Source organism: Scyliorhinus canicula, chromosome 9 (genome assembly GCF_902713615.1).
Source record: "Scyliorhinus canicula chromosome 9, sScyCan1.1, whole genome shotgun sequence".
Classification (NCBI taxonomy): domain Eukaryota; kingdom Metazoa; phylum Chordata; class Chondrichthyes; order Carcharhiniformes; family Scyliorhinidae; genus Scyliorhinus; species Scyliorhinus canicula.
This window is the reverse complement of record NC_052154.1, coordinates 159,357,418-159,492,394: the sequence shown is the minus strand read 5'-3', so window position 1 is coordinate 159,492,394 and position 134,977 is coordinate 159,357,418. Positions and strand designations below refer to the sequence as shown.

At 46.8% G+C, this 134,977-nt stretch overlaps 1 protein-coding gene across 1 annotated transcript; it reads left to right on the top strand.

The window, feature by feature from the left end:
- The first annotated feature begins 49,061 nt into the window (after positions 1-49,061).
- On the top strand, positions 49,062-103,886 carry LOC119971843. Its single transcript, XM_038808052.1, has 12 exons — positions 49,062-49,621; positions 65,148-65,480; positions 67,815-68,147; positions 73,574-73,687; positions 76,957-77,382; positions 77,610-77,990; positions 78,216-78,527; positions 83,326-83,643; positions 86,512-86,823; positions 88,583-88,897; positions 93,191-93,238; positions 103,347-103,886. The coding sequence occupies exons 1-12, from the start codon at positions 49,531-49,533 to the stop codon at positions 103,643-103,645; spliced, it is 3,282 nt and encodes a 1,093-aa protein (XP_038663980.1). The 5' UTR covers positions 49,062-49,530; the 3' UTR covers positions 103,646-103,886.
- Positions 103,887-134,977: the final 31,091 nt, after the last annotated feature.

Sequence of the window (134,977 nt, the reverse complement as noted above, 5' to 3'; positions counted from 1 at the left end):
AGCAGCAGCAAAGACCAGTGGAGTTCCACATTTGATCATTGGTCTGTACTAAATTAGCCAATCTCGGCCATATTCCACCCCTAAAATAGAGACTGGAAAATTGGCAAGATGTGCTGCATCTGATCAATATGTAAGCATCCTGCTGGAAGTTGAAATGAGGACATCTGGGCTGGGATTCTCCCCTACATGACGGGGCGGGGGGTCCCGGCGGGATGGAGTGACGTGAACCACTCCGGCGCGGGCTGCCCCAAAAGGTACGGAATTGTCCGCACCTTTAGGGGCCAAGCCCTAACTTTGAGGGGCTAGGCCCGCGCCGGAGTGCTTGGCGCCCCGCCGGCCGGCAGGAAAGGCCTTTGGCGCCACGTCAGCCGGGGCCAAAGGGACTTCGTCGGCCGGCGGAAGTCCGCGCATGCGCCAGAGCGCCAGCGGCTGCTGACGTCATCCCCGCGCATGTGCAGGGGAGGGGGTCACTTCCGCGTCCACCATGGTGAAGACTGGCGAACGCAGAAGGGAAAGAGTGCCCCCACGGCACAGGCCCGCCCACCGATTGGTGGTCCCCGATCATGGGCCAGGCCACCGTGGGGCACCTCCCTGGGGCCCGATCGCCCCCCACCCACCCCAGGACCCCGGAGCCCGCCCTTGCCGCCTGGCCCCGCCGGTAAGGTAGGTGGTTTGATTCACGCCGGCGGGACCGGCATGACAGCAGCAGGACTTCAGCCCATCGTGGGCCGGAGAATCGCCGGGGGGGGGGGGGGGGGGGGGGGGCAGACCGGTGCGGCGCGATTCCTGCCCCCGCCAAATCTCTGGTGCCGGAGACTTTGGGAGACACCGGGGGCGGCATTCACTCCGGCCCCCGGCGATTCTTCGATCCGGCGGGGGGTGCCTGTGGAACACACTAGCTACAGATCTCCATTCTGAAAAACACCCTTCCACTGTACTCTCTGTCTTCTATAACCAAGCCAGTTCTATATCCATCTAGCCAGCCTACCCTGAATGCCATGTGATTTTAGTTTTTGTGCCAGTCTGCCATGTGGAACCTTGTCAAACGCCTTACTGAAGTCCATATCAACTACATCCACAGCCCTTCCCTCGTCAATTTTCTTTGTCACCTCTTCAAAAAACTCAATCAAGCTGGTGTGACATGACCTTCCTCGTACAAAACTATGCTGCCTGTCACTAACTAGTCCATTTTCCTCCAAATGTGCATATATCCTGTATCTTTTCCAAAAGCTTCCCCACCATTGATGTCAGGCTCACTGGCCTATGATTTGCTGGATTATCCCTGCTTCCTTTCTTAAACAAGGGAATAATATTGGCTATTCTCTTGTCCTCTGGAACCTCACTTGTGGTCAAAGAGGATGCAAATATATCTGTTAAGGCCCCAGCTAGTTCTCCCCTTGCCTTCTGAAGTAACCTGGGATAGATCCCAGCCGGCCCCGGGGACTTGTCTACCATAATGCAATTTAGGATGCTCAACACTTCCTCCTTTGATATACTGACATTCTCAAGAGTGTTCACCCACCTATCCCTGACCTCAACATCCGTCATGTCCTTCTCCCTGGTAAATACCAATGCAAAGTACTCATTAAGGATTTCACCCACTTCCTATGGTTCTGCGCATGACCACCCTCCATTGCCCTTGAGTGGGTCTACTCTTTCTCTTGCTACCCTCTAGCTCCTAATATATGCATAAACCGCCTTGGGATTCTCCTTGACCATGTTTGCTAAAGTCAATTCATGGCTCCTTTTAGCCCTGTCAATTCCATGTTTAAGTTCTTTCCTACATTCACTGTCCTCAAGGGCTTCATCAGGTTTTTGATTCCTAAACCTATCATATGCTTCCTCTTTCCTTTTGACTAAGTTTACAATTTCCCTTGTCATCCATGGTTCCCGAATCCTGCCATTTCTATCCTTCATTTTTGCATGGACATGCCTGTCCTGAACTTCAATCAACTGACCTTTAAAAGCCTCTCACATGTCAGAAGTGAATTTGCCCTCTAATAGCCGTTCCCAATCCACTTTTCCCAGTTCCTGTCTAATTTGAAAGTAATTGGCCCCCAGCCAATTAAGCACCCTCGCCCGTGAGCCATTCTTGTCCTTATCCATGACGATTCAATCTTATGGAATTATGGTCACTAAACCCTCACTGAAACATCAATCACTTGGCCTGGCTCATTCCCCAATAACAAGTCTAGTGTGGCACCCTCCCTAGTTGAATTGTCAACATACTATGTCAAAAAGCCCTTCTGGACATCTAACAAATTGCTCTCCATCCGAGCCCCTGGCTGTAAGGGATTCCCAGTCAATATGGGGAAGTTAAAATTGCCAATCACAACTACCCTGCTTTTTTCACACCTTTTCAGTATCTGACAACACAACTGCTCCTCTGCGTCCTGCGGACTGTTGCGAGGTCTATAGTACACTCCCAACATTGTGATTTCACCCTTCTTGTTCCCGAGCTTCACCCATAATGCCTCGCTACAAGATATCTCCAATGTGTCCTCCTCAACACAGCTCCCTAACCAGCAATGCAACTCCCCTCTTTTGTTTCCCCTTCTGTCCCATCTAAAATAACGATATCCCAGAATGTTAAGCTGCCAGTCCATTCCCTCCTTTAACCATGGCTCCGTAATTGCAATTACATCATAGTTCCATGCAGTTACCCAGGCTCTCTGTTCATCTGTCTTATCTGTTATACTTCTTGCATTGAAGCAAATGCTCTCCAGACTTACAGTCCCACTGAGCCCTTCAGCTTCCCTATGCTTGCTCTCACTCTGCGTTATGTTTGTCTCAGTCTCACTTTTTTCCCCAGCCTGCTGTTCCAGTTCCCACCCCCCTGCCACACTAGTTTAAATCCTCCCAAACACAACTAGCAAAGCTCCCTCCCAGGAAATTAGTGCCCCTCCAGTACAGGTGCAACCCGTCCTTCTTGTACAGGTCCCACCTTCCCCAGAAGACATTCCTGTGATCCAAATATCTAAAGCCCTCCCTCCTACACCAGCTCTTTTGCTACATGTTCAACGGTACTATCTCCCTGTTCCAAGTCTCACTAACACGTGGCACGTGGAGCGATCCTGAGATTACTACCTTAGAGGTCCTGCTTTTTAGCTCCCGAACTAACTCCCTGAATTGTCTTTGCGGGACCTCTTCCTATCTATGGCATTAGTACCACTGTAGACAATGACATCTGTCTGTTTACTCTCCTGTTTTAGAATGCCCTGCAGCCGTTCAGAGACATCCATGACCCTGGCACCAGGGAGGCAACACACCATCCTAGAGTCCCGTTGCGGCCACAGAAACACCTGTCTGTGCCCCGACTATCGAGTCTCCTACTACAATCACTCGCTTGGACTTAGCCCGACCCTGCTTTACAGCAGAACCAATTGTGCTGCCATAGGCCTGGCTGCTGTTGGTATCTTCCGCTGAGTATCCCTCCCCCAACAGTATCCAAGATGGGTGATCGAAGGTTGGCTGCTGCGTCAGTGGTGCTGCTTCCCACAGTGTTCAAGCACAGTGCTCATGCATCAAGATGTGATCGGGATACTAGGCAATGAGCCCCACATGCTACATGGCTCGCCACACTTGGGATGTGTGAAGTGCTCACTTAACCACAATTGACAATTCCCTATTAGCAATAGCCTTCAGTCGCAAGACTAGAGGCCTCCGTGGTCAGTGGGAGTTATGAATGGTTGGTGGGGCAGACAGGCAGCAGCTGGGGTTGTCCCCAGTACGGGAACACACAGTCCAGGAGTTGGCATGGTAGACCTGCGCACCTCTGCCCCTCCCCCACCCCCACCCCCCACCACCCCACAGGGCTCGCCCCAGCCTCACATGGCGGCCCATCCCCAACCAGGACTGCACTCCCCCCCCCCCTCCCCCACACCCCAGTTGAGAATAGGTAGGGAGGTGGCTTTGAGACCAGGAAGAGATCAGTCATGATCTGATTGAATGATGGAGCAGGCTCAAAGGACGGAATTGCTTACTTCTGCTCCTAATTCTTATCTTCCTATAGCCCCCCTCAGGCACTGACCCTTAGTATTGCTATCATGGGACCCAGGCACTGGCACCCTAGCAGTGCTCCTACTGATTTTGCAGTGTCATTTTGCCACCTTGGCAGTGCCAGCCTGGCAGTGCCAAGGTGCCCATGTTCCATTGTGCCACCCTGCCTTGTCCCTAACCACCCGGGGGCCTCCGATAGCTGAGGATTCCCTCAGGAGGCCGTTAGATGCCAGAAGGCCGGTAGATCCCGGGTGAGTATGCCTGAGTGGTTTAAAACCTACTTAGGTGCGCGTGGCTTGGTTACACCCATTGTGGGCGGCATCCTGGTCACACTGCCTCATGAAGTCCGGGTAGATCTCGTGAGGCATTCTAGCTGCTGAGTATACCAGGGGAGGCCTCTCCTGGCATCTACTGGCCGCATTGCGCTCCCATTCGGGCCCAACACGGTTGGTGGATCATGCCTGAAATGTCCAAATAATTTAAAGAACTTAGATAAACTAATTTAGTTCTGTGTTCGAGTTCATTGCTATTGTTATTTGCTAAACTGTGAAACGATATGACTCAGATTTACAACTTGAAAGGGGGCACCGATCTCTAAGTGAGCTTGTGGGTCCCCCATTCATGGGCAATGTCACCTCCCCACACTTATGGGCATAAATCACACCCACCCCAAGTAATGAAACTCCACAATGGGGTCGCTGAGGGCCTCACCTTTTTATGCCATCCCACGCCCCTTTCACACCCCTGACCCCCCCCCCCCCCCCCCCCCCCCCGCCCCTTCCATGCAAAATGTCACATAATGAAGGCATCATGACTGCTGTCAAGATATGGGCATTGACCTATATGGTTACACATGAATTGGACTTGGAGGGAGCCCAATTCCTTCCTTTTCAGTTCTAGAATATGGCTGAGTTTGCATATAGCACACTCAAAGCAATGAGTGTCATAATTATAACATAATTATAATTATGCGGTATTGGAAAAGCTACAATTCAAGTTTTTACTCTGCCTGCATCTCTCTGTTGCATGAGAATGAAATGTAACTCGCTCTCTGTGAATCAACACCCTCCCTTATGCAACAATGGAATGTGAACTGCAAGATATTACTAATTATTTCCAGCTCCATTGGAAGCGTGCCATATAAACATGCATATTCATGGTCAGTTTCACAGCCAATGGTAATGTGACCCACCCCCAGCTCTGAAGTTGCATTGCATCTGTTCTAAGCCACATTGTATAAATGGGGAATTCCAAGTCATCATCCATGTTGGGAGAAGCTGGTTTGTGCAGAAATATTGAAGTCAGCAAAAGTTCTTTCAGTACCGAACGCAACATTCCCCATACACCCTTTTGCAACTTCAAACAACAATGGAACGCACCAAACATCTGTAGAATTGTTGCAATTGCCAGATGAAAACAACCAGCTCCAGCAAGTAGTTAATAACTGTTTTGAATTGTGTTAGTAAGGGGCCCTGCTGCTGCTAAACATGTGTACAGTTGCGTGAGGAGATAAGAGAGGCTGTTGGCTGGGAGCGGAATGTGTCAAATTAATGTTATATGCTGACTGTTATTATGACCTTCCAGCTCTCCGTACTACTGATGGAAGGTCAATGTGCATACTAATAATTACACAAATCTGGTGTTCTACGCATTTTATTCCACAAGTAAACAACATGTTACAAAGTCCATTTTGAAGCTCTAAGAACGTTCATAGCACGCAACAAACAAATGGTGAAAAACTCAATTTCTCACATATAACACAAATTTTTAATAGATCTGCTCCATTAAATTATTAACCTGAGCAAATTTAGATCAATTTTCACTTTTCGCCAATTCCATAAATTTATTTATTGAAATGCTCTGAAAAAGACAGGTAAGATGAGCATTGAAGTGTTTGATTTTGGTTCATTGGGTTCAGAAAAACCGAGCCCTTGACTATTAAAATAGAATGAATAGGGCAGCACGGTGGCACAGTATTTCGCACCGCTGCTTCACGGCGCCGATGACCCAAGTTCGATCCCGGCCCAGGGCCACTGTCCGTGTAGAGGTTGCTTATTCTCCCCGGGTGAATTTTCCGTTGGCTGACGCAAAAATCGGGAAATGCAATTGGACAGAGAATAGATTCTGACCGCAAAATTGTGCAGGTGTCAATCTGACACAAAATCGCAATTCTCCCATCACCTCGACAGCGGTGTCAATGCAGTCCGGAACGCACGCACAGTAAACATCGTTTGCATATTAGTGGGCCTAGCCCGGTATTCTCCAGAGCCTCTACGATTCTCCGCGTTCGATAGGCCGAGTTCCCCACTTGTTCTTAGGAGGTAGGACACAGAGAGGTGTGACAGTGGGCTTCCGGACCCGACACTAGCCGGGTTGGCTGGGGTGGGGGGAAAGTGACAGGGAAAAGGGCCGAGCGGCCGGGGTGACCCCCCACAGGACTGGGGCGGTGTCCAGGCATGGACTGTGATTCTACAGCCTGCAAGGCAGCCACCTTACTGCGCACCCACTAATCACTTATCTTGGCCCCTGGTTCTGCAGAGTGACACTGGCCGTATAGACGCCCCCAGCCACCCACATCCGCACCCCATCCTGCGCCGTACCATCCCCCACCCAGCTGCCTCCCGCAGCGGGGTACCAAGCGGCCCACCATGGCAACGCACACTGTAGCCCCTACTGAGGTGCTGGACGGGGCTGCAGAGCATGCCACTGGCATGGGCAGTGCCAGTTGACAGTACCCCTGGCATCAGGGATGCGCACCAGGGCCAGAATCTCCACAGTGCCAGACGATGACAGGGCCAATGGGGCAGAGATGGGGGGGGGGGGGGGGGGGGGAGCGTGCAAGCGGACAAGCAGGGGCTGAGCCCAGCAATGCCAACCGGAGCCACCATATAGCCCGGTTGGACACGGGGGCATGAACCATGCTAACATATCGGCCTTTTTCCCCCTGAAGACAATGGATATTGGAACATAACCAGCGATGGTGGCCTTCCTGCTCATCACCACAGCCCTGGGGGACGCCCTATTGCTGTACGAGTGGGCGCTGCACAAGGAGGAGGAAGCTGCAGCAGCAGACCATGCATCAGCGGAGCATCTCCAAGAGGAACACGAGGAAGCTGTCCAGGATGGCGAGCCGGTCGAGGAGGAGTTGCCATGGAGGTGTGGCATGAGGCCTCCCGTGTACCAGCAGCACGTGTTATTCGAGGACCTGTCGGACCGGGCATGCCGTCAAAGTGTCTGGCTGAGCAGGGAGACAGTGCGATATCTACCATAGCACGCCTGGCACCGTGAGGATATGGGGAAAGACACCCGCTACCGGGGGCGGCTCAGTGGCATAGCGGTTAGCACATTCTCCCTGTGTTTGCGTGGGTTTCACCCCCACAACCCAAAGATGTGCAGGGTAGGTGGATTGGCCACACTAAATTTCCCCTTAATTGGAAAAAAATTATTCGGTACTCTAAATTTATTAAAAAGGTGTCGGTCACCCTGAACTTTTACGTGACGAGGAGACTTCCAGGCGCCAAGTGGGGACCTGTCCAGGATCTGACAGACCTCAGTGCACAGGTGCATCCTTGCCATCACGGAGGCCCTGTATGCCCAGCTAGCTCCAGTGGTTAGCACTGCTGCCTACCGGACTGAGGACTCGGTTTCAATCCAGGCCCCAGGTCACAGTCCATGTGGAGTTTGCACATTCTCCCCATGTCTGTGTGGGTTTCACCCCCACAACCCAAAGATGTGCAGGGCAGGTGGATTGGCCACACTAAGTTGCCCTTTAATTGGAAGAAAATAATTGGGTACTCTAAATTTATTTTTTTTAAATGCCCAATCGGCTCAAAAAATCAATTTCAATGTGGACCACCAGGCTGCCCGGGCAATGGGGTACGCCGCCATTAACGGGATGCCTCGGGTCCTGGGGGGTGATTGACAGGCTGTCAGGCTGCTCTACACCAACCAGAAGGGGTTCCACTTGATGTACGTAAAGGCAGTGGCGTAGGGGTATTGTTGCTGGTTTGAATCCCGTCATAGCAGATGATAAAATTTGAATTCAATAGAAATCTGGAATTAAAATGTGACCACTAAACCATTGTTAGTTTTTCCCAACATTTTCTGTTTTTAATTGCAGATTTCTAATAATAATCTTCATTAGTGTCACAAGTAGGCTTACATTAACACTGCAATGAAGTTACTGTGAAAATCCCCCAGTTGCCAAACCTGATACGGACCCTGGAAGTGTAGAATATTTTAGTTTAGGTCGGCGCAGGCTTGGGGGGCCGAAGGGCCTGTTATTGTGCTGTACTTTTCTTTGTTCTTTGTTCTGTTCGGGTACACAGATAGAATTCAGAAAATCCAATTCACCCAACAACACAACCTTTGGTACTTGTTGGAGGAAACCGGAGCGCCCGGAGGAAACCCACGAGACATGGGGCGAACAGGCAGACACCAGAGACAGCGACCCTAGCGGGAATCGAACTTGGGACCATGGTGCTGTGAAGCAACAGTGCTAATGACTGGGCTACCATGCCGCCTATTTCCAGCATCCGCAGGATTTTATACAGCTGTGAAACTACTGGATTACCATCAAAACCCCTCTGGCTTCCTTTAGGTAAGGCACTGTAGCACATTGGTTAGCACAGTTGCTTCACAGCTCCAGGGTCCCAGATTCAATTCCCGACTTGGGTCATTGTCTGTGCGGAGTCTGTGTGTTCTCCCCATGTCTGCTCCGGTTTCCTCTGTGTGCCCCGGTTTCCTCCCACAGTCCAAAGATATGCAGGTTAGGTGGTTTGACCGTGCTAAGTTGCCCCCGAGTGTCTAAAAGGTTAGGTGGGGCTATTGGGTTACAGGGATAGGGTGGCGGTGTGGGTTTAAGTGGGGTGCTCTTTCCAAGTAGCGGTACAGACATATGAAATCTGTCATAAATGATCCTAAATCCACAGCCATACTATTGATTCTTAACTGCAAGCTCCGGAAAGTCACTCAGTTGTATTCAAGGAGGTGGATAGTAACCACAACTGCACATTGTAGAATATAAAGACTTAACTTGTCTGAAAAAGGAGATATGTATCCTCTAATCTCTTTTCTTTGGTTAATTCATCTAAGTGCATGGGTCCTTTAAATCTCATTGCATGGTTATGCACGCAAGGTAACTTAAAGGAGGCTGACTTTTTCTTGGCATGTGTGGAGACTTTCAGATTCAGAAGCAGCGTGTCTTAATGACTATCGTCCAGTGGCTCTGACATCCATCAATATGAAGTGCGTTGAAAGGTTAATCATGGCACGAATCAACTCCAGCCTCCCGGATTGCCTTGATCCACTACGGTTCGCCTACCGCTGCGACAGGTCCACAGCAGATGCCAACTCCCTGGCCTGCACTCAACACTGGAACACGTAGATAACAAAGACACCTATGTCAGACTACAGCTCAGCCTTCAACAATGTTAATCCTACGAAACTCATCTCCAAACTCCGTGGCCTGGCCCTCAGCTCCTCCCGCTGCGACTGGATCCTGAACCTCCTAACTAACAGACCACAATCAGTAAGGATAGGCAACAACACCTCCTCCGGGATAAACCCCAACACCGGTGCCCCACAAGGCTATGTCCCCAGCCCCCTACTATACCCCTTATACATCTATGACTGTGTGGTTAAATTCCGCTCCAACTCGATTTTCAAATTTGCTGATGACACCATGGTAGTGGGTCGGATTTCAAACAATGACAAGACAGAGTATAGGGATGAGATAGAGAATCTGGTGAAATGGTGCGACGACAATAATCTCTCCCTCAATGTCAACAAAATGAAGGAGATGGTTTTATATTACCTTACGTAATATATATATTACTCTCTTGAACCAGCCGAGTTGTTGAAATGAGTAATAGTCTTCTTTTAAATTTAAACTAATTTATTGAGTAATATAAATAAATATTGTGAGTTCTTTTACTTAATACTCAAATAAAGAAACAATTGTAGAGATAACTAAATAAATTCTAGAATACAATCCTTTGATAACAAATAACTTCTCTCTCTAGTTTTACTATGTCTGTTCTCTCTGCACTCCTGATACACACTGCTATCAGAAAGAGCGGGAAAACCATCAATATAGGTTCTGATAGTGAGACACTTTGGGGTTCTCTAAACCCTGGCCCATAACAACGGGTAACTAAGAAATAGGAATACCAGCATTACATATATTGTCATATATATTGATATACAGAGATCGCTACAATTGTCATTGACTTCATAAAACATAGAGGAGAACATGCCCCTGTCTACACCAATGAGAACGAAGTAGAAAGGGTTGAGAGCTTCTAGTTTTTAGGTGTCCAGATTACCAACAACCTGTCCTGGTCTCCCCATGCCGACACTATAGTTAAGAAAGCCCACTAACGACTCTACTTTCTCAGAAGACTACGGAAATTTGGCATGTCAGCTACAACTCTCACCAGCATTTTTTGGGGGAAAATATTTTATTGAAGCATTTGTAATTTTCACAGTTTAAAACACTAACATTTCTTAACCAACCGCATGGGCCGGCACACGCAAAACACCGAAACAAACAAAAAACAGAAAACAACGTCCCCTAGTACCCCCACCCTATTCCTTAATTACCCGTTGTTATGGGTGATGGAACCATCAATTCACGAGACACGTGCTTTCAGATATGAACAGTGGTTTTAATCTACTTACTTCAGAGCCAGCCTGTTACCTGTTGAACTCTCGATGAACTCAGGCTGGCTCTGGACACGGTTATTTATACAGCAGTCTAGGGGAAGGAGTCGTGGGCGGAGCCAAGGGTGGAGCTCTGTACAAACTCCTGAGCATTCCCAGAGCTACTTCCCCTAGTGGTCGGATAACGCTACTGCGCTTACAATAGTACAATAGTAAATACAGTCAGAATTACTGAGTGACATTCACCACAATGGGCCAGGGTTTAGAGAACCCCAAAGTGTATCATGGAGTTCACCTGACCCACAACTTTTAATAGATTGTGGTATGGGGAGCACACGGCCCTCTCTGCAGTACAGCAGAAATGGAAAAGTATTTTTTAAAGCAAAACAATGTTTATTCTATGAACGCAAGTTAACCTTTTAAAAACATACAGTGAACATCTTAGCAGCCATTAATTCAAGTACAACCCCCAAAGAATACAACACTAAGTAATCCTTAATAAATTCCTAAACAACATTCAGAAGACAAAAGAAACACCCTTTAACAGAAGCACATCAGGTTTAAATTCACTATTGAGAAAATTTATAATTCTGAATTCACCAAATGATCAAGTGATAGTCTTTTCATGGCAGAGAGATCAAAAGTACACCTGCTTTGTCCAGCTTCAGCTCCAACACTGAAACGAAACCAAAAAAAAACCACAGACACACCTAAGCTTTCTCAAAATGAACCTAAAAAGCAGAGCCAGAGCTCAGCTCCACCCACACTCTGACATCACTGCAGTAACATGAGCAGCCAAACATTCCTTAAAGTGACATTCTCATTACACCGTGTACTAAGTTCCCTGCTACGTTGTCCTTATCTAACATTGCCAATGCTCCTGTTCCTCCCCCCCCCCCCCCCCCCCCCCCGCTTTTCTCTTGCCCACCCTCCCCTTACTGCTGACGTTCAATCTTCCTTGAAGAAATCAAACGGTTGCCATCTCCGGGCGAACTCCTAAATTGATCCTCTCAAGGCAAACTTGATTTTTTTCCAGACTGAGAATCCCTGCCAAATCGCTGACCCACACTCCTGCCTTCGGGAGCTCCGAGTCCCTCCATCCCAGCAAAACAAGTCTCCGGGCCACCAGGTTGGAGAAAGCCAGGATATCGGCCTCCTTCCCTCCCTTGGCCCCCAGATCTTCCAATACCCCAAATATTGCTACTTCTGGACTCGGAGTTACCCTCCTTTCCAGGACTTCTGACATAACATCCGTGAATCCCTGCCAGAATCCCCTCAATTTCGGACATGCCCAAAACATATGTACATAGTTTGCCGGGCAACCCCGATACCGCCCAGATCTGTCCTCCACCTCCTCGAAGAACCTGCTCATCCGGGCGGTCATCATGTGGGCACTGTGGACCACCTTGAACTGGATCAAGCTAAGTCTGGCACACACCAAGGATGAATTGACTCTCTTCAAAGCTTTTTCCCCACAGTTCAATTTCCAGTTCTCCTCCCAGCTCCTCTTCCCACTTCCTCTTCACCTCTCTGATAGGGGCCCCTTCCCACTCCATCAAGTCCTTCTATATCTCCAAAGCCCTCCCCTCTTCAACCCCTGTTTTTTACATCACCTTGTCCTGTAGTCCCCTCAGGGGGAGGTGAGGAAAGCCTGGAACCTGCCTCCTTACAAAGTCCCGCACCTGAAGGTACTGAAACCCGTTCCCACCGACAACTCAAACTCCTCCTCTCATGCCTCCAAGATCGGAAAGCCCTCCTGGATGAATAGGTCCCCAAATCTCTCAATCCCTGCCCGCTGCCATCTCTTAAAGCCCCATCCAGCATGCCGGGGGCAAACTGGTGGTTGTCACAAATCGATGACTACACTGACTCCAATCTCATGTTCTGCCACCACTGCCCCCACACCCGTAGGGCTGCCACCACCACAGGGCTTGTAGAGTACCGAGCTGGCGAGAACAGCAGAGGCGCCGTTAGTAAAGCCTCCAAACTCGTACCCTTGCAGGATGCCTCTTCCACTCGCTCCCAAACCGACTCCTTCCCCACTACCCACTTCCTGACCATCGATATGTTGGTTGCCCAGTAATAGTTAATAAGGCTCGGGAGGGCCAAACCCCCCTCTCCGCGACTCCATTCCAGGAGTGCCCTCTTTACTCTTGGGGCTTTACCCGCCCACAAAAAAACCAAGATCGTCACGTTTATGTTCCTGAAAAAAGCCTTTGGGACAAAAATTGGAAGATATTGAAAAAAGAGCAGTCTCGGGAGGACTGTCATCTTCACCGTCTGGATACTTCCCACTAGCGTCAGCGGGAGCATGTCCCATCTGCGGAAATCCCTTTTCATTTGATCAACTGTTTTGCCCAGATTTAACTTATGAAGCTGCCCCCAATCCTTAGCCACTTGAATCCCCAGATATCTAAAACTCCTCTCAACCACTCTGAACTGCAACTCCCTTAGTCTCCTTTCCTGCCCCCGTGCCTGGATCATGCATCTCGCTCTTTCACATATTTAACTTGCAGCTTGAAGATCGCCCAAATTCCCCTAGTATCTCCATGTTTTCGGCAATCTCTCCACCGGGCCTGTGACATAGAGCAGCAAGTCATCCGCATAGAGAGAAACCCTGTGCACCCCCCCCCCCCCCCCCCCTCCCGCCCTCCCTATCCCCCGCCAGGCATTGGCTGATCTAAGGGGCATTGCTAATGGGCAAACAGTAATGGGGAGAGCAGGCAACCCTGCCTTGTTCCCCTATAGAGATTGAAGTCTTCTGACCGGACTTACATTTGGCACCGGAGCCTGATATAGCAGCTGGACCCAACCACAAATCCCTGCCCAAACCCAAACCTGCCAAGAATATCCCATAGGTACTTCCACTCCACCCGGTCGAAAGCCTTCTCCGCGTCCATGGCTACTGCCACCTCAACATCACGCCCCTCCGCTGGCATCATTATAACATTAAGAAGCCGTCTAATATTGGACGTCAGGTGGCTGCCCTTCACAAATCCCGTCTGATCCTCCCCGATTACCTCCGGGACACAATCCTCTATTCAGGTGGCCAAGCTCTTTGCCAGCAATTTAGCATCCACATTCAAAAAGGAAATTGGCCTGTACGATCGACAGCTTTCCGGGTCCTTGTCTCGCTTCAGGATGAGAGAGATTGATGCCTGTGACAGCGTTGGGGGAAGCACTCCCAGCTCCTTGGACATGTTAAAAGCCTTGATCAGAAGCGGCCTCAGTAGCCCAGAAAACGCTTTATAAAATACCACCGGGTATCCATCAGATTCCGGGACCTTACCCGATAGCATCGCCCCCAATCCGTCTATCACCTCCCCGAGCCCAATTAGGCCCCCCAGGAACTTCCGCCAGCTCCTCATCTATCTTCGGGAACTCTAGCCTCTCCAGGAATTGATTCATACCCTCCTCCCCGACTGGGGGCTCCAACTCATATGGTCGACCATAGAATTCGCGGATGTTTGTTATTCTTATAAATGACCGGAAGGATGGGTGAGTAAATTTGCAGATGACACTTAAGTCGGTGGAGTTGTGGACAGTGCGGAAGGATGTTGCAGGTTACAGAGGGACATAGATAAGCTGCAGAGCTGGGCTGAGAAGTGGCAAATGGAGTTTAATGCAGCAAAGTGTGAGGTGATTCATTTTAGAAGGAGTAACAGGAATAGAGTACTGGGATAATGGTAAGATTCTTGGTAGTGTGGATGAGCAGAGAGATCTCGGTGTCCATGTACATAGATCTCTGAAAGTTGCCACCCAGGTTGATAGGATTGTTAAGAAGGCATACAGTGTGTTAGCTTTTATTGGTAGAGGGATTGAGTTTCGGAGCCATGAGGTCATGTTGCAGCTGTACAAAACTCTGGTTTTCTGCGGCCGCATTTGGAGTATTGCGTGCAGTTCTGGTCGCCGCATTAGAGGAAGGATGTGGAAGCATTGGAAAGGGTGCAGAGGAGATTTACCAGGATGTTGCCTGGTATGGAGGGAAGATCTTATGAGGAAAGGCTGAGGGACTTGAGGCTGTTTTCGTTAGAGAGAAGAAGGTTAAGAGGTGACTTAATAGAGGCATACAAGATGATCAGAGGATTAGGTAGGGTGGACAGTGAGAGCCTTTTTCCTCGCATGGTGATGGCTAGCACAAGGGGACATAGCTTTAAATCGAGGGGAGATAGATATAGGGCAGATGTCAGAGGTAGGTTCTTTACTCAGAGAGTAGGAGGTACGTGGAATGCCCTGTCTGCAACAGCCGTGGACTCGCCAACATTAAGGGCATTTAAATGGTCATTGGATAAACATATAGATGATAATGGAATAGTGCAGATGGGCTTTAGATTGGTTTCACAGGTCGGCGCAACATCGAGGGCCGAAGGGCCTGTACTGCGCTGTAATGTTCTAATTCTAAAAAATTTGTTAACCGCACCCGGATCCATCGTTACCTTCCTCCTCATATTCTTTTACTTTCCCTCTTTATCTCGCTGCCTCCTGCTGCCTCAGCTGATGCGCCAGCATCCTGCTGGCCTTCTCCCCATATTCATATTTTTCCCCTTTTACCCGCTGTTGGAACCAACAATTCTACGGACACGTGCTTGTAGGATTAGAATAGCGGTTTTAATATACTTATAACAGAGCCAGCCTGTTAGCCGTTGAACTTTCGGTGAACTGGCCGGCTGACCCTGTGGCACTGATCTTTATACAGCAGCTCCCAGGGGAGGAGTCCTGGGCGGAGCCAAAGGAGAAGCCCCGTACAACTCTCAAGCATTCCCAGAGCTACTCCCCCTGGAGGTCAGATAGTGCAACTGCACTTACAATATAGACACATGTATATACAGGTTATAATCCGGTGTAATCAGCTGTCCCTCCTCCTTACCTGTGGAAAGGAGGCCAAATTCCATTTGAAGTCTCTGACACTCCTTTAGGAGTTCCTCATTTGGAGACTCCGCATATCTGTCCACCTGTAAGATTTCTCCCACCAACCTGTCCAGCCCGTTCAGTCTTCTCCCTATGGGTCCGATTCGAAATACTTTCCCCTCTAATATCCGCCTTCAATGCCTCCCACCACCCAGCTGCGGTCTCTCCCGTGTCGGTGTTCTTTATATACCCCCAAAAGGCCTCCCTGACTCGCTCACAGATCTCATAGTCCGCTAACAGCCCTGCAGCTAATCTCCACTGCGGGCGCTGGGACTTTCCTGTGCTTACCCGCAGGTCTATCCAATGTGGCGCGTGGTCTGACACCACAATTGCTGAGTATGCCGTGTCCTCCACCGCGCCAACAGTGTTTTATCCAGTACAAAGAAATCTATCCTGGAGTATGCCTTGTGCACATAAGAGTAGGATGAATATTCCTTGCTCTGTTGCCTCTTGAATCTCCACGAATCAGCCCCTCCCATGGGCTCCATGAACCCCCGCAGTTCTTTCACTATTACTGATGCCTTCCCTGATCTAGAACTCGACCGATCCATTCTCGGATCTAGGACCGTGTTGAAGTCACCCCCACATAACCAACTGGTGGGAGTCAAGGTCCGGGATCTTTCCCAGAACCTTCCTAACAAACGCAATATCATCCCTGTTAGGGGCATATATATTTACCAACACCACTGCCATTCCCTCCAGTTTCCTGCTAACCATAATAAATCTGCCTCCGGTCTGCCTCGATCCTCCCTACCTCAAATGCCACCCTTTTGGTAATCAGGATGGCCGTCCCATCCCTTCTTCAGTCTAACTTGGTCTCCCAGCTTCAAGTGTGTCTCCTGTAGCATGGCCAGATTTGCTTTTAGCTGTCTCAAGTATGCGAATACACGGCCCTTTTCACTGGCCCTATCAGTTCACGAACATGCCACGTAACCAGTCTGGTTGGGGAGGCTCCTGCCCTCCTCCCCTGTCAATCAGCCATAACCTTTCCTAGGCCAGCCCTTAGCCCATTCCCGCACCTCCCCGACTACCGCCATCTGGTCTCCAACTCCAATCTCCTAAAAGTCCGCTAGTCGTCAGCCATCCGCTCCCCCCCTCCCCCCCTTTCCAATCTCTCCCTCCTACTCCGTCTCTCTCCAGCTCTCCCCCCACTTTGCTCCCGTGAACCAGCTCTTCAAGCTAGCCTAGCAGCTCCTGCCCCTGGCGCCTAGCATCCCACCACCTGCTGGATCCCCCCCCCCCCCCCTCCCCCTCGGTACATACAGCAATGAATCAAAATCAAACCAATCCGAGATATCCTTTGTTTCCCGATCCCCGTAACTTGAGTTGCAGTGAAAGGCTGAGATTTTTAAAATATTAAGCAACACAAAACGTTTCACTGAGCCCACTACCATCTAGATTTTAAAGTCATTATGCCTCTACCAGATTATTGTCCTTCATGAAAGCCGCCACTTCTTCCAGCAAGCCAAAATATAATTCCCAATTCTCATAGGTCACCCAAAGACGGGTGCCCTTGATCTTTTCATTGAGAACTGTCGACGGGACATTGGCCGTCTTAATTTTTCTGCCCCCCTCACCCATTCAAACCTCTCTCCTTCCGTACTTTCTGCTAACCCCGACTTTGTCATCAAACTGGTTTAGCTGGGCTGGTTTAGCTCACAAGGCTAAATCGCTGGCTTTTAAAGCAGACCAAGCAGGCCAGCAGCATGGTTCAATTCCCGTACCAGTCTCCCCGGACAGGCGCCGGAATGTGGCGACTAGGGGCTTTTCACAGTAACTTCATTGAAGCCTACTCGTGACAATAAGCAATAAGCAATTTTCATTTCAAACCTGCCAACAAAGGGGGTTCTGTTGTTGTCTGGCGCACTGACCTCTACCTCACAAAGGCTGAGCGCCAACTCTTACTTCCTCTTACTTCCCCCTGGACCATGACCAGACCACTGAACATCAAGCCATTATCTCTAACACCATTAGCGACCTTGTTTCCTCCGGATGCCTTCCTCCTGCGGCTTCCAACCTCATAGTCCCCCAACCCCGGACAGCCCGCTTTTACCTACTTCCCAAAATCCACAAAAAGGACTGCCCGGGAGGCCCATTGTGTCAGTATGCTCCTGTCCTACCAAACTTTTTTTCCTCTTATCTTGACTCCATCCTCACTCCTCTGGTCCATTCCCTCCCCACCTACATCCGGGATTCCTCTGATGCCCTGCGTCATATTGACAGCTTCCAGTTCGTGGGCCCTAACCGAATTCTATTCAACATGGATGTGCAATCTCTTTATACCTCCATCCTACACCAGGACGGCCTGAGGGCTCTTTGCTTCTTTCTCGAAAGGAGTCCCAGACAGTTCCCATCCACCAACACTCTCCTCCGCCTGGCTGAACTCGTTCGATCTCTCAACAACTTCTCCTTTAACTCATCCCATTTTCTCCAAATCAAAGGTGTAGCAATGGGTACCCGCATGGGTCCTAGCTACGCTTGCCTTTTTATGGGGTATGTGGAACAGTCCTTGTTCCAGACCTATCCGGGCCCCCTCCTACAACTCCTTTACCGATACATTGATGACTATTTTGGTGCCGCGTCATGCTCTCGCCCGGACCTGGAAAAATTCATCAATTTCGCTTCCAGTTTCCACCCCTCCATCAGTTTCACCTGGTCCATCTCAGGCATTTCCCTTCCCTTCCTTGATCTTTCTGTCTCCATTTTCGGCAATAGACTATCCACTAATATCCACTACAAGCCCACTGACTCCCACAGCTATCTGGACGACAGCTCTTCGCACCCTACACCCTGTAAGGACTTCATCCCTTTCTCTTAACTCCTTCGCCTCCGTTGCATTTGTTCCAATGATGCCACTTTCCAAAATGGTGCTTCGAAAATGTGTTCTTTCTTCCTCAACCGTGATTTCCCACCTACAGTTGTGGACAGGGTCCTCAACAGTGTGCGGTCCATCTCCCGTGCCACTACCCCCGCCCGCTCCACTCCCTCCCAGAACAAGGATAGAGTCCCCTCGTTCTCACGTTTCATCCCACCAGCCTCCGTATGCAAAGCATAATCCTCTGCCATTTTCGCCAACTCCAGCGTGATGCCACCACCAAACACATCTTCCCTTCACTCCCTCTGTCAGCATTCCGCAGAGACCATTCCCTCCGAGACAATCTAGTCCACTCCTCCACCATACCCAGTACCTCTCCCATCACCCATGGCAACTTCCCATGCAATCGCAGAAGGTGTAACACTTGCCCCTTTACCTCTTCCATGCTGAACATCCCAGGCCCAAAACACTCATTCCAGGTTAAGCAGCATTTCACTTGCATCTCTTCAAATTTGGTCTACTGCATTCACTGCTCCCAATGTGGTCTCCCCTATATCAGAGAGACTAAACGCAGACTGGGTGATCGCTTTGCTGAGCATGTTCGGTCTGTGCGCATTCAGGACCCTGACCTTCCTGTTGCTTGCCATATTAACAAAAGACCCTGCTCCCATGCCCACATGTCTGTTCTTGGCCTGCTGCAATGTTCCAGTGAAGCTCAACGTAAACTGGAGGAATAACATCTCATCCTCCGGTTAGGCACGCTACAGCCTTCTGGCCTGAACATCGAATTCAACAACTTCAGATGATCAGCTCTTCCCCACCTCGACCCATTTGTTTTCATCCCATTTCACTTTAACTGTCTTTTACCATTTCTTTCTTTCTTAATATATTTAATCCCCTCCCCTAATCTTATCCATCTTTCCTTCACCTTTCCCCTCTGTGCTTACCCCTTCCCCTCCCCCGACATCTACAGTTCATCCTCTGATGTTAGTTTCCCTGCTGTTTGACCTTTCACATCTTTTGTTCTCTCTGGGGACTGCCATTAGCACTCCTTCCCCTTGGTTTCTGTGGCCATTAGCACCCGCTTTCCCTGGGTTTCTGTAGTGTGACTCATCTTTCATTCTCACTCCACAGTATAAGTATTTCCCACTGTCTCTGTCTGCTAGCTTTGACAAAGAGTCATCTGGCTCGAAACATTAGCTCTTTTCTCTCCCTACAGATGCTGCCAGACCTGCTGAGATTTTCCAGCATTTTCTCTTTTGTTTCAGATTCCAGCATCCGCAGCAATTTGCTTTTATCCAAAGACCGTCCGGGTAGAGCAGTCCAAATATTATTCCTTTTGCATACAGGGTCGCGTTAACCTTATTAAAACTTGCCCTCCTCTTTGCGAGTTCTGCTCCCAAGTTTTGATACACCCGGGTCACAGAATCTTCCCACATGAACCGTTTTGTCTGTCTGCCCACCTCATAGGAACCGATGCAGCCTCACCACCATCGCCCTCAGGAACCCATGACCCTGGGGTTTATGCATGAGCACCCTGTGAGCCCGGTCCACCCCTAACAGCCTGCCCAAGCATCTTCTCCAGCATCTCCTCCACATTCGCACAGGTATCCGATCCCTCCTTTCCCTCTGGCAAACCAATCCGGATATTCTGCATTCGAGAACGATTCTCCAGGTCCTCCACCTTCTCCAACAGCCGTTTCTGCCGATCCTGTAGGATATTAATTTCCATTGCCATCGTAGTGGACTGCTCCTCTTGTTCCACCACAAGCTCCTGCAACTTTTGGATCGCCTGTCCCTGGTCGTCACTTTCTCCTCTCCTCTGACCACCTCCTTAATTGAGGCCACCGCCCGGGTCAGGTCCTCCGCATACTCCTTACGATGCCGGGTGAACTTCTCATCCAGGTATTTAACCCACTGATCCATCGTCCATTGAGCTGGTGTGGTCGAACTTTGCTTCTTTGTCATTGCATCCACCAAACTCTGGAACTTCACTCCAAACCAACTTTTGATTTCTTCTTTTACGATTCTGTTGAAAAATTCCCATGAAATACAGCTTAAAATCCGTTAAAAGGCCATTAAGAACAGCAGCTGCTAAATGTGCGGCCGTTCTTTCCATGGTCGCCACAGGAAGTCCTCTCACCAGCTTTTACAGATGCACCATTGAAAGTATTCTTTCTGGTTGTATCGCAGCTTGGTATGGTTCCTGCTCTGCCCAAGACTGCAGGAAACTACAAAAGGTTGTGAATGTAGCCCAGTCCATCTGGCAAACCAGCCTCCCATCCATTGACTCTATAATTCCCCCTGTCTCGGAAAGGCAGTCAGCATAATTAAGGACCCCATGTACCCCGGACATACTCTCTTCCACCAGAAAAAAGATACAAAAGTTTGAGGTCACGTACCAGCCAACTCAAGAACAGCTTCTTCCCTGCTGCCAACAGACTTTTGAATGGACCTACCTCGTATTAAGTAAATCTTTTCTCTACACTCTAGTTATGACTGTAACATTACTTTCTGTAGTCTCTCCTTCCTTCCCCATGTACGGCATGCGTTGTCCGCATAGCATGCAAGAAATAATACTTTTCACTATATACCAATACATGACAATAATAAATCAAATCAAAATTGCAGCACAGCTTAGAGGAACATTGAGGAATTACTATTCATTAGCCTCAGGAGGCAGCTGGTAGTTGAGCTGGTTGTATCCCTGGGCTGAATGATCATTCCTGTTCTGTGACATTGCATGATTTTATATTCACCACAACTCCCCTCACCTTGAGCAACAATCAAATGATATTGTACTTTCTATCTCATTGCCTTGACATTTTGCAACAACCTCACTGAGAAATCCCTTGACTGCCTTATCCCTCCCTAGCTCTCGAATTTCTTCTAGTTTACCAACACCCAAAGGATGTTCTTCCGTCTGGACACGTGAGCATTTCCAATTTGAATCACTCCACCAACGCTAACCATAACTTCTTCCCATTGACCCAGTAGGTCACTTCCTCCAAGCCCCTCCGCATCATAAGAACATAATAAGAACTAGGAGCTGGAGCAGGCCATATGGCCCCTCGAGCCTGCTCCGGCATTCAATGAGATCATGGCTGATCTTTTGTGGACTCAGCTCCACTTTCTGGCCTGAACACCATAACCCTTAATCCCTTTATTCTTCAAAAAAACATCTATCTTTATCTTAAAAACATTTAATGAAGGAGCCTCAACTGCTTCACTGGGCAAGGAATTCCATAGATTCACAACCCTTTGGGTGAAGAAGTTCCTCCTAAACTCAGTCCTAAAGCTATTTCCCCTTATTTTGAGGCTATGCCCCTTAGTTCTGCTTTCAGCCGCCAGTGGAAACAGCCTGCCCACTATCTATTCCCTTCATAATTTTATATGTTTCTATAAGATCCCCCCTCATCCTTCTAAATTCCAACGAGTACAATCCCAGTCTACTCAACCTCTCCTTGTAATCCAACCGCTTCAGCTCTGGGATTAACCTAGTGAATCTCCTCTGCACACCCTCCAGCACCAGTACATCCTTTCTCAGGTAAGGACACCAAAACTGAACACAATACTCCAGGTGTGGCCTCACTAACACCTTATACAATTGCAGCATAACCTCCCTAGTCTTAAACTCCATCCCTCTCGCAATGAAGGACAAAATTCCATTTGCTTTCTTAATCACCTGTTGCACCTGTAAACCAACTATTTGCACGAGCACACCCAGGTCTCTCTGCACAGCAGCACGTTTTAATATTTTATTATTTAAATAATAATCCCTTTTGCTGTTATTCCTATCAAAATGGATAACCTCACATTTGTCAATTTATATTCCATCTGCCAGACCCTAGCCCATTCACTTAACCTATCCAAATCCCTCTGCAAACTTGCGGTATCCTCTGCACTTTTTGCTTTACCACTCATCTTAGTGTCGTCTGCAAACTTGGACACATTGCCCTTGGTCCCCAACTCCAAATCATCTATGTAAATTGTGAACAATTGTGGGCCCAACACAGATTCCTGAGGGACACCACTAGCTACTGATTGCCAACCAGAGAAACACCCATTAATCCCCACTCTTTGCTTTCTATTAATTAACCAATCCTCTATCCATGCGACTACTTTACCCTTAATGCCATGCATTTTAATCTTTTTTTAAATAAATTTAGAGTACCCTATTATTTTTTCCAATTAAGGGGCAATTTAGCATGGCCAATCCTGCTATCTTTGGGTTGTGGGGTGAAACCCATGCAGAGACGGGGAGAATGTGCAAACTCCACACGGGCAGGGACCCAGGTCCTCAGCGCCATAAGCAACAATGCTAACCACTGTGCCACCGTGCTGCCCAATGCATCTTAATCTTATGCAGCAACCTTTTGTGTGGCACCTTGTCAAAGGCTTTCTGAAAATCCAGATATACCACTTCCATTGGCTCCCCGATATCTATCGCTCTGGTAATGTCCCCAAAAAAGTCCACTCAATTTGTTAGGCACGACCTGCCCTTTATGAACCCATGCTGCGTCTGCCCAATGGGACAATTTCCATCCAGATGCCTCGCTATTTCTTCTTTGATGAAAGATTCCAACATCTTCCCGACTACCGAAGTTATAACCTGGGACATTTAGTGCCACATTTACATCGAAGAATTTTCTATTTCACGCCATCAGTTCAGAAGGCAAACAGTGCCCTCTCCTGACCAAAGATAATGCTCAACTCGCAAGACTCTTGAGCCAGGAACGTTCTCAGGGTTGTTCCCTCTGAGCCACCATAGTTTCATCAGCAAAGTGTGCTTCGAATTTGGAGCTTACTTTCTTGCAGAGTAGATGAGGTGAAGGGGATAGCGGAATTTAAGGGGAAGCACAAGACAATTTGGGGATTTCCCTTTCGGTTGGCTGCCAGTCTTTTCTCATAATCACACTTTGTTTCTCGAAAATGCTTTTTCACCTCCCCTCTGAACCTCTGTATTCTTCTTGGTTCTCAATTGTATTTTATACCCGACATCTGTCAGAAGCACACTTTTTCTTCTTTACCTTAATATCTGCTTACTTTCTCATCCAGGGAGCTCCGGATTTTTTTGCCCTACTTTCCCTTTTGAGCAAATATACCTTGGCTGTGCCCACAGCATTTCTGTTTTGAAGGTAGTCCAATGTTTAGCTATAGTTTATCCTGCCAACCTTTGGTTCCAGTCTATCCAGCCCAGCTCCGTTCTTGCCCCACTGAAGTTGGTTCTCCTCCTGTTAATGATTCATACTCTGCATTGCACATTGTCTTTTTTTTTTACCATCAATCTAAACCAACCAATACATAGATACACAGAACATACAGTGCAGAAGGAAGCCATTCGACCCATTGAGTCTGCACCAACCCACTTAAGCCCTCATTTCCACCCTATCCGTGTAACCCAATAAACCCTCCTCACCTTTTTGGACACTAAGGGCAATTTAGCATGGCCAATCCACCTAACCTGCCGTCTTTGGAGCACCCAGAGAAAACCCACGCAGACACAGGGAGAACGTGCAGACTCCGCACAGACAGTGTCCCAGTGGGGAATCGAACCTGGGACCCTGGTGCTGTGAAGCCACAGTGCTAATCACTGCTAGCTTTGACAATATAATGATCAACGTTTCCTAAATATTTCTTTACTGACACTTGATATACTTGACCCACCTCAGTTCTTTGAACCGGGTCCAACTTTGCATACTTTTCTGTTGGACTGGCTACATACTGATGTGGACAACTTTCCTCAACACTATTGAGGGAAGTTTGCCTCTCTCCACCCTTTACACTGCCACTATCTCAGTCTATATTTAGGCAATTAAAGTCCCCCATTTTCACTACTCTCTGTAATTTCCCTACAGATTTGCCTCCACATCCTTCCCAACAGTTGGTGATCTGTAGACTATGCCGACCAATGGAATGCCACTCTTTTTGTTACTTAGCTTTAGCCAAATCGATTTGTCCTTAATAATGAGATACAATGGGTTCACGGCTGTAAGCAATCAAAAGCTCAGGCCAAGTGATCAAGCAGCAAAACGTCCACTTTGTTTACTCTTTCCCCAAGACTGACAGTAATATTCGTGCATCAACAAAGAGCAAAAGAAAAATGAAAACTGGGCTATATCTCTAATGCAATATATAGACAGACAGTAAATAGAATCACCATCTGCAGAGCTATCCTCCTACCATACAAACAGTGAAAGAGTGTTTACTCCTTCTCCCAAACCCCCAACAAATAACTGGGAAGCATATCAAAAGCTGTGGGCACGTCAAAAAATAGTTGGTGCAATTGACAGATCGTTTCCACTTGTGACACATGACTCCTCGCCTCCCAATTCTCGGCATTCACAAACTCCTTCTTTTCTGAAGCACATAGAAATTCATCAATGGATTTCAATCGATCCTTGTTGGGGCAGCAGGGTAGCATGGTGGTTAGCATAAATGCTTCACAGCTCCAGGGTCCCAGGTTCGATTCCCGGCTGGGTCACTGTCTGTGTGGAGTCTGCACGTCCTCCCCCTGTGTGCGTGGGTTTCCTCCGGGTGCTCCGGTTTCCTCCCACAGTCCAAAGATGTGCGGGTTAGGTGGATTGGCCATGCTAAATTGCCCGTAGTGTCCTAATAAATGTAAGGTTAGGGGGGGGGTTGTTGGGTTACGGGTATAGGGTGGATATGTGGGTTTGAGTAGGGTGATCATGGCTCGGCACAACATTGAGGGCCGAAGGGCCTGTGCTGTACTGTTCTATGTTCTCTGTTCTATTGTTACTATCAATCTGAAAAGAACATTAAATTACACTCGCTGCAATATCGATAATATAAACTATGTTGAATACAACTACAACTTACATTTATATAATACTTTGAACATAAAATACCCACCAGAGTTAACAGAGGAAGTTAAAATAAAAACAGGATCAGATACTGAACCATCCTGGGGGAGTTCACAGAAGTGAACAAAAGTTCATGGGTTTTGGGGAGTTTTTGAAGACCGGGTGTGAAATAACAACAGGAAGTTCCACAAAGTGAGGCCAACACAATTAAAAGCTCTGCCACAAATGATGGGAGGAGAGGCATATAAAGAAAGCAAGAGTAGCAAAGAAAATGGTGCAGGAGGAGACACAAGGTGTTGAAGATTGTCCATGTAGACTGAGGTAAGGCCAAGAAGTATTTAAAATGAGAGTTAGGCACTTAAAATCAGCACATTGGGGGAATAGTGAAGACCAGTGAATATTAGTTAATGATCAAGAACAAATTGGGGGAAAACAAAGTTATGTATAACTGATCGTTGAACAACTTGGAGTCTATGAGGTGGAGATCAACAAGAACACTGAAGAAATAAAGTCTAGAGTCCACAAAACATGAATATAGATGTCAGTGCCAGTGGGGGCGAGGTCAGGGTAGAGGTAGCTGAGATTCAAAAGGTAGAGGTAAGATTTTGGTGATGGACAAGACATCGGAGTTTCGTGCACAACCCTGGATAAAAATCAGTGACAAGGGACTAGATTCTACAAAAGAGGCTGAAAACAATGATTCTGTAGACCAGATGGTCCCGTGGTTGCTGGGAAGTCGGCAGACACACACACCCTGTGAGAGCTGTTCAGATTATTCAATAAACCTTTATTATTCTAAATACTTGGTCGGCAGTTAGTGCAATCCAACTTCTACATGGTGTCAGGAGTTGGCAGAATGGTACAGGGCCTTTGCAGCATCGACCCGCTCGTGTTCAACAAAAACATTGTGGACAATGACACAAAATTTGAGAAGAGTGGCATATCTACTGCGGTGTCAGTCTATTAGACAAATCAAAGACGGTACAGGTGTACACTTTATTAAACTTACCGGGCTGTCTGCTTTCTCAGCTGTGAGCCAACAGGCTGATGGCTCTGTCTCTGTGTTCGTAAAAGTTCCCTGAGTCTGGCAGACCTGGTGCACTGCTTTCCCAGTAGAGAGCAGGTCAAAGTCCATCTATAGCTTTTTCCTCTCTGCCAGTAGTTCCACAGTTGAGGTTGAGGAGTACCGCTGATCGACCTCCATATGGAGTTGACCAGCTGTTGCCTAGCCGCTCTCTCCTTCCTATCTTTATGCACCTTGCACTCAATAGTTTCCCCCTTTAATGCAGCCTTCAGTGGCTCCTAGAACATGGAGTATGATACCTCCCCATTTTGTTTGTCGGTAACCTACCCATCTATGGCCTGTGATAGCCCTTCGCAGAATGCCGTATCGGCAAGGAGGGCCATGTCCAGCCTCCATGGGGGCTTTGTGCCCAGCCTGTCTCCAACCTTACATCCATACAGTGTGGAGCATCATTGGAGATTACAATTGTGGAGTACTCCATTCCCAATATCCCTGGAAGCATCGCTTTCCCAACTATGAAGATGTCGATCCTGGTATATACCCTGTGCCTGGGGGAAGGAGAACTCCTCCCGTGGGTGGGTGAACCTCCCATGGGTCCACTGCCTCCATCTGTTCCATGAAGGCATTCAATTCCTTTGCCATGTTTGATATTTTCCCTGACTTGGAGTTGGATCTATCTGTCCATGGGTCCTGTACACAGTTAAAGTTCCTCCCCATGATGAGCTGGTGCGAGTCTATGTCGGCATTCTGTGCCTTGCTTTTCTTCAAGAGTTCTATGTCACCCAGTTGGGAAAGTATACATTGACAAGAACTACTGATGCCCCTTCCAGGACACTGCTAACCATCTGTCCCCCTTGGTCCGTAGCCATCTTCGACGCTACCTTCTTATTAAGCAGTATGGTCATCATCCCCCCCTCCCCCCCAAAATTCGTCTCGTAGCACAGTTGATAAGGCTGTCCCACCCAGCTCTTTCTTACCCATAGTCAGTCCTTCTCCCTCAGATGGGCCTCATGAAGGAAGACTATTTTGGCTCTCAGTCTTTTCAGATGGGCGATGACTCTGTATCTTTTCACCAGGCTGGTAAGTCCCCTGATTTCGCGATGACTATTATGATGGGGGTTTCTGTTCCCCCCACCCCCGTCATGCAGAGTCAACCATACTTACCTTCTGGATGCGCCCCTGCACTCCAGGGTTTCCCTATGTCTGGGGGCCATCCAATATGACCAGTGTCGCCATACCCAACATATAGCTGTGCTCTTGCACTCTGGGGTTTCCTTTCGTCCAGGGGCCAACCAAGATGGCCACCATCGCTGTGTACGCCATGTGTATCCGCCCCTTGATTCCAGGGTTTCCCTTTGTTTGAAGGCCACCAAGATGGCTATTTCCAGTGCCATTGTTTCTGTTATGGCCGTGTGAGACCTGTTGGAGCCAGTGTTCTATCCCCTCCCCCCATCCCTTGATTTCTCCCCTGGGCCTGTCCGCACACCTCCTTCCCCACTGCCCCCCCCCCCCCTGCACCCCTGCAGGCCTTCCTCCCCAGCCTCCCCCCCCCCCCCATGATTCCCTCCCCCCCACACTTTCCCCCATCTAGAGTTTTCTCCACCTTCTTTCAGGCACTCTTTCCCCATCAGTTGTACTGCGTCTGGCCCTCGCACATACCTTCCTCACGCTACTGTGGTGCCTCCCTCCTCCCAAGAGCGATCTTTACCTTCCCCTACCCATTGCATATCATCTCCGCCCCCCCCCCCCCGCCTTTCCCTCTCCTGACCCCTTTCTGTACCTTACGGCTGCCTTCACCCCCTCCTTCCTGAGACTCATAGTCAGAGTAAAGATGTGGCAGATGTATCCCGCGAATTAGTCTCTTCTTTTCAAACAAAGGAAACAAGAGTTTGAGTTTACTGCTGATGTTGTTACCTTCCCAGCCCAGCTTCTGCTGGTGCAGTGAACCAGAACTCCTTACCCTGGAAAGTCACCCAGGGTTTGGCAGGGTAGAGCATCCCAAACGCACCTGGCTTTTGTATAGGGCCACCTTGGCTGCGTTGAATTCAGCCCAGTGCTTGGCCAGATCTGCCGCAATGTCCTGGTACACACAGATCAAGTGTCCCTCCCACTTACAAGACAATGTGTGCCTCGCCCAATGCAGGATATTTTCCCGGTCTTGGTACCGGTGCAGTTTCGTGATGATGGTCTGTGGCTGCTCCCTGGCTTTAGGCTTTGGCCGGAGTGAACTATGACTCTGTCCACTTCTGAGGACTTGGGGAAGCTTTCCCCTCCAACCAGCTTGCCAGCATCTGGGCCACTTATTTTGTGGGGTTCCTACCATCGGTACCCTCCGGTAGGCCCACAATACGGAGGTTTGGAAGGTATGACTCGTTCTCCTGGTCCTTGACTTACCCCTTCAGCGTCCCTTGTGTCACCACCAACCTTCCCATCTCCATCTCCAGTGAGGCAATCCTGTCGCTCTGGTCAGTAATGACCTTCTCTAACTCCCTGATTCTCGCCTCTTTTGTCTCCAGTCACCGCAACATCTTTTCCAGTGCCTCCGCAACTGCCGCCTTCACCATTGTCTTCATTTCTAATTTGACGCCATCTCTGTGCAATTGAAACTCCTGTGTTAGGAAGTCCATCTATTTGTTTATCGCGGGGTAGCACGGCATAATCCCTGGCGACCCAGCCCTTTCGGGTGCGGCCGATTCCTTGTCGCGCAACGTGTTCTTTGTTGCCTCATTTTTCATCCCCAGACGTTTCAAACCATCCTTTCAAAGAGCAAAAGAACAAAGAAAAGTACAGCACAGGAACAGGCCCTTCGGCCCTCCAAGTCTGCGCCGACCATGCTGCCCGTCTAAACTAAAATCTTCAACACTTTCAGGGTCCGTATCCCTCTATTCCCATCCTATTCATGCATTTGTCAAGATGCCCCTTAAACGTCACTATCGTCCCTGCTCCCACCATCGCCTCTGGCAGCGAGTTCCAGGCACCTACTACCCTCTGTGTAAAAAACTTAAATTGTTTCCGTACTTGCCTCGTTCATTGTTATGATGTTGGTGAAGGGTGGGGTTGTTCCCCCGGGGATTCCTGGCCTATTGTTGGGCTAAAAGTGCCTTATTCTAAGTTTCCAGGAAGAGAGCCACCTTTCCTGCTTTCGCTCAGCACATCCTCGTCACCGGAAGTCTCGTTAATGGACTAATATAGCAATAATTCTTGAATGGACAACCTCAGCTGCAGCAACTGGTTTCTCATCACTGGTTTTCTGTCTGAAAATTTAGCAGCTGGCAGCTTGTGTGATTTTTAGCTTTTATAATTTTTAACCCTTGCAGGCCGCCGTTACATTTCAAAGATAGATGTGCCTTGCTTTCTGTCAGCTTCTGTGCAGCAGGTGCCGTGCTCAAACTACCGTCTGCTGTGGGCAAAACACGTTCTGTTCTGCACTCTGAGGTAGTCCACATGCTGGCACGTTAACAAACTGCTGCTGGAGGACGAGGCAGTTCCTGGGCTTGTTTTGTCGCTTCTGGACTGGCTGGAGAAAGAAGCTAGGAGACTTCTCCTCCTTGAAGCTCTGGGAGGGATGTGAGCAAGACTCCTATCTGTGTCTTCTGTTAGGAGTATGCGAGGGGATCGACAAAGAAATGGAAATCCAGGGTCGAGGAGTTGGAGAAGGAGGTGCTCGCCCTGGAGTCCCACCTCGGTCAGCCCGATCAGAATACAGCACTGCGGCTAGCCTATGAAGAGAAGAAGGGCATGCTAAGGGACCTGCAATTCATTGTCCCATGGCGCGTACGTGTGGTCACAGAACCGGTTCCGAAGTATCTGGACTGCAACTCCCCCTTCGACTTGCTGGAAAAAAGACATGGGGTCCGACAGCAGCTCCTTATGCTGCTGGACGTTGACAAATCCCTCATCTCGGATGCGGAGGACATCAGGGCCCATACCTGGAATTTCTACACTGCCCTTTTCTCTCCGGATCTTTGCACGTTTTGTGGGAGAACCTCCCTCAGGTTCACCCGGAAGGTGCCGGAAAGCTAGATGCCCCTATCCACCTGAGGAGGCTGACCGATGCCCTCAGCGGCCTCTCCAGGGGCAAGATCCCAGGGCTGGACATGTTGACTGTGAAGTTCTGGGATGTCCTGGGGAACAACTATGAGGGGGGGGGGGGGGGGTCCTGGGGGAAAGTATTGTGACTCGGGAGATGCCCCTTTTGTTGCGCAAGACCATTATTGTCCCTCTGCCCAAGAAGGGGGATTTCCCACTGCTTAAAAACTGGCATCCGGTTTTCCTCCTCAGCATGGACTACAAAACCATTGCCAGGGCAATGTCTTCCCGCCTCGACACTATGCTAGACCACATGATTGACTCTGACCAGTCCTACAAGGTCCCGAGCCGCACCATTTACCATAAAACCATCTGGTCTGGGACCTGATCCATCATCCCCAGAGGACTGGTCTGTCGAGCGCCTTCCTGTCTCTTGACCAGGAAAAGACATTCAACAGGGTGGACCATGAATACTTATTCCAAACTTTGTGGGCATTCGGGCTTCGGGTTCAGAACGCATTATGTTGCCCGGATTTGACTTTTGTATGCTGCCACAGTGTCTCAATAAGGTTAACATGTCCCTGACGGCAACCCTTCATTTTGGGAGGGGAGTGCATCAGGGCTGCCCCATGCCCAGCCAATTATATTCTATCTGCATGGAGGCTTTTCTGTGCATCTTGCGGAGGAGGTTGTTGGGTTTGGTTTGGCATGAGACAGACATTGGGATGGTCCTTTTGGCCTGCACTCACAATGTGTTCCTCATGTTCTTGAACCCTGCTGACCTGAGGCGGATATTCGAGTGCCAGGCTGTGCACTCTGCCACATCTTCTGCCAGGATCAACTGGGCCAAGTGTTCTGGACTCTGGGCAGATGGAGCTCAGGCCTTTCACCTGAAGCAGGACCAGTATCCTCTACTTGGGAGCCCATTTTTGCCCAGCTGAAGAATCCGAGTCAGCAAATTGCAGGAGCTGGAGGCCCAGTCATTCGAGCATGCCATGTTGCCATATGACAGTGGAGGTCCCTAGAATCATAGAATACCTACAGTGCAGAAGGAGGCTATTCGGCCCATCAAGTCTGCACCAACCCTGAAAACAGCATCCTGCCTAGGTTCTCTCAGCCACCCTATCCCTGTAATCCCATCTAACCTTTTGACACTTGAGGGAATTTAGCATGGCAAATCCACCTAAATGACACATCTTTGGACTTGTGGGAGAAAACTAGAGCACCCGCAGGTAAGTCACACAGACACAGGGAGAATGTGCAAACACCGCACAGACAGTCACCCGGGTTGGAATTGAACCCGGGTCGCTAGAGCTCTGAGGCAGCAATGCTAATTCCTGTGTCACCGTGTATATACATTGCTTTAGACTGCACACCCTTTTTAGTTATTTAGAAAACCTTATGTTACAATTTTGTTTACAGTTCAGCCCCCAAGCTCATGATATACATGCAATTGTGCAGAGAGGGGCAGGGATGGAGGAGGACCTCCTCGTGAACCTGCTCCTGGCCAAACTCGCCATCAATAGGACCAGGCAGTGGGAAACCGAGGGGGTGGTCCGACTCAATGTCCCTTTACCAGAGCTAAGGGACTGAACGGGGGTGGGGTGGGAAGAAAATAAATACAACAATAATTGTCATTGATCTGCCTGGAGACAGCAGTAGACAGTGTTCAAAGGGCCTCAGTTGGTATGCATTTCTCATGGTAACGAGTTTAGAGAGGCAGTTTAGATAATAATCATGATAATAATGAGCCATGGAGCTCATACCCTCAAACATGGAGCTCATGAGCTGAGCCATGGAGCAGACATCCCTCACCATGGAGTGCATGTCTTGCACCAAGGGCTGCACTGCAGACACCACCCTCACAGTGTTGGCCTCATTGAATTACATTGACAGGGCCATTTCAAGAACAAAGACAAATTATAGCACAGGAATTATAGCTGTATCCCTCAGCTCCCTGCCCATTCATGTATCTGTCTAGATACATCTTAAATGACACTATCGTGCCCGCCTCTACCACCTCCGCCAGCAATGCGTTCAATGCACCCACCACCCTCTGCGTAAAGAACTTTCCACGCATATCTCCCTTAAACTTTTCCCATCTCACTTTGAACTTGTGACCCCTAGTAATTGAGTCCCCCACTCTGGGAAATATCTTCTTGCTATCCATCCTGTCTATATGATTTTGTAGACCTCAATGAGGTCCCCCCTTAACCTCCGTCTTTCTAATGAAAATAATTCGAATCTACTCAACCTCTCTTCATAGCTAGTGCCCTCCATACCAAGCAGCATCCTGGTGAACCTCCTCTGGACCCTCTCTAAAGCATCCACATCCTTCTGGTAATGTGGCGACCAGAACTGCACACAGTGTTCCAAATGTGGCCGATCCAAAGTCTTGTACCAGTATAACATGACCTGACAACTCTTATACTCAATACCCCTTCCGATGAAGGAAAGCATGCCGTATGCCTTCTTGACCACTCTATCGACCTGCACAGCCACTTTCAGGGTACAATGGACCTGAACACCCAGATCCCTCTGTACAACAATTTTCCCCAGGGCTTTTTCATTCACCATATAGTTTGCTCTTGAATTGGATCTTCCAAAATGCATCACCTCGCATTTGCCCGGATTGAACTCCATCTGCCATTTCACCGCCCAACTCTCCAATCTATCTATATTCTGCTGTATTCTCCGACAGTCCCCTTCATTATCTGCTACTCCACCAATCTTAGTATCATCTGCAAACTTGCTAATCAGACCACCTATACCTTCCTCCAGATCATTTATGCATATCACCTGTCATTTCACCTGTCATCCATGGTTCCCTAATCTTGCCATTTCTATCCCTCATTTTCACAGGGACATGTATGTCCTGCACTCTAATCAACCTCTCTTTAAAAGCCTCCCACATATCAAATGTGGATTTACCTTCAAACAGCTGCTCCCAATCCACATTCCCCAGCTCCTGCCGAATTTTGGTATAGTTGGCCCCCCAATTTAGCACTCTTCCTTCAGGACCACTCTCGTCCTTGTCCATGAGTATTCTAAAACTTATGGTATGGTGATCACTATTCCCAAAGTAATCCCCGACTGAAACTTCAACCATCTGGCAGGACTCATTACCCAAAACCAGGCTCAGTATGGCCCCTTCCTGGGTTGGACTATTTGCATACTGCTCTAAAAAACTGTCCTGGATGCTCCTTAAAAATTCTGCTCCATCTACGCTTCCAACACTACATGAGTCCCATTCAATGTTGGGGAAGTTAAAATCTCCCATCACGACCACCCTATTGCTCCTACATTTTTTAATAATCTGTCTACATATTTGTACCTCTACTTCATGCTCGCTTTTGGGAGGCCTGTAGTAAAGTCCCAACAATGTTACTGCACCCTTCCTATTTCTCAGCTCTACACAAATTGCATCAGTGCTCAAATCCTCCATAGTGCCCTCCTTAATCACAGCTGTGATATCATCTCTGACCAGCAATGCAACTCCTCCACCCCTTTTACCTCCCTCTATATCCCTCCTGAAGCATCTATACCCTGGGACATTTAGTTGCCAATCTTGCCCTTCCCTCAACCAAGTCTGAGTAATACCAATAACATCATATTCCCAGGTACTAATCCAAGACCTAACTTCATCTGCCTTACCTGCTCAACTTCTCGCATTAAAACAAATGCACCTGTCCCTTTGCGTTCATTATCTCTTCCCTGTCTACTCTTCCCCTTAGTCACAGTGAGTTTATTATCTAGTACCTTACTGGCTTTAGTTGTTGCCTCTTTACTGACCTCTAACTTCCTAATCTGGTTCGCATCACCCTGCCACATTAGTTTAAAACCTCCCCAACAGAGTTAGCAAAAGCACCCCGAGGACATTGGTTCCAGTCCTGCCCAGGTGTAGACCATCCGATTTGTAATGGTCCCACCACCCCCAGAACCGGTTCCAATGTCCCAAAAATCTGAACCCCTCCCTCCTGCACCATCGCTCAAGCACGTATTCATTCTGACTATTCTTGAATTTCTACTCTGACTGTCTCATGGCACTGGTAGCAATCCTGAGATTACTACCTTTGAGGTCCTACTTTTTAAACTTATCTCCTAACTCCCTAAATTCTGATTGTAGGACTTCATCCCGTTTTTTTACTTATATCATTGGTGCCTATATGCACCACAACAACTGGCTGTTCACCCTACCCCTTCAGTATGTCTTGCAGCCAATCTGAGACATCCCTGACTCGTGCATCCAGGAGGCAACATACCATTCAGGAGTCTTGTTTTTGACCACAGAAATGCCTGTCTACTCCCCTTATGATTGAATCTTCTATGACTATAGCCCTGCCAGTCTTTTTCCCGTCCTTTTGTACAGCAGAGCCAGCCACGGTGCCATGAGCCTGGCTACTCCTGCCTTCCCCTGATGAGTCATCTCCCCCAACAGTATCCAAAACGGTATACCTGTTTTGGAGGGAGATGACCGCAGGGGACACCTGCACTGCCTTTCTGTTCTTTCTCTGCCTTTTGGTCACCCATTCCCTGTCTCCCTCGCCAATCCTAATCTGCGGTGTGACCAACTCACTGAATGTGCTAGCCACGACCTCCCCAGCATCGCGGATGCTCCAGAGTGAGTCCATCCGCAGCTCCAGAGCCGTCATGCGGTCTAACAAGAGCTGCAGCTGGACACACTTCCCGCATATGAAGGAGTCGGGGCATCGGACACATCCCTGAACTCCCACATTGAGCACGAGGAGCATAACACGGGTCTGGGATCTCCTGCCATTTTTACACTTTACCTTAACTGATTACAAATATAATATCAAATAATGAATAAGTGAAAGGAATAAAGATTTTCCGTACCAATCACAATACTTACCAACACACGAAGAGTTACATTTCTCCCAGCTACTGCTATCAGAGCACTTTCCTTACCAGCCAATCAGATCACTCCTTTGCTGTGATGTCACTCTTCAAACTTATCCCCAAAGACTCTGTGGCCGCTGTTTAAGCAGCTAGTTTAAATACTCACTGCTCGACTCTGTAGCTCCGCCCACTCCAACAGCTGAATTCCCACCGAAAAGCGGGAATTCATGATCTAGTTCCTTACAGGCTTTAGCTACTACCTCCTTACTGTCCACCAACCTCCTCATTTAGTTCCCATCCCCCTGCCACATTAGTTTAAACCCTCTCCAACAGCGTTAGCAAAAGCACCCCCAAGGACATTGGTTCCAGTCCGGCCCAGGTGTAGACCGTCCAATTTGTAGTAGTCCCACCTCCCCCAGAACCGGTCCCAATGTCCCAAAAATCTGAACCCCTCCCTCCTACACCATCTCTCAAGCCACGCATTCATCCTGCCTATTCTTTCATTTCTACTCTGACTACCACGTGGCACTGGTAGCAATCCTGAGATTACTACCTCTGAGGTCCGACTTTTTAATTGGCGCCTAACTCCCTAAATCTTGCTTGTAGGACCTCATCCTGATTGTTACCTATAGCATTGGTGCCTATAAGCACCACAACAACTGACTGTTCACCCTCCCCCTTCAGAATGTTCTGCAGCCGATCTAAGACATCCCTGATCCATGCACGTGGGAGGCAACATACTATTTGGGAGTTTCGTCCACAGAACCGCCTATCTACTCCCCTTACAATTGAATCCCCTATGACTATAGCCCTTCCATTCTTTTTCCCGCCCTTCTGTACAGCAGAGCCAGCCACGGTGCCATGAACCTGGCTACTGCTGCCTTCCCCTGGTGAGCCATCTCCCCCAACAGTATCCAAAAAGGTATACCTGTTTTGGAGGGAGATGACCGCAAGAGACACCTGCAGTGCCTTCCTGATTTTTTTATCTGCCTTTTGGTCACCCATTCCCTTTCGCCCTCAGCAATCCTAATCTGTGGTGTGACCAATTCGCTAAACGTGCTATCCACGACCTCCTCAGCATAGCGGATGCTCCAAAGTGAGTCCATCCGCAGCTCCAGAGCCGTCATGTGGTCTAACAAGAGCAGCAGCTGGACACACTTCCCTCATGTGATGGAGCCAGGGACATCAACCACGTCCCCGAGCTCCCACATTGAACAAGAGGAGCATAACACGGGTCTGAGATCCCCTGCCATTTTTAATCTTAAACATAACTTAGTCCAACTATAATATCAAATAATAGATAAATGAAAAAGGGAAAAAAAGAAAAATTGTTACCAATCACACAATAAAAAAAATATAGAAATAGAAAAAAACCTTACATTATCAACACACCTCAGGGAAAAGAAAAACTACTTACCAGTCACCAACCAATCACTTACCTGCTGGCTGTGACATCACGGTTCAACTTCTATCTACTTCTACCTGCTCTCAAGTCTCCCTCTTGATCTTTACTCAGCTGGGATGCTTACAGTGATTGTTTTTTTTTGGTTAGAGGAGGAGGTTTGGAGGGAAACACTGAAGTAGTATTTGGGGTTTAACTGCCACTCGACAACAGCTCCTCCACAAACAACCTTCTGGATACAGTGGCCGCAATACACTGATGCAAATTTGCCCCGCAACAGCCAATCAGCGGCTCTGCTCTGCTGCCCTCTGCTGGATGCTTACCTTCACTTGAACATAGAGGGTCGCTTGCTCAGGTACACCTTCTGGATAGAGTGACCGCAATGCACTGATGCAAATTTTCCCCCCAACAGCCAATCAGCGGCTCCGCTCTGCTGCCCTCTGCTGGATGATTTCCTCAGTCAAAAGGTGTTTCAACTCTTCCAATGGGCCTTGCAGCCCAAAATGGATGCTGTCATCCATTTCTGATGCTTGCGACTCTGCCCTTGCTATTCCATCAGCTCGTGGATGACCGGACCCAGCGACTTGTGTCATTGGCTAGGGGGTCATCGGTTTCCTGGGCTCCAGCATCCCTCCGAGTCCTGGATCCCTGCAAAATCCCTGCCTCCACCTGCTGCGGATCATCAGCTGTGAGGTTCTCACCAGCGAGTAACCCAGAAACCTGCTTACTAGTTAATCCCGCCGAGGTCTGAGTATCTGCTTTGATGCCTCTTCACTGATGTCTGAGAATTCGCCCTCTGAGCTCCCCAGGTGAGTGGTATCCAGGGGCTATGAAGATGGACCAGGCTGCTCTCCTGATTGCCCTGTAAAGGAAGGGAGATGACATTAGTACACACAGGGGATAACTGATGAGAGATGTTTACTCACGTGAGGTTTCACGAATGACTGCTGGTCCTTAGGGTTCTCCCTTTTGTTCAATGCGCCAGTTCAAGGGCTTTTTCCTCCTCGGGGCCAAGGGTGTGGACCTGCTGCAATGACTCCAGGTTGCTGTGCCCCCTCACGTTGATTTTATCCTATTGGAAAACACTCTCCTATTGGGAGAGTGTAAGTGGAAGTTCTGCCAATTCAAATGGTTGAGCAGTGGCTTGCAGGGGTCTGGAGTGGGAGCAGCGAGCAAATGAGCAGAGTTGAAACAAGGGGCACCTAAGGGATTGGCGGGGGTACGGTGGAAGGAAGAGGGTCTTGTTACAGTTGGGCAACCTGCGAGGTGATTGGTCAGAGATCACCTTGGAGGTACGAGGGGTGGGTAAGGGAGTGTATTGAGAGACTGCAGGTGGAAGACTTAGCCTGACTGCACAAAGAAGGTCATTCTTTTTTTTAAAGGCACTGCTGCCCGTCCTCTTCTGCCGGGAGCTGGCAATTACTAAGTCTGCAGTGTCCTCTCACGTGGAGGTGGTCACCTTGCTGGTAGGCTGTTTTCTGGAATGGGATTACAGGACGTCCCACGTCTATTTCACACCATCCACGAGTCTGATGAGGGTTCCCTCTGAGAAACATGGTGCTGGTTTCCTAGCAACCATCCTCTTGAATGGATCTGGAACAAGTGCTCAAGAGGCCTTTATATGGAGCTCCCCCGCTGATGAAACTTTCCCACGGGTGATTAAATCAACAGGAGGCTGCCAAGAGTGCGGTATTACTCATCTGGGGAAGAAACTTGATTTAAGAGGCTCAAAATTCCATGAGAAATCCCGCTGACGCCCGTACCATTTTTCTCAACAGAACTGACACTTGCCAATTTTTGGTAAGATACCACCTCAAATAAATTACATCTATTGGTTCCCCTTTATATTATCCTGCACGTTACCACCTCAAAGAATCCTAATGAATTTGTCAGGCATTATTCCCTCTTCATGAAGCCATGCTGTCTCTCCTTGATAATGCTATGTATTTCTAAATGCACTATTACATCCTTCGTAATGGGCTCTAACATTTTCCCAATGGTAGATGTTAAGTTAACTGGCCTCTCGTTAGTTGTTTTTTTGTCTCCCAACCCCTGTGTTAATGTTGGCAATTTTCCAATCCTCTGGGACTTTTCCAGAATTAAAGGACGTTTGGAAGATTATCACCAGTGCATCCACTATCTCTGTAGCTACTTCCTTTAATATCGTAGGATGCAATCCATCAGGTCCAGGGGAATCTATCAGCCTTTAGCCCATTAGTTTTTCTCTAGTGATAATTATTGCATTCATTTCCTCCCCCACTTTTGCCTCTTGATTATTTAGAATTTTTGGGTAGCTATTGTGTCTTCCATTCAGAAGACTGACGCAAAGTATTCATTTAACTCATCTACAATTTCCTGGTTTTCCCATTATTATTTCCCCCCATCTCGCTCTCTAAGGGGGCCTATGTTTACTTTGGCCTCTCTCTTCTTTTCATATATTTAAAGAAGCTCTTAGTGTCCATTTTTATATTAATTGTTAGTTTACCCTCATAGTTTATCTCCTCCCTCTTTTTTTCAGTCACCTTGTGTTGTTTTTTAAAAACTTTTCCAGTCTTCTGGCTCACCACTAATCTTCGCCAATTGCATGTTTTTTCTTTCTGTTTCATGCTGTCTTTAACTTCCATGGTTAACAATGGTTGATTTATCCCCTTTCTAGAATCCTTCTTCCTCACTGGGAAATATTTGTTGTGAGTCATGAACTATTTTCATAAATTTACCTCTTCTTTTGCCTTCAAGTTGTGTTTGTAAGTCCATTGGACACAAACAGCAAAGGGGGAGCAGTGACATATATTGCAGTATCATCTTTAATATATAATTTCTAGTCAAAACAAATTATTTTAATTCAGATTCATCAACACAACTCTAAACCATTTGGATCAGGAACAAAATTAATAATTATTTACTGCACCATTTCAAAATCTTGAAACATCTTGGGCTAAATTCTCATTTAAAAGTAACACGTTCCATAATTTGAAATTATTTGAAAAGAATAACAAACGGGAGCATGTGGCATTCTTTTCCGCTCATCATACAGTATAACACCTCCTTCATAACATGCTCTTTCATCCTCAATCGCTTTTCTGTCATCTCTACCATATCATCTTCTTCATTGTTAGGGTCATAAATGTTCTCCAGCTGCAGTGTTAATAAAAAGCAAAGCAACTTAAAATTAAATTTCTCAGTTTGCCACTCATCTAAGTGGACAACAGCAAAGATGACACCCAATAACTTTAGGGGAAGTTGATGGAAAGGGGAACATTTTTATAGCACAAAGCTTTGTGTTAATCATTCTGAAACTGAAAATCTTCCAAGTATTCTAAAACTCTTTACTTACTGAAATAATATTTGCTATCGGATAAAGAAGCAATGTTTTTTTAAATAAATTTAGAGTACCCAATTCATTTTTTCCAATTAAGTTGCAATTTAGCATGGCCAATCCACCTGCTCTGCACATCTATGGGTTGTGGGGGCTAAACCCATGCAAACACGGGAGAATGTGCAAATTCCACATGGACAGTGACCCAGAGCCGGGATCGAATTCTGAATTTCTCTTCTCTATACTCTTGCATTTGGTAAAATGCTAAAAGTGGAGGTAAAAGCAAACATGCAAAACATTAGCAGACAGAGTGGTGTGGCAAGTTAGGACATATACAATTGTTAATACACACAACTAAACCCCACTCTCGACTACTTTCATACAGTTGCTAGTTAGGTCAACAAATGCTTAGATTAGTGCAGGTAGATGTTTAACTTAAATATTAACACAACATCAAGAGGGGGAGAACAAAAACTCCAATTTTCAGCAATGAGAAAACGTTACACATTTTCAAAATATTAATTTTTAAAGTTTGTTTATATTTATCTTAGCTTCTTCCTAATTCAGACATAACCACTTATTTTGCTGCTTCAAAATGTAAATAAAAGTGAAGTGTTATTTTTAACTTCCTGATTATTGTTCATAAATACTTCAATATGATTTGCTGTTTACCTACTTGCTGACTCCACTATTGCTTCAGGCAAGAAATCCCCTTGGTACCAGATTCAAACTGCGTCAGGAAAGGGAAATTCCAAAGGGATTTCTTAGCAATAGAGATGCTGGAAACTCAAGGTCTGCAATGCATGTCATTGCTTCACTACTGACTGCAAAATCCAGCCCAATGTGTTTCACTGTGGGAGTGAGACAGCTTCAGTGCTGCTCTCTTGAACATTGTGCATCACCTCCTTGCAGCTGGGGTTCAGCAAAGTGATCTGGATGTCAAGGAATTGAATTAGCAAGTCTTTTTTAAAACTATGTATTGTAAAAAGTCATAAGATTGTATGAAAACTTTACTTACAAGTTACCTATATCAGTGATGTTTTAGTTAAATCAGGTGTATTTAATAATATTATCACAGTAGCAACCAGAATGGCTGATCAACAGTGAGGGGGGGGGGGGGGGGAAGAGGTCTTGGGATCAAAATCTTCAGGATCAAGGCCATCAGTTTTCTCCCAGACTTCTTTCAACTGATCTTTGCTTCCCTGAGAACAATAAGACACACAGCAGGTGAAACGTCTTTCATGCTAAACATACAGCACCCAGTGGAAGTATAGTTACAGCCATTGTTCCAAATGATCATGTTACAGAGAGGAGCGGAATTAATTTAAACAGCCCGGATTTCTCCAGTCAGTACCCATCTGTAAACAGAAAGATATTATTGGTTTCACCTTTAAAACTGGTGACGTATTATCATCACCCTTCTGTTTTGGAGTAATCCAATCCTCTATTGACAACACACACACACGCACACACACAAAGTGATTTTTCAATATTTGTTCCTTTTGCGTTCATACAAAGGATAAGGGAAAGAAGGGGGTTCAAAGCAACGATCACAATAAAATTAAGGATTATGGTTACACGATGCGACCATCAATTCACATGAGACGATTAGTAGAAGTGAACAGTGGTTTTAATACGCTAGATCTGTGCCTGCCTGCGACTGCTCTGTACTGAGTGCCGCCTACAGGCTTACAGGTTTATATACCACCCCCGAGGGGGCGGAGCCACAGGCAGAGCCCACAAGGGCATCAACATAATACAACACAGTACAGTGGTGAATTGTAATAGCGTACATTCAACACACAAGTCCCACATCCAGTAAGTCAATTTTGAAAGAACGTTACTTTGGGTGGTTTTGTCTGACAGAATTTCTGGTCTTGGTCCTAGCAACTCATCAAACTACTCTTGTATCCTGGAAATTAGGTCACTCTGTAGGCAAAATACAGAGTTCCTTGTGCAGATCATACTTTGAGAGAGATGGAGGCCAAAGGAGGACAACCAGCCTGGAACATGGTTCCTTTCAGAGTTTAAACTGTAACTGAAGATAAAATGCAAAAGCTGTATAATTAAAGGAAATCAAACAGCTCAGTCATGTGACAAGGTGATTTCAGATTGTGCTATTCACCTAATGAGGCCCCTTGGTTAAATCCCATTGTGTTTTGGAGAAGGTAACTATCAGACAATTAGTACATGGTTGGAGAAAGGGGCACGATTCAGTGGACTCACTTTAAAGTCTGCTGAACAGTGTGTTTAGTGGGTGTTTCTTAGCGGCTTTTGGCCCCGGGAAGTTTCTCCCTGTCGAGGCCACGCACAGGGATTTCCTGCTCTCGAAAGACTCCCCGCAGATCGAGGTGCCATTTTGTCTGGCAGCCCCGATCTCTCCTACCCCCTTCAGGCCTCCCTTGCTCTTTTGACCCCGCCTCACCTCCCCAACCTTGGGGAGGGCCCAAGGAACACCCCTTACTCCTCCTCTACTTGACAAGACCACCCCCCTGGCCCGACCTGGCAGTGTCAACCTGGCACTTGGGCAGCCTGGCAATGTCACCTAGGCACCATGGCAGTGGTGGCACTGCTGGCATGCAAGAGTGAGAATCAGGGTGGCACCCTGCCTTGTCCCTGCCCACCTTGGGTCTCCAAAGGCCTGGGAGATTCCCCCAGGTGCTGTCGTAACTGGTCCACGTTTGTATGGACCAGTACTAAGTGGTGTCCAGGCGAGATCTCCCAGCCGCTGAGTCAGGGCGTTGGGTGAATCCTGCATCCGGGTATTTAAATGAACCATTAGGCTTATATAAATATTTAGGTCAGGAACTCACTCAGTGAGAGGGTAAGATCCAGATCACACCGGGCGCAGCAAGTCGAGTGACTCGCACGAGGTTTCAGGCCCAGCTTGGAGCCCAAATTGGGGCTCGTGTGCAATTCACCTGTTGTGCCCGGATCGACTCTGGGTGCAACGGGGTCGCTGAATCGCACCCAAGGAGTCACTTTGCCTTTGTGCATAGCTGACTGGTGAAGACATCACAACTCCTAATCCATTGTGTTGGCTGGCTGTAATGTTTATACAATACAGGGAGTGTCACATTCAGGGGTTTGATGTGTTTCCCTGCTCTCATCCAGGGCTGCTTTATCTTTAAATTTGCTGTATGGATCTGGGAACTTCGTGCTCTCCTATTTATCTTCAGGGAGAAGGATTCTGCTAGCCTCTTTGGCAGCATCCTCTCGAACCTTTGCCACACCCACCCCAGGCTTTTTGCTTCCCCGTGGTTGCTCAGCTGAGTACTGCCCTCCCATTTTGGATGCCTGGGAGTTAACTGCAACACTTACCCTGCTTTTGGTCAGTGGTCACGGGATAATGCTTTCCCCAATTTAGTTACAGGAGAGATGGGCCAGTCCCTATTCAGTCCCATGTCCTCTGGGACATCCTGGCTCACATGGGGCTGGCTAGCTTTTACTGCTGTGCCATGCCGCTGTTCGACTGTGTGAGACAGCTTGCTCACTATCAGTTTTGCTGTCTGGGAATGGCACTGTTCCGTTTAATTTCGCAAAGGATTTGTTTGTCAATTTGGTCTCCAGCTCACTCCTTTGCTCCCTTTTGAAATCTACTTTCCCGGCCCCTTTTAATTTTACTGACGTAATGTCAGACCTTTCAAATCCAGGTAGTTCCACCTGATCCGTAATGGGTTCTTTCGCCTCCTGTAGTGTTCTTGAATATTTTTTGGTCTTCTGCCTCACCGTGGAGTTTTAGTGAAATTGTTTGGATTGTTCAAACAAAATAATGCCAGGAATATGACACAATTGGACATAAGGACACTGCTAGGAAGTGGAATATTTCCTAACTTGGCATCATGTCTTTGCTGTCAAAAGGCCACTTCAACTTCTTTTCCATAATTGGTAAAGTTTTACTGCAGGTATGAAGTGGCCTGATACATTGGAATGATGCATTCTTATGATTAGGGCAATCCATGGTGTGTTGAGTTGACTGACCTCACTACACTTCATTTTCTGTCCACCTGGTTTTAGGAAAGGGTTTGTGCGTGTCGTATACTGAGAAAAAACGTGACAAGATCAGATCCTTCGATTAACAGAAAAATTGGCAAACAGGCCAATGGTGATCAAATGGAGACAGTCATTACTGGTGTGACTGAAGCAAAGGAAAAGGGTCAGTCTTTGTTGTCCCAGGATGTCTACGTCAGACTCCTATTCATTGACTACAGCTCCGCCTTCAACACCATAATACTAGCCAAGCTCATAACAAAGCTCGAAACCTAGGACTTGGCTCCTCCCTCTGCAACTGGATCCTCGACTTCCTGACCCATAGACCACAATCAATGAGGATAAACAGCAACACTTCACTAGCACAGTGGTTAGCACTGTTGCTTCACAGCTCCAGGGTCCCAGGTTCAGTTCCCGCTTGGGTCACTACCTGTGCAGAGTCTGTACATTCTCCCCGTGTCTGCGTGGGTTTCCTCCGGGTGCTCCAGTTTCCTCCCACAATTCCTGAAAGACGTGCTGTTCGGTGAATTGGATATTCTGAAATCTCCCTGTGTGTGCCTGTATAGGCGCCAGAATGTGATGACCAGGGGCTTTTCACAGTAACTTCATTGCTGTGTTAATGTAAGACAACTTGTTACAATAAAGATTATTATTATTACTACAATAGTCCTCAATACCAGGGCCCCGTAACGCTGCGTACTTAGCCCCATACTATACACCTTATACACACACAAATGTGTGGCAACATTTGGCTCCAACTCCATCTACAAATGTACTGATGACATGACTGTAGTGGGTCGGATCATGAACAATGATAAGTCAAACTGTGTACAGGAGATAGAGAACCTAGTGGAGTGATGTAGCGACAATAATTTCTCCCTCAATGTCAGCAAAACTGAATAGCGGGTCATTAACTTCAGAAAGCAAAGTATCATACACACCCCTGTCTGCATCAATGGTGCCGAGGTGATGGCTGATAGCTTCAAATTCCTAGGTGTGCACATCACCAACAATCTGCCCTGGTCCACCCATGTCAACACTACGACCAAGAAAGTACAACAGCGCCTATACTTTCTCAGGAAATTAAGGAAATTGACTTTTACCAACGTTTACAGATGCACCATAGAAAGCATCCTATCTGTCTGCAATACAGCCTGGTATGGCAACTGCTTGACCCAAGACCGTAAGAAACTACAGAGTCGTGAACACAGCCCAGTCCATCACGTGAAACCACCTCCCATCCACTGACTCTGTCTACACCTCCCGCTGCCTTGGGAAATCAGGCAGCATAATCAAAGAATCCTCCCACTCAGGTTATTCACTCTTCCAACTTCTTCCATCGGGCAGGATATACAAAAGTCTGAGAACACGCACTAACAGATTAAAAAACAGCTTCTTCCCCATTGTTACCAGACTCCTGAATAACACTCATGGACTGATCTGATCTCTTTGCACATCTTCTCCACAGAGTGGTTAGCATTGTTGCTTCACAGTGCCAGGATCCCAGGTTCGATTCCAGACTTGGGTCACTGTGTGTGGGGTCTGCATGTTCTCTGTGTCTGTGTGGGTTTCCTCCAGGTGCTCCAGTTTCCTCCCACAAGTCAAGAAAGATGTTCTGATGTTGGACATTCTGAATTCTCCCTCTGTGTACCCGAACATGCTCTGGAAAGTGACGACTAGGGGCTTTTCATAGTAACTTCATTGCAGTGTTAATGCAAGCCTACTTATAACAATAAAGTTTATTATTATTATAGTACTGAACTCCTGTACACATCACCCGATGCCTTTGTCTATGTATTTACATTGTGTATTTATGTAGGCCCTGGTTTTTTTTCATTTATGGAATGATCAGTCTGGACTGTATGCAGAACAATACTTTTCACTGTACAAATCCAATCCAATGTCACCACAGTATCTCTACAGAACCATCTTCAGCAACTTCATCAATGAACTTGCTCCTCGCAGGAGGTTATGTGCTCTCAGGAAGTTATGTGTCAGCTATTCACTAAAAATTTATGAGTGCTCAGTTTGATTCACAGCTCCTCCAATAATTAAGGAATCAATGCCAACTTACATCTGGACTACATGCAGATTTGCACTGAGAACGCAGCAAATAATATTTGCTTACCAGCTGCAAAAGGAAAATGCACAACAATCTCTATATGGCCTTTAATAGTACCACCACAGCACAATGCCTTAGCTGAAGAACTCCTGTGTCTGAGCCAGAAGGTCTATGAGGATCCAAGTCTCATTCAAGGATTTGTTGGCTCGAAGCAAGTGTATAATCAGACTTAACATAATTTTTTCCAATGTTCCACATTATTTTCTCTTTTGGTGAATGGTATGCAGACATAGCAAGAAACTATAGTGAGTACACCAGGGAAATAGACAACAGGAAAAATTGGGGAGCGGTAGAAATAACAGGGAGTACTCCGAGAACGAAAAACTGAAAAAATGTGCGGTGCAGTTGAAAATGGCAGAATGGCCTGCTTCTGCTCCCATTTCTTATATCATCACCATCAACATAATGACTGGAAGTAAAATGTAAAATGACCTAGTCATATCAACAATGACTTCAAGAGCGTGGCGTTGAATATTCTACAATGATTGGCTTACCTAACCCTTCAAATCCTCTCCACTATCTACAAGCTCAGCAGGGGGAGGAATGATATGCTCATCACGTGCCTGCCTGGTTGCAGTGGTCACAATACTCAAGAAGGCCAGTGAGGTTTATTAGAATGAAAGTCAGAAGATCCACACAAAATATCAACATGGTTGGGGGATCTTATGGAATTTTAGAATTTAGAACAGTACAGCACAGAACAGGCCCTTCGGCCCTCGATGTTGTGCCGAGCAATGATCACCCTACTCAAACTCACATATCCACCCTATACCCGTAACCCAACAACTCCCCCTTAACCTTACTTTTTAGGACACTACGGGCAATTTAGCATGGCCAATCCACCTAACCCGCACATCTTTGGACTGTGGGAGGAAACCGGAGCACCCGGAGGAAACCCACGCACACACGGGGAGGACGTGCAGACTCCGCACAGACAGTGACCCAGCCGGGAACCGAACCTGGGTCCCTGGAGCTGTGAAGCATTGATGCTAACCACTATGCTACCGTGCTAATTCCTTAAACTTAAGAAAATTAAGTTTGTCCTTCATGGCTCTGCTGGGGGATTCTGGATGAGATGGAAGCTGTTCTTGTCTCTATTTACAGATCTAATGGCTGCCAGCGGATAAAGGGAGTGGGATAAGGGGAGATGGGATAAGGGGGAGGGAAACATGGAAAGGTTCAATGGAAATAAGAGGAAACAAATCTCAAATTAGGAGGATTGTATTTTGTTATTGATTGATTGTCTGCATGTTGTTATGTATATCCTTAATTGAATATTTTTTTTAAAAGGCCAGTGAAAGCAGTTTGCTTGAACAATGTCCCTCCCATTGAACTCAATATCCACCCTGGAGTCATAGAGTTTTACAGCACAAAAAGAGGCCTTTCAGTCCATCGTGTCTGCACTGGCCATCAAACACCAATCTATTCTAATCTCATCCGTCGCCTTGTATGCTCTGGCATTTCAAATGCTCAACTAAATGCTTCTTAAATGTTCTGAGGGTTCCCACCTCTTTCACCCTCTCAGGCTATGAGTTCCCGATTCCTACGACCCTCGGGTGAAAAGGATTTCCCTCAAATCCCATCTAAATCTCTTAAATCCCGTACCAGCCTCCCCGAACAGGCGCCGGTATGTGGCGACTAGGGGCTTTTCACAGTAACTTCATTTGAAGTCTACTTGTGACAATAAGCGATTTTCATTTCATTTCAAATCAGCGCCTCCCCTGGTTATTGATCCCTCTACGAAAGTGGAAAAGTTATTTCCTATCTACCCAATTGACATCCCTCATTATTCTATACACTTCAATCAGGTCCATCCCCCCCCCCCCCCCCCCCCCCCCCGGCCCGCCTTAGCCCTCTCTGCTCTGACGAAAACAACCTCAACACGGCCAACCTCTCTTCAAAGCTGAAACGCTCCAGCCAAGGAATATCCTGTTGAATCTATTCTGCATCCTCTCACTGCAGCACTGTATCTAAAAGATACATTAAGCAACAAACAGTTACTTGCATTGGAAAGCTTGGGAAAGTTTCTTTGGAATCGTATCTATGCTGATAGCACTCAGTAATTTGTTACACAAAATGTTTCGAGTGCATATGACTGAATATTTCAGATTTCAGCAGCTGCGGTAGATTGCTTTTACATTTTCCATCAGCCGGGCCAAACACCCTCAAGACATGCTGTGCCTCTTATCATCGTGCACCATTTAAACACTCCTTGAAGCCACCCCTTACAACCATTTGACCAAGCTTGTGATTATCTGACATAAGCTTTCTTTTGTGGCTCAGCCTCAGACTTTGTTTTCTAATACCCTTGTGAAGTGTTTTAGGACATTTTATTCAGCTGAAGGCGCTATATAAATACATTGTTGTTCTTGCTTAGAATCTCTGACATTGTCATTGTGAGAATAATGAACATGGCATCATATAACTTTAGCATAGAACATAGTGCAGAAGGAGGCCATTTGGCCCATCGAGCCTGCACTGACCCACTTAAGCCGTCACTTCCACCCTAGCCCCGTAACCCAATAACCCCTCCTAACCTTTTTGGTCATGAAGGGCAATTTAACATGGCCAATCCACCTAACCTGCACGTCTTTGGACTGTGGGAGGAAACCAGAACACCCGGAGGAAACCCACGCAGACACAGGGACAACATGCAAAATCCACACTGAGTGACCCAGCGGAGAATCGAACCTGGGACCTTGGCGCTGTGAAGCCACAGTGCTATCCACTTGTGCTACTGTGCTGCCCAAAGCCCACATACGTGCATGGCACGGGAGTAGTGGTTGGCACTGTTGCTTCACACCACCAGGAACCCAAGTTTGATTCTCGGCTTAGGTCACTGTCTGTACGGAGTCTGCACGTTCTTCCCGTGTCTGCGTGGATTTCCTCCCACAAGTCCCAAAAGATGTGCTCGCCAGGTGAATTGGACATTTTGAATTCCCCCAGTGTACCCAAATAGGCGCGGGAATGTGGCGACTGGGGGCTTTTCACAGTAACTTCATTGCAGTGTTAATGCAAGCCTACTTGTGATACTAACATAGATCATTTCTCCTAAATCTGTATTTGTTTTTTTTACAAGCAGTTGATGCATTATATTCCACTCCAGCTTGTTCTTGACGTGGTACCATTTCAGTGTCAACTCTGCTGCTAACTAAACGCTTATGTGGGTAAACTGACTACCCTCTGGTCGCTGCGTTCACTCGGGTCTCTTTTTTTTCTTTTTATCAGCTGCCCTTAAAAAAAAATCTGTGAGAAACATCTTTTTCACAGTCTGTCCCTCAGCCGCCTTCAACCACTGACCCTTATCAGGAGTTCAAGGATTTCGGGTTCTTGCGGCGGCGGCAGAGAAACATTTCCAAAGAAATGCAGCAACGACAAAAACAAAGAAAGTGGGGCCTGGTTATGAGCAGCGGGCTCAAGAAACACGATGGTTTTCAGGGCGGTGGATGGAATTCCAGTTCAAATCACGGGTGGCCTTGACCACCGTCTTGTGATGAGTGAAATAGTGAATGACGTGAACAGGAAGGTGCGAAATCGAAAGTAAAACGGCTGTTTTTTTTTTCTCCGCCTTATTTCACGAAATGGCTGCGGCGACTGGAGTGGCGATGAACCGTGGTGGGTGGACATTCCTGTGTGGGGCTCTGCTGGCAGTGTGGCTCGTCACTCCGACAGGTAAACGAACGTCCCGCGGTGCACGGGTCCTGCGCAATAAGTGTGGGGTGGGGTGGGGTGGGGGGGGGGGAGCTTTTAAAAAAAACATCGCGTGAAGAAACCCCTCCTGACAAAATGGCGCCCGGACAATAACAGAGAAATACTCCGGCGCTGGCTCTTTCACAACCGATTGACAACTCGGTGTTTGTTGCCTGGCCTGCCTGTTGCAGGGGGGGCCCCGGGCCGTGGACAGCACGTCTTGTTTGTGTCGAAAAACCTGAGGAAGGAGCAGTGCTCCGAAAGCTAGTGTTTGAAACAAACCTGTTGGACTTTAACCTGGTGTTGTAAGACTTCTTACTGTGCTCACCCCCAGTCCATGTGTCCAAAAAAAGTGAGGAAATTACATCTTGTCCGTGTGGTCCCCGCCCATGTGGCGGCTCCCTTTAGTTTTAAGGTTATTGTTTTTTTTTGTTTAAAATCGGCCGTGAACGTGGTAATGAGAAGACCCGTAAGTGCCAGATCGGAAATGTGGTCTTGGGCCCGTCACCTACATAATCAAGGCAGTTAGGGGTCGGTTATAAATGCTGATCTTGTTGGTGACGCCCATATATGTTCCTTGCAGAAGGAGCCATTTCCGTTCATCCAGCCTGAACCCGACTCAAAGGGTACCCGACCCAGGCCCACGCCCATCCCCCTAAACCCAGTTGCCCCATCTAACCTTTCGACGATTTAGCATGGACAATTCCCCTAACCGCAGCATCTTTGGACTGTGGAAGGAAACCCCAGCACTCGGAAGAAATAATAATCTTTATTATTATTGTCACAAGTAGGCTCACAGCAACGCTGCAATGAAGTTCCTGTAAAAAGCCCCTCGTTGCCAGAGTGCGCCGGTTCGGGTACACAGGGAGAATTCAGAATGTCCAATACACCAAGAAGCACTTTTTCCAGGACTTGTGGAAGGAAACTGGAGCACCCGGAGTTAATCCATGCAGACAGGGAGAACATTCAGACTTCACAAAATCACCCAAGGCTGCAATTGAACCTAGGTCTCTGGTGCTGAGGCAGCAGTGGCACCCACTGTGCCATCATGCTGCCCCACAGTCCGAATGAATACGAAAACAAACCTGAGACACCCACTCCTCACATTTAAATGGGTACTTGTGTGCTGTGGTTTCTAGAGCTACAAAATATACCCCACTTTAGACACAAATTCTGCATCATGTATAATTTCTCACATCACTTCCTGAGAGGCAGTGTATATATATTATATTCTCTACAAGGGAGTCCTCTTCAATATTTGGTTGCACTTCAGTCCCATGCTGCTGACCTTGGCCACCCAGTAGACAGGAAAGGTGGGGAGTTGACATCCAGATTAGAGGACCTCCCCATTGGTCTGCCCTTGAGACTGACCGTGGCAGCCATAAGCAGGTGTAGGTAGTTGAGAGCGTTGTTCACCCTGACTGATGTGCCTGGTTGGCAAGATGTAATGAATGGTGTGCCACAGGGATCAGTGCTGGGACCTCAACTATTTACAATTTATATAAATTACTTGGATGAAAGAATAGATGGTACGATTGTCAAATTTGCTGATGACACAAACATTGGTAAGAAAGTAAGTTGTGAAGAGGACATTAGGAGGCTACAAAAAGATACAGATAGGTTAAGTGAGTGCGCAAAGATCTGGCAAATGGAGTATAACATAGGAACACCTAAAATTGTCCATTTTGGCAGGGGAGTAAAAGAAAAACAGATTATCCAAATGGTGAAAAATTGCATGCTCTGAGATGCAGAAGGATCTGGGTGTCTCAAGTGCATGAATCACACAAGGTAGCAGGCAGGCACAGAAGTAATTAGGAAAGCTAATAGAATGTTATCATTTATTGCAAGGGGAATTGAATACAAAACTAGGGAGGCTATGTCTCAGTTATGCAGAGTACCAGAGAGACCACATGTGGTGAATGTAATATGATAATTCACACTATGTCTTTGTAAGCGCAGTAGCGTTATCCGACCACTAGGGGGAATAGCTCTGGGAATGCTCAGGAGCTTGTACAGGGCTCCACCCTTGGCTCCGCCCACTACTCCTCCCCCTAGTGCTGCTGTATAAGTATCCTTGTCCAGAGTCAGCCTGCAGTTCACTGAGAGTTCATCAACGGGTAACAGGCTGGCTCTGTAGTAAGTCGATTAAAGCCTAGATTCATATCGGAAACACGTGTCTGGTGAATTGATGGTTCCATCAATTTAATCGACTTAAGAACAGTCAAGATCGATTATGGAATCAGCCGTCAAGCCTGGACGCCTGGAACTCGACCCGCAGGATGCAGAGGCTAAAGAAATCTTCTCCCACTGGCTGCGGTGCTTCAAGGCCTACCTGGCAGAAGCGAGCACAGCCGAAACGACAGAGGAACAGAAGTTGAGTCTACTGCATGCGAGGGTGAGCCACAGAATCTCTCCACAACTAAACTTGGCCGGTTCATATACTGCAGCGCTAGCAGTACTCAATAAGATATATGTGAGGCCCATTAACGAAGTTTACGCACGCCATGTGTTCATGACTCGCCGCCAGCGGCCTACAGAATCACTCGCCGAATTTCTAAGGGAACTCAATCATTCGTCCAATGACTGTAATTATCAAGCGGTTACCGCGGCTGAACACAGAAAACTTGCTGTACGTGATGTTTTTGTAGTGGGCCTCAGGTCTAATTATGTGCGCCAACGATTGCTGGAAAAGGGGCCCCAAGACTTAGAAACGACTGTGGAAGCTGCTACCATGATGGAGGTCTCCTTCCGCAGCCTTAACTCGTTCCCTGCGGACCCCGCGACCCAATCATGGGCCCCCGACCAGCGACTCCCCCAGGCCTGTGCTACGTGGCCGCCCAGCCACCATGCTGCTCCAGCCAGCCACTATGCTGCTCCAGACTGCCATTTCTGCGGCCAGAACCAGCACCCGCGGCAGCACTGCCCGGCCCGCAACACGACCTGCAGCAGCTGCAGGCGGAAAGGCCATTACGCAAGAGTGTGCCTCGCTAAAAGGGCCCCTGCTTCCAGCTCCCCAGCGGCAAAAGTAATCGCTCGCCTCACCCGCAGGCCTGCGGGGCCCGAAGCGCTGCGGCCTATGCCCCGACTCCGTCCCCTCCAGCCACGTGCGATCCATGGGGGCCGCCATCTTGGCAAACCCCCACCACGCGGCCGGTCACGTGCGACTCATGGGGCCTGCCATCTTGGACGCCATCTTCCTCGCCGCCCGCCACGTGCAATCCACGGGCCCGACCTGCATCTCCGCGCTCGGACAACTCATCGGAAGAATACGACTATGAACTCAGAGGGCAGTCATCACGGGGCCACTCCAGCACAGCTGATCGAGCCGCCGACTACCCGCAACTCAGTGCAGTCACTCTGGACCAATCATGCCCGAAGCATCTGCGAAATGCGATGGCAGAGGTTCAAATCAACGGGTACAAAACGCCATGCCTCTTCGACTCCGGGAGCACTGAGAGCTTCAGACATCCAGACCTGGTAAGACGCTGTTCGCTCCCCGTTTTCCCCGTGCAGCAAACTATCTCGCTCGCTTCAGGCTCCCATTCGGTCCAGATCCAGGGGCGCACCGCTGCGACACTCACAATCCGAGGCGCCAGCTCCTCAAAATTCAAACTCTACATTTTGCCCGAACTCTGCGCGCCACTCTTATTAGGCCTAGACTTTCAATGTAACCTCAAGAGCCACACCCTCAGCTTCGGCGGGCCCCTGCCCCCAATCACTATCTGCAGCCTCGCTACGCTGCGAATCCCCCCCCCCCCTCTCTTCGCCAATCTCACAAAGGACTGTAAACCCGTAGCCACTCGTAGCAGACGGTATAGCCTGCAGGATAGGGTATTTATCAGAGCAGAGGTCCGAAGGCTTCTCAGTGAGGGGGTTATAGAGGCCAGCAATAGTCCCTGGAGAGCTCAGGTGGTGGTCGTTAAGACCGGGGAAAAATTCCGCATGGTTGTCGACTATAGTCAGACCTTAAATAGATTTACGCTCCTCGACGCGTATCCCCTCCCCAGGATTGCAGACATGGTAAACCAGATCGCCCAGTACTGGCTCTTTTCCACGGTGGATCTGAAGTCTGCATACCACCAGCTCCCAATCCGCCCGGAGGACCGTCCCTATACGGCATTCGAGGCCGATGGCTGCCTCTTCCATTTCCTCCGGGTCCCTTTCGGCGTCACTAAAGGGGTCTCGGTGTTCCAACGAGCAATGGACCGAATGGTGGACCAGTACGGGCTGCGGGCCACGTTTCCGTACTTGGACAATGTCACCATCTGCGGCTATGACCAGCAGGACCACGACGCCAACCTCCACCGTTTTCTCCAGACGGCACTGAAACTGAATCTCACGTATAACAAGGAGAAATGCATTTTCCGCACAACCAGACTGGCCATCCTCGGCTATGTCGTGGAAAACGGAGTCCTGGGCCCAGACCCAGACCGTATGCGCCCCCTCTTAGAACACCCCCTCCCCCAAAGCCCTCAAACGGTGCTTGGGTTTCTTTTCCTACTACGCCCAGTGGGTCCCTCAATATGCGGACAAAGCCCGCCCACTCTTTAGGGCCACACGATTTCCCCTGTCAGCCGAGGCACGCCAGGCCTTCGACGGCATCAAGGAGGACATCGCCAAAGCGGTCATGTGGGCGGTGGATGAATCCACTCCATTTCAGGTAGAGAACGACGCCTCAGAGGTAGCTCTTGCAGCCACTTTAAATCAGGCAGGGAGACCAGTCGCATTTTTCTCCTGTACCCTCTCCGCTTCAGAACTCCGACACTCCTCAGTCGAGAAAGAAGCACAAGCCATTGTGGAGGCAATCCATTACTGGAGGCACTATCTCGCAGGTAGGAGGCTCACCCTCATCACCGACCAAAGATCGGTTGCCTTCACATTCGACAACTCGCAAAGGGGCAAAATTAAAAACGACAAAATTCTGAGGTGGAGGATCGACTCTCCACCTACAATTACGACATGAAGTATCGACCCGGGAAGCTCAACGAGCCTCCGGATGCCCTATCCCGCGGGACATGTGCCAGCGCGCAGATTGACCGATTGAAAGTCATCCACAATGACCTCTGCCACCTGGGGGTCACCCGGCTCGCCCACTACATCAGGGCCCGAAACCTGCCTTTCTCCAACGAGGAGGTAAAAGCGGTCACCAGGGACTGCCCGATCTGTGCAGAGTGCAAACCGCACTTCTATAGACCAAACAGGGCCCACCTGGTCAAGGCTTCTAGGCCCTTTGAACGCCTCGCGATTGGTTTCAAAGGGCCACTCCCCTCAACTAACAAGAACGTTTACTTTTTAAACGTCGCAGACGAGTTCTCCCGTTTCCCATTCGCTATCTCGTGCCCCGACATGACCTCCCACACAGTCATTAGGGCCCTGCATAGCATCTTCACCCTGTTTGGTTTCCCCCAGCTACGTACACAGCGATCGGGGTTCGTCCTTCATGAGCGACGAGCTGCGTCAGTACCTGCTCGACAAGGGCATTGCCTTGAGCAGGACTACCAGCTACAACCCCAGGGGGAACGGGCAGGTGGAGAGGGAGATCGCGACGGTCTGGAAGACCGTCCTACTGACCCTCCGGTCTAGAAAGCTCCAAGTCTCCCAGTGTCAGGAAGTCCTCCCAGATGCGCTTAACGCTATTAGGTCCCTTTTGTGCACAGCGACCAATCAGAACCCTCACGAGAGGCTCTTCATTTTTTCCAGGGGCACTACCACGGGGGTCTCACTTCCGGCATGGCTGAGGACACCGGGCCCCGTACTTCTGAGGAAACACGTCAGGGCACACAAAACCGACCACCTTGTTGAAAAGGTGCGCCTGCTCCACTCCAACCCCCAGTACGCATTCGTTGAGTTCCCTGACAGCTGTCAGGACACGGTATCCCTCCGGGATCTGGCACCCGCCGGATCCAGCGCCCCCTCTACCCCCACAGAAGGACCTCTCACCCTACACCCTATGCTGCCGCCATCTCGTGCTCCCGAGCCCGCGAGCTCGCTCCACCAGTTCCGCGCACCCGCGCCGGCCAGCCCCCAGTGCCCCCGGTCGAGCCAGGAGAGTATGAAGCTCGGATACAACCCTCCCTGGAGTCCGCCATCGTACACCAGCACACAACACCCATCCAGCCACCGCAAGAGGCTGCAACCCCGGTGCTCCACAGATCACAACTGACAATTTGACCACCGGACAGACTGACGTTGTAGACCACCACCCCCGCCGGACTTAATTATTTTTGCAGGGGGTGAATGTGGTGAATGTAATATGATAATTCACACTATGTCTTTGTAAGCGCAGTAGCGTTATCCGACCACTAGGGAGAGTAGCTCTGAGAATGCTCAGGAGCTTGTACAGGGCTCCACCCTTGGCTCCGCCCACGACTCCTCCCCCTAGTGCTGCTGTATAAATACCCTTGTCCAGAGTCAGCCTGCAGTTCACTGAGAGTTAATCAACGGGTAACAGGCTGGCTCTGTAGTAAGTCAATTAAAGCCTAGATTCATATCGGAAACACGTGTCTGGTGAATTGATGGTTCCATCACCACATCTGGAATACTGTGTATTGGTCACCTTATTTAAGAAAGTATATTAAGGAAGCTGTTAAGAGAAGGTTTATATGGCTAATACCTGGAATGGGCAGGTTGTCTTATGAATGGGGACAGGTTAGGCTTTTTTTCACTGGCGTTCAGAAGGATAGGAGGTGATTTGATTGAAAGACAACATCCTGAGGGGCCTTGACAGGGCAAATGTGGAGAGGATGTTTCCTTTTGTGGGAGAATCTATAACCAGGGGGTCACTGTTTAAAAATAAGGGGTCACCCATTTAAAATGGAGATGAGATGAAGTTTCTTCTGAGGGTCGTGAGTCATTGTTATTATCTTCTTGAAAAAGTAGTGCAAGCAGAGTCTTTGAATATTTTTATGGCAGAGATAGATATATTCTTGGTAAACAAGGGAGTGGTAGTTTATCCGGATAGGTGGGATGCAGATTTGAGGTTACTATCCAATCTTCCATGATCTTTTTCAATGTCGGAGAAGGCTCATTGGTCAAATGACTTAGAGGGCATAGGTTTAAGGTGAGAGAAGATAGATACAAAAGAGACCAGAGGAGAAGTTTCTTCACACAGAGGGTGGTGAGCATCTGGAATGGCTTCTAGAGTTAGTGGTAGAGGCGGGTACAATTTTGTCCTTTAGAAAGCAGTTGGACAGTTACATGGGCAAGGTGGGTATAGAGGGATATGGGCCAAATTCTGGCAAGTGGGACTGGCTTAGTGATAGAAACTGGACAGCATGGACAAGCTGGGCCGAAGGGCTGGTTTCCATGCTGTAAACATCTATGACTCTATGACTATGACTTACTCTTCATTTGAATGTTCTCTCTTCCGTGGTTGCATGCCCAGTAGCCCTTGGAGATGGTGCACGTGATGTCCACCAGTAAGCCTTCTGCGACTGTTCGGTTCGGGGGTGTTGGAGAGCATCATCACTCTCAAAGTGCTATTTTAATTTGACAAGTCTCTGTTTTAAGTTTCATTGCTTGTGTTGAAATAATGAAGGTTATCCCTTAAGGAGTCGATCACAATTTTTTTTGTTTTATTCTGCAAGTTCGAGGTATTATTTGAACTTAAATTCTAATCGTGTTCATTTGACACTTTGAAAACCAATTAGGTAGCAGTTTAGTGAAGTTGTAAATGTGAAAAGTCGCGACAGCCCCCAGAAGATCATATGCTGCTTGTCCCCTTTGAGAGAGAGCGATTGGTGGTGATCAGGTGACAGATGTGGTTGAGAAGGCAGGGCCTTGATGAATAATCTCAGCTGGTACAGGAATTGAACCCACGCTGTTGGCGTCGCTTTGCATCACAAACCAACCGTACAACCAACTGAGCTAACCAGCCCCTTACCTACGAAAGACAGGGTGGGATTTGATGATGCACGACAGCTCTTGCTCTCTAGTTCAGCCCTGGGAGTTGATCTCTTTTCTCTCCACAACATCTGTTTCCTCTTGCTGCGCAACTTGCTCAGTAAAAGTTTCTACTTATTAACCCATTCCAAGCCACAACCCACTGTGTTATCAATGGTGTTATTGCATTCTAATAGCCTAAATGAGGCAAGTCTAATTCTTAATTGGTTTAGGGGACACAAGGTAAATCTGTGATTGGTCTAGGTGGGCATGATCAGTTTCTAATTGATTTCTCAAAGGTGATGTTCATCAATTGATATCATTTACCATTGTCTCATTAAGGTGTCACTACTTATGGGACAATCCCTCTAATTAAAGTTTGTTTCCGCTAATTCTTGCTAAGATAAAATAATATTTAGAATTCTTAGACCATAAGAATAGGAACAGAAGGAGGCCGTTCGGCCTCTCGAGCCTATTCCGCCATTCAATAGGATCATGGCTGATTCAACATTCCTCATGTCCACCTTCCTGCCCTTACCTAATAATCCTTGATTCCCTTCCTGATCAATCTATTTATCTCAGCCTTAAATATATACAAGGACTCTCCCCTCGCAGCTCTCTGACAACACGTTCCATAGACTCAAAATCCGCTGAGAGAAGATATTCCTCCTCATCTCAGTCTTAAATGGACACTGCTTTATTCTGACTATGCTCTCTGGTCCTAGATTCTCCCTTGAGGGGAAACATCCTCTCAGCCATTACCTTATCAAGCCCCTTGAGAATCCTATACATTTCAAAATTCCAATGAGTAGAGTCCCAACCTGTTTAACCTTTGCTTATCAGACAATCCCTCCATACCAGGGATCATCCTGGTGAACCTTGTTTGAACCATCTCCAATGAAATAATATCTTTCTGGGGACTAAAACTGCTTACACCACTCCAGATGTATACACTTGCAGCAAAACATCCCAATCCCCGTGAAATAAGGACCAACATTCTATTAACCTTCCTGATAACTTGCAGCACCTGAGTGCTAACTTTCTGTGTTTTGTGCACAAGTGCCCTCAAATCCGTTTGTGTTGCAGGTTTCTGCAGATTTTCTCCATTTAAATAATATTCTGCTCTTTTGTTCTATCTTCCAAAATGAACAACTTCACACTTTCCCATATTATACTGCATTTGCCAACTTTTTTCCCACTCACTGAACCTATCGATATCACTTTGCAAATTGTTTGTATCCCTCTCAACTTACCTTTCGACCTAAATTTTTTTCCGCAAATCTGGCGACAGTACGTTTGTGTCCTTTCTCCGAGTCATTAATATATATTGTAAACAGTTTACAATAATCTTTATTGTCACAAGTAGGCTTTCATTAACACTGCAATGAAGTTACTGTGAAAAACCCCTAGTCGCCACATTCCAGCACCTGTTCGGGTACACAGGGAGAATTCAGAATGTCCAAATTACCTAACAGCACGTCTTTCGGGACTTGTGGGAGGAAACCAGAGCACCCGGAGGAATCTCACGCAGACACAGGGAGAGTGTGCAGACTCCACACAGACAGTGACCCAATCCGAGAATTGAACTTGGGACCCTGGAGATGTGAAACAGCAGTGCTAACCATTGTGCGGTGTTGCGGTGCCAATACTGATCCGTGTTACAGTGAAAAAGAACCCCTTATCCCCACTCACAGTTTCCTGCCATTAGCCAATTCTCTATCCATGCCAATATACGACCACCAGCTACGCAGGGATCACTGCTCAGACCTTTGTTGTTCATTATATAAATGATTTGGGGGAAAGTGTAGCTGGTCCGATTAGTAAGTTCGTGGATGACACAAAAGTTGGTGGAGTTGCAGACAGTGATGAGTATTGACAGAGGATACAGCATAATATAGATTGGTTTGAGAGGGCACAGAAGAGGTTTACCAGGATGTTGCTGGCATAGACAGAATGGATAGCCAGACGCTTTTTCCAGGGTGGAAAAGTCAATCTAGTTGGGGACGTAGGTTTAAGGTGCGAGGGGTGGGGGGAAATTTAGAGGAGATGATGGAGACTAGATTTTTGCACAGAGGATGATGAATGCCTGGAATGCGCTGCTGGGGAGGTGGTGGAAGCAGATACAATAGCAACATTTAAGAGGCATCTTTACAAATACATGAATAGGATGGGAATAGAGGAATATGGACCCCGGAAGTGCAGAGGGTTTTGGTTTAGACAGGCATCATGATTGGCGCAGGCTTGGAGCGCCGACAGGCCTGTTCCTGCGCTGTACTGACCTTTGTTTCTTTGTTTCCATGGGCTCTTATCTTATGATGGGCTCTTAACCTTTTGGGAGACACCTTGTCAAATGCCTACTGGAAGTCCAAATATAACACATGTACGGTTCCCCTCTATCCACTCTGGTTGAGACTTCCTCGAAAAACTCTAATAAATTAGTCAACCATGATTTGCCTTTCATGAAGCCATGCTGACTGCTTAATTAGATATAATTTTCAAAATGTGCTACTATTACTATTAATAATTGATTCCAACATTTTTCCAGCAATAGATGTTAGGTTAATCAACCTTTAGTTACCCGCTTTTTGCCTCTATCTCTTTTTGAATAGGGATGTCACATTGACAGTTTTCCAATCCTCCGGTACTTCTCCAGAATCCAAGGATATTTGGAAAATAACAACCAATGCATCCACTACCTCTGCAGCTACCTCTTTTAGGACCCGAGGATGCAAGCTTTCAGGGCCAGGGGACTTAACTGTGTTTAGCCTCATTAATTTGTCTAATATTACTTCTCTAGTGATGATATTTAATTCCTCCCCCGCATTCATAAGAACTAGGAGCAGGAGTAGGCCATCTGGCCCCTCGAGCCTGCTCCGCCATTCAATTAGATCATGGCTGATCTTTTGTGGACTCAGCTCCACTTTCCGGCCCGAACACCATAACCCTTAATCCCTTTATTCTTCAAAAAACTATCTATCTTTACCTTAAAAACATGTAATGAAGGAGCCTCAACTGCTTCACTGGGCAAGGAATTCCATAGATTCACAACCCTTTGGGTGAAGAAGTTCCTCCTAAACTCAGTCCTAAATCTACTTCCCCTTATTTTGAGGCTATGTCCCCTAGTTCTGCTGTCACCCGCCAGTGGGAACAACCTGCCCGCATCTATCCTATCTATTCCCTTCATAATTTTAAATGTTTCTATAAGATCCCCCCTCATCCTTCTAAATTCCAACGAGTACAGTCCCAGTCTACTCAACCTCTCCTCATAATCCAACCCCTTCAGCTCTGGGATTAACCTAGTGAATCTCCTCTGCACACCCTCCAGCGCCAGTACGTCCTTTCTCAAGTAAGGAGACCAAAACTGAACACAATACTCCAGGTGTGGCCGCACTAACACCTTAGACAATTGCAACATAACCTCGCTAGTCTTAAACTCCATCCCTCTAGCAATGAAGGACAAAATTCCATTTGCCTTCTTAATCACCTGTTGCACTTGTAAACCAACCTTCTGTGACTCATGCACTAGCACACCCAAGTCTCTCTGAACAGCGGCATGCTTTAATATTTTATCGTTTAAATAATAATCCCGTTTGCTGTTATTCCTACCAAAATGGATAACCTCACATTTGTCAACATTGTATTCCATCTGCCAGACCCTAGCCCATTCACTTAACCTATCCAAATCCCTCTGCAAACTTGCGGTATCCTCTGCACTTTTTGCTTTACCACTCATCTTAGTGTCGTCTGCAAACTTGGACACATTGCCCTTGGTCCCCAACTCCAAATCATCTATGTAAATTGTGAACAATTGTGGGCCCAACACGGATCCCTGAGGGACACCACTAGCTACTGATTGCCAACCAGAGAAACACCCATTAATCCCAACTCTTTGCTTTCTATTAATTAACCAATCCTCTATCCATGCTACTACTTTACCCTTAATGCCATGCATCTTTATCTTATGCAGCAACCTTTTGTGTGGCACCTTGTCAAAGGCTTTCTGGAAATCCAGATATACCACATCCATCGGCTCCCCGTTATCTACTGCACTGGTAATGTCCTCAAAAAATTCCACTAAATTAGTTAGGCATGACCTGCCCTTTATGAACCCATGCTGCGTCTGCCCAATGGGACAATTTCTATCCAGATGCCTCGCAATTTCTTCCTTGATGATAGATTCCAGCATCTTCCTTACTACCGAAGTTAAGCTCACTGGCCTATAATTTCCTGCTTTCTGCCTACCTCCTTTTTTAAACAGTGGCGTCACGTTTACTAATTTCCAATCCACCGGGACCACCCCAGAGTCTAGTGAATTTCGGTAATTATCACTAGTGCATCTGCAATTTCCCATGCCATCTCTTTTGGCACTCTGGGATGCATTCCATCAGGGCCAGGAGACTTGTCTACCTTTAGCCCCATTAGCTTGCCCATCACTCCCCCCTTAGTGATAACAATCCTCTCAAGGTCCTCACCTGTCATAGCCTCATTTCTATCAGTCGCTGGCATGTTATTTGTGTCTTCCACTGTGAAGACCAACCCAAAAAACCTGTTCAGTTCCTCAGCCATTTCCTCATTTCCCATTATTAAAACTCCCTTCTCATCCTCTAAAGGACCAATATTTACCTTAGCAACTCTTTTTTGTCTTATATATTTGTAAAAACTTTTACTGTCTGTTTTTATATTCTGAGCAAGTTTACTCTCATACTCTATCTTACTCTTCTTTATAGTTTTTTTAGTAGCTTTCTGTTGCCCCCTAAAGATTTCCCAGTCCTCTAATCTCCCAGCAATCTTTGCCACTTTATATGCTTTTTCCTTCAATTTGATACTCTCCCTTATTTCCTTAGATATCCATGGTCGATTTTCCCTCTTTCTTCCGTCCTTCCTTTTTGTTGGTATAAACCTTTGCTGAGCACTGTAAAAAATCGCTTGGAAGGTTCTCCACTGTTCCTCAACTGTTCCACCATAAAGTCTTAGCTCCCAGTCTACCTTAGCTAGTTCTTCTCTCATCCCCTTGTAATCTCCTTTGTTTAAACACAAAACACTAGTATTTGATTTTACTTTCTCACCCTCCATCTGTATTTTAAATTCCACCATATTGTGATCGCTCCTTCCGAGAGGATCCCTAACTATGAGATCATGAATCAATCCTGTCTCATTACACAGGCCAAGATCTAGGACCGCTTGTTCCCTCGTAGGTTCCATTACATACTGTTCTAGGAAACTATCGCGGATACATTCTATAAACTCCTCCTCAAGGTTGCCTTGACCGACCTGGTTAAACCAATCGACATGTAGATTAAAATCCCCCATGATAACTGCTGTACCATTTCTACATGCATCAGTTATTTCTTTGTTTATTGCCTGCCCCACCATATCGTTACTAGTTGGTGGCCGATAGACTACTCCTATCAGTGACTTTTTCGCCTTACTGTTCCTGATTTCCACCCAAATGGATTCAACCTTATCCTCCATAGCACCGATGTCATCCCTTACTATTGCCCGGATGTCATCCTTAAATAACAGAGCAACATCACCTCCCTTACCATCCACTCGGTCCTTCCGAATGGTTTGATACCCTCGGATATTTAACTCCCAGTCGTGACCATCCTTTAACCATGTTTCAGTAATGGCCACTAAATCATAGTCATTTACGATGATTTGTGCCATCAACTCATTTACTTTATTCCGAATACTACGAGCATTCAGGTAAAGTACATTTATGTTGGTTTTTTTACCTCTGTTTTGAATCTTAACATCTCCAGTTTTATTCCTTTTGTTATTACTGGGCCTATTCACTGAGCTCCCCTCAGTCACGGTACCTTGTACTGTCGCCCTTTTAGATTTTTGACTATGTCTTCTCTGCCTTGCACTTTTCCCCTTACTTCCTTTTGCTTCTGTCCCTGTTTTACTACCTTCCAACTTCCTGCATCGGTTCCCATCCCCCTGCCACATTAGTTTAAACCCTCCCCAACAGCTCTAGAAAACACCCCCCTTAGGACATCGGTTCCAGTCCTGCAGAGGTGCAGACCGTCCAGTTTGTACTGGTCCCACCTCCCCCAGAACCGGTCCCAATGCCCCAGGAATTTGAATCCCTCCCTCTTGCACCATCTCTCGAGCCACGCATTCATCCTATCTATCCTGACATTCCTACTCTGACTAGCTCGTGGCACTGGTAGCAATCCTGAGATTACTACCTTTGAGGTCCTACTTTTTAGTTTAACTCCTAACTCCCTGAATTCCGCTTGTAGGACCTCATCCCGTTTTTTACCTATATCGTTGGTGCCTATGTGCAACAAGAAAAAGAGAGACTACTTACCAGTCACTTACCAGGGTTAAAAAGCACCTCCTCACACTCTGCACCGAATTACCTCACTGCACCAAATTACCAAGTTTCAATCCCCACTCTGGATGAGTCTCACTCCGGATGTATCTCCTGGAAAAGTGCTACCTTGATCTCATAGAATCCGATAAACTTCTATGAGGACTAGACAGGATAGATGCAAGTAGGATATGCTCAATGGTTGAGGAGTCCAGAATCAGGTCATAGTCTGAGGATGGGGGTAAATCATTTAGAACTCAGATGACGAGAAATTTCTTAACCCAGAGAGTGGTGAACCTGTGGAATCCTCTACCACAGAAAGGAGTTGAGGCTAAACATTGTGGATGCGATTCAGCCACCGTGTTGTGCCTGACGTAGAGCCTGACGAGCCTGGGAGAACCCCAAATTGGGCTTATTGTTGGGTGTCGGTCCAATTGCGAGTCAACGAACCCGCTATGCCCAGCACGATTTGGATCACACCCTCATTGGGGGCATGATCCAGATAATATTTAAATGATTCATTGGGCTCATTTAAATATCCTGATGCTGCATCCACCGGTGCCCAAGAGTCAACTGCCATACCTGCGAGACCTCAACCGGGTTCCAGTTAGCACTAGTTTCCACAAGCGTGGACGAGGCATGATGGAACCTCGGGGAGGGGGGTGGGGCGGCGGGCCAGAGGCCATTAGAGCCTGTGTATGGCAGGGTCGTATCCGGGCACCCTGGCAGTGGGGGTTCCTGAAAGTGGGAGGTGGGTGTAAAGACCAGGGCAATCTTTCAAAATGGTACCCGATCTATGAGGAGCCGGTCCTGCTGGTGAGCTGAGTGCCGTCTAAATTTCAAAATGTGTCCCCAATGGGAAGAAACTCCCCGAGGCCCGATAAAGTGCCTTTGATTAGCGGTCTCAATCTCGGCATTGTAGCCATCGCGAAACACCCTGCCAAAGGTGCCCAATACCAGACTTTGAAATTTTTCCTGTGAATGTGTGTGTTTTCAAGAGGAGTTAGATATAACTCTTGGGGCTAAAGGAATTGAAGGATATGGGGGGAAAGTGGGAACAGGTTACTGAGTTGGATGTTCAGTCATGATCATAATGAATGGTGGAGCAGGCCCACAGGGCAGAATGGCTGCCTCCTGCTCCTATTTTCTATGTTTCTATACAACTTGCAAGTAGTCGTTCCATGGCAGTGCTTTGGAGAGGAGTATCTGAAGTGCTACTGTGCCACTTTAAAGTGTATATTTTGAATTTCTTTTATTTCTAGTTTTGACAATTGAATAACTATAACGTTTAATGTTCTGTCTATTTAGAAACTTTGGACGTGACAATATTTGCAAGCCCAAAGAAAGTCTTGGTGGAGGATGATGTTTTCCTGGAATGTAAAATTACGGGCTCACAAACCCTCGACCTTTCAAACGTAGGTGTTCAGTGGACTGGGCCCCAAAATCAAGAGATCTTTATCTTTAATGGAGGAATATTTACTCCAAAAAGGCAAGGAGCAAAAATGTCTCAAAATAAATTACAGGAAGGAGATGCTTCACTTCACCTTACGAATATACAGTTGGACGAAGAAGGGAAATACACTTGTATTGTATTTGTCACACCTGAAAAGGTAGAAAAGAGTTCAATTTTGCAAGTGTCAGGTAAGACTCAGTAAAATGCTACCAGTTGTTGTGTTGGGGAAATGTTAAGCTAGAGCTGTAAAATAAGCAGATTTCAATTGGAATCAATGGGTCCTTGGGTTGTTACACAGCCTTTTCACCTTTGAGACCTGGATATTAATGCATCTTGTACTGTTAGAATCATTCTGCTCCTTATCCTAGGAGAGAGAGTGTGTGTGTGTATACATAATTTTTTTTTTAAACGTAGCACAAAGAATTGATATTAATATGGTAGATACACTGGTACAAATCTGAGGGCTTTCTTTGCCATCACTTACTCATTCTGTGTATTGTTTCCATAGCCCTGAAAAATCTGTGTCCATAGGCTGATTTCTGCAACAATGTTGTCTACTTCTGTTTGTCCAGAATGTAGAAAACTTCAACTTCGAAACAGCAAGGATCAGTGTTGGGGCCATAGCTATTTAAAATCTTAATGGCTTAGACAAAGAAGTTGTGACTAATGTTTGCTGGATTTTATAGAGCTAAGTTGGAATGCATGCTTTTTAGAAGGCATGAAACTTGTAAATGTTGATGTTCAGAGAGTGTACTTGTACAAGTAATACAAAACTGTAAACCATTAGGAAAGCAAATGGCACGTTGGCCTTTTATTGCATGGGGATTAAAGTAGAAGAGTTAAGAAGTCTTCTCAGAGTTGTACTGTGGAATACTGTGAACAGTTTTGGTCTCCGTACTTGAGGAAGGATATAATTGCGTTGGAGGTGGAAGAGCAGGGATTCACTAGATTGTTCCCTGTCATGAGAGGGTTGCCTATGATGAGATGCTGAAAAAAATTAGGTCTGTATCCTCTGGAAATACAAGAACTCAAAGAGGTGATCATATTGAAGCATTCAAGATTTCATGAAGGGGTTTGACAGGGTGTGAGGGGCATGTGGAATCTTGAGCATGGGGGGGGGAGACACAGTCTCAGGAAACTGGGGCAATCATTTAGGACTCAGATGAGGAGAGATTTCTTCATTAAAAAGATTGAGGATTTTTGGAACTTTCTACCCGAGAAGGATGTGATCCAGAATACACCATTCTTCTGACTGTGGCTTCCCTGTTTCACCATTCTTTCAGTAACCCAAGTCCTTTATTTTGGTGTTTTCATCCAAAGCAACTTCTTTGTTAGCTCTGACTTATTTGGTAGCACTTCTGTCTTTCTGTCAGAAGCTTGTGGTGTCAAGTCCTGCTCCAGAACTTGAATCAAACAATTAAAAGCTGATACTGTGCTGTGCATCACCAAGGAATTCTGCATGTTAGAGTGTGGTCCCTCAATGAGTCATTAAACAAAGGCCCTGTCTATCTGTCCAAGGCCCTGTCTATCTCTCGGGTGGATGTAAAAGACTGGATAGTAGATTAGGAAAGCTACTTTTGGTGTCCTGGCCAATATTTATACTTCAGTCAACATCACAAAAACAGATCTTCTGGTTATTATCACATTGTTTGTGGGAGTTTGCAGTGTGCAAATTGGCTGTCCTGTGATTCCTATCTTTACAACAGTTACACTTCAAACGTACTTCATTGGTTGTAAAAAGCTTTGGGGATGTGCTTTGGTTGTTAAAGATGATCTACAGATAAATGTGATGTACAGATAAATGTATGTTTCTTTTCCACTTCCTTTTCAGCCTTTGGGGGTTCGGTAAAGAGGTTGTCCTCCTCTCCCTCCTCTTCCTCCTTCCTCCTCTGCTTTATACGTATCTCTTCTTCCATTCCCCCTATCCTTGTTCTAGGAATCTGAATTGTTTCCGTCTGAATTTGAGGTATTACAGTAGTTTTCTTAATTTACTCTAGATATAATTCATAGAAGAACATAATAGAATCCTGATTGTGCAGAAGAAGGTCATTCGGCCCATCAAGCCTACACCAACCCTTTGAAAGAGCACTCTATCCAAGCCCACTCCCACCTATTCTCGTAACCCCATAACCTAACCTGCACTAAGGGGCAATTTAGCATGGCCAATCCACCTAACCCGCACATCTTTGGATTGTGGGAGGAAACCGGAGTATCCGGAGGAAACCCACGCAGACACTGGGAGAACGTGCAAACTCCAGACAGACAGTGACCCAAGGCCGGAATTGAACCCGGGTCCCATGGTGCTGTGATGCAGCAGTGCTAATTACTAAACCATTGTGCTGCCCCTATTGTGCACCATCTTATAAAATTAGTAAATGATTAAATGAATGAAATTGCTGAAGGAAGGAAAGTGTTGTTTTTGGTACATGTTTGTGTGGATTAATTTAGACCTGCCTTTTAGATCTTTATTTGGTAATGTCTTTTGCCTCTCTGACCTATTGTTACATTTATCTTTCTTGCAGCTCGACCAACGGTCCGTTTGTCCCCAAGTGAAATCGACATTTTGATTGGATCTGAGGGGTCTGTGAGTTGTAACGTTACAGAATTTTATCCTCAGGACCTTCAACTCAGCTGGCAAAAAATTCCAAACAAGGGACCTAAGGAACCTCAGGAATTAAAACATGATATCTGCACTGGTGCCTTCATTACCAATACAGATAGAACCTTTAGTATTTCCAGCAGAGTAACAATTAAACCAACATTGGATGATGATGGAGATGTGTACAGATGTGTTGTGACACATCGGTCAGTTCTTCCTGATGGCCTTTCTCAGGAAAGTAAACTCATAGTGACAGGCAAGTTCCCTTCTTTGAAAAATATTTTTCAGTGTTTTTGTTAAAGCTTACAAACATTTTTTACCATTGAGTTTCCAGTTTGATTTGCACCCGATTTAAATGAAGAATTGATCCTTTATTGTTCCACTATTAAATGACTATTGTATCCAATAATTTTTCAAATTAACTTAATTGACATAATGGGGGTGATTCTCTGGCCGCCATGTGTCAGTGCAAGTCCCACTATGTCAGGAAAATTCCGGGAGAGGCCTGAAACGGGATTCAAGCTGGCTGCCTATCAGTTCCCGATGCTCCCAGCCCAGAGTGGAACTTACTCCGGTGGGCTCTGAGGCCATTGTAGCTCCTGGGTGGTCGGGATGTGTTTGGGGTCCGCCCCCATCTCTGTGAAGCCAGGCTTGCCGGCTTGTTTTGGCCCTGTCCCTTTCAATGCCGGTGGAACCAACTCACCAGGTGGGAATCACACTGCATTTCCCGCTGGGGACCAACCACACTTACAACTTCTTTGGGAGAATTGCGTCCAACATTTAAAAATTTCAAAATGGGAGACAATGATAAATGTGTTTTAAAGCTGTTTAATAGTACCGCATGTTTGTGCTCTGCTTTTAGAGGTAGTTTTAAGATTTTTATTAAACTGCTGTCAACAGTATTTAAATTGGGTTATCTTAAAATAGTCTGCTTGTACCCAGGTATAGCGACTGAATCAATTTGAGAATACTGAAAATTAAGAGAACAATAAATGCACATTAAAACATTTCTTAAAGTTATGGTTGTATTCCTGAAAATTGTGGCTTTAAGTGAAACCACCTCGATTCATGATTCTTACGATGTCAAAGCTGGAGTTTGATTTTTCTGGGCAAGAAATGTTCGGAGGAAATATTGTAAAATCTGTACCACACGTGTGCAGCATTGTGCAATCCTAGCTGGAATAACTTCAAAAATAAAATAAAACAGCTGAGTATAAATTCAAATTAGATAACACTAGATCACCCAAATAAACCCTGAGCAACACCACTTTTGTGTCTCACCCACAGAAACTTAACTCAACTTCTTGCTTTCCTTTTGCACACTGTCTCTATCCCCCTCCTTTCCCATTCTGGTTTTCTCTCTCTCACTCTCTCCTTTCCCAGTCCCTGCCTCTATTCCCATTCTGTCTAATCTTCATCACATCCCCAATCCGGAGCAGTGTTCTGACTAACTGCAGTCCAAGGCTCTGAGTGGCGCACACTGTCTTGGCTGAGTCTCCATCACAGACTCCCTGACCTGTGTTCCCACTCCTGCATCTCTGGCCTCCCTGCAGCCTTGGCCTCTCACTTTTTGAGTGAGTAAAGAAGCAGTTTATTATATCAGATCTGGGAGAAAGATTTGGATGCTCTGCAACCTTGCAATACTCTTTCTCACTTGAGCTGAGGTTCGCATTGGGTTAATATACAGGTTCAAGGGGCGGAATTAGTTGTATTCTCATTTACATACAATCAATCAACTATATTCGCGTCACAATTCATTACATGCAGTCAATCAATTTTCTTAGCATCCCAGTTAAAAGCATATATGGTTAAAGTGAGTGTTGCCTCACCAGCTCCTAACCTCATGCAAAAGTCACTCAAGACTAACATAAGGATATGTCCTGTCTGCAGCTGGGGACCTTGAGCTATTAAGGATACATTGTGCTCCTTGTTCTGTGAAGCTATTATCAGTGGTTGTTGAAATACTCCCTACACATAACCATGCCTGATTCTCATGAGGTCGTTTACACAGTTTTTAACTTATTGTTCAGGAATCTGGCTAGTTCAGCCAATTTGTGTTTTTAGTATTGCTATCTTAGCTAACAACCATTTTGTGTCCTTTCTAATATTAACAAGCATTGGGCGCGATTCTCCGCTGCCCACGACGGGTCGGAGAATAGCGGGAGGGCGTCCCCGACATTTTTCACGCCCTCCCGCTATTCTCCCCCCCCCCCCCAACACGGCCGCCCCACGACACGAATCGCTGCTCGCGTTTTTTATGGCGAATAGCGATTCTCCCCAGGCCGATGGGCCGAGTTCCCAGGCCTTTACGGCCGCAAACACACCTGCTTGCTGCCGTCGTAAAAACGGCCGCAACATGCCCGTTCTGGGCATCCAGGGCCCCGATTGGCACGGCAGTACCACGGCCGTGCCAAGGGGGGCATGGGCCCGCGATCGGTGCCCACCGATCGCGGGCAGTGCGTCCGTAACGGACGCACTCTTTCTCCCTCCGCCGCCCCGCAGGATCAGTCCGCGGGGCGGCCGAGGGAGATGACGGCCCCGCGCATGCACGGGTTGGAGCCATCCAATCCGTGCATGCGCGGCTGACGTCATCGTACGCGTCAGCCGGCGTGACGCTTGGCGCGCGGACTTAGCGACGGTCGCTAAGCCCGCGATGCCGTGCTTCACGGGGCCCCGCTGCTAGCCCCGCCCGGGGGAGAGAATCGGGTCCCGGGAGGGGGCGCGGAGGCTGCCGTGAAACACGGCCAGTTTCACGGCAGTCTTTACGACTCACCGCATTTGCGGAGAATCGCGGCCATTGTGTCTACACTATCTATTCTTATAAATTGCCTCTTCTACACGCATCTAAGCCAATGAGTACCTTTTGTTTCAGCAGAACTATTCAAAAGTAATAATGGAGCAAAAATGTAGTACAGAGCCAACTAGAATTTATACCATTATCCAGTATCAGAAAATGTCCCCCAACAACTTAATGATGACAAAAACAACATTAAAAGTAAATGTTAGCTGGGTTGGCATTGTTGATTGTTGTAAAAACCCATCTGATTCAATAATTCCCCTCTTAGGGAAATGTTAGAGGAGTTTCACAGCTATTCAACTACAGTGTATTTCACTCCTCTGACTGACCAGACAATGCTGAGTTCTAGTTCAAGATCTATAGCAGCCTCCACACTTGCAAATAATTTGTATATAACAATAAAAAGTAAACATTTGTTCTAAGGTAATCAATATCCAATTACAGCTATAATTCTGATTACTTGATTAATATCACGTGAGTATTCTTAAACTAATTACAAACTCTCCATGTTTACGCGGTTATAATAGCCAATCACTATACAAAATTAGGTTATTCTAAGCTATCCAATCATTAAATAATACAGACACCCATCTGTGGGTCCTTGACTGTTATCAGTTGATTATGACAGTCTAGTTCATAGAATCATAGAATTTAAGTGCAGAAGGAGGCCATTCGGCCCATCGACTTTGCACCCACCCTTGGAAAGCGCACCCCACGCCTCCACCCTATCCCCGTAACCCCACCAAACGGTCTGTCAAAGTTGCTCTTTGACTATTGTTCCCTTATTTCTGCAATCCCAGAGGCTTAGTTGAGGCAGGCAGTTGCTTGACTAGTCTATGAGCTGGATTTCCTCCTTTTGGGACAAGCCCACAAATGTTAGTAAGAAGAATTTTTCAGGGTTGACAGGGCTGAGGATACTATTGTCGTTTCCAGTGCCTGGGTTGATGCTGTGTGGTCTGCTTTCTAAGATAGTTACATTCAATGAAGGTGTGAGCCATTGTTTTAGCTTAATACATGAATCCTGTGTGTTTGCTAAGCCTGCTTGAGAGAAAGAATCTGCATTTTATAATCCTGCCCTTTGCAGCTGCTATTAAACCTTCATGGGATTTTTCCCTGTATCCTCTCATGTTTCTCTCAGACCAGATATTGCCAGACGTCCATGTTTCAAATGACACATTTTTCTGTATTTTCAACAACAGTGAACAAAAGTGAACCAGTGGATGTTGTGTATCCGGACTTTTAAAAGGCTTTTGACAAGGTCCCACACAAGAGATTAGTGAGCAAAATTAAAGCTCATGGTAATGGGGAAAATGTATTGACTGGGATAGAGAACTGGTTAGCAGACAGGAAGCAGAGGGTGGGAATAAACAGGTCTTTTTCAGAATGGCAGGCAGTAACTAGTGGGGTCCTGCAGAGTAGTGGGACCCCAGCTGTTCACAATATACATCAATGAATCAGATGAAGGAATTGCATGCAATATTTCCAAATTTGCACAACACTAAACTGGGTGGCAGTGTGTGCTGTGAGGAGGATGCAAAATGGCTGCAGGGTGACTTGGACAGGCTGGCTGAGTGGGCAAATACTTGGCAAATGCAATATAATGTGGGTAAATGTGAGGTTATCCACTTTGGTGGCAAAAACAAGAATGGAGATTATTTCCTGAATGCTGGCAGTTTAGGAAATGAAATGAATGAAAATCGCTTATTGTCACAAGTAGGCTACAAATGAAGTTACTGTGAAAAGCCCCTAGCCGCCACATTCTGCCGCCTGTTCGGGGAGGCTGGTACGGGAATTGAACCGTGCTGCTGGCCTGCCTTAGTCTGCTTTAAAAGCCAGCGATTTAGCCCAGTTCTAAACCAGCCCCCTGGGGAAGTGCAGCAAGACCTGGGTGTCACGGTGGACCAGTCGCTGAAGGTTGGCATGCAGGTACAGCAGGCGGTGAGGAAAGCTAATGGCATGCTGGCCTTCAGAGCGAGAGGATTTGAGTTTAGGAGTAGGGATGACTTGCTACAGTTATACAGGGCATTGGTGAGGCCACATCTTCAGTATTGTGTGCAGTTTTGGTCTCCTAGTTTGAGGAAGTATATTCTTGCTATTGAAGGTGTCCAGCGAACGTTCACCAGAATAATTTGCGGGATGGCAGGACTGACAAATGAAGAAAGACTGGATCGACCTGGCTTGTACTCGCTGTGTTTGGAAGAATGAGAGGGGATCTTGTAGAAGCATGTAAAATCCTGATGGGACTGGACAGGCTAGATGTGAGAAGAATATTCCCGGTGTTGGGGACGTCCAGTACTACGAGTCACAGCCTAAGACGAGGAAGAACTTCTTTTCTCAGGAGAGTTGTGAACTTGTGGAATTCTGTACCACAGAAAGCTTTTGGGGCCAGTTTGTTGGATATATTCAAGAGGGAACTGGACGTAGCCCTTGCAGCTAAAGGGATCAAGGGGTATGGAGAGAAAGTGGGAGTAGGATATTGAATTTGCATGATTAGCCATGATCATATTGAATGGTGGTGCAGGCTCAAAAGGGCGAAAGGCCCACTCCTGCACCTATTTTCTATGATTCTGTTTCTAGAATCTGCTCACTGACACTCAACTTGGGTTCTACAGGGGCATTCAGCTCCTGCTTGCATTACAGCCTTTGCCCAAACATGAATAACAGAGCCGAAATTCATCACATCCAGTTTTTAAGCTATTGTTTAGAAAGATCATTAACTGCACAGGTTTGTAATTTCAAATTCCTTAAAGACTTACTTAAAGACTTAAGTAAATTATAATTTTAAAAAATATAACCGAGAAATCCCTGAACACATTTGGTGCAAGTCACTGTTTATTATTACAATTTTAGTCTAAATGCTTCTGTATTTATGTTTCAACTTTCAGAGCTTGAGAAACCCTCAACACATGGAGCAGTTGCTGCAAGCGTAATTGCTACATTGCTGGCATGTGTAATATTGTTTATTTTTGGACTATGCTATTGGTACAAAATTAAAGGAGGTAATGTATATACTGGTGAAATGTTTCAATTTTGCGGTGACTACGTGTATTTGTGCGGACCTTGTTTTATTTGGCTGCTTATTGCATGTTTTCCCCATAATAGTTCTCGTGTGTTTGTGCACCCACCAGGGAGTTAGAGAAAGGAACCTGGACTTTATATTCAGCTGCAATGGGAAATCTGACTGCAAATTGCACCGTGGTGTTGCTACTCAAACTAATTTGTAACGCTCCATGCAATTTTGCTTTAAGAAATATTTTTTCATATACTTCAGCATAGTAACTTAAAATCACCACTAACAGGATGCTGCTATCAAGTCAAATGCTTTAAGAAATATTTCTTCTTGTACCTCAGCATAGTAACTTAAATTACACCTAATAGGATGCTACCATCAAGTCAAAAACTTTGGGCAGCACAGTAGCATGGATGGTGGTAAGCACAATTGCTTCACAGCTCCAGGGTCCCAGGTTCGATTCCCGGCTTGGTTCACTCTCTGTGCGGTGTTTGCACATTCTCCCCGTGTGTGCGTGGGTTTCCTCCCACAGTTCAAAGATGTGCAGGTTAGGTGGATTGGTCATGTTATATTGCCCTTAGGTGACCAAAATTTGCCTTAGTGTTGGGTTGGGTTACTGGGTTGTGGGGATAGGGTGGAGGTGTGGGCTTGGGTAGGGTGCTCTTGCAAAGAGCCGGTGCAGACTCGATGGGCCGAATGGCCTCCTTCTGCACTGTAAAATCTGTGATCTTCTATGATCTATGAAAAAGACATTTTGCCCATCACATAAATTAATAATGTGGTGCATGAATTTCTGTGCCGGTGCAATGCTAGGACTGTAGGCCATACACACAGACTGGCGGATTTTATCAAGCAGCTGTTCTCTTCCACTGTTCACAACAGGCAAGGTGCAGACTTTATCGAACTGCCCTGTGCTTGCAAAATTCAAAACAGTGTCTAACATTAAATGTGATTCCACGATTGGACATTTGCTAAATAATCCTCAGTGTGTTAAGAATTATGCTGACAACCTATTTGAGATTGTCAGTCAGGCTCAGTGTCACGCATTTGCATGTACTGGAGGTGACATATTAATGCACAGGACCCTGTCCTTTGCAAGCAGATCAAACAGGTACACACATTGCATCTGTTTCAGCTAAACAAAATATTTGACAACCATTAACCTGTCATCCCTCCAGGTAATTTCTTGACCAATCAGAGTCATGTTGCCTAATTTAAATTTCAAGCAGTGCTTGTCAGTCACGCTGGTGCATTCTCCCTGGTAATGCCTCCATCACTCAGAAATTACTTGCAAACAAATCAGCACCCTCATAGAGTTATCCTGATGAATAATCCTGATGAATACAAGATCAAAAACTTTGACAAGACTATCTCTACCAAATGAGTAACTTAGAATCATGAAATGGTTACAATATAGAAGTCCATTTGGCTCATTAAGTCCATTCTGGCACTCTTCAGAGAAATCTAGTTAGTTCCACTTCCTGCTTTTTCCCCTCAAACCCAGTTTAGAAAGATCATATCTGGCCTGATTGTGGCTTTAACTCTATTTTCATAGATCATAGAATTTACAGTGCAGAAGGAGGCCATTCGGCCCATCGAGTCTGCACCGGCTCCTGTAAAGAGCACCCTACCCAAGGTTAACACCTCCACCCTATCCCCATAACCCAGTAACCCCACCCAACACTAAGGGCAATTTTGGACACTAAGGGCAATTTATCATCTCCAATCCACCTAACTTGCACATCTTTTGACTGTGGGAGGAAACCGGAGCACCCGGAGGAAACCCACGCACACACGGGGAGGATGTGCAGACTCCGCACAGACAGTGACCCAAGCCGGAATCGAACCTGGGACCCTGGAGCTGTGAAGCGATTGTGCTATCCACAATGCTACCGTGCTGCCATTTTCCTGCCTGATCCCTGGGGAGTTTCCTCTAGTCCAAGAAATGCCCGTTTACCACAAATCTCTGATCCCTATCCCTTAGCCACTTTTATATCCATACTCCCACTGTCCCATTTATTCCATAGGTTTCAAGGCCACTCATAAGTTGATTATTATAATAATCTTTATTGTAACAAGTAGGCTTACTTTAACACTGTAATGAAGTTACTGTGAAAAGCACCTCGTCGCCACTTTCCAGCGCCTATTCGGGTACACAGAGGGAGAATTCAGAATGTCCAAATCACCTAATAGTACGTCTTTTGGGACTTGTGGGAGGAAACCGGAGCACCCGGAGGAAACCCACGCAGACACACGGAGAACGCGCAGGCTCCGCAGACAGTGACCCAAGCCGGGAATTGAACCTGGGACCAGGCATTGTGCTAGTGATTTAGAAACATCTTCAGGAAGTTTATATACCCTGCAACAGCCCCATTACCTTTATCAACCCTCTCAGTTACCTTCTCAAAAAAAGTTAAACATAATTTGCCTTTAACAATTCCATGCCTACACTTGTCCATGCCTACATTAATCTACATTTGTCCAGTCCGATTTTGATTTGGAACATTATATCTAAAAGCTTCCCCATCACTGGAGTTAAACATATTAGCCTGCAATTGTTGGATTCATCCTTCCACCTTTTATTGAACAAGAACATAGCATTTGAAATTCTCCAGTTCTCGAGCAGCACTCTCGTATTTCAGGACAGAACTACGAAATTCGGTGCAGTTTGCGTAATATAGCTGTCTGCTGTGCATTTCAAAAATATGCATTTTTTATTACGTCCTATAAGTGACACAATTTTAAATAATTGAAAGTTACTTTTAAAATATACAGAATTGTTTGCTAGTTTTATTGGTGTACGGTAATCAGTTTCTTCTAAATTAAAAGAAAAATAGTATTTAAAACTTTTAATAAGTGACTATTTGTGTGCTTGTGCCAAAAAAGACTGGAGATGAGAAACATATCAGCATATCAGCCATGATTGAATGACGGAACAGACACGATGGGCCAAATGGCCTAATTCTGTTCCTATATGCTATGGTTATGGACCATGGCTAGTTGTGTGGGTGGGTCGCTTCCAGCACAATTTCTAAACCAGCAGAAAAGGTCACAGAAATTCAGCTTCCACGGATTGCAATTATCACTGCTTTGGCTGATTTGGGGGGGGGGGGGGGGGGTAATAAAATCTGCACAACCTTACTGAAACCCCTGTCCAGTGTAGATACAAAGTATCATGTGAGCCTGTAGCTCAGCAAGATAATAAAAAGAGTAAGCAAATGAGTGTTTAAATTGACATGTGTTATTTTGTTTTATTAGTTGCTCCGGAAATTATCGAATGCAACATGCCTAACATCTTTCGCCATTTAGAAGAAACCACCATCAGTTACAAAGTTAATAGATTTAGACCGTGGGAAATTAAAATTGATCTAATCTTGAAGAGGAGAGATCAAATCGAAAGAACAATTTTTGAATGGTGTAGCCCGGAGAACAAAACACGTTTGGTGTCCAAATCAAACACACATGAAGTATGCCTTCTTGTAAATGGCTGTCAAGAAGACCCATCCTTTCGGCCTTTGATACCAGAAATTTGTACTAACAAAGATGGAACTTTCAGAGTACGGTGTGATGTCAAAATATATCCTGATTTATTCAGAGATAATGAGGCTGAATTAACTTTTCATGTTCACCATAAAGCTATTGCACAGCCTGCTCTGAAAGTTGTAAAACTGGATGTTAAAGGAGGTAAATTATTATTTATGCTCTTTGAATCAATTCTGGATTTAGTTTGTTAACTTGCATATTTATATGAAGTGACATGTGGTTAATAATAGTAAGGTAGTTCTGCCATCTGTAGTCTCTAAATTATGGAGAATTCGGCCTGCAAAATAATATTTTCTCGCTCTTATTAATGCTGAAAATTGTTTTGGTTTAAATAGATGATATCTTGGTTTTATTTCTTGTTCCCAAAGTCCCACCAAAAGTTTCAAACATTGTGGTGCCGTTTCTCATTCTGCATAATGAACTTGTGGCCTTGACTTGTTCGATCAATGGATTTAAACCAAGACCATTAAAGATCAGATGGCAGCAAAAGGGGAAGAATGATGAGTTGAAAGAAATCGTTGGTTTTGATCAGAACAACAGAACAGTTGTTCCTACTGACAATGGGACGAAGCGGAAGTGTAACCATCACATAAGTGAAGCTGAGTATGAAGATAAATCATGTGGCATCACCAGCGTACTAGTTATTATGCCAGATATACTGCAAGATCAGGGCACAGAGTATATCTGTGAGGTACAGCATGAATGCACTGGAAGTGTGGCGAGGAAATCAATAACTCTGATCATTACAGGTATGTAATATTTTCAATGAGTGAAATGTCCCGAGCATGTTTCTCTAATTGCGGTAATTGTGTAACTTTTTATCTTGTACTTTTCCCCATTCTGAATTTTCAAAACATAATGGATTAAATGTTCTGGCCATTTGCCGCACATAGAATAGAATCTAGGCTCCAATATTTCTAACCCTCCTCTGTTAAAAATCTATAGTAAGTTTGTTTTTCCTGTTTCTTATTCAGCCACTCCAAAACTGGACAAGATAACATATGGTGCAGAAAAACCGGTTGCGGGAGAGCCCATGACTTTATACTGTCGAATACATTCTTTTTACCCCAATAACATCAGAGTTACATGGCTTAAAAATAATGAAGAAATGATAGAAGAATCTGAAGAAAGCGAGTCAACTCTGGGAAATGATGGACTGTATTATTTGACAAGTAGTGTTAAGTGTATACCTACCAGAGCCGATGTTGGGAAGAAATTTAGATGCCAAGTTGAACACGAAACCCTATTACAGACATTGGAAGTTGACTGGGAGCTCGATCAACTGGGTAAGCAACCATTCTTACAACCCCCATGGGGAAACCACAAACTAAAATAACCAAGTTCACTGAATGAAAACCAAATGGGAAAATTACCAAGACTATACTTTTTGTAGCTTTTTCTCCAACATGAATCAGAGTCAACACAAGTTACACATTAATGAACAGGTAAATGATGTATCAAATAAAGAGGTAAATTTCACTTTAGATCTTACACAATCATAAGCATCCATTTTATTCCCTGCACACAAGTGGCACTGCATAGCTACGCGATTCCACGACATGTTCTTTATTCACGTGGGATAGGTCCGGAGTCCTATCTGACAACAGTCTTTACCTTCATGTTTCCATGGGTATGATTATCATCACCAGAACATATTTCTATGGACGCTCTGCCCCTCGGATCATGACAGACCTGATGGTGTAGCGTTCCAGAGTTCCCTTTCAACTGACCAAATGATAACACTTCACAGTTTGACCACTTCTGGGAAAATACCCAGTCCTTAAGCATCTCCAAGCTATTCACACAGCTCTCCAGGTTTTAGACTTTTTTTTTAGCCAGTTTGAACAGTACCTCAGAATAGCTCCTGACTTCTTTTCTGCCAAACAGGAAAAAACAGTTCTTTTCCTGAGAGTGATTTTCTTCTTCACTGCACGAGAAATCACTGTGTTTCTCTTCCTGTACAGGTCTTCTTTCTCATTATGTCTGCACCCATGTGCCAATCGCTTTCACCCGCCAACTTGTCTGCTTGCAGCTCTCTTATATACCCAACTGCCAGTCACACAACTTCTTGCTTAACTTCCTCCTTATTTATACTGCACCCAGGTCACTTGGAGCTGTATTTATTATTATCCAAAGAAATTACAGTGAATCCTTTTACAATTGTTACAGACTCTTCACGCTCTTGAAAACAATTTTGGGCAGCACAGTAGCATTGTGGATAGCACAATCGCTTCACAGCTCCAGGGTCCCAGGTTCGATTCTGGCTTGGGTCACTGTCTGTGCGGAGTCTGCACATCCTCCCCGTGTGTGCGTGGGTTTCCTCCGGGTGCTCCGGTTTCCTCCCACAGTCCAAAGATGTGCAGGTTAGGTGGATGAGCCGTGATAAATTGCCCTTAGTGTCCAAAATTGCCCTTAGTGTTGGGTGGGGTTACTGGGTTATGGGGAAAGGGTGGAGGTGTTAACCTTGGGTAGGGTGCTCTTTCCAGGAGCCGGTGCACTCGATGGGCCGAATGGCCTCCTTCTGCACTGTAAATTCTATGTAATTCTATGTAATTACAGATTCCACAGATCTTTCAAGAAATTACAAATTTTCCTTGCGTTCTGCTTCTGGAACAAAGGTCCGTTTGAAAAATAGCAGAACATCTGACAGCCATATGTTGGAATTCAGAGATCATAGAATGTACAGTGCAGATGGAGACCATTTGGCCCATCGAGTCTGCACCAGGTCATGGAAAGAGCACCCCACTCAAGCCCACACCTCCACCCTATCCCCGTAAACCAGTAGCTCACCGAACCTAAGGGCAATTTAGCATGGCCAATCCACCTAACCTGCTCATCTTTGGACTGTGGGAGGAAACCGGAGTATCCGGAGAAAACCCACGCAGACACGAGTAGAGCGTGCAGACTCCGCACAGACAGTGACCCAAGAAAGGAATCGAACATGGGATCCTGGAGCTGTAAAGCAACTGAGCTACCGTACTGCCCACTCTTGCACATTCAGGGTTTTACATTATTTGCATTGCAGGTTACTGCAAGCTGATAAGGTAGTGAGAGGAAAAAGGTATCTTGTGCCTGAATGTGCAGAGATTGCAGATATGTATCTCTTTGGCCACAATTTAGCAGCAGCGCTAGCCACAGGCGCAAATCCTGTAATGGCTACTAAATCTCATAAGTGGCCAAAAACGGGATTTGCACTAGCAACAATCCCAAGCGTGATTTTTTTTTAAATTTAGGAGTACACAATTCATTTTTTCCAATTAAGGGACAATTTAGGGTGGCCAATCCACCTACCCTGCACATCTTTTTGGGTTGTGGGGCAAAACCCCCCAAAACACGGGGAGAATGTGCAAACTCCACAGGGCAGTGACCCAAAGCTGGATCGAACCGGGGATCTCAGCACCCCCGATCTGACCACTGCACCACAGTGCTGCTCTCGAGTGTGATCTTCCCTACCCCTCAATGATGATGCGTTGGGGTTCACATAGATGAAAGGTGTGAATCTGATTCACATATTTTATAATACATTTAAATCTGATTTGCGGCCTAATGCCGCCAATTCCATCCACACCGTATGTTCCCATCCACCCAGCATGACGGCACGCTCAAAAGTGAAAACCAGATAGCCCCCGGGTGGTGTGGGTCATGGCAAGGGGTGCCCTGGCACTGTGGGTGTCAGTGCCAGGGTGGCAGTGCCAGGTTGGGGCCCTCTGGGGGAGCTCCATGGGGGTGGAGGGGGTTCCCTTATGTAGAGTGGAAAGAGGTTAATGCGTGGGAGTCGGGGGATGGGGATGGTGCCTGCATTGAATAGGGCTCAGGGCTGTGAAATGGGGCAGTGCCCCGATCCTTTTGGTGGGGTGAGGGCTCAGCCCGATGATTGTTTGGGGGGAGGGGGAGGAGTTGGATTGAAGCCTGTGAAGGGGTTGAAGCAGTGCTAATGATTGGGAAAAGGGTTGTGACCGGGAGAGGGGGAGGTGGCAACAGTGACCAAGATGGAGGGGCTGTGGCTGTGGAGGAAAGGGGGGGCGGCGAGGTGGACACTAATACTTGCATGATGGGGGTGCCAAATCTCCCTTGGGGAGAGGGGGAAGCACCTTAAATTTCACTTTGAGCTCTGGGCGCCCTTTAAAACGGTGCCCTATGTGTGTTCACCCTGCCCCTCCATTTAGGCCCTGCCCCTCCAGCTGGCTGTGTGAACCTCACAGCACTTTAAAAGTTACATCAGGCAAGAAAAGGCGTCTGTGAAACCAGCGAGTTTCACACAGCTTTTCTTACTTCATCCACACTCTGCAAATTTGGGAAAATTGCACCCCTTAGTTTTTAAGATTGAAGATTTTTGACTTGTTCGCAAGACGTGGGTGTCGATGAGCAAGTTCAACAAAGTCCCATCCCCAATTACTCTGCAGAAGGTGGCGAGTCACTTTTTAAAAACTGCTACAGTTGTCCTTTGTAGGTATTCCCACAGTGCCGTTGGGCAGGGAATTTCTGATTTTTAACTCCAATTATGAATGGATTGACGAGATATTTGCACTAACACTATTGCTTCACAGCTCCAGGGTCTGAGGTTCGATTCCCGGCATGGGTCACTGTGTGGAACTGCACCTTCTCCCCGTGTCTGCGTGGGTTTCCACCAGCTGCTTTGATTTCCTCCCACAGTCCAAAGATATGCAAGTTAGGTGGATTGGGCATGCTAAATTGCTCTTCGAGTCCAAAAAGGTTAGGTGGGGTTACGGGGATAGGATGAAGGTGTGGGCTTAAATGGGGTGCTCTTTCCAAGTGCCGGTGCAGACTTGAGAGGCCCAATTGCTTCCTTCTGTACTGTAAATTCTATGATTCTATGACATTTCTAAGTCAGGATGGAGTGTAATTTGCAGGGGGATTATGGGTGGTGTATTCCCATGCACCTGCTACCCTTCTTCTCTTTAGGTTTAGAAGCTGTTATTAAATTAACCTTGGTGAGTTGCTGTAGTGCATAATGCAGAAAGTGCACAGTGCTTCATTATGCTGGTGGAGAGAATGAATATTTAAGGTGATAGGTAGGGTATCAAACAAGTGGACAGTTTTGCTTTGGATGCCGTTGAACTCATTGAGCTTTGTTAGAGCTGCCCTTATCCACGCAAGTGGAGATTATTCCATCATTCGTGTGTCTTGTAGATGGTGGAAAGACTTTGGGGAGATAGAGTACTGAACTTCTAACCTGTTATTGTAACCACAGTATTTCTGTGGCTAGCCCAGTTATATTTATGGTCAGTGGTTGAGTTCTGAATGTAACTTGCTATTTATCAACCCATGAAACCATGTCTGAATACTATTCATGCCTTGCTGCATGTGAGCATAGAATGGGGTCTGGAGTCAAACTAGTAGTCTCTGAGGGTCAATCCGTGTCACCTCTGATGTTTCTATCTTCCTGGTGCTGGTTCACGACACATCCAGGAATAGCGATAGAAGAGTATAGAACATTCCCTGACAGCTATAATTTGGAGTATGACTCGCCAGCCTGTTGCTTGGCAAGCCTGTGGAAAAGCTTGTTCAATTTGGCACCAGTTCCCATATGTTAGTCAGGAGGGCTTTGCAGCGTTGACTGGGATGGGTGTACCAGATGGTGAAATTAACTGTGCCATGAATGAGATGGAAATATAAATTTAATGTCACAGAGGAAGAACACAAAAAGAGACAAAATAATTGTTCTGTTAATGTGTGTTGGAAGTATAAATTGGCAGTAATCAATACATTATTGAGCTTTTGACTCATCCACGTTAAACTAAAGATAGCTCCATTACAGGTGTCATGTCTTAATTCAGATATACCCTAATATTTGTGGCGGGTTCAGAGCAACCCAACTTTCTATTGTATGTTTAATTCATTGAGCTGGATTCTTTGGCCATGCCCGCCGCAAGATTGCCGCGGGCAGGACATGGACCATGTAAAGGTCCATTAATCTTGGACGAGAATTTCCAGAGCTACAGGAAAATAATATTTGATCATAAAATCAATGTTTGACAATTTATCAAGGTGCTTTTAAAAAAAATTGCGGCATTCATTCAGTTATGCAATCCCATTAACGCTGATAATTTTGTATCCATGCAGTGTCAGCACCAAAGGTAACAGAAGTTATAGCAGATCCAGCTCACCCGGAAGTGGGAAAACCTGTAACACTTTCCTGCAAAGCATTCGACTTCTTTCCAAAAGACAGTCAAATATTCTGGTTCAAAGGGTTTGAGAAAACTAATGATGGAGTTGAAACTGATGATATTCAGTTGAATAGTGCTGGTTTGTACTCTCGATGGTCGAAAAGGACGTTCATTCCAACTTATTTGGACCATGGAAAAGAGTTCAAAATGCAAATCCTTCACTCTGAAACTTCAAACAAACCTGTCTCGTCCAGTCATTTTCTGAAAATAATGGGTAAGTCAAATTCTAATAAGAACTTCATAGTACCTCTTCAAGAATGTTGAATAGATTATTTGGAAATGGACAGATATATTTTAAATTGACATGTTTTAATAGAGGTTGTTAGTCAGGCAGGTTAATATAACAGGCGTTACAATCACATTGGGGACATTGATAGAGAAATCTGAGCACATTTTAACCAATAGAACTCCATCACAAAATTTCACTTTAAGTTTTTTTTATTGAGGGGGGCACAATGTGCAGTGGTTAGCACTGCTGCCTCACGTGCCGACGACCGGCTTCGATCCGGGCCCCGGGACACTGTCCGTGTGGAGTTTGCACATTCTCCCCGTGTCTGCGTGGGTCTCGCACACTCAACCCAAAGATGTGTAAGGTAGGTGGATTAGCCAGACTAAATTGCCCCTTAATTAGAAACAAATAATTGGGTTCTCTAAATCTATTTTAAAAAACAAATTTTTTATTGTACCTAGAACAAATTAAACAAAGAACATGTAATTATCAACACATTCTATGCACTGTGGTTTACTACTTATTTCCCCCAAGAATTCTACTGTAAGACACAATAATCTTAATAGTTATTTGCTTCTGTCGGGACACCCATTAGTGTGCCACAGTCCGCTGGAGAATTCCCCTCAGCTCCAACAATTCTCAGAGAGAAACTTTTTATTTTATCTCTGGACTGTGGATGGTCCAGTCTGTACTTCGAAGCTAATCTGCTTGAATGCTTTATTTGCTGAAAGACTATAGAGACCACTGTAGATTCTCCCACTAGTTTCAAAATCAACAATCTTCCAGTTTCTGTCCCTCTCAAAATTCAAACTGAGATTTATCCGCATCTGCCTTTCACATGATGAATTATGAAAATTTTCTTTTTATGCTGCTTACAGCGCAGGACTATTTTACTGTCTTCATTTTGGCTATTTCCTCTCGGTGAGCTCCAAACCTCCGCTAACTCGCGGAAAACAGCCAGGTAAATCAGAGAACCTTCTAAGTTCCACCCATCTCGATAACAATGTAGCATGCTCTGGGTTTTCCCAAACCAATCTTTAGTTGACTATCTCTTATTTACAGTTTATTCTTTGATCTGATTAAGTAAATGGGTTATACAGCTTAATAAAAGCAAATTACTGCGGATGCTGGAATCTGAAACCAAAGAGGAAATGCTGGAAAATCTCAGAAGGTCTGGCAACATCTGCAGGGAGATAAAAGAACTAACGTTTCGAGTACAGATAACCCTTTGTCAAAGCGGGTTATACAGCCTTTCGGGGTTCACGCAATGCTTTAAAACTAATTCAGCTTGAATTCCCAAAACAAAAACATTTCTTGCAACTACTCCTAACTGCAAGGATTGCAGACATCAGGGGCTGGATTCTCCGTTCCCCGATGCCGAACTTGTGTTCGGCGACGGGGCGGAGAATCCCCGATGACGCCAAAATCGGAGGCGGTGCCACTTTCGTGATGCTCCGTCCCCTGAAAAGTATGGCGCACACTGTATCCATGACCTCTAGACCCTTTTTTCCAGTTCTTTAACTAAGTAAGCGCACCTCCTGTTTTATGATCTTACCTTTCAAGCTATTAACCTCAAATCTTTAGTATAATAAACTCCCAAGCATGCTTTAGGTGGATTTATACCATTTTCTACAGTTCAGACTTTCATTCCAAAAATCAAAAAGTCATATATTTGCAACACTGGACTAAACCGATGGCATAGCAATAATTGTTGATGATCAAACTTGGTTTGATAAATGTTACACTAATATAACTACATTCCTTCACAATCAGTTTTGCAGTGCAAAACACTTGCAATAAATAAAGCTGAGCTATACATGAGCTGTAAGACCGTCAAATCTACAGGCCAGAATTTACCCCCCCCCCCCGCAGATTCTGAGGAATGAGGGGGAGCATAAACTAGCATGCAATTTTACTGTAGGCAGACGGAAGCCAGCACCTGTCCCTATTAAGGTCCTGAAGTGGTCTCTTAATAGCCCTTTCCCCCCCAGCCTCACAGACTTCAGACTGGGTGCATCCCCTGGGATGTGTTAGACATAGAACATAGAACAGTACAGCACAGAACAGGCCCTTCGGCCCTCGATGTTGTGCCGAGCAATGATCACCCTACTCAAACCCACGTATCCACCCTATACCCGTAACCCAACAAACCCCCCCCCCCCCCCCCCCCCCCCCCCCCCACCTTAACCTTACTTTTAACCTTACTTGTTCTCCCCTGATTCTCAGGATGACCGGTGCTGAGTACAGCTGCCTCCAACACAATGCTGGCATTAGGGGCTGGTTTAGCACACTGGGCTAAATCGCTGGCTTTTAAAGCAGACCAAGGCAGGCCAGGAGCTCGGTTCAATTCCCGTACCAGCCTCCCTGAACAGGTGCCGGAATGTGGCGACCAGGGGCTTTTCACAGTAACTTCATTTGAAGCCTACTTGTGACAATAAGCGCTTTTCATTTCATTGCTTTTTTGGTTATGACAACATTTGGAGTGCCCTGAGAAATAGTGCTATATTGCTTACATTCCTTCTGTGCATATGACCTCCTTTTGTTGGCAGCATTGGCCCTAAATTGCGCTATTCCAACATAGCTGTGATTATCAAATCAGCAGCAGAAATCTTCTGTGAAGTAAGAAGGTTTTCTTGATGTTGTCATAATCTTTGAAAAAGGCCTAAGTTGCAGAATGGTAAATTTGGTGACTGTCCTTGTATAAACATCCACATTTGGGGGAAAAATGGTGACTGTCCTTGTATAAACATCAACATTTGGGGGGAAAAGACATGTTTTGAATTTCCTTTTGATACTCCAACATAATGGCTATTTTATACAGTAATCAACTCTGGTTTTGTGCAATCTTTACAGGAATTCCATCTGTTGAAGATATCAAATTTGACCCACCAGACTCAATGTATGGTACAGATCTTACTTTGATCTGCAACGTCTCTAACTTTTACCCACAAGCTATTGAAACATTTTGGCGAAAGAATGGAAAGCAGGTAGTCAGTGGCATGACAGTTAAAGGACCCGTGAGGGAGGAAAATGGATGTTTTCGGTTGACTTCCCATTTGCAAATAAAAACAACTGCAGAAAATTTTGATGAAGAATTTTCCTTCCACGTGAATCACATTCAATTAAAAGTGCCAATTACAAAAACTACATTTTTAACATGTCCAGGTAGGTTTTATCCTGATCCTTTTCTCCTCCAATTTGAAAAGTTCCTCTTCACACTTAAATGTTTATGATCAAGTGAATGCATTTACGAAGTCGCACACAAATAATCTAACAGAATCCAACTAGATACTAGAGATTGTGTGGGTGTGTGGTGGTGGGGGGGGGGGGGGGGGGGGGGGGGGGGGGGGCTAAGAATTTGATAAGTCGGAGAAGGAAATCTTCAATTGAAGCTACTTAAAGGAAGGATATTTGAATTAAGGTAGTTATATTCACTCTATAAAATTATAAAAGTAATTCCGTTTATAGAAGCTAAATCTCAGAAACGTCCGGAACCTTTTCTTACCTGAAGTCATCAGTTCTTCAGGTTTTTAAAAATACTAAACTTTTAGTACGGATATTTCAAGTAGGAGTTGGATAGATTTTTTTTTCTTTTGTGCAGTACTACTTCCTGCCTGAGGAGCGTTAATTCAGTGACCTTTGTTGTTTGGGACACCGGTGGATGTCTATTATGACATGCTGCTGTAAAGTGGTACACCAAAACCCCACCACCATCTTCACAAGATTAATGCTGTTTTCAGAATATTTTATATAACTATGTAAGCTGTGCATCTGCAGAAAGTATTAGAATAATTCTGATGGTAACCTTTCAGAAAGTTCATGAGATCTTAACTTCCATAAATTGAGATATTAACTTGGATGAATTTGTGTATATTGTGTACGGCGTCATGGTAGCACAATGGTTTGCACTGTGGCTTCACAGCATCAGGGTCCCAGGTTCGATTCCCGGCTTGGGTCACTGTCTGTGCGGAGTTTGCATGTTCTCCCCGTGTGTGCGTGGGTTTCGTCCGGATGCTCCGGTTTCATCCCACAAGTCCCAAAAGACGTGCTTGTTAGGGGAATTGGAAATTCTGAATTCTCCTTCAGTGGACCGGAACAAGCGCCAGAGTATTGGGGATTTTCACAGTAACTTCATTGTAGTGTAACATAAGCCTACTTGTGGTATTATTATTATTTTTTAATTAAAAATAATTATAAATTGGGACAGCACGGTGGCACTGCTGCCTCACGGCGCTGAGGACCTGGGTTCGACCCTGGCCCCGGGTCACTGCCCATGTGGAGTTTGTACATTCTCCCCGTGTCTCTGTGGGTCTCACCCCCACAACCCAAAAAGATGTGCAGGGTTGGTGAATTGGCCATATCTTTTTATTAAAACAATAAAAAATGTATACAGGGCCAAAAGGTACAAACACTAATTTTGTGTTGGAGAAACAGGGTACCCCTCCCCTCAGTACCAATGTACAGGGAACAGTTCAAAACACATTTCTACAAAATAAACAAATGGTACAAACACTAAACTTTGTGCTGGAAAGATCAGATACCCTCACCTCTGTACCTACAGAAGGGAAAGGAAAGGGGGTGGTGGGGAGAGAGGCGAAAGGCGGGTGGTGGGGAGGCAGAGAGTAGGTGGAGGGGGGGCCCAATAGGACACTGCCTGAACTATCTACGGAGGCAGAAAAACAAAAGAAACTTCAATTATGATGTGCCAGATTCTGGGAATGCCATGCTAAATTGCCCCTTAATTAGAAAAAAAAAGAATTGGTACTCTAAAATTTAAAAAAATAGTAATCCAAATTGGAAAAACACTTGTTCTTTTTGAAATGAAAATTGCTTATTGTCACAAGTAGGCTTCAATGAAGTTACTTTGAAAAGCCCCTTATTTGTAAGTTAAAGATTAATCATAAACCTTTTATTTGTTTTTCAGCTCTTTCTCCTACCTTGTCTGCTATTAAAGTTGGTCCAGCGTTCCCTGATGTTTCCCAGCCTATAATATTGAGTGTCTCATTGACAAGCTATGCTCCTGCTCCCGTCCAAGTAAAGTGGTTTAAAAATGAGAAACCTTTTCTAGGGGTAATTAACCGTCCTTCACCTGTGATTGCTGATGATAGTCTCTTTTCATCAATTGCGAGCATAGAATTTATTGCAGCTGAGGATGATCATGGGAGTTTATTCAGATGCGAGGTGCTTCATGCAGCAACCAAGAAAATTCAAGAGAAAAATCTCAAATTGCTCCTTCAAGGTGTGTTGTTTTATTGGAGTCAGATTCAGAATAAAGCATTTCATTTCATTTGTTATAGTTGTAATATTGATGGTTTTGTTGAACTCTAAGCATTTTCATTTGATTATTTGATACTGAAAATATTTTTATTGGATTTTTCACAAATATCACCATTGATTAGAAAGAAAGTAATTAACAATGCAAAACAGGTACAGTACAGAACTAAAATTATTGCAAATATAGAAACAAACAAGATAGGCTAAATTTAAAACAGCATACTTAAGGAACTAGTGCCTCCAGTTTTGATACCGGATCAATCCAATAGCAGGTTAATAACAGATTAAGGGGGGAAGAAGTATTAGGGCCATAAAAGTACAAAGAATAACAACCATTCAAACTGCACATCTTCATGTATTGCGAGATCAAGACTTACAATATGGCTCATGGAAAGTCCAACAGGAGCAAGTCGGACAGGGTGGAGTCTATGGGGTCCCTGTGTGGACGACTGCGTGCCAAAGAAAGCAGTACGTACATTCCCCAACCGGAAACCATGGCTCAATTGCGAGATTGACTCCCTACTGAAGGACAGGTCTGAGGCGTTCGAGGCAGACGACCCTGACCTAGACAAGAAATCCAGGTACGACCTCCGCAAATCCATCCGAGATGCCAAGAGAGAATATCAAACCAAGCTAGAGTCACAGACAGACTCGCGGCAGTTGTGGCAAGGACTAAACAGCATAACGGGCTACAAAGCAAAGCCCGAGCGGTATCTCTGGCAGCAGCGCACCCCTCCCCGATGAACTCAATGCATTCTATACTTGGTTCGAGAAGGTAACCAACAATCTGCTGTCGAGTGCCCCAGCAGCTCATAATTCATCCATACCCACCATCACCGCTTCCAGTCAGATCGGCCTTCCTGAAAGTGAACCCTCAGAAGGCGACGGAACCGGACGGGACCCCTGGTCGTGCACTCAGAGCCTGCGCGGACCAGCTGCCAGAGGTGTTCACGGACATCTTTAACCTGTCCCTACTCCACTCTGAGGTCCCCACCTGTTTCAAGAAGACCACCATCATACCGGTGCCAAAGAAGAACCAGGCAATGTGCCTCAATGACTACCGTACGGTGGCCCTGACTTCAATCGTAATGAAGTGCTTTGAGAGATTGATCATGAAGCGCATCACCTCCATACTCCCAGAACGCCTTGATCCACTGCAATTCGCATACCGTTGCAACCGGTCCACATCAGACGCCATTTCCCTGGCCCTACACTCATCCCTGGAGCATCTCGAAAACAAGGACTCCTACATCCGACTCCTATTTATTGACTACAGCTCCGCCTTCAACACCATAATCCCAGCCAAGCTCATATCAAAGCTCCAAAAACCTGGGACTTGGCTCCCCACTCTGCAACTGGATCCTCGATTTTCTGACCAACAGGCCACAATCAGTAAGAATGAACAACAACACCTCCTCCACAATAGTCCTCAATACCGGGGCCCCGCAAGGCTGCGTACTTAGCCCCCTACTCTACTCCCTGTAAACACACGACTGCATGGCAAAATTTGGTTCCAACTCCATCTACACGTTTGCTGATGATACAACCATAATGGGCCGGATCTCGAATAACGACGAGTCAGAATACAGGAAGGAGATAGAGAACCTAGTGGAGTGGTGTAATGACAACAATCTCTCCCACAATGCCAGCAAAACTAAAGCGCTGGTCATTGACTTCAAGAAGCAAAGTACTGTACACACACCTGTCAGCATCAACGGGGCCAAGGTGGAGATGGTTAGCAGTTTCAAATTCTTAGGGATGCACATCTCCAAAAATCTGTCCTGGTCCACCCACGTCGACGTTACCACCAAGAAAGCACAAAAGCACCTATATTTCCTCAGGAAACTAAGGAATTTCAGCATGTCCATATTAACCCTTACCAACTTTTACAGATGCACCATAGAAAGCATCCTATCGGGCTGCATCACAGCCTGGTATGGCAACTGCTCGACCCAGGACCGCAAGAAACTTCAGAGAGTCGTGAACACTGCCCAGTCCATCACATGAACCTGCCTCCCATCCATTGACTCCTCTACACCTCCCGCTGCCTGGGGAAAGTGGGCAGCATAATCAAAGATCTCTCCCACCCGACTTACTCACTCTTTCAACTTCTTCCATCGGGCAGGAGATACAGAAGTCTGAGAACACGCACGAACAGACTCAAAAACAGCTTCTTCCCCAGTGTCACCAGACTCCTAAATGACCCTCTTATGGACTGACCTTATTAACACTGCACCCTGTATGCTTCATCCGATGCCGGTGCTTATGTAGTTACATTGTATACCTTGTGTTGCTCTATTATGTATTTTCTTTTATTCCCTTTTCTTCCCATGTACTTAATGATCTGTTGAGTTGCTCGCAGAAAAATACTTTTCACTGTACCTCGGTACATGTGACAAAAAACAAATCCCCCAATACTCTATGGAATGCATGAGATATTGAACAGATCACAGATGTCAGAGGTTCCATAGAAATACAATCCATAACTAATTTATCCCCATTTTCAATTGAACGATATTTGTCACTACTCCAGGAGCATCGGATAATCTTACAAGCTGCAAAAGTCACGATATATTGTACAGCCTTTATTCAGTCACGTCAGTAGTTAACATCAGTAATTCTCCCATCTGAAAGACCCAAAACTAGGAACAAAAGGTTAAACTCCAAGGTTTTGTCAAAGATTTTCTTCAACTCTCTGACTACACCAGATCAATAGGATTGAATCTTAACATAGGCCCATACGCATTGTATGTAATTACTCAACCCGATTAAAGACTTTCTTCCCATCCAAGGAGATCACCAGTGCATCCAGAGCCCACTTCTGGAAAGCCTGAATCATGTCCGGCAATCTCATTACATGGTTACTGGAGAACCTGCCCTTAATAAACCCACTCTGGTCCTCCTGAATAATTGTCGGACGGATACTCTCCAACTTTCTCACCAGTGCATTAGATAACAATTTCAAATCAACATTCAACAGAGAGATTGGCCTGTAAGAGGCACATTCCTCCGGGTCTTTACCTATCTTCAAAATTACAGAGACAATACAGACAATTACAGAGCCACCAATGGTTTCATCAAAAGATCCTTAAACTCCCTGTAAACTCACACCCAAAACCATCTGGCCCCGGGGCTTTGCCTGGTTAAAGTTCCTTAATAGCTGCAGCCATCTCGTCTTTAAAAATGAGAGCATTAAGGGCCAAGCGCTGATCCTCCGAAGCCGCAAGGAGAGCAAGGGAAGAGACAAAACATACCATATCTGCCATCACATCACCAGACTGATCAGATTTATATAATTCAGCATTGAAATCCCCCAAAATCGCTTTGATCACCTTCATTTTCATTAACTTCACCCCCTCCCCCCCCCCCCCCAACAACATACAGAGAGGATAGCCCTGGAGTCTGCCTACTTCTTAGTCAAGTAGGCCAAGTATTTTCTCGGTTTATTCCCAGACTCTTACAGTTTCTGAGTTGCAAATGTTAAGCTTCTCTCAGCCTGATGTGTCATTAAGGAGACAGCCAACCGTGCTGCGTTAACTTCCTTCACAAATTGCTTGTTTGTGGCCCTTTTCCCCCGTGAAACAGATCTCCAATCGCAAAATTCCAGGAAAATGGGAGCATGGTTGGTGATGACAATACTGCCTATAGAACAAGAGACCGAATATAGGATCGCCCAAGGCACTAAAAGATGGTCAACTCTAGTGTGAAACTAATGAGCTGAGTAAAAGGAAAATCACTATCCCATGGATGTCCTCCACACATCCAAAGCTAGTGCTCGGGTAGAGGGTGGAATGGGAGGTGACAGGGAGATTTTTATCATGCGTTAAGATGACACTTGAAGTCACTGGCCACAAATGAATTAGCCGAGGCCAGTTCTGCAAAGTCCCGTTAAATCTGAATGCTCTCTTTTACTGCCGGATTTTGTCATGTTTGTCGGCATATTCTCACCAATACTAATCCAGAGGTCTATGAGGGTCATAACATCAACTATTAATTCACAGATTAGGCAAATTTGTGCCGGGCAATCAAGATAAATGACATTATAAAGCGAGTGGCACTAGAGCCCGCGGAAAAGCTGCTATTCCCTCACCCGCATCACATGATCCGGCATTGGAACTTTATTTTACTGCTAGAAATAGTTTATTTTTGGTGACTTCAGTTTGTTTCAATACAATTGGCTGAGTTACTTAATACACTAACTTTGGTCAAATTAAATAAACGCTTCCAATGTATTTAATTAAGTTGTTTCTCTGTTCAGATGGTAACGATAAAGATGGAACTAATGAAAACAAAGCACCTGATGAAGGTAAAGTGCTCATTTTGAGAAGTTCTTGTTTTGTGCATGTTGTAATCCATAGTGGCATCAGTATGACATTTCAGGTTATTATACAGAATGTCCTGGACATTTTTTTTAGGTCTGCTTTCATGTTTGGTAGAGATACCACTCTGATCCTCCTAAAATAAAGAAGGAATGAAGTGATCACAGCAGCATCCCATTTTCCGACATTACCGCCTTATTGACACGGAGTTTAAAGATGTTTAGTTTGACAGATAGGCAGCACCTGGTGTTTCCCCTGTTATGGGTCTTCACAATATTTAAAGGCCTAACAGATGAAAAGCCCCCCCCCTCCCCCCCACTGGCACAGGTACAGCTCCAGGGTCTTTAGATGCATGCCGGAAAATAGAAATGGCTACTCACCTCCTTCATTACCCTCAGCAGCCCATGCAGCAGCTTCAGGATGGTCTACATCTGAACCTGAGGGGCACCAATATCCTGGGGGGGGGAGATTTGTTAGTGCTCTTTGGGGGGGTTTAAACTAATTCAGCAGGGGCATGGGAACCTGGATTGTAGTTTTGGGGTACGGGAGATTGAGAGTATAGAGGTCAGGAGCACAGATTTGACTTCGCAGGAGGGTGCCAGTGTTCAGGTAGGTGGTTTGAAGTGTGTCTACTTCAATGCCAGGAGTATACGAAATAAGGTAGGGGAACTGGCAGCATGGGTTGGTACCTGGGACTTCGACGTTGTGGCCATTTCAGAGACATGGATAGAGCAGGGACAGGAATGGTTGTTGCAGGTTCCGGGGTTTAGGTGTTTTAGTAAGCTCAGAGAAGGGGGCAAAAGAGGGGGAGGTGTGGCGCTGCTAGTCAAGGACAGTATTATGGTGGCGGAAAGGATGCTAGATGGGGACTCTTCTTCTGAGGTAGTATGGGCTGAGGTTAGAAACAGGAAAGGAGAGGTCACCCTGTTGGGAGTTTTCTATAGGCCACCTAATAGTTCTAGGGATGTAGAGGAAAGGATGGCGAAGATGATTCTGGAAAAGAGCGAAAGTAACAGGGTAGTTGTTATGGGAGACTTTAACTTTCCAAATATTGACTGGAAAATATATAGTTTGAGTACATTAGATGGGTCGTTCTTTGTACAATGTGTGCAGGAGGGTTTTCTGACACAATATGTTGACAGGCCAACAAGAGGCGAGGCCACATTGGATTTGGTTTTGGGTAATGAACCAGGCCAGGTGTTAGATCTGGAGGTAGGTGAGCACTTTGGAAACAGTGACCACAATTCGGTGACCTTTACGTTAGTGATGGAAAGGGATAAGTATACCCCGCAGGGCAAGAGTTATAGCTGTGGGAAGGGCAATTATGATGCCATTAGACATGACTTAGGATGTGTTGGTTGGAGAAGTAGGCTGCAAGGGTTGGGCACACTGGATATGTGGAGCTTGTTCAAGGAACAGCTATTGCATGTTCTTGATAAGTACGTACCAGTCAGGCAGGGAGGAAGGGGTTGAGCGAGGGAACCGTGGTTTACCAAAGAAGTGGAATCTCTTGTTAAGAGGAAGAAGGAGGCCTATGTGAAGATGAGGCATGAAGTTTCAGTTGGGGCGCTTAATAGTTACAAGGAAGCGAGGAAGGATCTAAAGAGAGAGCTGAGACGAGTAAGGAGGGGACATGAGAAGTCTTTGGCAGGTAGGATCAAGGAAAACCCAAAAGCTTTCTATAGGTGTGTCAGGAATAAAAGAATGACTAGGGTAAGAGTAGGGCCAGTCAAGGACAGTGGTGGGAAGTTGTGTGTGGAGGCTGAGGAGATAAGCGAGATACTAAATGAATACTTTTCGTCAGTATTCACTCAAGAAAAAGATAATATTGTGGAGGAGAATGCTGAGACACAGGCTATTAGAATAGATGGCATTGAAGTGCGTAGGGAAGAAGTGTTGGCAATTCTGGACAAGGTGAAAATAGATAAGTCCCCGGGGCCGGATGGGATTTATCCTAGGATTCTCTGGGAAGCCAGGGAAGAGATTGCTGAGCCTTTGGCTTTGATTTTTAGGTCATCATTGGCTACAGGAATAGTGCCAGAGGACTGGAGGATAGCAAATGTGGTCCCTTTGTTCAAGAAGGGGAGTAGAGATAACCCCGGTAACTATAGGCCGGTGAGCCTAACGTCTGTGGTGGGTAAGGTCTTGGAGAGGATTATAAAAGATACGATTTATAATCATCTAGATAGGAATAATATGATTAGGGATAGTCAGCATGGTTTTGTGAAGGGTAGGTCATGCCTCACAAACCTTATCGAGTTCTTTGAGAAGGTGACTGAACAGGTAGACGAGGGTAGAGCAGTTGATGTGGTGTATATGGATTTCAGTAAAGCGTTTGATAAGGTTCCCCACGGTCGGCTATTGCAGAAAATACGGAGGCTGGGGATTGAGGGTGATTTAGAGATGTGGATCAGAAATTGGCTAGTTGAAAGAAGACAGAGAGTGGTAGTTGATGGGAAATGTTCAGAATGGAGTTCAATTACGAGTGGCGTACCACAAGGATCTGTTCTGGGGCCGTTGCTGTTTGTCATTTTTATAAATGACCTAGAGGAGGGCGCAGAAGGATGGGTGAGTAAATTTGCAGACGACACTAAAGTCGGTGGAGTTGTAGACAGTGCGGAAGGATGTTGCAGGTTACAGAGGGACATAGATAAGCTGCAGAGCTGGGCTGAGAGGTGGCAAATGGAGTTTAATGTGGAGAAGTGTGAGGTGATTCACTTTGGAAAGAATAACAGGAATGCGGAATATTTGGCTAATGGTAAAATTCTTGGTAGTGTGGATGAGCAGAGGGATCTCGGTGTCCATGTACATAGATCCCTGAAAGTTGCCACCCAGGTTGATAGGGTTGTGAAGAAGGCCTATGGTGTGTTGGCCTTTATTGGTAGAGGGATTGAGTTCCGGAGCCATGAGGTCATGTTCAAGTTGTACAAAACTCTAGTACGGCTGCATTTGGAGTATTGCGTACAGTTCTGGTCGCCTCATTATAGGAAGGACGTGGAAGCTTTGGAACGGGTGCAGAGGAGATTTACCAGGATGTTGCCTGGTATGGAGGGAAAATCTTATGAGGAAAGGCTGATGGACTTGAGGTTGTTTTCGTTAGAGAGAGGAAGGTTAAGAGGTGACTTAATAGAGGCATACAAAATGATCAGAGGGTTAGATAGGGTGGACAGCGAGAGCCTTCTCCCGCGGATGGAGGTGGCTAGCACGAGGGGACATAGCCTTAAATTGAGGGGTAATAGATATAGGACAGAGGTCAGAGGTGGGTTTTTTACGCAAAGAGTGGTGAGGCCGTGGAATGCCCTACCTGCAACAGTAGTGAACTCGCCAACATTGAGGGCATTTAAAAATTTATTGGATAAGCATATGGATGATAAGGGCATAGTGTAGGTTAGATGGCCTTTAGTTTTTTTCCATGTCGGTGCAACATCGAGGGCCGAAGGGCCTGTACTGCGCTGTATCGTTCTATGTTCTATGTTTTTAAAAAGGAGTACTGAACAATGCCCACATGATTTCTTGCTGAGGAGCCAGCTAATTCCCAGGAGGCCGTTGCATTCAACTGTAGTCTCGCGAATGAGATGGAAATGAATGCAAATTATGGTTAATGATATGCTCACCATATTTTGATGTGATCCGGAATTTGCCATCGGGAGCGGGCTGATTAGATAGCACGCAAATCTCGATTTTGGCCTTTCCCGCTTTTTAATCGGGGCGCCCAGATCCACAGCAGGCACAATGCAGTGGTTAAATCGTGCCCAATGTTTCAGTTGAAGTCTAACCCGTGTCCTGTATACATTGATCATAGCCTCCTTGCTCTGGTACTCTATGCCCCTATTAATAAAGCCCACTATTATATGCGTTTTAACTTCTCTATTCACCCGTACTGCCAACTTCAATGATCTATGTACACGTACACCCAGGTCCATCTACTCCTGCACTTTTAGTTTCCCTGTGCCTGGCAGTCCTCCGCATACTCGCCACTGCTGGTGTTTGTTGCTCCCCCACTATTGCTCTTCCTCATTTGCTGCTGATAGGTTCATTTATCAGCAGCAAACACAGGAATGGGACATGATTGGAGGAGTCACCCCTTGCATAATCATGAATTTCACTTATAAGCATTGGATCGTAGCGGCCTGGCCTAGCGGTTTTTGGCTAGCAGTTTTTGAACAGTGGCTTTCGGGTCCGCAAAAAAGGGCCTGCAGCTCGCGGCCTTCATTTGATCAAGCCTGGTAGTAGACAGTGCATTACTGACTGGCTTCTTGTATCTTACCTGACCTGCTGAAATTTTTAAGTGTTTAGTAGCCTGGGGTAACTGCTTAACAGTTGGTTTTATGCTAATTGCCCCACCTATCTCCTGTGGCTTTCCCTTTGTTGGTTCCCAGAATATGCAATACCCACAATTGTTTCAAATTTAGTCAATATCTCTGATTTGGAAGCATGCCCATTTTAATGTAGCCCATAATTTTTGCCCAGAAATTAATAAATTGTAAGTTTGGCTTTTCTATGTATCCAGTATTTGGGTATAGCACTTCAATCTCGTAATCAATGTTCCCAGTTTGAAGAACAGAACTCCTTCTTGTACCTCACTCTTGAATATTCTTCTTTCTACTTATCTTCTCTGACCATCTCCATTGATCTGTCAACTTCATATTCAGTGATGATAGTTCTGCCTTCAACACCATAATGCCAGCCAACGTCTTAACAAAACTCCAAAACCTTGGACTTTGCTCCTCCCTCTGCAACTGAATCCTCGACTTCCTGATCCATAGACCACAATCTGTAAGGATAAGCAACAACAATAGTAATAGGAGATTCAATGGTTAGGGGAATAGATAGGAGATTCTGTGGTCGCGAGCGAGACTCCCGAAAGGTATGTTGCCTCCCGGGTGCCAGGGCCAGGGATGTCTTGGATCGTGTCTTCAGTTTCCTGAAGGGGGAGGTTGAGCAGCCAGAAGTCGTGGTGCACATTGGTACCAACGACATAGGTAGGAAAAGGGGTGTGGAGGTAATAAACAAGTTTAAGGAGGTAGGCTGGAAGTTAAAGGCCAGGACAGACAGAGTTGTCATCTCTGGTTTGTTGCCGGTGCCACGTGATAGCGAGGCTAGGAATAGGGAGAGAGTGCAGTTGAACACGTGGCTGCAGGAATGGTGTAGGAGGGAGGGCTTCAGGTATTTGGATAATTGGAGCGCATTCTGGGGAAGGTGGGACCTGTACAAGCAGGACGGGTTGCATCTGAACCAGAGGGGCACCAATATCCTGGGAGGGAGGTTTTCGAGTACTCTTCGGGAGGGTTTAAACTAATTTGGCAGGGGAATGGGAACTGGATCTGTAGTCCGGCAACTAAGGAAGCCGATATTCAGGACGCCAAAGCACGTAGTGATGCAGTGGGGAAGTAACACTGACAAAGGAGAGTACTTGTAGGCAAGGAGATGGGTTGAAGTGTGTATACTTTAATGCAAGAAGCATCAGGAATAAGGTGGGTGAACTTAAGGCATGGATCGGTACTTGGGACTACGATGTGGTGGCCATCACGGAAACTTGGATAGAAGAGGGGCAGAAATGGTTGTTGGAGGTCCCTGGTTATAGATGTTTCAACAAGATTAGGGATGATGGTAAAAGAGGTGGGGGGTGGGGGGGAGGGGTGGCATTGTTAATTAGAGATAGTATAACAGCTGCAGAAAGGCAGTTCGAGGAGGACCTGCCTACTGAGGTAATATGGGTTGAAGTCAGAAATAGGAAAGGAGCAGTCACATTGCTGGGAGTTTTCTATAGGTCCCCCAATAGCAGCAGAGATGTGGAGGAACAGATTGGGAAACAGATTTTGGAAAGGTGCAGAAGTCACAGGGTAGTAGTCATGGGTGACTTCAACTTCCCAAACATTGAGTGGAAACTCTTTAGATCAAATAGTTTGGATGGGGTAGTGTTTGTGCAGTGTGTCCAGGAAGCTTTTCTAACACAGTATGTCCGACCAGAGGGGAGGCCATATTGGATTTAGTACTTGGTAATGAACCAGGGCAGGTGATAGATTTGTTAGTGGGGGAGCATTTTGGAGGTAGTGACCACAATTCTGTGACTTTCACTTTAGTTATGGAGAGGGATAGGTGCGTGCAACAGGGCAAGGTTTATAATTGGGGGAAGGGTAAATACAATGCTGTCAGACAAGAATTGAAGTGCAGAAGTTGGGAACATAGGCTGTCAGGGAAGGACACAAGTGAAATGTGGAACTTGTTCAAGGAACAGGTACTGCGTGTCTTTGATATGTATGTCCCTGTCAGGCAGGGAAGAGATGGTCGAGTGAGGGAACCATGGTTGACAAGAGAGGTTGAATGTCTTGTTAAGAGGAAGAAGGAGACTTATATAAGGCTGAAGAAACAAGGTTCAGACAAGGCGCTGGAGGGATACAAGATAGCCAGGAGGGAACTGAAGAAAGGGATTAGGAGAGCTAAGAGAGGGCATGAAAAATCTTTGGCAGGTAGGATCAAGGAAAACCCCAAGGCCTTTTACACATATGTGAGAAATATGAGAATGACTAGAGCGAGGGTAGGTCTGATCAAGGACAGTAGCGGGACATTGTGTATTGTGTCTGAAGAGATAGGAGAAGTCTTGAACAAGTATTTTTCTTCAGTATTTACAAGCGAGAGGGGCCATATTGATGGAGAGGACAGTGTGAAACAGACTGATAAGCTGGAGGAGATACTTGTCAGGAAGGAAGATGTGTTGCGCGTTTTGAAAAACTTGAGGATAGACAAGTCCCCCGGGCCTGACGGGATAAATCCAAGGATTCTATGGGAAGCAAGAAATGAAATTGCAGAGCCGTTGGCAATGATCTTTTCGTCCTCGCTGTCAACAGGGGTGGTACCAGAGGGTTGGAGAGTGGCGAATGTCGTGCCCCTGTTCAAAAAAGGGAATAGGGATAACCCTGGGAATTACAGGCCAGTTAGTCTTACTTCGGTGGTAGGCAAAGTAATGGAAAGGGTACTGAGGGATAGGATTTCTGAGCATCTGGAAAGGTACTGCTTGATTAGGGATAGTCAGCAAGGATTTGTGAGGGGTAGGTCTTGCCTTACAAGTCTTATTGACTTCTTTGAGGAGGTGACCAAGCATGTGGATGAAGGTAAAGCAGTGGATGTAGTGTACATGAATTTTAGTAAGGCATTTGATAAGGTTCCCCATTGTAGGCTTGTGCAGAAAGTAAGGAGCCATGAGATAGTCGGAAATTTGGCCAGTTGGATAACAAACTGGCTAACCGATAGAAGACAGAGAGTGGTGGTGGATGGCAAATATTCAGCCTGGAGCCCAGTTATCAGTGGCGTACCGCAGGGATCAGTTCTGGGTCCTCTGCTGTTTGTGATTTTCATTAACGACTTGGATGAGGGAGTTGAAGGGTGGGTCAGTAAATTTGCAGATGATACGAAGATTGGTGGAGTAGTGGATAGTGAGGAGGGCTGTTGTCGGCTTCAAAGAGACATAGATAGAATGCAGAGCTGGGCTGAGAAGTGGCAGATGGAGTTTAACCCTGACAAGTGTGAGGTTGTCCATTTTGGAAGGACAAATAGGAATGCAGAATACAGGGTTAACGGTAGGGTTCTTGACAATGTGGAGGAGCAGAGAGATCTTGGGGTCTATGTTCATAGATCTTTGAAAGTTGCCACTCAAGTGGATAGAGCTGTGAAGAAGGCCTATGGTGTGCTAGCGTTCATTAGCAGAGGGATTGAATTTAAGAGCCGTGAGGTGATGATGCAGCTGTACAAAACCTTGGTCAGGCCACATTTGGAGTACTGTGTGCAGTTCTGGTCGCCTCATTTTAGGAAGGATGTGGAAGCTTTGGAAAAGGTGCAAAGGAGATTTACCAGGATGTTGCCTGGAATGGAGAGTAGGTCATACGAGGAAAGGTTGAGGGTGCTAGGCCTTTTCTCATTAGAACGGAGAAGGATGAGGGGCGACTTGATAGAGGTTTATAAGATGATATGGGGAACAGATAGAATAGACAGTCAGAGACTTTTTCCCCGGGTGGAACACACCATTACAAGGGGACATAAATTTAAGATAAATGGTGGAAGATATAGAGGGGATGTCAAAGGTGGGTTCTTTACCCAGAGAGTAGTGGGGGCATGGAATGCACTGCCTGTGGAAGTAGTTGAGTCGGAAACGTTAGGCACCTTGAAGCGGCTATTGGATAGGTACATGGATTAGGGTAGAATAACGGAGTGTCGGTTAACTTCTTAAGGGCAGCACGGTAGCATTGTGGATAGCACAATTGCTTCACAGCTCCAGGGTCCCAAGTTCGATTTCGACTTGGGTCACTGTCTGTGTGGAGTCTGCACATCCTCCCCGTGACTGCGTGGGTTTCCTCCGGGTACTCCGGTTTCCTCCCACAGTCCAAAGATGTGCAGGTTGGGTGGATTGGCCATGAAAAATTGTCCAAAATTCTATGATTAACCTCGGACAAAAGTTTGGCACAACATCGTGGGCCGAAGGGCCTGTTCTGTGCTGTATTTTTCTCTATCTAACACCTCCTCCACGATAGTCTTTAATACCAATGATCCGCAAAGCTGCGTTCTTAGCCCCTATACTTATACACACACGACTGTGTGGCAAAATGTGGATCCAACTCCATCTACACGTTTGCTAATGACATGACTGTAGTGGGTTGGATCTCGAACAACGATAAGTCAGAGTACGAGAGGGAGATAAAGAGCCTAGTGGCGTGGTGTAACAACAACAATCTCTCCCTCAATGTCAGCATAACTAAGGAGCTGGTCATTGACTTCAGGAAGCGAAGTATCATACTTCGCTGTCTGCATCAATGGTGCGAAGGTGGAGAAGGTTGACAGCTTCAAATTCCTGGGTATAATTATCACCAACAATCTATCCTGGTTGACCCACGCCATCGCTACGACCAAGAAAGTACAACAGTGCCTATACTTTCTCAGAAAACTAAGGAATTTCAGCATGTCCACATTGACTCTTACAAATGCACCATAGAAAGCATCACAGCCTGGTAAGGCAACTGCTCGGTCCAAGGCCGTAGGAAACTACAGAGTCATGAACATAGCCCAGTCCATCACGCAGAACTACCTCCCATTCATTGACTCTGTCTACACCTCCTGCTGCTTTGGGGAAGCGGGCAGCACAATCAAAGACCCCTCCCAACCGGGTTATTCACTCTTCCAACTTCTTCCATCGGCCAGGAGATATAAAAGTCTGAGAACACGCACTAACAGATTCAAAAGCAGCTTCTTCCCCGCTTTTACCAGACGCCTGAATGACCCTCTTCTGAACTGAACTGATCTCTTCACACATCTTCTCTACGGAGTAGTACTACACTCCGTCTGCTTCACCTGCTGCCTGTGTCTACGTATTTATCTATGTCCTATGTTTTTTTCATGAATGGAATGATCTGTATGAACTGTACGTAGAACAATACTTTTCACTGTACCTCAGCACGGTAGCATTGTGGATAGCATAATCGCTTCACAGCTCCAGGGTCCCAGGTTCGATTCCGGCTTGGGTCACTGTCTGTGCGGAGTCTGCACATCCTCCCCGTGTGTGCGTGGGTTTCCTCCGGGTGCTCCGGTTTCCTCCCACAGTCACAAAGATGTGCAGGTTAGGTGGATTGGCCATGATAAATTGCCCTTAGTGTCCAAAATTACCCTTAGTGTTGGGTGGGGTGACTGGGTTATGGGGATAGGGTGGAGGTGTGAACCTTGGGTAGGGTGCTCTTTCCAAGAGCCGGTGCAGACTCGATGGGCCGAATGGCCTCCTTCTGCACTGTAAATTCTATCATTCTAATTCTGCACGTGACTAAATCAAAAAATGTCTCTTAATGAGACAGAAGGATGTTCTCCGCCTGTTGTTTTGCTTTTATTCCCGGACATCAAGGCTTGAAATTTATGCAGGACCTATGGTGACTCTTGGTAAAATGGCTCATTTCTTTTCGGAAGTCAGAAGCAGTTGAGATTAAAATGAAAAGGCCCCTAGTGTAGGAGTTCTACTGCTAGAAGAATCCAACTTTCCTTGTGTTTTTTCTTCGTACAATTAAATCTATATTTCTGTCATGTTTTTTAAGAGTTTTATTCTAAATTTTATTCCAACAGATGAAGAGGTGTCACAGATAACTTGCCAAACAAAATGTCCTCGAGCCGGGCAGCCCGTGACAATTTCCTGCACTGTTAAAGGAACCACCGTGGATGATGCCCACATCACTTGGTACAGAGACGTTTACCCTTTTGAAGATATGAGCTGCATTGCAAACACACCGTTTAAAACTGGTGTGGGTTTCACCACAGCATTAACTTATACACCAAAGCAAGAAGATCACAATTGTCAGTTCCAAGTTGATGTTATCACTGAGATGGATCCAATTTGCAGATACTTCAGACTGAAATTAAGTTGAGTTGATGTGGCAATTTTCTGGATCAGGAAGCAGTGCGCTGTGATTTTGATTTTAGAGATGGAAACAACCACCTTGTTTTGACCTTGCATCATGTATACGACAATCGCTATGTTTTCCATTGGTGAATGAAATGTCATAATTTTTGGTCTTGGTTTTCCGAACCACTCGTACATTTATCCTGAGCTTTTGTAAGATATCTGTGCCTAAGCTATATTAACAATACAGGTATTTATACATCTGTCAGCCGAATATAGATAGAATAGAACAGTACAGCACAGAACAGGCCCTTCGGCCCTCGATGTTGTGCCGAGCAATGATCACCCTACTTAAACCCACGTAACCCGTATCCCAACAATCCCCCCATTAACCTTACACTACGGGCAATTTAGAATGGCCAATCCACCTAACCCGCACATCTTTGGACTGTGGGAGGAAACCGGAGCACCCGGAGGAAACCCACACACACACAGGGAGGACGTGCAGACTCCACACAGACAGTGACCCAGCCGGGAATCGAACCTGGGACCCTGGAGCTGTGAAGCATTGATGCTAACCACCATGCTACCGTGAGGCCCCAATAATTAATGGCTTTTCCCCGTGTTTCTAATTAACTATTTACATAGAAACTGAAAGAATGAGCATTGAGGACTGCCTACAAAACCAGTGTTTGTGAAAACGGAATAAGTGAGGGACAAGGTTTATATTATACTGTGAAGGAAAAGAAGAGGGGCATTGGTTGCCATAATTATCCCTGTTTTAGTACAGTGTGTTGGGCAAGAAAGCAAGCTTAAGGTGTTTGTTGTCACTCTTCATGGTCTTAACTGGCCTGTAATGTTCCAAATGTTCGCTTTGCATGGGGAAAAGGTATGCACGTGGTATTTGGTGTCTATAGTCACCATCTTCTTTATGAAGTAGAAGATTATTAATGTTGGTTTCTCTGTTGGTAAGTATCTTTGCCAACTTTTGTAATTTGTCAAAATATTCTGTTCACTACAAGATTTTTTTTTTAATTGAGTGCAGAGATAGGTATTTCTACTCTCTCTCTGCAGCAGTACACTATTGGTTGGGAAGATATTTCAGAAACCCTTTTCTGCATTGGTCCAGTATTGGCCCTCACTCTCCTTACGCAGATGGAGACAGGTCAGCACAATGCCAGGGGAGGTCCTGCAATGCCCAAGCTGCCTTCATATCTTTGACATCTTAAACCTGCTCTCTTGGTTGGACATAAAAGATTTCATGACTCTGTTCAAAGAAGAGCAGGGAAGTACCACTAGCCCATATTTTTCCCTTCAACTAAAATCACTGAAACATTCCTTCCTTTTTGTTTTCCTTCCTTTTTCCCCCCCTCCTTCCCCCAAGTCTTTATCTAGCGTTAACAGAATGGTTCCTGAAATGAAAGGAGGGTCCAATGAGGGGAGGTTGAGTAAATTGGGCTTCTATTCTCTGGAGTTTAGAAGAATGCGAAGTGGCCTCATTGAAACAGACATGATTCTGAAGGGAATTTGGTAAAATAAACACCAAGAGGTTGTTTCCCTTGGGTGCGGAATCTAGAATATGGGGACTCAGTCTTATGATAATGAGAGCAATCATTTTGGACTGGAAAGAGAGGGAATGTCTTCACTTGTTGTGCACCTTTGAAATTCTCTACCTCAAATGGTTGTGGATGTTACATCATTGAGTCTATTCAAGACCAGGCTAGATAAATATAGATAGTTATTTTGTCCCTCGGGGAGTATGAGGATATAGGGAGCTTGCAGAAAGTGGAGTTGAGGCAGAAGATAGGCCTCAATCATGTTGAATGGCAGAGCAGCCTTGAGGAGCCATATGGTATGCTCATGGACATATTTCTTACCGCAGGCTCTTTCATAGATATTTCATAGAATTTACAGTGCAGAAGGAGGCCATTCGGCCCATCGAGTTTGCACCGGCTCTTGGAAAGAGCACCTTACCCAAGGTCAACACCTCCACCCTATCCCCATAACCCAGTAACCCCACCCAACACTAAGGGTAATTTTGGACACTATGGGAAATTTATCATGGCCAATCCACCTACCCTGCACATCTTTGGACTGTGGGAAGAAACCGGAGCACCCGGAGGAAACCCACGCACACACGGGGAGGATGTGCAGACTCTGCACAGACAGTGACCCAAGCTGGAATCGAACCTGGGACCCTGGAGCTGTGAAGCATTTGTGCTATCCACAATGCTACCGTGCTGCCCAATGAGAATTTGGAAGTAGCGTTATGCACTTTGAGCAGTGATGAATGGAGGATTTTAGAAATAGTGGCTTCTAAATATTGGGACAATTTGAGGGTTCAAAGCCTGGGGTTATAGTGTTTGCAGTGGTCATGAATTTAAAAAAGGATTTTGTTTTGTAAAGGCCTGTGAGTCTCTAGGAGCCAGAAATTGACCAAAGGAATGTGGTTTTCAGTCTGGGATAATGCACTGTGGTTTGACTGGGGAACGCCCCTGGGGAGTTGAGGTACTTACAGTCTGTAGAGTTAATTCATTTTTCAGTTTGGGAGAGATGATGTCATTGCTGGGTGGAGCCATGGAATGCAGAGAGTCAATTTTGGAGAAGGCTTTGGCGAGAGAAGGGGTGAAGTATGATCTGTCCAACACTGAGTCCACAATTCTCACAGTAGGATAGTTATAAAAGAATAATATTTAAAGGAGGACAGTCTTGTATGGGGACAAGGAAGAAGCTGAAACATGCCAGATGAACCAGCTTTTTGAAAATATTCAGCCAGAGTCTGAAGGGGTTCTATCACGAACCAAATCTGTTTCATAACGCAAGTATTACTTTATGCCATGCTAATTTTAAGTTACATGAGAGCTGTATGTTTCTTGTTGTTTAATGGAAAATTGAGTAGCATTGTAAGCTGTTCTTTTCGGTTTCGAAGGTAAAGACTTTAAGATTGTATTCATAACAACATAGCAAATCCCTATTTCTTAACTCAATCACTCCTGGAGCGAATCATTCCTTCCGCGCAGTCTTACAAATAAATTAAAATATTTAGTTTTGGTCCAGTATCCTAGCCACTTTTGGGGTCTGATCTGGGATCATAATACTATGCTGTATATACTATGTAAATCCATGTTTCAGAATGCTTCTTGATGCTTCCTTCATTTTTAAATCTGTGGCAGCATTTCTTAGTTTCTGTTTGCAAACTCCAAAATTGCACTTGTAAAGCTGATAATAAATTGATAAACAGACCTTCAAACAATGTTTAATTGAGATTATCTTATTGTAATAGATTTTAAACAATATAATTTGAATTTTTAATAAATACAATTGAGAGATTTAACTGCCTAGAATGTACGTCGTGTTTCACTTCAATGTCACATTTTTATAAATTTGTATATCACTTTTAGTATCTACATTTGACCAGCAAATGGAGTTATACTGTTGTAGCAATTGACTACATGTGTTTTTTCAAATGTTTTGATATTCTTCAAAATGGGCTTTACCTGGTGGAAAAGTACAATCGGAAAAATAGAAATGCAACTTTAACAGGTTTATTTTTAGCAGCAAGTTGATATTTAATTAGACAGAAGTGCACTGTGTACTGTTTTGGTCTCCTTACTTGAGAAAGGATGTACTGGCACTGGAGAGGATACAAAGGAGATTCACTAGGTTGATTCCGGAGTTGAGAGAATTGACTTATGAGGAGAGACTGAGTATACTGGAACTATACTCTTTGGAAATTATAAGAATGAGGGGGATCTTATAGAAACATACAAAATTATGAAGGGAGGGCAGCACGGTGGCGCAGTGGTTAGCACTGCTGCTTCACGGCGCTGAGGTCCCACGTTCGATCCCGGCTCTGGGTCACTGTCCATGGGGAGTTTGCACATTCTCCCCGTTTTTGCGTGGGTTTCACCTCCACAACCCAAAGATGTGCAGGATAGGTAGATTGGCCACTCTGAATTGCCCGTTAAAAAAAAATTATGAAGTGAATAGATAAGATAGAAGCAGGGAGTTTGTTTCCACTGGCAAGTGAAACTGGAACTAGGGGGCATAGCCTCAAAATAAGAGAGACAAGATTTAGGACTGAGTTGAGGAGGACCTTCTTCACCTAAAGGGTTGTGAATCTGTGGAACTCCCTGTCCAGTGAAACAGTTGAGGCAACCTCATTGAATGTTTTTAAGGCAATGCTAGATAGATTTTTGAACAGTAAAGGAATTCTGGGTTGAGGTGAGCGGGCGGGTTGGTGGAGCTGAGTCCACAAAAAGATCAGCCATGATCTTATTGAATGGCAGAGCATGCTTGAGGGGCCAGGTGGCCTACTCCTGTTCCTAGTTCTTATATTCTTATTATGCGACATTTGCAGTACAAATTTGTCAAATCACGAAGTTGTATAATTTGGCCGGCATGGGTACAATCCATCAAATAGCTTCCTACTGTGCTGCAAATCTTTGTTTATTTCTACATCCTTAAAGGGACATCTATTTTGTATTTGCTTAAAAATGTATAAATTGCTCCTAATACTTCAAACTACCAGATGATCTTGTGTTATTGCTTTAGGTGAGGTTGGAAGACATTGAGCTAGAAGCTGGATGAGCTGGGTTTTGGGCATGGGTGACGCTGAGTCATGACCTGTCTGTACCCATTCTGATGGAGGTGGGCATCATAAAAAAATCCCGACTCACAGCACGAGCTGGAGCACCTTCAACTCTGCTCTCTGCTCTTGAGCACTGCTGGCCAGCTCTGTGCGCAGCAGCAGGCCCTAGCAGCATTGAGCACAACATGACACAGCTAGCTTGCTCTTAAAGAGAAACTACCTTGAAGAGAATCGGCATGAAAGGACTGCTGCAAAATACATTGTTGCTAAGTACATGCCAAGAGTTCATAGTGATGGATGTGGTGCTGGAGGCAAGAGTGGAATTTGTACCCATGGACCTGGTAGCAGCACTATAAGGCTCAATGACCTCACAACACAGACAATCAACATCAGTGAATGCATTTTCACATGACATCCACTGGCCGCATCACCAACGTCTTGTGCCAAGCAATGCACCATCCCTCACTTAGCAGCAACTCCTGTAACTTAAACTCACACCAAATATCCAGTTAGATAATCCACTCCCCCCACCACCCCCCCCCCCCCCCAACACACCTACCAATGTTGCCAGCCTCATACTTGCGTAAATCAGTATACCTGACTAAATAACGCAACTAGTAGCTTAATGCTTCCTTTGTCATAACTAAACAATGCAGGCGCTGCCTGTCTACTCTTTGCCAAAATTTGGGATCCTAGTGTTCCATTAGCCAGTTGAGCTGCACAACATAAGAATAGCTTTAAATTGATGTCTTCTGCATTCCAGTTCCAGCGGCAGAGGGGAGCGGTCGCGCGTAGAGGAGCTCCGGAGGAGGGGAACATAGTCCCGTTCCCCCACAAAGAATGTGCGCCCGGGTGCGCGAGCTTGACCGATCGGGAATGAAGCGAAGGGCAGGAAAAGCATGAGGGGAGAGTCCCCCCCCCCCCCCTCCCCGGGGAGAAGGAGAGGAGGCCGCAAGGGACTGGAGCGGTAAGCTGCGGCCCGGGGGTAGGAAGGGTATGCGGGAGGAGCCGGGGGCCGGAGACCAGGAAGCGACTGGAGAGAGTTGCACCCCCCCCCCCCCCCCCCTCGCTGAATGGAGACAGCACAGCCAACCAACCAAGCCACCCCCACCCCTCGCACAGCAGAACGCAGAGGCGGCAGCGGGGCACGGGACAACAAGGCGGGGCAGCGAAAAGCGTGGCAGGAGGAGGGGCAGCGTGAGCCAAAACGAGGTCCGAGCCAGCAACGAGGCCCTCTTCCCCCCCCCCGCCCCCGGCAGCAACCACCACGAGGCTGGCAGCGGCGGAACAAAGGGGGACTCCCCTCTCTCTGGTTCAAGGGTGAGTGAGGAGGAGAAAACAGAAAGCGAGAACTCCCTCCTTGTGGGGGGGGGGGGGGGGGGGGTGGGGGGGGGGGGGGGGCAAAAAAAAACAAAAGAAAAGAAAGACTTAGAAAAATAAAACTGTTGAAGGGACAGAACACTCCCTCTCCCCTTCCACACTTCTCAAAAAAGAAAACCAAACTTACCTGAAAAGAGTCTTCAGAAGGGAGGGAGGAGAGAAAAAGAGGGGAAAGGGGGTGGGGGTGGAAGAGGGAAAAAAAGGAGGGGGAAAAGGGGAAAAAAAAGGGGGGTGGGAAATGCCAGAAGGGAGCCAAAGCAGAGGGAGAAAGGGTACCAAGAGCAAACGGAGCAATACACAAGCCCACTCAGACGAGCTAATTGGCACACAAAGCGGCGGAATGGAAGCTTCACCGCAACTAAAAGAACTGGGCAGACAGGAGCTTCTACCCCTTAGGCCAGAGGGGTACTAGAAGGCAGCCTTTGCCGAGGCACTGAGGGAATACCAGCAGGAAAGCAAGGCAGGGGCCAAAGCAGACATAGAGGCCGCAGTGCCTGTAGCAATGGCCAAGGCACTGGCGGAGGTGCAGCTTGCCCTGGGCAGAGCAGAGTAGAAACTGGAAGCCCATGAGGAGAAACTGGAAACCCAAAAGGTGACCATTAAGGAGCTGGAGAGGGCTGCGACTGACATGAGCAACCGGAGATGCTGGGCAACTTACTGGGGAGGGAAATTTTCCCCAACCCACCAGAAATGGACAGAGCACACCGGTCGCTGCGCCCGAAACCCAGGGCAGGGGAACACTCGAGAGCAGTTATAGCCAAACTGCACCGGTACAAAGACAGGGAAACAATCCTGCGCTGGGCCAGGCAAAGCAGAACCTGCAGATGGAAGGACACCTCATTAGAGTGTACAAAGACATTGGGGCAGACCTCGCCAGGAGACGGGCCGAATTCAATAGAGCAAAAGCAGCCCTTCACAGGAACAATGTGCGAATTGGTATGCTGTACCCAATGAAACTCTGGGTCACATACCAAGAAAGAGAGTATTTCTTCACAGCCGCCGGCGGCGCAAACAAATTTATCGAAGAACATGGGCTGGTGAACAGCGAGGGTAGAAACACGGGGCCCCAGGTAACGCAGCCCCCCCCCCCCCCCCCCCGCCCCCAACGCCATCCCCAACATGGAAAGCGCACCCTGAACAAAAAGCAAACCGCTACCCAACGAACCGACATAGGTGGGAAATCAGGCTCCAGCAGAAGGGTATGAGAGTAGCGGAAAAGGGTGAGCAAACAGGGTAGGGCAGGGGAAGAGTGGGCGAAAAAACACAGAGGCTGGGCAGGGGAGAAGCGAGACAGTAACTCCCCAGAGGGGGGTCGCCGCACTAGCAAGAAAGCTAGCACCGGGGACATGCAAAAAAGCAGGGCCGCAGCGTGCCCCCAACAGAGGAGACGGCACCAGGCAGAGGAGGGAGGAACCACTCAACAGAGGTGGGAGGGCAAACGGGGACAGGAGCAGGGGAAAGAGGGACAAAGGAGGGATATACGGGAGAGGGGGAGAAAGGGGAGGAAAGGGAGGGATTGGGGGGGGTGGCGGAACACAGGGACGGAGGGACAAAAAAGGCTAGAAAAGGAACAGCAATAGGGCTACAGAGTGCTGCAACCAAGGGCTCGGAACAAGGAATCGCTGCCAGCATCCACCCAGTACAGCCTCTGGGCAAAGGGAAACCCCAAAGTGAAGGGGGCTACCCGCGTGGCGGCTGCACAGCGGGCGACCATGTTGGGGGCCTCCTGGACGGAGGGAAGCTCCGGAGCGCAGGGGCCCAACCGCATGGACAGAGCAGTGACAGCGACCATCCTGGACAGCCCCCGAACAAGGGGGAACCCCGGAGGGCAGGGGCGCGTCCACCAGGTGAATATAGTTAATCCCACAGGAGCGAGGAGACAGAAGCCCCCCACCAGGATAATCACCTGGAATGTAAGGGGACTCAACGACCCAGTGACCTCAACCACCTAAGAAACATGAAGGCAGACATAATCTTCCTTCAAGAGACGCACCTGAGAGAGCAGGACCGACTGCGGGTAAGAAAGGGCTGGGTGGGACAGACCTACCATTCCTGCTACGGGCCGAGGGCCAGGGGGGTGGCAACTGACCAGCAAATGGACGATGTTTAGGGTGACAAAGATGGTTACGGACCCAGGGGGATGGTACTTCATGGTAAGCGGGATCCTGGATGGAGCACCGGTAAGAACTAGTTAACTTGTACGCGCCCAACTGGGACGACCCGACCTTCATCAAGAAGACCATGGCAGAAATCCCAGACATAGCGACGCACCGGCTAATCATGGCCGGGGAGGGGGGGGGGGGGGCGGGGGACTTCAACTGTGCACAGGACCCAATGACTAACAGATCGAACCCTAAGACGGGGAAAATCGCAAAAATGGCAGGGGAACTCGGTCACTTTATGGAACAGATGGGAGCGGTGGACCCCTGGAGGTTCACCCACCCAGGTGAGAAGGAGTTCTCCTTCTCCCCAGTACACAACGTACACACCAGAATTGACTTCTTTGTGGTGGGGAAGACGGTGCTTCCGGGGATGGACAAAGTGGAATACTCCGCAATTGTGATATCAGACCACGCTCCACACTACATGGACATGAGGCTGGAAACGGGCAGGGGCCAACGCCCCACATGGAGGTTGGACATTGCCCTACTAGCTGACAAGGCCTTCAACGAAAAGATATCGTGGGCCGTAGCAGAATACAGGGAGAACAATCAGAACGGGGAGGTCTCACCCTCCACATTCTGGAAGTGTTAAAGACCATACTAAGAAGGGAAATCATCGCTTTCAAAGCGCGAAGAGATAGGGAGGGAAGGGTGGCTAGGCAGCAGTTGGTCGACTTCAGACTGGAGGTAGACCGTAAATACTCCGAGGCCCCGACCGTAGAGCTCCTGGCGGAGAGGAAAGAATTACAAAGGAACTTTGACCTGCTCTCCACCAGGAAAGCAGTGCACCAACTCCGCCAGGCACTTGGGACCCTATACAAACACGGAGACAAAGCCAGCTGCCTGCTGGCACACCAACAGGCAGGCAAGCAGGCAGCCACCAGAGAAATTGCACAAGTCAGGGATACTAGAGGGGCATTACAAACAGAGCCAGAAAAGATCAACAAGGCATTCAGGACCGTTTATCAAGGGCTGTACACCTCGGAGCCCCCAAAGGGGGAGGCTGGAATGAAATGGTTCCTTGATGGACTGGACATACCAGTCGTGGGGGAGGGCAGAAAACGGGGTCAGGAAGCACCACTAGCAGTGGGGGAGATCATGGACAGCATTAGCTCCGTGCGGGCGGCGAAGGCACCGGGACCAGACGGATTCCCAGCGCTTCTACAAACAATTTGCGACAGCGCTGGCCCCCACCTGCGGGAGATGTTCACAGACTCACTGGCCAACGGCACACTGCCACCCACGCTAGCACAGGCCTCAATCTCGCTGATACCTGAGAAAGATAAAGACCCAACGGAATGTGGGTCATACAGACCCATCTCACTGCTGAACGCAGATGCCAAAATACTGGCCAAGATTTTAACCGAAAGGCAAGAAGACTGCGTGCCAGAGGTGATCGCAGAAGACCAGATGGGCTTTGTCAAAGGTAGACAGCTTACCTCCAACATCAGGTGCCTGCAGAACGTGATAATGACCCCCTCCGGTGAGAGAACACCAGAGGTGATCGTCTCCGAGACGCAGAAAAGGACGCAGACAGAGTCGAATGGAAATACCTCATAGAGGTACTGGAGCGGTTCGGGCTGGGAACAGGGTTCACCTCCTGAGTAAAACTCGTATACAACGCTCCCATGACGAGCGTGTGGACCAACAACACCAACTCCCGATACTTCCAGCTGCACAATGGAACCAGACAAGGATGCCCACTGTCCCCGCTGCTGTTCGCCCTAGCGATCGAGCCACTAGCAATTGCGCTCAGAGCTGCAAAAAGCTGGAGGGGGATCCGAAGGGGCGGCAGAGAGCACAGAGTCTCACTCTATGCAGATGACCTGCTCCTCTACATCTCTGACCCACAGAGCAGCATGGACGGAATCATCGCGCTCCTGAAAGAGTTTGGCGCCTTCTCGGGCTACAAACTCAATATGAGCAAAAACGAGATCTTTCCGGTACACCCACAAGTAGATGGAGCAGCACTAACGGGACTGCCGTTTAAACAAGCCCGACTCAAATTCCGCTACCTGGGGATCCAAAATACCCACGACTGGAAAGGGATCCACAAATGGAACCTCACCAGGAGGCCTGGCCAACCATGCCCACAAGTTCTGGTCCTGCCCCAGACTTGTGGAATACTGGACTGCCTTCTTTGAGGCAATGTCCAAAGTGGAGGGGGTGAGGGTGGAGCCATGCCCGAAAGTGGCGGTCTTCGGGGTCTCAGGCCAGCCAGATCTATTCGTGGGGAGGAGGCCCTTGCCTTTGCCTCCCTGATCGCCCGACGTAGAATCCTGTTCGGCTGGCGGTCAGCAGCACCACCTAAAGCTGCAGACTGGCTGCCCAACCTCGGAATCTCACCAAATGGAGAAAATTAAATTCTCCATCCGAGGGTCAGACGGACGACGGCTTCCACAGAACGTGGGAGCCATTCACCCGATTGTTCCGGGACTTGTTTGTGGCCAACAAACAAGCAGAAGAATAGCCAGGTAGTCAGGAACCAGGGTAAAGCAGCCAAAGCATGAGAGGGTGAGATAGAACGGGAGAGGTGGAGGGGGGGGACCAACTCAAGTCTAAGAGGAAGGAAAGGCAAACTGGGCGGGGGGGAGGAAAGGCGAACCGCAAGGGGTGGGGGGAGGAGGGAAGAGACAGGGAACAATAGAGGAGAGCCAGGGAAATGGGGGGAGGCAGAGAAACGTTAACCAACCTGACATCCACAGGAACAGAGGAAAAGGAGAACACAGGCGGAGGACGGGAGGGCCAGATGAAGCGGCAGCACGCACGAGAAGACAACGGCGGCGAAATCCGACCGGGAGAAGCGAGGGGCAACACCAACATCCGATCCACTCGAGGATTGCCCTCTGGAAGTGCCTCGCCGGCACAAACGGATGCCTACTTACATATATATAGATATATCATATCCTGTATACATAACGGGAAAATATACTCTGTGCAAAAATCCAATAAAAAACATTTATAAAAAAAACAATTGATGTCTTCTGGATCTGCGTGCACTCTTATCCTTCAGCAACCCCTCAATGGACATGAAGGTACCTGCCAGTGGTGCTTCATGCCCCAGAAAGTGATTTCAAGCCCATTCTATTTTCTAGTCACAGGAGTGTTCTACCTGTGGCACATAATGGGCCAGATTCTCCGATTCTGAGGCTAAGTGCAGAGGATGATCTGTGGTGTTTTACGTGGAAAATAATCATGACCGCCCCCTCACCGATGCTGCCACCGGTGAGGGGCTAGCAGCCGCGCCACATAAAACCCTGACCTCCACGAAATGAATGGCCAGGTCCTGTAGTGGTCGTGCCGTAAAACATGGCGCCAGCTGTGCGTGGACCTGACCTGCCAGATAGTGCCCCCCACCTCTCCTGGACAGCAGCACGGCTCCCAGCCGACTGTGGCCGAGCTGGACACAGTCCGCAGCCGCCACGCCAGGCTTCCGCATGGCTGAGACCACAAGTGAACTGCGGCATCGTGAACTTGGCCGATTGGGGGCGGAGCATTAGAAAGGGCCTTCGGGGCGCACTGAGGCCGTCTCAACAGCGTGCGGTGCACACTCTGATGACGCCATTTTGGGGGGGGGGGGGCGCAGAGTATGAAACCTGTGTCAAACAGGCGCCGCCCCGATTTTGCCATCAAAAAGGATTCTCTGCCCGATCGCCGATTACGGAATCAGCGTCGGGGAACGGAGAATTTGATTTGATTTATTATTGTCACATGTGTCGGTACTATAATGTCGGAATACGGGGACCAGGACAGGTTGTTGGTAATCTGGACACCTAAAATCTTGAACTCTCGACCCTTGATACTTAATTCTCATTGATATAGACAGGGGCATGTTCTCCTCTACGCTTTCTGAAGTCAATGACAATCTCCTTCGTTTTGTTGGCATTGAGGGAGAGATTATTGTCGTCGAACCAGTTCACCAGATTCTCTATCTCATTCCTATACTCTGCCGCGTCATTGTATGAAATCCGACCCTCTACGGTGGTGTCATCAGCAAATTTGGAGGAGAGTTTAGCCACACAGTCACAGGTGTATAAGGAGTATAGTAGGGGGCTGAGGACACAGCCTTGTGGGGCACCGGTGTTGAGGATGATCGTGGAGGAGGAGTTGTTGCCTATCCTTACTTAATGTGGTCAGTTGGTTAGGAAGTTCAGGATCCAGTCGCAGAGGAAGGAGCCAAGGCCCAGGCCACGGAGTTTAGAGATGAATTTCGTAGAAATACTCGCCCACTCACCAAAAGGCCTCCTCCTGCTCCGATCTTCTCTGTAGCTATGTAACTTTGTCATATGGATGTCTGGTTTTGGTTTATGTTCATTGGGTTTAATGAAATAAATGCTGTCAGTTGGTGATGACGACAGGCTCATGGAACCTAAACTAAAAGGACAATATGGAAGTGACTTTTGTATTTTGTCCATGTCAACTTGCTTTCTCCATCTTTTGAAGGGAATGTTGCTTTTTGTATTTTTTTCGGTACCTTTGCACAATTTTCTCCTCTCCACGGTTTGTTTCTGTCTCTCGACATGAGGGTGTTCTATGAGATTTGGAATGCAGTAAAGAGTTCGGGAGGACTTTTGGGAATCGGGTAGGTTTGGCAGTACACGGACAGGACTGAACAGTAAGTCCTGGGATCAATGGAGGGCTGGGACAAGGATTCGATTGCATCTGACCACAACAGAGAGTTGATACACTTGAGGATTCAAATATTTGAAGATTATTGCCTTCAGTCCATACTACTTCACAGCACTTGATCATGGAAGGGGTTGAACCACTGAGGTTGGGAAGGATTGAAAGTCGTGATGCAATTAAATAGTTGGGTGTGTTAATATTGAGGATAGATGTCGCTGGATTAGTGTGTGGAAACATTGAGTGAAAGAGCAAGTACGGCCGGATTAAGAAGTGGCGAGAAGCTGCAGAATGTATGTTTGGAATTTAAACACCTTGAGGCATTGCAAAGAGAGGCAATAGTCAGCTACTTAGCCCGTCAAGCCTGTTATTCCACTTAATGGCTGATCTGCAACCTAACTCCATAAACCTGCTTTAATTTGGCCCATATTCCTTAATACATCTGGTTAACAAATTCAGTCAATTACAGATTTAAAATAAACAATTGATAGTGAATTTGATTAATTGTGTTCCAAATTTCGACCATACTTTGTGTGTAGAATACTTCCCCAATTTCACGGTGTGATAGTCGGTATTAGGGGTATTACGGTACCCAGGCTAATGCTGTAAGACCACTGATGTGGGAGGTACCTGAGACAGCAATACCATTGGTTACGCCTGCCTGCTGGTTCCGCCCAGTAAGGCGGAGTATAAGAGTCTGTGTCTCATCTAGTCCAACAAAGCCTTCAAATGCCGTCCAATCTCGCTTCTGGAGTCATTGATCGAGGATCAATTTATTGGACTAGTTTTTAAAGAATGGAGCTCCGAATCAAGCAACTCAGCCCCTACGCGGCAACCTTCAAACATTGGCTGGCATGCTTCAACGGGTACCTCAGGATGGCCACAACTACACCCACGGAGGACCAGAGGATGCAAGTTCTTCACTCGAGGGTGAGCCCAGAGATCTACACCCTCATCGAGGATGTGGACAATTTCGAGGCCGCGATGGCCCTGTTGAAAGGACACTTTTTTTGCCCAGTAAACCAGGTCTACGCCCGACATCTGCTAGCGACGAGGTTACAAATCCCCGGGGAATCGCTGGAGGAATTCTACTGTGCGCTCCTGGTGTTAGGAACTGTGACTGCCCGCACGTTTCAGCCAGCGACCACACAGAACTTTTAATCCGGGACGCATTCGTTGCAGGTATGCTGTCTTCCCAAATCCGCCAGCAGCTGCAAGAAAAAGAGACACTAGGCTTCAAGGAAGCACGACCCTTTCTAGCTCCCTGGATGTGACCTCCCGAAACGCCCGCCCATTCATCCCCGACCGCGCGGCAGCCTCTTGGGCAGCGTGGAACCCCCCGCGGCTGACTCCAATGCACCCCTATCCCCCCACAAGCTTGTGCTGCACGACTACCAGGCAACCCCGGGGGACCCCGTTGCTATTTTTGCGGGCAAGCCAAGCACCCCCGGCAGCGCTGCCCGGCCCGCTCCTCCAACTGCAAAGGGTGTGGCTAAAAGGGCTATTTCATGGCGGTATGCCAGGCCCGGGCGGTCACCGCGGTCTCCGGGGGCGAACCGGGACCGCCACCCCAACCGTCTCCATGAGCCACGTGCGGCCAGCGGGCGCCACCATCTTCCTTTTCCCAAGCCACGTGCGGCCCACGGGCGCCGCCATCTTGTTCCCCAGGGACCACGTGCGATGGATGGGCGCCGCCATCTTGGCTGGAGTCTCAGGACCCTGATTCGGAAGACCACACATAGCCCGAAGAAAACCTCCAGCTTTTGCCATGACTTGCCTCGGTGACTCTGGACCAGACTCGGTCCTGAACGCTCTCGACCGCGACGACGACCGTGCTCATCAATGGGCATAAATCGTCCTGCCTGATCGACTCGGGGAGCACAGAGAGTTTCATACACCGCAACACGGTAAGGCGCTGTTCTCTTCCCATCCACCCAGTTAATCAACTACTCTCCCTGGCCTCCGGGTCTCACTCTGTAGAGATCAAAGGGTTCTGCGTAGCGAACCTCACAGTCCAGAGAAGGGAATTTTTAAAAATCCGCCTACCATCAGCTCCTCATCTGCCCTAGCAACCACAAATACACTGCATTCAAAGCAGATGAGCGGCTCTACCACTTCCTAACGGTCCCCTTCGGTGTCACAAATGGAGTCTCAGTCTTCCAACGGGAGATGGACTGAATGGTTGACCGGTACGGTTTCCCTACCTCGATAACGTCACCATCTGCGACCACGACCAGCAGGACCACGACAACAACCTCTATAAATTCCTCCATATCGTAAAAATCCTTAACCTAACTTACAACAAGGACAAATGCGTGTTCAGCACCGACCGTCTAGCCATCCTCGGCTACGTAGTGCATGATGGAGTTATAGGCCCAGATCCCAAACGCATGCGCCCCCTCATGGAGTTTCCCCTCCCCCACTGCTCCAAGGCCCTGAAACGTTGCCTGGGATATTTTTCATATTATGCCCAGTGGGTCCCCAACTATACGGACAAGGCCCGCCCACTAATTCAGTCCACGGTTTTTCCCCTGTCGGCAGAGGCCCGCCAGGCCTTCAGCCAAATCAAAGCAGACATTGCAAAGGCCACGATGCACGTAATCGATGAATCCCTTCCCCTCCAAGTCGAGAGCAATGCGTCCGACGTAGCTCTGGCGGCCACCCTCAACCATGGCCTTCATCTCACGCACCCTCTACGCTTCAGAAATCCACCATTCCTTCGTTGAAAAGGAGGCCCAGGCCATAGTAGAAGCTGTGCAACACTGGAGGCATTACCTGGCTGGCAGGAGATTCACTCTCCTCACTGACCAACGGTCGGTCGCCTTCATGTTCTATAATGCACAGCGGGGCAAGATAAAGAACGATAAGATCTTGCGGTGGAGGATCGAACTCTCCACCTACAAGTATGAGATCTTGTCTTGTCCCGGGAAGCTAAACGAGCCTCCTGATGCCCTATCCCGCGGCACATGTGCCAACGCACAAGTGGACCAACTCCGGGCCCTCCTTGAGGACCTCTGCCACCCGGGGGTCACTCAATTCTTCCATTTTATCAGGACCGCCACCTGCCCTACTCCATCGAAGAGGTCAGGACCGCCACCAGGAACTGCCAAATCTGCGGAGTGCAAGCCGCACTTCTACAGGCCAGAGAAAGCGCACCTGGTAAAGGCTTCCCGTCCCTTTGCACTCCTCAGTATGGACTTCAAAGGGCCCTTCCCCTCTACCGACCGCAACACGTACTCCCTGAACGTGATTGACGAGTACTCCCGGTTCCCATTCGCCATCCCCTGCCCCGACATGACCGCAGCCACCGTCATAAAAGCCCCCCACAGTATCTTTACACTGTTCAGTTTCCCCGCCTACATACACAGCGATAGGGGGTCCTCCTTTATGAGTGACGAACTGCGTCAATTCCTGCTCAGCAAGGGCATTGCCTCGAGCAGGATGACCAGTTACAACCCTCGGGGAAACGGACAGGTAAAGAGGGAGAACGGAACGGTCTGGAAGACCGTCCTACTGGCCCTACAGTCCAGGAATCTCCCAGTCTCCCGATGGCAGGAGGTCCTTCCTGATGCTCTCCACTCCACCTGATCACTGCTGTGTACTACGACTGACCAAACGCCTCACGAACGTCTCCTTGTCTTCCCTAGGAAGTCCTCCTCTGAGACCTCACTCCCAACCTGGCTGGCAGCTCCTGGACCCATCCTGTTCCGCAAACACGTGCGGGCGCACAAGTGGGACCCATTGGTCGAGAGGGTCCACCTCCTTCACGCTAACCCTCAATACGCCTACGTGGCGTACCCCGACGGCCGACAGGATACGGTCTCCCTTCGGGACCTGCCGCCTGCTGGATCCCCACCCACACCCCCACCAGAACCCTCACCCTCCCTCCCACCGGTGCACCCCACAGCCGCCCCCTTCCCAGGTGGATCGGTCCTCCCACCGGTCCCATCCAGGGGCGATGAAGCTGCCAAAGAAGCCAAAGCCACACTCCTGGAGCCACGGATGCCGAGCCAGCGCCTGCATCACCGCCGAAACTGCGACGATCGCAGAGGACAACCAGGGCTCCCAATTGACTAATTGCTTCATTTTGAATGTAAATAAATACTGTAAATAGTTATGACATGTAACAAGGCAAAACATTGTACTAATGTATACCGGGTACCACCATAACCTCAACCTCTACCACTGTATAACGCGAGACCACCACCCCCGCCGGACTCTTAAACAGGGGGTGAATGTGGTAGTCGGTATTAGTGGTACTACGGTACCCAGGTTGATGCTGTAAGACCACTGGTGTGGGATGTACCTGAGACAGCAATATCATTGGTGAAGCCTGCCTGCTGGTTCTGCCCAGTAAGGCGGAGTATAAGAGTCTGTGTCTCCCTAGCAGCTGCATTCTGTACCTGCGCTGCTGGGGGAAACATCTAGTCCAATAAAGCCTTCAATTGTCATTGATCGAGCATCACATGGCCAGAGCATTATTCTCCCCGGTGGGTTCTGAGGCATGGGGAGCGTAAAATTGCATGGTCGGGATTCCCTTTATGATCCCGCCCAGCCTGACCCAGGTACAATTTCACAGTGGGGAACAGGGCCTCGGGCAGGAAGCTTACCCTTATCCCTTTTAAGGCCTTGAAGTAGCCACTTAATGGCTACTTAAAGGCCTTTTCTCAACCAGCCCAAGATTTTAGGCTGGCAGATGTTGATGGAACAGAGTAGGAATCTGAAAAAGTTACAAATTTCTATGTTGGGCGGGAAAGGGGGAGTGCCTCAATCTGAATGCCCCTACTGATTTGGGTCAGCCTTTCCTCTTGGACTTGGAGATCTGGCCTTCCACTTCACCTCCAATTTCCCCCAGGTATCCCACACCCTCCTGTCTATGGGCCCTCTGTACCTACCTGAACTGTGGTGCTGGGACTTAGACTCAGGCACAGCACTGTAGGACCTCTTCTGGCCACTGCAGTGCTTTTCCTAGAGGGGTTGGAGAGCTGTTGGCCTATCTGATTGGCTGACAGTTCTCTAAGCTGGGACTTCCTTGAAATGGTGAATGGAAGTCCCGCCTGCTGCTAACTAACACTCAACGTGAAATGGCAGCTGTCATAATATACACCCAGGTATATGATAGTGTGCAGACAGGCAGTGATTGACACACAGGATGACCAGTGAACACCCAGAACACAGCAGCCAATCACCAGACAGGGCACGACCACTATAAAGCCAGAGGGCACTAGTTTTCCCGCTCTCTCGGGATCCAGCCTCTGAGACAGTCAGAGCCTGTGAGCAACAACTAGAACATCCACCATGTGGTAGTAAGATAGTCTGGTCAGGTTAGCCTCAGGTCTCCAGTCAAGTCAGCATAGTGTCAACCCACAGTTAAAGTATGTATGATAGTTAAGTGTTCAATAAAATGGAGTTGCATTTCTTCGTGTTGGAAGCCTGTCTCTCTCACCACTGCAGTAAACGCAGTCCTCGCAGACCCAGCTTACCCAACACATCAGAAGCAGGATCAGCAGCGATGGATTTACCCGCCTACTCTCAGGATGAAAAGTCAAGGCCATGGGCGCGATTCTCCGCAAATGCGGCGAGTCGTAAAGGCTGCCGTGAAACTGGCCGTGTTTCATGGCAGCCTCCGCACCCCCTCCCGGGACCCGAATCTCCCCCCCGGGCGGGGCTAGCAGTGGGGCCCCGTGAAGCACGGCATCGCGGGCTTAGCGACCGTCGCTAAGTCCGCGTGCCAAGCTTCACACCGGCTGACGCGCACGATGACGTCAGCCGTGCATGCGTGGATTGGACGGCTCCAACCCGCGCATGCGCGGGGCTGTCATCTCCCTCGGCCGCCCCGCGGACTGATCCTGCGGGGAGGCGGAGGGAGAAAGAGTGCGTCCGTGGCCGCGATCGGAGGGCACAGATCGTGGGCCCATGCCCCCCTTGGCACGGCCGTGGTACTGCCATGCCAATCGGGGACTGGATGCCCAGGACGGGCATGTTGCGGCCATTTTTACGACGGCAGCAAGCAGGTGTGTTTGCTGCAGTAAAAACGGTCGTAAAGGCCTGGGCACTCGGCCCATCGGCCTGAGGAGAATCGCTGTTCGCCGTAAAAAACGGCGAGCAGTGATTCGTGTCGTGGGGCGGTCGTGGGGGGGTAGAATAGCGGGAGGGCGTGAACAATGTCGGGGACGCCCTCCCGCTATTCTCCGACCCGTCGTGGGCAGCGGAGAATCGCGCCCCATGTCCCTGATTATTAGACTGTTCCCCCACAATCCGGGACTCTGACTAGAGGAGATAGGGAAACTATCTGTATCCCATAATATACTAAACTTTCGAAATTCCAGCGAATACATCCCACAGAATTGTTATAGGGCAGAAGAAGGCCATTAGGCACATCATGTTTGGTGACTGTGGGATATTAAGTGTTAATTTTTATCTAAAGTCTAGTCTTTCTTTTATTTAATAAATTAACTTAAAAGTTGCTGTTTGGGTTAGAAGAAGGTAAGTTTTAAACCAGCTTTAAACAGAGTTCACTCAGGTTCTTATTTGCAGCTGTAGCTTGTTAATTAGTTAATTGGATTAAGACAGTTTTCAGAGGCTAGAGACAGACAGTATGAAGATGAGCCATCGTACAGTGCTGACTTTGTTTGCACTGGAGTGCTCAATTTGGGTGCGTTAGAGTGCTATAGTGGGAGTTTGGTGACTGAGGGAGTTAGATGAGGAGGGAGCAAGGTGCTCCTTTTATTTAATTTCCTACATTTCCTCAAAGAGTGTGAAGGGAGTCGGGAGTTTACAGAGAGTGCAACTGACTGGAAGCAAAGTCGGAGGGTGGCGTTCCGGTTGGTTCACAGGGCAGCTACATTCTGTAAGGTAAGAGTTGTTTGTTTGTTTAGTTGTTTTTGTTTTGTTTTTGTTTTTGGGGGGCAGCAAGCTATCTTTGTATCATTTAGCAGAATCACCAGTTTTAGTGGGTTCACTTGAGAGAGTAGCAGCAGTGTATATATCTATATATATTTTCAAAGGCCGAAAGGGTGTTTAATCTTTTTTTTTCCTTTCAAATCTCTTTGCAAATTCAGATCAGAGGGGATGGAGGCTAGGGCAGTTGCATGCTCCTCCTGTAGGATGTGGGTGGTGAGAGACACCACTGGTGTCCCCACTGACTACACCTGCGGGAGGTGCACCCAACTCCAGTTTCTCAGAGACTGTGTTAGGAAGCTGGAGCTGGAGCTGGATGAACTTCGGATCATCCGGGAGACAGAGTGGGTGATAGAGAGGAGTTACAAGGAGGTAGCCACACCCAAGGTGCAGGACAAGAGTAGTTGGGTTACAGTAAGGGGAAGGAAAAGGAACGGGCAGACAGTGCAGGGATCCCCCGTGGCTGTTCCCCTTCAAAACAAGTATACCATTTTAGATGCTGTTGGGGGGTGGGGGGGGGGGGGGGGGGGGGACCTACCAGGGGAAAGCCCTAGCGACCAGGTCTCTGTCACTGAGCCTGGCTCTGTGGCTCAGAAGGGAGAGGGAGAATAGAAAAGCAATACTCAATGGTTAGGGGAACGGATAAGAGATTCTGTGGTCGCGAACGAGACTCCCAGAAAGTATGTTGCTTCCTGGGTGCCAGGATCAGGGATGTGTCGGATCGTGTCTACAGGAGTCTGAAGGGAGAAGGTGAGCAACCAGAAGTCGTGGTGCACATAGGCACCAACGGCATTGGTAAGAAAAGGGTTGAGGATCTAAAAACTGATTTTAGGAAGTTCAGTTGGAAGCTTAAGAGCAGGACAAGCAGAGTAGTGATCTCAGGATTGCTACCGGTGCCACGTGCAAGTGAGGCAAGGAACAGAGAGCGAGTGCACCTGAACATGGCTACAAGGCTGGTGCAGCAGGGAAGGCTTCAGATATGTGGATCATTGGGATACCTTCTGGGGAAGGCGGGACCTGTACATGAAGTACGGATAGCACCTAAACTGGAGGCGCACCAATATCCTGGGTGGGAGATTTGCTAGAGTTCTTCTGAAGGGTTTAAACTAGTTTGGCAGGGGGATGGGCACCAGAGCTATGGATGAGAGGATAGGGTAGTTGTTGAACAGGCGGAAATAGTATGCAGCGAGTCTGTGAGGAAGGATAGGCAGTTGATAGAGCAAAGTTGCACTCAGTGGAATGGGTTAAAGTGTGCCTGTTTCAATGCAAGGAGTGTCACGAATAAGGTAAATGAACTTAGAGCATGGATCAGTACTTGGAACTATAATGTTGTGGCAATTACGGAGACTTGGATTTCACAGGGGCAGGAATGGTTGTTAGATGTTTTAAGAAGAATAGGGAGGGAGGTAAAAGAGAAGGGGGAGTGGCACTTATAATTAGGGAGTGCAACACAGCTGCAGAAAAGGAGATAGTCGAGGAGGTTTGTCTACTGAGTCAGTATGGGTGGAAGTCAGAAACAAGAAAGGAGCAGTCAGTTTATTGGGAGTTTTCTATACCCCCCTCCAATAGCAGCAGAGAGATGGAGGAACAGATTGGGAGGCAGATCTTGGAAAGGTGCAGAAGTAACAGGGTTATTGTAATGGGTGGTTTCAACTTCCCTAATATTGACTGGAACCTCCTTACTGCAAATGGTTTGGATGGAGCAGATTTTGTCAGGTGTGTACAGGAAGGATTCCTGACTCAATATGTAGATAGGCCGACTATCTTCATAGTTGAAAGGTGCAATTTAACCATCGATTGGCACCCGGTGCAAATCTGGGCAAATCATTTAAATAGCGGGAAAAGCCAAAATTGAGATTCATGCCAAGCGCGATTCAGTTTGCCATTTAACCGGCCCACTCCCGATGGCCAGTTCTGGATCTGACCCAAATCTGGCGAGCATATGATTGACCCCAATTTGCATGAATTTCCATCTCATTAGCGAGATTGAAGTCGAATGCAACAGCCTCCTGGGAATTAACCGGCTCTCCAGCGAGAAATCACTCAGACGTTGTTTTTAAAATCGGGAAGCTGTTGCAATGGCTGCTGAGGGGAACTGAGGAGATGAGTAACCATTTCCATTTTAGGGCATGCAGCACAAGGGCACTGGAGCTGCTGCCTCAGTGCTCGGAGTGGTGGGGCGTGAGGTGGGGTGATGGTTGGCCTTGGTTGGGGGAGTGAAGCATTCCAGGTCGGGGGTTGCCCCTAGGCTAGGAGAAAATGGTGGGTTGAGCGGCTTTTTGGCTGTGAGACTTTCAAACCATATTTAAATATGGTGGATACCTATAAGAGGGGCAAAGACGGCTGCTGCCTGTCCTACCAAACACTTCCAGTACAGAGCCACATTCTTGGTTATTATGACGGTCACTTTAACTCCCTTTGACAGTGAGCAGCCTCTAACTTTACAGCTGAAGGCTATTGCTAATAAGGAATTGGCCTTGTTAGTTGTGAGAGCACTTAACAGCTGCAGGTTGTGTTTGCTGCTTGATCCTGCTAGCAGCTGCAAATGCCTGGAGGTGTGGGTTTGTTTACTGCTTTTGCTTCTGTGGCCTGGAATGAGAAAATGGAGGTTGGTCAGATGACCTGCTGTCTGAGCTGGAGAGAGGGGAGCACTTTCTCTCTTTTGGCATGTTCTAGGTCTGTGTAATTTTCCACTGTTGAGGCATCTACAGCTGGGAACTGTGAGAGGGAGAGAGGCAGATTGATCCAAATGCAGCTGCAGTGGCCTGGAGGCTGTGTGTTTGTTTGCTGCCACCTTTTTGCTTCCGTGGCCTGGAATAAAGAAAAGGAGGCTGGTAAGATGAGTTGCTGCCTAGGCTGGAGGTGGGGAGCTCTTTCGTTCTTCTGGTGTGCTCTGGATCGGTACGATTTTCCACTGTTGAGGAGTCTACTGCTGGGAGCTGCAGAAGGGAGAGAAAGTGAGAGAGGCAGATTGATCCGAATGAACAACTTGGTGAAGGTGCTGAAGAAATGCTTTTGCAGATTGCTGGTGGTTTTATTGTTCGTGTGGTGAATGCTGCATGTCGACTAACCTGTTGCTGCGAGTCAAAGACGCTGAACGTCGAGGCTGTTTCACTACACGTGGAATGCCAATGGAACATGTGGATACTGAGCTTTGATTCCGATGAAATTAGGCCGTTGAAGAAGGCCTGTACAATGGAGGCTCATGGACAGAGACTGATTGTGTGTTTGTGTGAGAGTGAGTGTGTGAGAATGAGTGTGTGCCGTTCTGTCGCTGGTTAATGTTTAGTGTGATATATGGACTGTGAAGTAGTTTATTTTCATTTTGTGTATAAAGGTACTGTTGACCATTTAATAAAAAAATATTCTCAAGTAGATTCACTACAAAAAGAGCTCAGGTGGCTTCTCGTGCGTACACGTGCTATGTCTTAGATGATTGTTGCATCACATTTCAATCAAACTTTGAAGCCTCAACCTCTGGAAGTGTCAGCACCATAGAGGCAGCAGCAAATAATCAAACATTCAAGATCTGGGCTTCAGCACTGTGGATAATGATAATAATAATAATTGCTTATTGTCACAAGTAAGCTTCAATGAAGTTACTGCGAAAAGCCCCTAGTCGCCACATTCCGGAGTCTGTTCGGGGAGGCTGGTACAGGAATTGAACCCGCGCTGCTGGCATTGTTCTGCATTACAAGCCAGCTGTTTAGCCTGCTGTGCTAAACTAGCAAGGATATCCTCGCGATCAAAGGGTGAGTGTGTGAATCAGGGGAGGGTACCTGAGCACAGTCTCCCCAATGTTCTCGGCATGTGTCTGGGGTCTAGGGGCTCCTGCTGTGGCCAGGGGTGAATGTGCAGAGCGAGGTATTCCAGCACAACTGGCTTGGTGGATGGCACTCTGAGTGCAAGTGGGACACGTAAAGGTGGGGAGGCTTGAGTGATTTGATGGTCCCAGAGTGGAAGCCCTAACTGATTGTCGATCTCTCTCCTTCTCCAATTCCTTACAGATAGCAAAATGGATGATGGTGTCGGTCCCGCAGAGGAAGCCCAGGCAGAGGGTGGCAGCCCAGGCAGCCGGACACCGGAGAAGGCAGCACTGGCGACGCAGGCTGAAGGCCTGAATGACAAGAAAGAGAGATGAAATGCACGATACAAGACTTATAACAAAATCTGAATGAAAAATTGAGAGTTTTAACAAGGCAGGTGAAAAATATTTTAGGGAAATTAAACAAAAATGTTGAACAAATTATCTAAAAGAAAACCCCAAATAACCAGATTTTCATAGAATTTACAGTGCAGAAGGAGGCCATTTGGCCCATCGAGTCTGCACTGGCTCTTGGAAAGAGCACCCTACCCAAGGTCAACACCTCCTCCTAGCCCAATAACCCAGTAACCCCACCCAACACGAAGGGCAATTTTGGACACTAAGGGCAATTTAGCATGGCCAATCCACCTAACCTGCACATCTTTGGACTGTGGGAGGAAACCGGAGTACCCGGAGGAAACCCACGCACACACGGGGAGGATGTGCAGACTCCGCACAGACAGTGACCCAAGCCAGAATCGAACCTGGGACCCTGGAGCTGTGAAGCCATTGTGCTATCCACAATGCTACCGTAGTAAAAGAGAAAGGTAATGATTGAGGCCAGAATTAGAATCAAATGCTTTGCAGTATTTATGGAAATTGGATGACAGAGCAATCGAGGGGATATGTGGAAGATGTGGATAATGAATTAGTTTGGAAAGGGAACAAAAAATCATTTAATTTAAAATGCTGTGAGTTTCTGTTTAAAATAAATTCTGAAGGATTGTGTTTGGGTTTGAGGCAAAACAAGCAGGGCAAATTTCAAAGTGTGAAAGTCTGTTTCAAAACAAAAAGTTAAGGCGACTTTTGGCAGCCTTCCAAAATATTTAAGCTGTAAAAGAAATTTTGAGGGTCAGTTTAAAAAAAAGTTTCACCAAAAATATCTCTTGTAACTTGATTCGGAAGCAAGAATTGGAAATTAAAATTGGTTAGGGAAACAATAGAAAAAAAAAGAGCCGAAATTCGTGAAAAATTGAAGGAATACAACAAAATAAGTTTTTAAATGACGTAAAATGATGCAATGGCCTACATCATTCTCCGCCCACTCTCCACCCCCTTAGGTTCTATAGGAAAATTAACCATTTCAGCAGACAGCTGATTAGTTCTAAATCGCATTATGTTAATTTATACAAATTTAATTATGAATTTGTGGGAATTCAACAAGACCAGTTCAATGTGGTATTTTAAGCATAGACCAGAAGAATTTGGAACAAGTGTGAGAATTATATTATATTTGTTGCATCCCCTTGAGAAGGAGCAAAACATTAGTCGGAACACATCGGTACAAACGCCATAGGTAAAAAAAAGGAATGAGGTTCTAAAAGCAGAGTACAGGGACCTAGGAAGAAATTTAAGAAATTGGACTTCCAAGGTAGTGATCTCAGGATTACTACCGGTACCACGTGCTAGTCTGAGTAGAAATTGACAGGATCTATTGGATGAATACATGGCTGAAGAGATGGTGTCGTGGGAGGGTTTCAGATTCCTGGGGCATTGGGACCGGTTCTGGGGGAGGTAGGACCTGTACAAATTGGACAGGATACACCTGGGCAGGACTGGGACTGATGTCCTAGGGGGAGTGTTTGCTAGTGCATTTGGGGAGGGTTTAAACTAATATTCCAGGGGGATGGGAACCTATGTAAGGAGTCAGAGAAGGAGGGAGCAAGGACAAAACCGATAGGTAGAAAGGGGGAATAAGAAAAGTGGTAGGCAGTAAGACAAGGACAAAATTCAAACAGGGCTGTAGTGAAAAATTGGGAGCAAGACAAGCAATTTTAAAAAGACAAAGTTAAAGACTTTGTGCCTTAACGCATGGAGCATTTGCAATAAAGTGGATGAACTAATAGATGTAAGTGGATACGATATAATTGGGATTATGGATTACGGATTGGGATTACGGAGACATGGCTGCAGGGTGACCAGGGATGGGAACTGAATGTCCCAGGGTATTCAGTATATAGGCAATACAGGCAAAAAGGAAAAGGTAGTGGAGTGGCTTTGCTGGTTAAAGAGGAAATTAACACAATAGTGAGAAAGGATATTAGCTCTGACAATGTGGAGTCTGTATTTGTAGAGTTGAGAAATACCAAGGGGCAAAAATCACTAGTGAGCATCATATATAGACCCCCAAACTTCAGTGGTGATGTTGGGAATGGCACTAAACAGGAAATTAGAGATGCATGTGATAAGGAACTATCTGTGATCATGGGTGATTTTAATCTGTACATAGATTGGGCAAATCAAATTAGCCATAGTAACATAGAGGAGGAATTCCTGGACTGTATATGGGATGGTTTTCTTGACCAATATGTGAAGGAACCAACTAGAGAGCAGGCCACCTTAGACTGCATACTGTGTATGGAGTCAGAGAAGGGGGGAGCAAGGACAACACCGATAGGTAGAAAGGGGGAATAAGAAAAGTGGTAGGCAGTAAGACAAGGACAAAATTCAAACAGGGCTGTAGTGAAACCATGAGCGAATTGATGTCACGGAAGAAATTGAATCTGAATTTAAGGATTATTGGGAAAAATATGTGACAAATATACAATTGTAGCCAGAAACTTTAAGATATATTATAAAGCACCTTAAATATGCTCATATAACGTATCGGAAAGTGTTACAAGAAGTAAGTGTAATCAAAACCGACACAATTTAAATTACAGAAACTAGTTGTTGGGATGATATTTGGAACTGGGTAATAAATACACAGCTGTACCCATGGGAGCAATTTAAATCACATTTAATAATTTTTTTTTGCTTGGGTATAATTTTATTTCTCAGGAAATGTACCTTGTATTCTTTTGTTTGCTTTAAGATGAAACGGTAGTGTTTTTCACCACTGTGACGACATCTGGATTTCATGGTGTGTAGCCCACGCTATTTCCAGTGCATAGCAAAATGATTGAAAGCTTTGTTGTTTTACCTGTGAGAATACCATCCCAGATACTGTCTGCAGCTCCGTTCCTGTGGAAATTACTCTTGTAATTGAGGAAATAGTGGGTTTTAATACCATTACATTGAAGAAGATGTCATACAAAAAAATGTTCAAATTTGATTCCAGTTACACTTTAGTTCACTTCTCTTTGCGTCGAAGAGCTTGGAATAAAATATCAGCTATATAGATACCAATTGGAAAGTTTTGTTAATAATCTATGATGAGGGAATGGAGTAGCATTACAACATTTTATTCAACAAATTTGCCATTTTTAATTGAAATCAAATATTAAAACATGGTTGTCTAACAACTACGACTTCTGTTTAGCACGAAATGAACGAGGTCATTCTTGGAAGTCAAGTCTTGCATCAAGCAAGTGCGTGCATAATTCACTATTTCAGGACTCCGAGAAAAATAGGTCTTTCCCGAAGTGTGTCGGTGCTTAATCCTGCGAATAAATGTGGCTTCATAATTCTTTTCAGTGTTGCTAATTTTAAGATGAGCCACAGCTTCCTCTTCTGTCAGGGGGATGCAGTTCCATGGTCACCACTCAAACCTTTTATCCCACCTTATCATTGTAAGATCTTTCAGATTGTTCGAAGCACTCATCGCAGACTGCGTACCCCAAATACTGTCAACCAGATGTTTCAAATCGTGTTCCTGTAATAAGAATGCCAGCTGTGAGCTATCTTGAAAATTTGCCTCGGTTTTTCTCAGCCGCTTCAGGATCAGTTGGTACATGGTTGCTTCTTCACGGCGGCGAGCTTCATTATTCACCTTAAAGCACTGTCGGCACATTCGAAGCGTCTGTGAAGTTAGTGACAAGGGGAACTCCGTGGATGGTAAATAACTTCCACAACTTGAACAGAAATGAACATTTTTGCGCAGTTGCATTGGATCCTGTGGAACCTGAAGGAATCTGGCAACTTCTGGGTTAAATGTTGGTGTTTTGATATACTGAAGAAAGAGTGTCAATATTCTCTGTCTATCCTTCCAGGTAATATTCCTTTACTTGCCTTAGCAGAAGATCTACCTCTCTGTCAATCAATTCCACAATTTCTTGCGTGAACTTACAGTCATGTTCCTTGACTGTGTGTTTTAATGTTAAAAGAGCATCCAGCCTCTCATCCTGGGTCAGGTATTTCATGTTAATACCGTTGTAAATATCACGTAGGTCTCTCTGGCCCGGATAGTAAACGGTGTGTCCATTTCGGTGACTGCCGTCATATGCCTTCCACCTTATGGGGTCTGCAGACTTATTCAAAAGGTTCTGAATTAGTTTTGGTCCAGTTTCTTTAATCGCATTTAATAATAACAGCCATGCTTATTATTTTGTTGTACCAAACTTATATTATGATTATGTTCAAGTGTTGGAAAGTTAAGATGGACAAGAAATTCGAGGTGGAATTGTTTTTACAAAAACGGGAACAATTGATGCAAAAATTAGATGCCAATAATTATATATATATATATATGTAATTGCTTTAAGAAGTGATAATTAGTTGTAACACGGCTTGAATTTTTAGTGTCTGCCTGGTGGAGGGGGCCAGCTAGAGTCCTTTGTGATCCACTTTGTCCAATTCAGTGGATCAACAGGAGGGCATGCTGAGTGGGACAATTGCCAACATTGAGCCAAAAGGCATGATGGTTAAAGAGGACAATGGCCCATGAAGCAGCGTGGTAAAGATGCCAATAGACTCGTCTGTGAGAGAAAGCTGCAGCTCGCTACAAAATGGATTTCATGAGAACCAGGGACAATAAAATCGCTGATAACACCCTTGTTTTCGGAACATGGAGGTCAGTCTCGGATGACATTGAGTATAACATCCTTAGTAATAGAAAGTGAAGGAAAAGCTCGGTGACATCTGGAGCTGGAAGGATTATTTAATTGAAACCATATAAAATATGGTACCATTGATATATGACCAATGATAACCTAGGATCGACGGTCGTACGCTCAGACCTAAACTTCAAGGCCCATCAGCACACACCCCTCAAGAGTGAACTTGGCCATGCGCTCTCTAATCAGGTAGTATATTTTGATCCAAGCTGTGAGTCTTGAAAATTATGCAACTGTTTAAATAAGCACGACTCTCAGATTGTGTACTTAATCTTCTCCAGGTGGAGAAATTCCGAGAGATCAACGAGCCAGCCTGCAGCCGTGGGTGGTGCTGCCGATCGCCAGCCGAGCAGGATTCTTCGGCGTGTGATTAGGGAAGCGAAAGCAAGGGTGTTAGCCCCCTTCCCCATGTGTAACTCTGGCTGCTCCGATACCCCGAAGATTGCCACTATTGGGCATGGCTTCACCCTTACCTCCACAACCTTGGACATTGCCTCGGAGAAGGCTGTCCAGAACCCAGCAAGTTTGGGGCAAGCCCAAAACATGTGGGTGTGCATGGCACCATTCAGATTTATCCTCTAGCTCTGGGAAGAATCTGCTCATTCAGATTCTGGTCAGGTACGCTCTGTGCACCACTTTGAGCTACATTAGGCTTAGCCTTGCGCAGGAGGAGGTGGAGTTAGCCCTACTCAGTGCTTCACTCCAAAGTCCCCACCCTACCTCTGTCCCCAGTTCGTCCTCCCATTATTGTCTGGTCTTGTTTAATGGTGTTGAGCTCTGTCCAGTAGTTGTTTGTATATTTTTCCACATAGCCCCCCTTTCTCACTGCTTGTGCCTATCAGGTCCTCTAGTAGTGTGTTTTCTGGGTCCTGGGCTACCCTACTTTCTCTTTGTGGAGGAAGAGTTTTATTTGGAGAAGTCTGCCGGGAACCCGTTGGCTTCCCTGCCTGCATGGAGCTGAGGCTCTCCATAATTTCTCCCAGGTCTATTGGTGCTTCCAGCTCCCCCGCACTTCTGTCTTCCCCCATAACTGGTAATTCTAGTCTGTTTCATCCCTGCCTCCCCGTTGGGGGGCTTGGAGGCCGGTAGAAGGTGGAAACTGCTTCATACCTGAGTTCCCCCCCAGGGGTTCCAATCTGTACAGCCCATGTAAGAAGGTTTCAAACACTCCATTCACCTTCCTTGCATTACCTTCATGTGGTGGTTGCACACAAATTGGACGTTCAGGGAGTGGAACCCCTTCTGTTGATATAGGAAACTCCCTGATGCTCCAGTGCATGCAAGGCACCATACATGCCATTTATTACTGCCTGGACCTGGGGCAGCTACCACTGGGTTCAAGACATCTTGAGTGGGATTCTCTGGGGGGGGGGGGGGGGGCGTGAATCCCGCCCCAAAACTCCAGCACTGGAGATTCGGCAGGGGCGGGAAATGCGCCATGCCGGTCGGCGGGTTCCCGCCCGGCGATTCTCCGGCCCGCGATGGGCTGAAGTCCCGCTACTTCTATGCCAGTCTCACCACCGTGAATTGAACCAGGTCCCTTACCGGTGGGACCTGGTGGCACGGGCGGGCTCTGGAGCCCTGGGGAGCGATCCCTTCGGCCCCGGCTAGCATGGCGCCAATGGCCTTCCATGACAGCCGGCAGGGCGCCAACCACTCCGGGACGGGCCTAGCCCCTAAAGGTGCAGAGGAATCCGCACCTTTGAGGCGGCCCAACGCCAGAGTGGTTCACGCCACTCCGTCCCGCCGGGACCCCCACTCCGCCGGGTAGGGGGGGAATCCCGCCCCTTGTGTAATATGTTACCATAACAGGATGCATGCTTTGTAAGAATCAGGGCATTGACAATGAAAAGTTCCACATAAGAGATTACTTGTATCTGATCATGTGCAAATAAAGCTTTCATTGATAATATACAAAAATATTATGCACTTGCATTAAATATCGCCTGTTTAGTATGTATAAACTACCTGCTTCCCTTTGTCCAGCATAACTATATCAACTATGTCCGAAATGGAGGAATCAACAGTTGATCCTAATGTTACTTTATCATGGAAGAAGTATCTTCCTTTGACTGGGCAGCAAAACAAATTTGTCATCAATTGGCTAAATGTACATTTATGTCCATGACCTGTTCTTATCTCTGGATAAGATCTATGTTTACAGTTTTCCTTATCTTTAAAAAGTGTCATATGATCTTTTGAATCCACAGACAGCTAGGGCCAGGCATCAATATAATATCCAAAAAATGACACATTGCCACACTGCAGGAACGATGAGCCAAGTGGCTGGCATCTTTCTGTGCCATCAGCAGTTTTCTGATTCCTAGAATTATAGAATCCCCACATTGCAGAAGGAGGCCATTCAGCCCATGAGCTCTGCAATGACACTCTAAAAAGCCCCTTAAGCTCAACACACTCCCGCACTCGTAACCCCACCTAATTTACAGCTCAATTTTAGCATGTTGTAATGATGTAGGCCAGGTCTTTGAGATTGGCCAATTCGAATACAAGTTCCTTGATTAGTGGCCCAATCAGGAAACCTCTTTTTCTGTATATAATAGGGAGTGTTAGCTCCTCTGTGCTCCCAGTGTAGACAGCAAGAGGAATGCATATGGTTGTTCAACTGTTGGTTTTGTAAATAAAAGGAATTCTGGTGAAGGGACTTCTGCCTCTGTGAACTTTTTACACATGGCCAATCCACCTGCACATCTTTGGACTCTGGGAGGAAACTGGAGCACCCGAGGAAACCCACACACAGGGAGGAAGTGCAAATTCCACACGGTCACCCAAAGCTGGAATTTAACCTGGGATCCTGGAGCGATGAGGTAGCAGTGCTGACAAC

Excerpts from the sequence above, each read along its gene's own strand:
- LOC119971843 (XM_038808052.1), top strand. The coding sequence starts at position 49,531 with ATGGCTGCGGCGACTGGAGTGGCGATGAACCGTGGTGGGTGGACATTC. Across the intron at positions 78,528-83,325 it reads CTGGGAGCTCGATCAACTGG|TGTCAGCACCAAAGGTAACA; the intron begins GTAAGCAACCAT and ends GTATCCATGCAG. Across the intron at positions 88,898-93,190 it reads TCTCAAATTGCTCCTTCAAG|ATGGTAACGATAAAGATGGA; the intron begins GTGTGTTGTTTT and ends TTCTCTGTTCAG.